General features: G+C 34.5%; 16 protein-coding genes and 2 long non-coding RNA genes across 27 annotated transcripts; 11 read left to right on the top strand and 7 right to left on the bottom strand.

Annotated features, from left to right (window-relative positions):
- Window positions 1-3,196: 3,196 nt before the first annotated feature.
- LOC108217560 (uncharacterized) lies at window positions 3,197-6,991 on the bottom strand. The gene is made up of 4 exons (XM_017390391.2): window positions 6,710-6,991; window positions 4,761-6,218; window positions 3,913-3,993; window positions 3,197-3,803 (listed from the first exon to the last, which is right to left on the bottom strand). Exons 1-4 carry the CDS (start codon window positions 6,860-6,862, stop codon window positions 3,444-3,446), a joined length of 2,052 nt encoding a protein of 683 aa, XP_017245880.1. The 5' UTR covers window positions 6,863-6,991; the 3' UTR covers window positions 3,197-3,443.
- Window positions 6,992-14,689: 7,698 nt separating this feature from the next.
- On the bottom strand, window positions 14,690-18,164 carry LOC108217589 (uncharacterized). The gene is made up of 2 exons (XM_064091019.1): window positions 16,135-18,164; window positions 14,690-15,212 (listed from the first exon to the last, which is right to left on the bottom strand). The coding sequence occupies exon 2, from the start codon at window positions 15,141-15,143 to the stop codon at window positions 14,934-14,936; it is 210 nt and encodes a 69-aa protein (XP_063947089.1). The 5' UTR covers window positions 15,144-15,212; window positions 16,135-18,164; the 3' UTR covers window positions 14,690-14,933.
- Window positions 18,165-18,919: 755 nt separating this feature from the next.
- On the bottom strand, window positions 18,920-19,328 carry LOC108217587 (uncharacterized). The gene has a single exon (XM_017390423.2). The coding sequence runs from the start codon at window positions 19,222-19,224 to the stop codon at window positions 19,012-19,014; it is 213 nt and encodes a 70-aa protein (XP_017245912.1). The 5' UTR covers window positions 19,225-19,328; the 3' UTR covers window positions 18,920-19,011.
- Window positions 19,329-20,723: 1,395 nt separating this feature from the next.
- Window positions 20,724-24,751, top strand: LOC108217577 (uncharacterized). Its single transcript, XM_017390411.2, has 4 exons — window positions 20,724-21,035; window positions 23,321-23,385; window positions 23,680-23,878; window positions 24,101-24,751. The coding sequence occupies exons 1-4, from the start codon at window positions 20,910-20,912 to the stop codon at window positions 24,467-24,469; spliced, it is 759 nt and encodes a 252-aa protein (XP_017245900.1). The 5' UTR covers window positions 20,724-20,909; the 3' UTR covers window positions 24,470-24,751.
- A 2,062-nt stretch (window positions 24,752-26,813) lies between these two features.
- On the top strand, window positions 26,814-28,647 carry LOC108217581 (uncharacterized). The gene is made up of 3 exons (XM_017390415.2): window positions 26,814-27,202; window positions 28,061-28,189; window positions 28,304-28,647. Exons 1-3 carry the CDS (start codon window positions 26,891-26,893, stop codon window positions 28,481-28,483), a joined length of 621 nt encoding a protein of 206 aa, XP_017245904.1. The 5' UTR covers window positions 26,814-26,890; the 3' UTR covers window positions 28,484-28,647.
- A 689-nt stretch (window positions 28,648-29,336) lies between these two features.
- Window positions 29,337-30,392, top strand: LOC135146738 (uncharacterized). Its single transcript, XM_064092612.1, has 2 exons — window positions 29,337-29,469; window positions 29,571-30,392. Exons 1-2 carry the CDS (start codon window positions 29,423-29,425, stop codon window positions 30,124-30,126), a joined length of 603 nt encoding a protein of 200 aa, XP_063948682.1. The 5' UTR covers window positions 29,337-29,422; the 3' UTR covers window positions 30,127-30,392.
- A 2,865-nt stretch (window positions 30,393-33,257) lies between these two features.
- Window positions 33,258-34,319, top strand: LOC108217588 (protein transport protein Sec61 subunit gamma-1). Its single transcript, XM_017390425.2, has 3 exons — window positions 33,258-33,419; window positions 33,530-33,650; window positions 34,171-34,319. Exons 1-2 carry the CDS (start codon window positions 33,326-33,328, stop codon window positions 33,643-33,645), a joined length of 210 nt encoding a protein of 69 aa, XP_017245914.1. The 5' UTR covers window positions 33,258-33,325; the 3' UTR covers window positions 33,646-33,650; window positions 34,171-34,319.
- Window positions 34,320-35,194: 875 nt separating this feature from the next.
- On the bottom strand, window positions 35,195-38,337 carry LOC108217584 (large ribosomal subunit protein bL27c). The gene is made up of 4 exons (XM_017390420.2): window positions 38,198-38,337; window positions 37,819-38,107; window positions 35,690-35,791; window positions 35,195-35,571 (listed from the first exon to the last, which is right to left on the bottom strand). Exons 2-4 carry the CDS (start codon window positions 38,101-38,103, stop codon window positions 35,392-35,394), a joined length of 567 nt encoding a protein of 188 aa, XP_017245909.1. The 5' UTR covers window positions 38,104-38,107; window positions 38,198-38,337; the 3' UTR covers window positions 35,195-35,391.
- A 2,007-nt stretch (window positions 38,338-40,344) lies between these two features.
- On the top strand, window positions 40,345-41,330 carry LOC108217220 (arabinogalactan O-methyltransferase 1). Its single transcript, XM_017390062.2, has one exon. The coding sequence runs from the start codon at window positions 40,455-40,457 to the stop codon at window positions 41,328-41,330; it is 876 nt and encodes a 291-aa protein (XP_017245551.1). The 5' UTR covers window positions 40,345-40,454.
- A 2,288-nt stretch (window positions 41,331-43,618) lies between these two features.
- On the bottom strand, window positions 43,619-47,590 carry LOC108217583 (mitochondrial import receptor subunit TOM20). The gene is made up of 6 exons (XM_017390419.2): window positions 47,363-47,590; window positions 47,143-47,221; window positions 46,883-47,052; window positions 46,695-46,742; window positions 44,950-45,042; window positions 43,619-43,922 (listed from the first exon to the last, which is right to left on the bottom strand). Exons 1-6 carry the CDS (start codon window positions 47,456-47,458, stop codon window positions 43,797-43,799), a joined length of 612 nt encoding a protein of 203 aa, XP_017245908.1. The 5' UTR covers window positions 47,459-47,590; the 3' UTR covers window positions 43,619-43,796.
- Window positions 47,591-49,836: 2,246 nt separating this feature from the next.
- On the bottom strand, window positions 49,837-51,743 carry LOC108217574 (peroxidase 72). Its single transcript, XM_017390407.2, has 4 exons — window positions 51,387-51,743; window positions 51,122-51,313; window positions 50,614-50,779; window positions 49,837-50,526 (listed from the first exon to the last, which is right to left on the bottom strand). Exons 1-4 carry the CDS (start codon window positions 51,609-51,611, stop codon window positions 50,114-50,116), a joined length of 996 nt encoding a protein of 331 aa, XP_017245896.1. The 5' UTR covers window positions 51,612-51,743; the 3' UTR covers window positions 49,837-50,113.
- Window positions 51,744-68,788: 17,045 nt separating this feature from the next.
- LOC108217221 (uncharacterized) lies at window positions 68,789-70,166 on the top strand. Its single transcript, XM_017390063.2, has one exon. The coding sequence runs from the start codon at window positions 68,789-68,791 to the stop codon at window positions 70,034-70,036; it is 1,248 nt and encodes a 415-aa protein (XP_017245552.2). The 3' UTR covers window positions 70,037-70,166.
- A 2,318-nt stretch (window positions 70,167-72,484) lies between these two features.
- LOC108217575 (uncharacterized) lies at window positions 72,485-76,098 on the top strand. Its single transcript, XM_064092512.1, has 3 exons — window positions 72,485-72,526; window positions 74,952-75,802; window positions 75,896-76,098. The coding sequence occupies exons 2-3, from the start codon at window positions 74,966-74,968 to the stop codon at window positions 75,926-75,928; spliced, it is 870 nt and encodes a 289-aa protein (XP_063948582.1). The 5' UTR covers window positions 72,485-72,526; window positions 74,952-74,965; the 3' UTR covers window positions 75,929-76,098.
- Window positions 76,099-82,359: 6,261 nt separating this feature from the next.
- Window positions 82,360-83,448, top strand: LOC108217582 (uncharacterized). Its single transcript, XR_010291368.1, has 2 exons — window positions 82,360-82,467; window positions 82,631-83,448. It is a non-coding gene; the product is annotated as an uncharacterized LOC108217582 (long non-coding RNA).
- Window positions 83,449-92,615: 9,167 nt separating this feature from the next.
- Window positions 92,616-94,915, top strand: LOC108217576 (uncharacterized). 2 transcript variants are annotated; one of them, XM_017390410.2, is made up of 3 exons: window positions 92,616-92,751; window positions 93,793-94,637; window positions 94,736-94,915. In XM_017390410.2, exons 2-3 carry the CDS (start codon window positions 93,807-93,809, stop codon window positions 94,769-94,771), a joined length of 867 nt encoding a protein of 288 aa, XP_017245899.1. In that variant the 5' UTR covers window positions 92,616-92,751; window positions 93,793-93,806; the 3' UTR covers window positions 94,772-94,915. The 2 variants fall into 2 exon arrangements, with proteins under 2 accessions (XP_017245899.1, XP_017245898.1); XM_017390409.2 differs by having other exon boundaries at window positions 92,683-92,841.
- A 5,294-nt stretch (window positions 94,916-100,209) lies between these two features.
- Window positions 100,210-100,860, top strand: LOC135152291 (protein VACUOLELESS GAMETOPHYTES-like). The gene has a single exon (XM_064092166.1). The coding sequence runs from the start codon at window positions 100,210-100,212 to the stop codon at window positions 100,858-100,860; it is 651 nt and encodes a 216-aa protein (XP_063948236.1).
- A 597-nt stretch (window positions 100,861-101,457) lies between these two features.
- LOC108217590 (uncharacterized) lies at window positions 101,458-103,989 on the top strand. Of its 9 annotated transcripts, none has more exons than XR_001806177.2 (6): window positions 101,458-101,525; window positions 101,927-102,002; window positions 102,112-102,740; window positions 102,874-102,955; window positions 103,458-103,516; window positions 103,712-103,989. It is a non-coding gene; the product is annotated as an uncharacterized LOC108217590 (long non-coding RNA). The 9 variants fall into 9 exon arrangements; XR_010291019.1 differs by having other exon boundaries at window positions 101,476-101,525; window positions 101,924-102,002; XR_010291020.1 differs by having other exon boundaries at window positions 101,500-101,521.
- A 661-nt stretch (window positions 103,990-104,650) lies between these two features.
- Window positions 104,651-118,863, bottom strand: LOC108217565 (uridine/cytidine kinase UKL1, chloroplastic). The gene is made up of 14 exons (XM_017390397.2): window positions 118,592-118,863; window positions 118,411-118,502; window positions 117,104-117,173; window positions 113,413-113,531; window positions 112,061-112,157; window positions 110,780-110,859; window positions 108,158-108,352; window positions 107,251-107,334; window positions 107,089-107,149; window positions 106,127-106,187; window positions 105,589-105,682; window positions 105,411-105,483; window positions 105,216-105,298; window positions 104,651-105,133 (listed from the first exon to the last, which is right to left on the bottom strand). The coding sequence occupies exons 1-14, from the start codon at window positions 118,740-118,742 to the stop codon at window positions 104,987-104,989; spliced, it is 1,407 nt and encodes a 468-aa protein (XP_017245886.1). The 5' UTR covers window positions 118,743-118,863; the 3' UTR covers window positions 104,651-104,986.
- Between the last annotated feature and the right edge of the window lie 1,901 nt (window positions 118,864-120,764).

Raw genomic sequence — 120,764 nt, forward strand, 5'->3', positions numbered from 1 at the left:
AGGAGAGGCCAGATCAAGAAAAAGATATATAAGATGATCTTAAAACACACTCTTACTGTCGTGCTTCGCGATATCGGTTTTGTCTTGAAGAAAAAGAAGGGTAGCTTGAAAGGCTATTAGCTTGAATTGTTAAACACCAGATGAGAATCCAGTTTTGTGATTTGTTTCATCAACTTGTTGTATGTTGTGTACTTGTGCTGTGGCGTCTCTCTAATGTTGTATGTAGGTTTCTCTCTGACTCAGAGTCTCAGAGTGATAGAAGTGAGTTACGTGTCTTTTTCCACAGCAACATCTTATTTCATTGTCAATATTGTGTTCAAATTTTGAGTTGGTCGATTGGAATTTCAAATTATCTTTAAAATATTGGAGGTTATTTTATTACTAGGATTTAGTTAAAGTGATTTTCTATATAGTGTGCCCAAGGGCACACAATAGTCCCTAACGCCAACAAAAATAGCTCTTTTTGATTGGTGGATAAATAATAAATGATAATGACCCCCTGCATTCACATCAATTCACCCATCAGAATAGATATTTTTATAAAATTTAGTGATTATCGTGTGCTCTTGGGCACACATTAAAAAGACCGTTAATTAAAATACTTTGGACTTGTGATGCTCCAATATGGTTCTTTTTGTATTTTATAAAATTGAGGCCAATTGGAGTATGATCAGCAGCATCAACATCCGCCATCTTTTGTTTCTCTCCCGTCCATTGTCTTGACAGTTGAAACCCAGAAAACATAGCCAACAACTTGAGGAGGTTGATGACTAAAAGTGTCCACCAACTTGTTCCAGATTCTCTTTTACTTCCATTGGGGTTATAAGCATAAAGCATATATGGTCAACCCTGTTTTTCCGGTGTGCACTCATGACCGAAATGTACGGGAAACACGCGTTGAGCCAGTCGGATTAGATGTGATGAAACAAGTAACAACCCAATTCAATGAGTTGGGTTTATAAGAATTTACTCATTAACTAAAGATGGGGCTGTTTGGTTGACTCTAAAATAAGTGCTTCTTATTTAGGGACCGTTTGACTGAGTTTAAAAGAAATGACTTATTACTTAAATTAAAGAAATGGATTAAAAGTGAGAAGTTAATTTGAACTTATAAGCTATCAGAAGTGTTTGGATGCCGTGACTTTAAGTTTTTTAAATGTTTGGATAACTTAACTTATAAGTTGGTACTAGTTTGGCAATTTTGAAGTCATTTTCTGTTAGAAATAGAAAAAAGCATAAGTTAGAGTCTAAAAAAACATTAGGAAACCTAACTTTTTTTTCTGGGCTTCTTTTCGTTCAATTAAGCACTTCCTCGTGTTTGCCAAACGGACAAGTAATAAGCAGAAGTGGACTTTCGGACTTTTAAGTCCATAAGCGATGCTCCCAAACGCCCACTTAAAGTAAAGAACTTAAGTAGAGGTTTTTTTTTTTTTTTTTGACAAAATGCAAATTCATTCCATTAAATTAAAACAAGTCTAGTCGGGACAAATCCCCAACTGACAATGCAATCAGGTTGATAAACAATAAAACGAGCTAACCAAATAGCCGCATTGTTTCCAGACTGCTTAACACATTGAATCCAAGGATTCTTGAAACTGAAAATGAATATAAAGGCTTCTCGAGTAATCCAGGCTACATCAATCCCGAAAATGTTACCTTCACAATTGACCTTCACAATAGTTCCATGGCTGTTGCGGTGTTCAAGTGACTCAGTTGTAAAAACTAAGCAATGGGGAACAAGATTCCTCGAATAATGAACAACTATAATTTGTGAAAGGTGAGCACATGCGATCGCCACCGTTCCAAGCATACCCCAGATATCTACATGCCGGGAGCCAGCTATAGACATGCCGAAAGTATTAATGATGCGATAAGCCAGATCTCCCAAAACTCCATCCCAATCATTCTCATTGATAACACAAAAAGACATAACAACCACAAATATAACAACGCAGAATCACCCAAAAAATTGGGTACTGAATCAACACACGCCAAAAGGCGAGACGGAAAAACACAATCGGACCTTTGATTTAAAAAGATCTGATTTATTCAGAAAACAATCAAGCCCAAGCTCAAATCCGAAACAGATCCGAGAATAAAACTCGATTGGAATCTTCGAGGTTTAAGCAACACTCGATTTTATTGAAAAGCAAAAAACTGGTAAATAATAGAGAAGATGGGAGAGCGAAAAGGATTTGGTGGATGAAGAGGAAGAATGGAAAAGTGACGGTTAGTTTTGAGAGTCGACTCTCAAAACCCTAATTTGAGAGAGAAGAGCATGATTAAAATGAAAAAAACATGATAGTTGTATAACTTAAGTAGAGTTAAAAGTAAGGTAAGACGTATAAATGATTAAAGTATCTAGGAAAGAAGTAGAAACCATGAAACAAAAGATAGTATTCTCAACTTCTTATAAGTATTTCTTTACTTTTTACACAACGAATAAGTGTTTCTTCTTGACTTTTTACACAACGAATAAATGCTTTTAACTTATAAACCCGAAGCCCAAGCCAAACACCCCTGTGTAATCCAATTTTGTTCACTAAAATATGGATTGGATTGGGTTGACTTGAGTTGGATTAATTTCAACCACAACTAGGATGTGATAATAAATAACAACTGTTTAATAATCATCAAAACAGACTTTTAGTGCAGCTACCCAAATCAATAAAGAATCGATTTTAAAGCTTGCATTACAGAGAGCCGAGCAACTTTTACGTGCAGTCAAAAGAAAATCCTATTTAACTCCGCTCAGGTTGGGAGTATTGAAACAACTCAATCTAATTAGTCCAGTTTATAGAAATCAAATTACTACTGAAAATGATACATATTATCCAATTTAATGTGTGATAACTGAAGGTCTGGGAATAGGAATCTATAACTGAACATCTTGAAACCTCAGACTGACACTGGTAATCGATGTTTCCACGGTGATAGGATTTACAGATGAAGTAGATAATTCTCTGGAAGATAAGTGCAAAGAGAACTAACATAGTACATAACAGAGACCAAAGACATGCATGCACATTTTGTTTGACCAACTTACAAGCTGGTACATTGAACTGGAGCACACTTGCCACAGTTTCAGACTAATTAGTAGTTGCATTCTCAATATTTATAACCGAACAAATAATCTCTAGAAAATAATTGCAACAACAAACAAAGCAAAGAGAGGAGGGATAAACAGGAACATTCGTTAAAGGTAACAAAAGATTTATACTAAACAAGTAACAATTCAGGCAATGACAAATTTGCAGATACAGATACTATACTCGGTTCAGATTTGGAAGCTGCATACTCTAATTTTGCCAAACATCTACAGTTTTCCTTGCCTAATCAGAACTTACACTTCTCAAAAAACTCCTCCCAACCTCTCATTGATCTAATGTTATAATTTAATATGTTAGGATGATAATTGGATGCTGAGATCCTACCAGAAATCCTTAGCTTTGTAGAGGATGAGGTTCCTGCTGCTGCCCCTGAACAGGTTCTGCCGCGCTTTGAAAAGTGACTTGGGCAGTTTCAGCATCTGTTTGTCTGCCTTGGAAAGTTAACTGAGCGTCTTCACCAGTTAATGGCAGGCTCTGAATGTTTTCAGTAGCAACATCTTTGACATTTACAGGTGTGTTCAAATCATCACCTGGTGCACCTTGAACATTTACGGCAGTTTGACTATTAATGGGTACACTTAATAGTTCCATGTTGGCGAGATCTTCAAGATCTTGCAATGCCCCTAGTGCAGTGACTGCTGATTCATGCAGATATGGCTGGATAACACTTACTGCTGACTTGATTCTGGTTCTCTGGAGAAAAAAAGGGTTAACAAATTATCAAACAGCCATTTTACTGTTGCATTATGTTAGTATAGTAGAATAGCCAAGGCAGTAATTAACGATTTCTGATTAAGCTTACATAATGTTCAATTCTCGCCTTGAGACCATGGTACGCCATCAAATATATTTCTGATGTTAAACTCCCAGCATCTTGGACATCCTATTATCACAAAGCCCAAAAAATCAATACCTATAAGTCATATATGGCACTCCAGTCTTTTTATACAGAGTGAGAAAGCACAAAGTCCAAAAAATCAATACCTATAAGCCATTTATGTCACGCAGTTGCAAATTACCAAGTAATCTATAGGTTGTCATTATATGGTGACCAATAATCTTGTAATGTAGTTTTTCATGATTCTAAAAGACTAGCATTTGCTTCTCTATTAACAAGCACCAGATGACATACTATCAGAACATTATATAACTACAATAATGATTATGATTGAGGTCACCATATTGAATAAAATGTGCTACACTGCATTATAATTATGCCAATTTCTAAAGTTCTACAGATTTTTGAATTGCTCTTCAATTGCAGTCAAACCAATACTAACTAACATTAAATAGTAGCCAAATACTCAAATACTAGCACCTTATCGGGGAGTTGCCAACTCGTTTAGCTGGGTAGAGTTTATTTCTCCCGTTTTAACATAATTAAGATCAGTAACAATTCTTGTAAAAAGACAAAAAGAAAAATTCACAATATGACTATCACATTATTAACTAGTAATGTTCTGAGTACCAAATATCATGTACACTGAAAAAAAACCCAGAGGTCCCCAATATCATAGGATTCAAAAATGTAACAAGGTTTTTTACTTGCAAAAAAACAGCAGTAGCAAGACATATCTGTGCATTATAGCACACATTAACTAATGCCAATATATATTGCAACATTGCATTTAACTTTTAAAATTCATGTACCTTGGTTGGGCGGCCCAAAGAATTGCCATGAGGCTCCCAATGAATCTTTGCTGCAGGCATAACTCCACCACTAACATTACCACCTGCATGAGCCTGATCAACAGTAACTATTGCACCAACTGGATCCTTTCTAGGCCTTCCCCTGGGCCGTAGGCTCATAGTATAAGTAGGAACCGGCTTGGGCCGACCTCTTGGACGACCTCTTGGACCCTTCTTATTAGCATACATGGCTGGCCTTCCCCATACTTTCTTCGGGACTCCATTTAGCTTTGGTGGCCTTCCCCGGCCTCTTTTGCCCAACACAGTTGATGGTCCGATATTGTTATGCGGTACTGAGTCTGGGACCGATGAAACAACCAGAAGAGGCCCATCATTGATCTGAGCAACTGCAGGGTCTTCAGCAGCCGAAGCAACAATAGGCCCAGCTGTTGATTCAGGTCCATTCCCAACCATCACAGAATCCACTTCAACTCCAGCTGATTCATCAATCTGTTCACTAGTCCCCAGCTTAACCAAGGCATCTGGGTCAGAAACAGGCCCTAAATTACTCACATGCCCACTTAGAGGGCTTATGGAGGAAACATTAGACTCACTAACAAGGCCTGTTGCAGGAACATGATTCATAGGTCCACTAACAGAGTTTGTTAAGAGAGCATTACTCAGAAGTCCACTAGTTGCAGGAACATTATTAGGTCCACTAACCAGGCTAGTTGAAGGGACATTAGTCACAGGCCCACTAACAGGGCTAGTTGAAGGGGCATTAGCCACAGGCTCACTAACAGGCACATTAGTTACAGGCCCACTAGGGAGAGTGATTGTTGGAACACCATTCAGTGGCCCATTTACAGGAGGCAATGTTGCAGCATTATTCACAGGCCCAGTAACAAGAGCCGTAGTTGAAACATTAGGCCCAGCACCAAACTGATAGGTAGAAGCAGCAGAAGTGAATCCACCAAACAGATTAGTAGTAGGCACGCCCAATTGCTTGGGACTAAAAGCAGCAAAGCCCACAGGAGGTGAAGCTGATTGTGTTAGAGTTGTTGGAGTTACAACAGAAGAGCCAAAAACAGGCTGAAGCTTGGGAGGCCGACCAGGCCTTCTTTTAAGCCCATCAGGAGCAGAAGCAGGAGCAAGAGAAGATTGCACATAGGCACCAGCAGCAGGGGAATGCACAGGAGTCCCAGCAAACGGTTGCACAGAAGGCCCAGCAAATGGTTGGACAGAAGGCCCAGTAGATGGTAGAGATGGGGGCTGAGGAGGCCCTGAGTTTGGGAGCATGTAAGAGTGTCTGACTAAAACCACTTGACCATAAGTCTTCATTTTCCTCAGCTCTTGAGTCAACTCAGATGTGTGACTTGAAGACTGTGGGACCTGGAACTCACTTTCAATGTACTTAGCAATTTTTTGCCTGCTGGAACCCTCTCTCTCGTTCAGAGAGATAATTGCCCTCCTTATCATCTACACAAAAGAACAAAGCAAAAACTCATGTTTTTTCACACCAACAGAAAAAGACATAACCACCTCTCTCTCTCTCTCTCTCTCTCTCTCTCCCCCCCCCCCTCTCTCTCTCTCTCTCCCCCCCCCCTCTCTCTCTCTCTCTCTCTCTCTCTCTCTCTCTCTCTCTCTCCCCCCCTCCCTCTCCCTCTCCCCCCCTCTCCCTCTCTCCCTCTCTCTCTCTCTCTCACTCTATCCATCTCCCCCTCCCCTCTCCCTCTCCCACCCGATCTCTCTCTCTCACCCCCTCTAAAAAAAGATAACCATTAACCCCCCCCCCCCCCCCTCCACCCATTCACTCTCACACATGTTTCAACAAAAAAAGACATAAACATTAGACACAAACATGTGAAGCTATGTTCTGCATATTCAGTCACAGACATATAAACTTCAAAAAGACATGAACAACTTAAACACAAGCACACAAGAAAAAATGGTAACAGTGAAAGACGCACCTCTTCATAAGGAGGATGACCGAGAGGTCTAGGCTGATGAGTGTTAGCAGGCAAGTTCACACCAGGCTGCGGTGAGAAACCAAACGGAAAACCACCCATATTTGTTGGCGGTGAAAAACTAATCGGTGGCGGATCTGATGCTGAATGCTCCATCAACTTTACAATTCACTAGATTTTTTCTTTACTCTTGTTTATGAGAGAGAGAGAGAGGGGGAGAGTGAAAGAGCGAGAGAGAGTGAAAAACAACAAAAGCGGTAGGGATAATGATCGACCTCGGACTGTATTCTTATAATGATAGACATCTGTTTGTCATATAAATCTATTTGTTTATTAAAACCCCGAAATGAAAGTTTTAGAAATTGAATCGAATGGGAATAAAAGGAGTGTTACTTTTACATAACGTACGTGTGTATCTATCACCTAGATTTTTTGATAACGATTGATTTTCCCCCTTATGGCATGCACCTTTTCCCTTGGTATCTGTGTACACAAATTTATGACTATATTTATGTTTACATTCTATTCGGTACATTTTCTTTTCTAGAAGTAAAATATATATATTTGTTTTTCTTTTATAAGTTGGAAAGTGTGCAATTTATTATTATAAATATTTTAATTTTGTGCAGATTTTATATGAAATTTTTTAAAATTTGTGATTATTGCTTAACAGGAGAAATTGCTACTGTCAAAATGATCTATCAAAAATCGGAATAACAACTTAACATGGAGAAGCTTATTGCGGTAGACTTATTCGGTTACACCACCTTGACCTCTAGCAGTTTATGTTAATTGTTTGTTGATATTTTCTTAACAATTTTTATAGATTGAAATATTAACAATTTTTTCTAAATGACCTTTTTATTTACTTCTCGGTTAAAAGAACGTATTTATCTTAAGAAAAATCTTTTCATATTATAAAAAATTAATTTTTGATAAAAAATTTCATATACAGTCATATTTATTATGTCGACCAAATATAATATGTAGAACATAATTGAACATGAAAATATAAATTGAAAATATTTATTATAAAATTGATTCGAAAACATGAATACTTACATTATAGTGAAAATTGAAGCGAACAACTATTTTATAGGTTTTTCCTTTTAAGAAATGGATATCTAAATTCAAGTAGAGCGAATATAAGTGGGGAAAATATAAAAGATGAGGGTTCTCATTGCATTTTCTCTAATCTAATGTTATTAGTTTTATTGTTTTGATGTATTACAATTTCTTATACTCACATAAAAATTATGAATCATATATAATATTAATAAAGTATTAAAACTAAATATTTATTAAAAGAATAGAAGAATATTGCATACAAAAATTAAAAGGACTTTTTGAAAGAAAAATATATAATGTAATTTCGTTTTGAAAAATACAGTTACGAAATCTCAATCATAATTATTATAAAGTATAAAGTAAGAATTAACTTATAATCTTTGTTACAGTTTCACGTATAAGTTAGACTATTTATTTAAATTTTTTCTTGAAATTGATATATTTAAAAAAATTTCAAATTATTATAAGTCTTACTTTTAAAATATATTAGTTTATCAAAACTATAAATTTGGTAAGATAGTATATTATTATAATTGTATAATAGAAATATTTAACTAATTTTCTATTAAGATTATATGAAATTATATACAAATTATAACTTAAATCATAAAGTATTATTATACTAAAAATTCATCAAAATTATATCTAATTAATAAAATATAAATCAAAGATTCAATACAATTTATACCTGATTAAATATAAACTTAGCCAATTCATACATTTAAATTTGATATAAACGGGTTCTAGTTTATATTTTGTTTATTTATTTTAGTCTGGGTGTTTCAATTTAATAATATTAACATAGATAGTTAATAACTTACACACTATAAAATTGAAAAATGTCAATTTATACATAATTACCGTATATGTGTATCATTATAAAATTTCATTCAATGTTCAAATTATATAAATATATAGCAGTTGATAATTGTTTAAAAAAAAACAGTTGATACTTAAATTGAATATTGAATCAGACAATTCAGTATCAGACAGTTGAGTATAACGACCATAACAAAATCTAACGACCTTGACGCCACGGAAGAAACAAAATTAAAGGACAACTGACAACTGCAGTATCTTTTCTCCGCGATTGTTGGATGACTTTATAAGTACTACTGTTGGATGACTTTATACTAATAAGTCACATAAAAACAATTAAATATCTCCAAATTTAATTTATCAGGCGACTTTTATATTTAACCTAATATAACAAACTTATCGATACATATGAATAATAAGCATGTTTGGCAACTTCTTTTTTAAACCTAAGTTTTTATTGTTTTTTAAAAAATATTTTCTTAAAAATGTTTTGGATATAAATATTAAATAATGTGTCTTGTTATTTGATTATTTAAAAATAAAGTGAGCACAGTCACATTAATTGAATTTTCACCCCAACACTATGTTATCACTACTATTTTATCCGAGATCATGAATATGATGATTTGTATGAAAAATATTATATAATTATTATTTTATACACTGTTAAAAACACCACTATTTATGATTATAGATATCAGTAATTGCTAAGTTGAATTAAATTGTGTGTGTGTGTGTGTGTATATATATATATTATTTATAATTATATAATGTATTTGTTGAAACTCTTTAAATAGTATTTAATTATTATTCTAAATTTAGAATTACTATTTTATCAATTTTTGTAAAATGATTATATTATTATAATACGTCTTTTACTACTCATTATAATTTTACCTACACTTATGTTTATATTTTTTAATAGTTGTTGTAATTCTGAAATGATAATATCATATAAATTTATTATAATTTTATAAATTATCATATGTTTAAATTTTTTTCATAATTTAAAATAAGATATTTTTTCTTGAATTTAAAAATTGCACCGCACTGCATTTTTGTGGTGTGGTACGCGATATTTATGCTAACGCGGTGCAGTTGCGATTTGAATATTCCAAAAAACCTACGGTTGGTTTATGGTTTTAGAGAAAAACTGCACGGCCTGCGATCACCCTACTTCTTCTTTTTATTGCAAAAGTACTGCAACCACTATCAACCATATTTGCAACCACAAATACAACTTTACGAAAAACTACTTAAAACATTTTAAAATCCTAATAAGATGAGTGGCTTTGTAGGAACGAGTATCACAAACAAGAAACAATCAAAAGCTCCTCCTTGACACGGTTGCAATTAAACTGAGATATGTTTGATATTGTGCTACTTTGTAGTGGAGGAAAAAATTATTATGCCCTCCAAAATATGTTTTTGGAAGCTACAGATCCGAAATACCGCCTCCATAAGCCAACTAATCTTTCTGTTGTTGTTGGAGAAAACCAACAAAGAATGATCCCCAAGAAGAAAAAAAAATACACTTCAGAAGACATCTCATCTATAAGCAAAGATGCAAAGATATGACATTTACTGCTTAGTGTTCTTGATAATGTTATGCTAACAGAGTGATAGGTTGTGAAACTGCCAAAGAAATATGAGTCAAGGCACAAAGACAATCAATAAGAACATGAACACAATACTCCACAAGAGTATGATCACTTTGACTTAAGGTCAGATGAGTCATTGATAGATTTTTATGACAAATTATTGATTTTTATGTTCTATTCACACAGTATCCACTAGACATTCCATTTAATATTGTCCACCACTCACAAGAAATTGTCTTGCATTTGATTAAACAATTACCTACTACAAATCACCCATCAAACAATAAACTACAATATTAATTCAGAAAATTGAAACATGCCACCAATAAAAATTAGAAAAAAATATTAAAAATGTTGTTCAATCCCCCACTATTCACTCAAGAATGCCACTTAGTTACCTTCTCGAGCTAAGGTACTAAAATATTAAAAATATGCTAAAATGATACAGTAATTAACCAACGTCAGAAGGGTTGGAGACCAAATTTAAAGCCAATTACATTAAAAATAAGGAAGACATTGTATCTTTACACCAATTAAAAGCGGTAGACATCTAGTATTAGAAATCCAGGTAACTCCGCTCTTATCTTGTCGTAAACCTTGCACAAAATCGTCAAGGATCTAATAGAAAGGAGAGAACTCTTAAAAAGATGAGTTATTTTTCAAAACTGTAACTGACGCAAAGATGAGCGTGACTCTCATACATGATAGATATGGGTGCCTTACGCTTTTGTTTTTTTAAAAATATAAATATTTAATCTTGACCGCTTGATTGATTTTTATCCAACTGTAGGAACTTAAGTCTTTAATGCTCCACATAAAGTTGGTCTCCAATGAGCCCAAGTCTATGTATATAATAAAAGTAATTATATGTTTAAGTGGATCTGACATGGTTGATGACATGGAATAAAATGACTCATCAAATATATTGTTACAATATTATATGAATAATAGATTTTTGAAGATTTTTTCTGCATAATTGAGTTATATATGTTGTCGGAAGTGAAGAATCGCTTCAGATGGTCCGACAATATATTTATACTACCCATTCCCCAGTATTTGCATTAGTGTTTGAACATAAATACTCCATGTTCATCTTGTTCAAGATTAATATCATATTTAATTTAAAAATTGCGTAAGATTTATATATTAATTTGCAGAACTATTGAAACTACCATTACCGCTAGACATACAACAATTCTAACAACATAACAGTTACATGTTATGTTTAAAACAATTACAAATTAAAAAAAATTAATGTTATTGAAGATTCAACACCGTACAAGTTAAATTATATTTGTTAGTGCTCAATATTTTTTTTCCTATCACTTTAGAAATCATAAAACAACATAATGATTCTACTAAAATAAAGCACATCATTTGGAAATAAATTCATATCATGACATGTATTTGAAAATAAAATTTTAAGTAAAAATCGAATTTTCGAATTGGATCAACGGTTATTATATCCAAAATTTTATATCTAAAGAATAATAATTTAAATAAATATATTAAAAAAAAAATATAATCAAATAAAAATACTTTATACTTCTAATAAATAATAAATTTAATGATTTATCTAAATTTTGCGAGTATTATAATAAAAGTATTGAGATAAAACATCCTTAAAATTGTGTTCTTCATAAGCATTCAAAAAATATTGATTGCGCGACCTCTTACGGGTGTTTTCTTATCGAACATTAAAGCTTTATTGTCTAAGTGTCCCCGGTCATTTCTGCATGTCTGAGGGTTACATGGTAAACTTTCTTGAACGAAAGGAACTCCTTCCAACTGCTATTGTATTCGGATACAATTCATTATACGAGAAAGTATCTTATGACAAGAAAAAAAAATGTTAATCTCCTTGGGACTTGGGAGTGGGAGTGCTCTTTCTAGAAAAATAATACTCTCGTCCATTATACAGAGAGTTTGACTTTTTACACCTAACTTTATGTGCTTTGACCATACAACAAATATTAATATTTTTATAATTTTCTTTTTTTTGAATAAAAATATAACAGAAATGTTTTTATTCAGAATTTTTTTTTAAAAAAAATACTTATTTTAAACCTGTGGTCAAACATCCTAAAAATCTATACTATACTATAATAAGTCAACATGGGTATAATTTGTAGTCCTAAGTTTTAGTTATATTTTTTGGTTTGGTACTCTTCTTTTGGTACTACAAGTCTACAAATGTGGAGTCTATTAATCTTACATTATTAAACAGTTTCAAATACTAAAAACATACTAAAAACACTCCTAACAATACCTTATCATATAATATTTCATTAAAAAATTATAATGATGTTATAAATAAAATTATAAATAATAATTTTGAATATCTTCTTTTAACAAGAAGCTTTATATATTCGATTTTTTCAAAGGTATTACACGATCAACTATGTTTAGAAAAGATTTGAATTTTCTGATTTTTTTATTTTTAAATTTACATGTACTAAATTCGGATTAAATGTACTAAAATCCTGATATATATACACACACACATTAGGGTTTGTCCATTTTCAAGTAATTGGGAGAAAATATAGTCAGTCGAATAATATAATTTAATTAAAATTCAATCCACTAATACTAAAATACTAATAAAATGATGTTAAAATTTAAATTATAATAATAAATTACGAACTATATATCCGCCCGTGCTTCGCACGGGTTAAAGGCTAGTATGTGTAAAATGTCAAACACCTTATATGATAACTAGTTAAAAAAGCCGCGCTTCGCGGCGGCGTGATAAATTTTGATATGAATTAGAATTATAATAGGATAAAAATTATTTGGAGTCATCTTCCCATTAAACATATCACAAATAAAAAATATTATAATTGATATAAAAATTTGTTTAAGTGATCATCCTGTCAAACACAAAACTAATAATAAAATTAGTTCGAACCCCCCTCCCGTCAAAGACAATATTAATCCATAATTATTATTTTTATGATAAATTAAATATTATAATTTAGATCAAAATTAGTTTGAGCCACTCTCTTGTCAAACACAATACTTATAACAAAACATTACTCCCTCCATCCCATTTTAAGCGTCCTGTTATGACTTATAACGGTCAAATTGACCAAATTTTGACCAAGCATAAAAATAAATTCATTATTATTTTGAAAAACTAAAAATTACATTTTATAGTATATTGTATGTATTTTATAATAACATAATTTTTTTTACTTTTAAAAATTATATTATATGTGTAAATCTCAGTCAAAATTTGGTCAATTTGACCATTCAAAAGTTAAACAGGACACTTAAAATGGGATGGAGGAAGTATAATTTAGATATTAGTTTGAGTCGTTTTAGTGTCAAACACAATACTAATAAAAATTATTCTAATTATGACAAAATTAGAGATTATTTTGAATTGTGTAACAAAAAAATATATTATAACATAGATAAAAAATTATTTTAGCGACTTTACCATCAAACATAATACTAATAGAAAATTTATTATTATTTGGATAAAAATTAGTTTGGGCCGCCTCCCGTGCCCGTCAAACGATATACTAATCAAGAACCATTTACATTATCATAAAATCAATATATGATATCTATTTTTTATATATTATTTTATTTGTTAATTATTTTTATTTTTTGATTCCAATTTATTAGTTAAAAATTATTATTCTTTTATAAAAATTATTTTAGCGACTTTCCCATCAAACATAATACTAATAAAAAAATTATTATTATTTAGATAAAAATTAGTTTGGACCGCCTCCCGTACCCGTCAAACACAATACTAATCAAGACCCATTTACATTATCATAAAATTAATATATGATTCCTATTTTTTATATATTATTTTATTTGTTAATTTTTTTTTATTTTTTGATGCCTATTTATTAGTTAAAAGTTATTATTCTTTTATGGTTCTAATTTTTGTTGCTATCAGTTTTTTTAATGATTATTATCTTTACAATCCTTTATTTTCTATTCGAAATTTAAGAAAATTATAAGAGTAAATCGATAATATAAATTGTACGTATTACCTTACAAATCTTAAATATAAATTGTATTTTATCTATGATTTTGTTAGTTTGAATAAATATAATCCTATTTCTATTAGGATTACTAAATAAGAAAAGAATTGTCTCATCTTTAGAATTCAATAAGAAATACTAAATAAGAAAAGAATTATATAATCTTTAGAATTTGATAAGAAAAGAGTTGTATTACTTTTAGAATTTTTAAACCTGATTTTTTGAATTATAACTATACTTTCTATCCGAATTTAAGAAAAATCAGAAAACTGAATCGAACAATTCTAGAGACGCCCACATCCTACTATGTCCGCCGTTGGTGGCTTCAAGCCAGGAAATATCTAATATGTTGAGATGTTAATCTACTCACCTTTTTAACGGGTCGGAAGGAGGAACTTGTGTTGAGGATATTTTAACGAAAAAAAGGGCACTTGTAATATATGAAATCCTGCTTCTGCATATACAACTCAAAAATCGGATGCGCAAGGAGCTGGTAGACTAGCTAAAAGCCTACAAATTGCTGCATTGCATTAAAGAAAACTCAAATAACATCAGATTCGGTTATCACAAATGACAAGATGCATCATAAACAGAATTATCACAATCAATGAATCCAAAAGGTTGAAAATAAGCAAGACAACATAAATTATAATGCAAAGCTACATATATCAGTACTCGTTGCTAGCAAGTTGCAGCTAAGTGAAAGAAATGGGAGGGGTGTCATAAATTTGGGGGTTATCCAGTAGTGATATGGACACCAATTGCAATAAGGAAGATGGTAATCAAGCCAAAGAAAATGATTGTGTGAACAAATATGGACACGCCGCTGGTCTGAAAGTTTGCAAACTCTATGGCTCTACTTTTACCCGGAAGCTGGAACAGCAGCCCTGGTGTCAACAGCACGAAGAGCACCACTGCGATCACCACGGGTCCCCAATCAGCCATTTCTGTGTGATCTCACCTCAAAAACCAGTTTGTGTGTTTATTGAGTCGACAGACTCAGAGCAGATATGCCTAGCAAAATGGTAGATGAGAAGATTAATTGTTAAAAAGAGGCAAGTGAAGACAAGAGAAAGGTCACAGAACCGGCGATTCAAAATATTGTTGCCTGCAACGTGGCTTATCTAGCTATCTTGATTGTTGACATGACATGCAGGACGGCAATTGTATTTTTGCTGAGAGATGAGAATCTAGACCTTAGAAAACAGTTAAGCAAACTGCAAACAAAACCTATGAGTCACTACTCATGTATTTTGCCCCACTGACATGTTTTCTTATGTTCCGTAGATGATCATTTTTGGGCTTGTCTAGAACTGTTTGAATTCTAAAATCCGGGCTCTTAAAATTGAGCCGAACCAAATTGATAAGAACGAGGAAGAGGGGAATGCTATCAAAACGAGCAGGGATCCCAAGTTTTGAAGGAAACGGCCAGAAAATGTGTGATTTTAATACCACATTCACGTTTGTTTGGACAAATGGGAAGGGATAGCACGGCGATTCCATAGCCATTGCTCTGTGTCAAAATAACAATTGCTTTGAAAAATATATTTCTACACATTATTTTTCAAATTTTTTTTTCTGAATATTTAACAACTATGTTTTCATTCAGAAAAAAAAAATTGAAAAATTAGAGGAAGTATATCGGATGAGTCCGTGCTTCCTGTTCCACCTCCAAGCAATGATTTTAAATAAAATTTATACTGTGATTTCCAATAAATATTTATACACATAAATTAAAATTTTACAAAAAATGATTCTGTACAGGTAAAGAATATCTTTGTGGTGCTCCATATACAAACACCTCTAATTTAATCTTCATTTCGCTACACAAGATATTCAGCATTTATTCATTTACCGATAAGCAGGAGGAACAATGAACACAAGGAAAGACAGAGAATGCCAAGATGAAAATGTGATGGAAAGATTGAAACCATACCTAATCTGAAAGAGTTAACTATTGAAGACTTTAAGGGAAAGAAGCTTGCATCATGGATTATAGTGGTGACTGGTGACTAACATGGTGAAAATCACCTTGAGTTGCAAAAGATTTGATGTACTTCCACACCACTAAGCCACCTTCCTAAATCGAAGGTGATAGACATAACGAGGAGTTAAAACGTCTGACCCTTGACGTCTCTGTTGACAGCGTATATGTACATGATTGCCGGCTTGCCGCATTGGTCTAAAACATCTTTCAGTTGCAGGACTTATGCTCTCTGTTAAACCAGATATTTTCCCCAGTACAGAGTTCCACACTATAATATTTAAGATTAGGCCGCTTCTTGGAGGAATCAGATGAGTTTTGCTATTTTAGCAACTTCTGTTATCTACCACCTTGCCTCGACTATCAAGTTGTCCGAAATTCAATAGCAAAAACCTCCTTTAAAGATGTTAAGAATTGGATTTTGTCCTAATATGAGGAGATTCAATAGCAAAAACCTCCTTTCAAGAGGTTAAGAATCGGATTTTGTCCTAATATGAGGAGTTTGTCTCCGAAGAATCAAAGAGCCTTTGACACTGTATATATGGGCATCCTGTCGGAAGATTCAGTAAGGGGCGAGGTCAGAATGGTTCAAGGTTCAACATATGACACGTAAACCTGTTTAATGTATGAAACTGTTCTATATTGGACCAACTGTTGGGATCAAATAACAGATCCGCAAGCAGTTGCACTGTGTTGCTTTGAGTTTCAAATATCAAGATTGTTTCAGAGATACTAAGGAAATGACATGATGAACATATCATGAATAACATTGTTCATTGCAGTAACTTGCTTGTTGTTGTAAGAGTAACTGAAATCTTGATTATGGTGCATTTCTTTTCTGGGCAAAGCTCTGGTTGGTGCTTAACAAGTTATTAGTAACCGAATTTCTTCATTCTACTTTTCTAAGTTTTGTATATACTTTCTCATCATTCATCAACATTTCTATGTTATTTGGGTTCGGTGGCCTGATAATTGTACGGCACAACTGTTCAAATGTTATGGGACTTTGTAGGATAACTGATGCCGAAAACCAAGCTTATGTGATTGTTAGGGATTCAGTTTTAGGTTTTAAGATTGTTTCAAGAATCTAAGGAAAATGACAGAATATCAGAAAGACAGAAAAGCTAAACCGTTAGAATATGGTATATACCTTTGAGGCACTACTGAGCTTACTGATTTTTTTTTTTTAGTATGCTATTTTTCTAAATTCTAGGTATAGAAATTTTGGCATGAACTAATCCTCATCAACACATAACAGCGAAGTTGCAGATATCTGTTCCTAATTCTATGATATGGTACACCTGACATTCTACGTCAAATATAGTGTGTAAATGTGTGTAGAGTGTGTGAAACAGACCTGTCCTGTAAGTTTTATCATGACATTGGAGAACTAGTAAATATATTCTAATCAGTTTGCTGAAAAAGGAAATATCCAGACGCTTTTAACAGAACAATTCATTACAACAAACAGTTTTCAGGCTAGACTCTAGAGTGTGTAAGTGGCAAAGATCAATACAGCATGTAGAGCAGGAAAATCAAAGTGTGGAAATCCATGAACATGCTTAGTGTTCATGCTCCCTCTCAATCCGTGGGAACAAATCACGCTTTTACCACTAAACTATACCTGCTACAATGTGACTAATATATGCAAATGGCTTCTTTATTTTCTGGTAACTAAATTAGCCACCCAGGTGGCAACAGACTAGCCCTAAATCATTCTAATCAACACTAGCCCCAAATCTATATTAGCCATTTCAATCTCTAGTCTTGCTTTTTTCTCATTCTTTTCCAGTGTATTAAACATCTATAGTTTCCTATATGTTGTTGGGACTTTAAAAATGATGAGATCTTTGCCTTGAAGAAGGCGAGATTTATTCTGAGCCTGAGAGGACAAAACATTTTGGGAGCACAAGAAAACACGAAATGCTCAGACTTTAGAGACTATAACTTATCCAAAGGTACACTCAACAATTGCACATTATCAAATTAATAATGCCAGAACATCTCAGTTAGAGGTGGCAAAATGTGGTTTTGGTTTGGTTTTGGTTCTTATAAAATAGATTTGGTTCGGATAGATGAACCAAAACCATTTTCAAACCATATATTAATAAATTTGGTTATGGTTTTAGTTTGAATTATGGGTAACTAGTTTAGTAAGTAAAAATAAGTTTTATATAATGAACAAAAGTTAATACACTCAAATCACAATATAATGAATACTAAATATAACAAAAGTATGTGTAAGTGTGTGAGTTGATGGAGTGGTTTAAGCTCTTGGCTTCTCCAAGTAAGGTCATGAGTTCGAACCATGGCATGTGCATGTGATAATTAGCAAAAAGAAAGAAAGAAAAGAAAAGAAACATAATAGTGTGTGTGGAGAGTTATAAGAAATCTTAAAAGTGAGACCAAATGTGGTTAGAACCATATTTTGTGAGAAATGTGAGACTAAAAACCAAACCAAATCCATTTTTCTAAATGTGATTTCAGATGGATCCAAATTCACAATTTTGGTTTGGTTTGGATTGGTTTAATGGTTTTGCATCCATATTGCCACCTCTAATCTCAGTCGTCGGTGGGATCTGGAAGGGTAGAATCACCCAAAAACTAGTCCCACACTTTCCATTGCCAGTTACTTAATACCATCTCAATACTATTTCTCTATCGCCCCGCCACGCCACGCCACTTAAGATCAGATCATAACACTCAGATCAATCAAAGTAAGAAACGAACATTAAGATTTAGCAAAAGAAAACGTAATCACATTCCCATTAATATACACACACAACACATATATGAGTAATACAGAGTAATTATAAGGGGATGCAAGAATCAAGAATCAACATACAAGTGAACACCAATGGCTAACAAAAAGAGAGAAATGAGAAGAAAATAAAGAAGGGAATGAACCAAAATGGAAGCAGCACTGGTCCTGAAGCTACCAAACTCAACCAGCTTGTTATGGCCAGGAATCTGCAGTAGCAGACCTGGTGTTAACAGTATGAACAACACCACTGCCACAAACACTGGCCCCCAATCTGACATTTTTCTTCCCTAAGATCTCCCCCACCGCCACCACTCACTTCAAGATTTGTTTTTGCTGGCAAGTATCAAGTGTTTAGTAGTATAGTAGGAGTTAATAATTGAGTACAGCTATGGCACAGATTAGTTTTATTTAGCTTTTACACAAATTTTATATCTAATTTATACTATAAACAATAAGGTACTGTTCGGGGTTGCTGTTGCAGACAGCAACAGCAGCTTTTTGCTGAAAAATCGGTAAAAAACTGTTTGGTAAATCTAAAAGTAGCTTTCCCGAACAGCAGCTTTTAGCTGAAAAGCTGCTGTTAGAAAAAGCAGGTCCTCCCATGCTTTTAGAAAAAGCTGCTTTTCAGTTTTTGCAGAATGCTGTTATAGATTTCATTATAAAACCTCACCAAAATCATTATTATTTTTTATATTATAACTCAAAATAAGTAAATTTCAAAAAATTACCAAACAGTTATCTGATTTCTACAACAGCACTTATTTTACCAGCACTTTTTCTGACAGCACAGCAATTTTTAACAGCACTCCCAAACAGACCCTAAGTTTCACTATTAGATGAAAGTACATATAAATATACTCGTAGCAATGTGAAACGATTTATGAAATAAAAAGGACAATAGTTCATATTTACTTGTATTAATATTTTTTTAATCAATCTAGAAAAATTATTTGGAAATTTGGTATATAATTACTATAATTTTTAAAATAATTCTCAACAATTTTTCGTAGGACAAAATTGTCAAATCAACAAATTGATAATCTAAGTATATTAAATATGGGAAAAATTAAATTATAGGTTCTTGAACTATTGATGTTTTATTGTCTAGGTCCTTGAACTAAAGATTCGGTATTTTAGGTCACTGAATTTTTTCGTTTTCTGATCTAAGTCCTTCTGTTAAAAAATTCTAAAAGTGTTAATTAGGATTCTTGAGTTTCATACTAATCAAAACAATTTTGAAGGTGTTAGTGATATCCAAATTCAAAATTCAAGTATTCGAATTGAAACTTGAATCACTAGCGACATTCATATGACAACAATTTTTACAAATTAGATTTAATTTTTTAAAAACCCTAAATTAGACTATAAATTTAGGTTTCTTCATCGAATTTAGGGATCTAAATTTATAAACTTTTGAATTTGATCTAGTTTGTGAAAATTGGTGTCATATGAGTGTCGCTAGCGACTCATATTTCAATTTGACTACTTAGAACTTTGAGTTTGGATATCACTAACATCTTCAAAATTATTTTGATCTGTATGAAACTAAAGAACCGTAGTTAACACAGTTCAGAATGATTTAGATCAGAACATAAAGATGTTAAATGACCTAAAATACGGAATCTTTAATTCAGGGATCCAGACGATAAAAACTTCAATAATTCAGGGACCTATAATTTAATTTTTCGTAAAAAATATTTAACTTATCACCGAATTATAGTAAATTATGTGTAGAAGTAATATTTAAGTGAAAATAAATTTGAATCCAATGATATTCACGTATCAACGTTTAGCTGCACACACAAGTGGTGGTATGAATTGAACCCAAAGTACATACGGGGAGCTGAATGAAAAAGGTGAGAAGGGGATCCAATTGAAAACAGTCAGTTTTATCATTTAAAATTTAGTCAGTTTGAAATCTTTTGAATCAAACAAGACAACTTGTGTTTGGGGAGCTGTGGAGATGGAGATGGAGGTGGAGAAGAAAGAAATAGGGTTCAAATACTGGTTTCCATCTCGTCGGCGCTTCTTTCCCGACTCTCCTTTCTTCGCTTCTGGTAACGTCGAAAGAGAGCTTCTTGCCAAACAGGTGCCTCAATCTTCACATTTACTTGTGTTTATTATTTTTTTTTTTTATTCACTTATTTCTGAGCTTGTGTTGAAGACTTGAAGTGATTAGCTTGAATTCAAATTCACAAAACTCGAAAAAATCAAGAGGACTTTTTATTTTCGTCTTTGGTAAGCTAATGCTTATGCATTTGGCCTGTTCACATCAATATGTTTACTTCGATAATGAAACACTGGATTATTGGCATAAACTTGTCGCTACACTCACTTCTTTCATCTAATTTGGCCAGAGGCACATATGCTTACCTAAGAGGCTAAGACTCTCAATTGCTTGTTTGAACATAGTCGTGTCTTACCTTTTGATATTGTCAATGTAACTATAGGTTATTTCACCGGATCATTGCTTTCTGTACCAAACTATGCTACAACTTTTTGAGCATTTCTCCTTTGGTAGATAAGTATCTGGCTGTACTTTGTATAACTTCTACCCCGAGAAAATGTCTCATTCTTCCCAAATAGACACGTAATTTTTGGTATCGTTAAATTCTTAAACTCATCGCACATGCTTCTGTTAGTTCGATTAAAAATTAAGTTATGAACATAAGGTCTAGCAATCAAATACGGGTGCCTCCCTCTGACATAATGAATAAATTATGCTAAATTGAACATATTTCAAGTGAATGTTGAGTTTTGTAACAAAGTAGACGTCTGTGCAAAACATAACAACATATAAGGGCGGCAATGCTGCATTATAAAAGCGATAGGATGCGAGGAAGTAACTTGCAATATGAGATTATTATGTTCAGTTTGGTTGGGATGAATGAAATGACATGGAATGGAATGCAATGAAAACTGAACTATAAAATGGATGAAAATTTAAACTTTGTATTCCTTCCTCCATTTTTATCTTCCTATGCTAGAACTCAATCCCGCCATATTGACAAGAAATGCCGCATTATACCTGTTTTGTTCCCAAATTCTATCATAAAAGTTTGCACTCACTCAAAAATTTCCCAAAATATTCCCTCCCACCTCCATTGTTTCCTTTTAGTAATATTCATTTCATTTCATTCTGTTCCATTCTCCTCAACCAAACATAACAATACTATTAACAATGACCATTTTGAAGTTGTAGTTCTAAGGCTTATTAGCTTTGTTTCTGATGATTTATTCTTACTGTAAGCAATAAAATAAATGAGCATGTCAATTCAATTATTTATGTATTTTTTCTTGGTTAAGTTTCTTTCTTCTTCTTGTTTTTATTCTCTCCCCCTTTTTTTATGATATATGTTTATAGACTGTTGTCTCATTGTTTTGCATTTTTTTTACTTCATTTAAAATGCTGGTTTATTTCGATTAGCCCAAGAGTGTTCCCAAACTTCATTAGGTAACTGTTGGGGATTGTTTCCTAAATGAATCTGTGGTTGTAAGTATATGTTACACTCCTAATTGATTATTAAATCGATCTTCTGAGAAGCTCTGTTTATGGGTTTAGCTTCCCACAGGTGTGGTCTTAATCTCACACAGGTAATTGTTTGTGTAGCAGTGAGGGAGAGAGGCTTTTGTGTACAATATTAACAACTTCATCGCAATTGGACAATAGAAATATAGAACTTTTTTTTTTTCGGTTGTTGATAATGGAAAGACATTAACACACCTATCTTGTATTTGAGTAGATTTTAACCCTCAACCTCCCAAATAAAATTTTCTTTTTCAGACCTATGCCTTAGAACAGCCCTTGCAAGAGTGGCCCGAGCATTAAGAATATTGCAACATTGGACTGGCAGAACTGTTTTTGGCTGAAATGCAGTAATCAGTTTTTCTACTTCACATAAATTTCGTTATGTTACATTATTGGAGCTACATGTAGCATTTTAAGTTTTAATGCATGAGTATCGTAATCACCATTAAAGTTAAAGACTTAAAGTACATAGCAAGCTGCTTAGTTTCATCTAATAAAAAGAACCAGGCACACCTGGTGTAAGGCTATACATGTCACACTGGTCACTGCTATTGGGTCCTTTATGACCTTCTCGGTATATGACGGATGGTATAATTAGCGTACTTGCAATATAGTTGTTGTATTGGATTGAATTTTCATTTATGTCTATATGGTTTGTTAAATATAAGAAAATTCTCATCGTCTATAAATATCTCTGCCAAAACTTTTCATTTCTTAAAAAACTTGATCATGTATTTATCTACCTGTTACATTTTTAGAAATTTACTGATGATGACAAATCTCATGTGCTTGGTTTCATGTGGTCCCAGGAATTTGATTCTTAATCATTTATCTTTCAATTTCAGCTCGCTTTAGATATAACTGAAGATGAAAAGCAAGAACTTGCATACATAGAAGATCGAGAGAAAAGGTAGATAGATTAGTTACTTGCATTCTTCCATTTTTGCAGTGTGCAAGACTGCCTATACCGGGTCATTCATCAATCTTTCACTGTTGGCAAAAGTTTTTATCGTTCTTTTGAAGTTTGCTGGTATAAGAAGTTATCAGTTATGACTATATATATTAAATTCTCTGTTTAAACTAATAATGCAAAGTGGAAACTGATACCTTGAAGAACTTGTTCGAGTTCTACTATATATGGATTTGAATTCTAATACTATCAAATGCTTATTATATGGCCTATACATATTTGTTGTCTTACTAGGGGAGTGTCTTGCCCTATTGTTGGTTGTCGCGTGCACATGAATTCGTTGGAGGATTTCGAGGATCACTACAAAGCACGACACACTGCATCTTGTTCAGTGTGTTCCAGAGTATACCCAACATCACGATTACTCAGCATACACGTTTCTGAAGCCCATGATTCATTTTTTCAAGCAAAAGTTGCTCGTGGTCATGCTATGGTATACAATTTCTTCTTTCATCTCATTTTGTATGTTGTAGGACTAAAACTAGTTTATTGAAAATTCACGTGGATTCTGTGCTATATACATATTGATTCCGTTTTGCAGATTGATGATTATTCTTGACTTGTCAAAACATGAGATATTTTCTGTTTTGGACTTTTCCAATATTAAAGTTTTCCTTTAAGCATGTCTAGTATTGATTTAAATATTGTTCAACAGTATGAGTGCCTTGTTGAGGGTTGTGATGCAAAGCTGAAAAGCTACAAAAGCCGACAACAACATCTGGTCGACAAGCACAAATTTCCCACTTCTTTTGAATTCTTCAAAAAATCCCTTCCATCAAAGAAACAAAGGCAGAAGAGCCATCGTAAACAAGCACCCAAGGTGGAGGCGGCTTCGAGTGCAATGCAAGTTGATGAAGAAACCATGAGTGGACTAGTTTCAGCAGTCTCTAAATTGAGCACTTCAGATAGCTCGCCTTCATCCATAAGCTTTGGCCGCCGTCACACCCGTGGTCTCACGTTTGTCCCTAGATCAGTTCAACGGGATAAGAAATTGGACTCAGCACCTAAAGAAACACCGCGATAAATATGTTCCCACCAGAAGCATAGATCCTCAAAGTTAAGGACGGCCTTGAGGTTTTCAGTATTGTTAGCTGAAGGTTGGGAGTTGACAGTCAGAGTATGCGGTCGAGGAACCTCAAATTAGGTCAGTAAATTGACGCCATTTGGTTTTAATGGCTGGGGCACAATATGAGATGCCAATTTTGGTTGCAAACAACCTGTATATCCTATATCGTACCTGGGTGCAGTGATGAATTTAGTTTTTACAATTTATTATCTATTTAAAAATATATTTTTTTGTTATTAATATAGGATAATTTATTATTCAATTAATTTTAAATCATATATTTCATATTTCGTATATCTTCATATGCATGAAAAAAAGAAATTTGTCGTATAACGGATTAGAGTTAGAAAAAATTATGTAATTATTCGTGTTTGTATTGAAACATAACATGTTAGAATTCAAAAGAGTTATATGAAGGTTCTTATTAAAAAAAATATTTAAAATTATATATTTGTAACTTTATTTTAACGTCATTTTAATTTTTTTAAGATCTGAAAGGGGGAGAAATGACGATAGGAATGGAGAAATGACGACAGGATTCCTAGATACAAAAGTCCATTCTCAAAACAATTTTTATATTCTCTTCTTAATCATAAGGCATTCTGTTTAAAAGAATATATATGAATACGTCTCTACTGTATTCTACTTCAATACAAAACACTTAACAACATATTAATTTTTTAAATCTAGTGTTACTAATTACCAGGGATAAATAATATTTTTTTTCTCTCGAACATGAAACATAAAAAATGATGACTCAAATTAATTGAAAAACACATCATTATATATTTATACACGAGTATATATTCATGTATTAAGTTATGAATCCCAAATCCGTTTAGGATTCATGTACCTAATTTAAAACCCATATTTATTTCGAAACATATTGTGTACATTTAATATTAATATAATAATAATATTTAATTAAAACATTATATATATATATATATCTGTGTGTGTGTATATATGTGTGTGGGTTACTTTAAGAAATTTAAGTTAAAACTTTATATTTACATACAATTATATAAAAATTTGTTCATATATATATATTATATAGGTATATATATATTACAAAAAAATATAATTATTTATTAAAAAAACTTATAACGAGTATATACATATATATAAAATAAAAATCCATATCCAACACTAAATTTATCATATACTTGCGTATATATATTCATGCATCGAAATTCTAAACTCGTAGAAACTGTGTCGTTTAGTTATAGTGTACCAAATTGTACTCACAGATTATATTATATACCTATATATAATAAGCCTAATTTGGCCGCATGGTCCAAAAGTTTATCATCTGTTGGATCATATATTGAACAAATAAGCACCGTTAAATTAAAACAAAATTAATTTCTGTTTAATAAGGCAACCGATATCTACTTGCATGTTTATAATTTCCTTTCTGAATCCAAAACAAACCCTGTCTTTCATGTGTTTATGATTTTTTTAATCCAAAATAATTATTTCCTACCAGTTTTATTTGCAGAATCATATAAATCGCACCATCACAAAATTATTTTAATCTAATATATTTTAAAATTAATAAGCCGGATTCATGTGAGAAACGAATACAAGAGCTTTTTTCTTAATCCAAAACAAATTTTATCTTCTTATTGCATGTTTATGAATCCTTTTTTTAATTCAAAACAAATTATGTTTATCAATTTTATTATAAAATCATATAAATTTTTAGAAAAATATTTAAATCACATTGTAACAATTCTAAGATAAAATACATTTATAAAACATAATCTAATAGAAGTTGGCGTCGCATGTTCAATTCAAAATATATTAAAATTTGATAGAAAGAATTTAATACGTTGGCATGATACATACGAGAAAAGGAATGACTTGATTACAATAGTTTATTTGAAGTCGTTAATAACTATGATGGTGTATTTCATACTGCATCGCCACTATCGAATGATCTAACATGTGTGATAAGTCTTTTTTTATTTTTTTGAACAAAAATAAGTGTGAAAAGTAGAATTCATAAATAACACCTTTTCCTAATTCAAGACAAATTATACCTTGTACTTGCATGCATGTTATTCAAATTATTAACGAATATATTTTATATAAAAATTAATAATTTAACATTAAAATATATGTAAAATAAATATTTATATTCAAATATGTATATTAAAAAAGAAAGACGAAAAATTATATACAAATAGATGTTACATTATACTATTAAATATTTTTATTATTAAAGACAGATATACTCGGATTAAGTTACTCAAAGGCCAAAGCTACTTTGCCATGCGCGGACTATAAAGCTAGCAAAAGTAACATCTGTGTTAGTTAATCGTGTGTACAAGGAAGGTGTAACTAACTGGCAACAGCAAAGGAGCATACCAAGCAATGAACTACATATCCAGCTCCACCCTCTTCCTCCTCCTCCTAATCTCCCAAAATATATTATTTTATCAGATTGCAGATGCGGGAAAGCGGCGTGTTCACATCACAAACGATCTAGATGACGTCGTTGACAATGAAGAAGATGAAGCCTGGAAAGAATGGGGCAAAAAGAAATCGTCGCCCGACGCCGATTTGCCAGACATTGATTTCTCTCAACAAACTGATTTTACAAAGATGCAAACGGAAATGATGAAGTACCAAACCGGCCCGGCTTTTGGCTTTGTTAAGCTCCGGCTAGGTCAGCGGAGAAAACCGGTATGTATGTGGCCCCCCCTCCCTCTTGTGTGATTGTTTCCATATTTATGTCGTGTACAATTACTGATAGTTGTTTAGGAATGTTGATGCGTTTTTAGAAGTTTGTTGGGGAAAAGGGTGTTTACTCTGAGTTTCGAGTTCGTATTCATAAACTTGTCAATTCCGTATGATCATTAAAATTTAATAGTAGTGAATATAAGTATAAAACTTAATTATCATATTAATCTACTCTTGTCAAATTAAACTGTTCAATTGGGGTCCGATAAATAGTAGGCATTGCAACCCCAGGTAAACCTGTGACCGTGTTTCATCAACGAGAGATCCTTGTGGCAATGCAAGTATTGATTATGCTAAACTGCAAAAAAGTGTAAAATTTATAGCGCCGTGTGAGTAGTTATGCCTACCTCGTCTGATGATAAGTTTATCGCTTTTTTAATTTTTATTTTTTTTTGAACCCAAATTTCTACATATTTAATGGTAAATTGGTAATCATATTTTTTGACAATAACAGAATTTGTACAGACTTCACAGGGGTTTCTAAATGTATGAGATCTGGATAATATAGGATCAAAGTATTTTACAATAATTGCGTTCAACATTTTTACAATTACAAGTGGAAACCTGATTTATTGTATCTCTATTGCGACTTTTCTTTTTGGGGAACCGTTATAAGTTAAAGATGTAAATAATTTGTTGCAGACCGTACTTGACACACATATAGTAGATGAATTGATGCTTGCACACTAGTAGTAGTAGGTGCACGTAAATTGTTTTTGTCGTTACTGATTGTGGTTGTGTATCCGGCTTTCAAAAGTAAAGGAATGTTGTAGTTGATCTAACCTTGTACTATGTCTGAAGGATATGGTATCTGAGATTGCATTGAAGTGGACCAAACTTTCAAAAACTGGGACTCTTGATGTAAAGTTTATGGGAGTTGATTTGAGCACAATTATGTTCACATTGGAGAAAGGTCAAGACTCTTTTGAGGTAAGGTTTACTTATTTGAGTACACATTTTTGCATGAAGCTAGTGCCCTCATGCATAACTGGTACAACTGAACAAGTGCTGTAGTGACACAATTTTTTTATTTTACTTACCCAGTTGAAAGATTTCATATTGAACCAACCGGATGCATATGAGGTTAAGATAGGAGACCAGATTTTTCGAAGACCTGGTGATGCTCCGTTTGATGTTGAATTTCAAAAACATCATGGGGACGAAGACAAGGTAGACTATACCAGATCGGCCAAGAATGACGAACAGCAGACAGATGAGTTATAGTTGCCTAATAATAGTTATACCCCTAAGCAGACCATCTTATATCAGGAAAAGCAAGGGATGTTGATTTGGCAATGTGCAGACTAGTTTAGTGGTTTACTCAGCCGCAGCACCGTCTTTGCTGTCTAATTGATAGTACTTTCCGTTATCTTCAAATAATGACTAACGAGCACCTATTTATATTAATAGATGATTTTCTATCTCACATAAATGCATCTGAGGTAACTATTTGAGTACCGTGGAAATTGTTGGATTACTCCATATATGCACTTAGCATGTCTATATACACCAACATACTCTTTTTAGTTATATATTGGAAATGTCATAGTGAGAAGCTGCTTACTTTAACTTCTCTCTTAAGCTGGGTTGTCCGTCACAAGAATTTACATTTTAGTACTATTAAAATCTATAAGTGGGCTAATAGATAGTATTGTGTAGTCATTGAAGCAAAAGGTGTTTGGTAAATCTCAAGGTGAAATTTGTTTGTCAAAAGTATCTTTACAGAATAAACTCTTTTTAAACTGTGCAGTAATTTCTTGATGTAGTTCGGTTTGTGTTGTGCTGCAATTAAGCTTCTAATGGGCAGCATCAAAGAAGCTCTTTATTAGCATTTTGGTGATAATAAATATGATGAAAATAAGTTAATCTGATTTTGATGTCTGTGTTGGTTATATCATAGTCTGCTGAACTATGATTTGCTCGGACTTTTTGATTATTTTTGTTCTATTATAACTATGCTTCATCAGGCCTCAACTAAACCCCCTTTAGTAGCATTGCGTCATTACTGTTTCATTCTTGCAGACAGGATTGCTCAGGTTATTCTCATTGATGGTCTAGGATTTTTTTGCTTTAGAAAGTATGAAGGGTTGCTAATAACTTTGTTAGATAAGTACTGATATGAAAACGAAGATATGTTGCAGAAGAGGTTAAACATTTTATTTAATGGTCATGAGGTGCCTCCAGTTCCCCGAGCCGCCAGATCACCCAGGGTAAGTGTCTCTAGCTTTTCGGGATGGCTCATCTTATTTAACTTTTCCTTTCAAATCTTAAAATTTTTCATTTTTTATACTTGTCCCTTGTTTTCGAGGAGGTTACCTTGTAGAAAGAAAATTGGTGACTATCAAATGTGTGCGTTCGACTTGTTGGCAACAGTTGCTGGCAAATTGCTAGAGGGAGAAAGTACTCCTAGCGCGACTGAGTTATTAACTGGAGAAGATGAAAGTGCGCTTGTAAAATTTTTTCTCAAGACGGAAAAAGTGGCTGAAGAGAACCCTGAGCAAGTAAACCTGTCTCATAAAGAAGGCCGTGGCAGAATATTGTTTGTTTCTGATACTAATCCACAAGCACCTGAGGAAACGCATGATATTAAGGAAGTGTCAAATGTGCAGAATGATGCTTCTTCAGCATTTGCATCTGCCGTAACTACTTGTGATGGCCCAGAGATGCTTGGCTCTGCTTCAAAGTTGGTCAATGATGAAGGCAGGATTGAATATGGGAACCTTTCTAAAGTAAAGGTTGGTCAATATCATAGTGCAACCTCTCTTTATAGTTTAGATGTTGAAAGTAAGAACTGTATGAAAATAGAACCACAAATGATTGGGAAAGATCCCAGTAGTGCTGGGGATGTTACATGTTATAAGATTTGATTGTCCAGAATTTGAAACCTCCTGTACAAGATAAATCTGACAATATTGACAAGCCGGCAGTCAAGCCTTCTGTTCTGCATAGAAGTTCACAGAAAGCTCTGTTCAAGGATCAAACTTCATGTGGTTTCTTCCCTGGGTGTAGAAATAATGTAAATTTAGTAGTTAGAGAACTCTTCTTGGTGCACTCCACCTAGAAAACTAAACAAGTCTTCTGGCCTCCAGCTCGAAATGGTGACAGAAGAATAAAAAGGTTACTAGCTTCCAGATATTGGAAAGCAACTCCAATTCTAAAAATGCTATACGATAGCGTTTATCTCTTATTTTGGCGGAAAGCTTTTTTTTTTTTTTTTTTGAACTCAAGAACTTTCATTAAAACGAGCGAGAATCATACAAAATCGTCTCCAACACAATATGCAGAGGGGACTCATAAACATTGTAGCTATTGAGCGAACAAGGTAATCTAGCCATTAAATGAGCTGCCTTGTTTGCTGGCTTTCGAACATGAGCTATTCTAATATCCCTGCCAAACCAAACTAATCTGCATGCCTCCAGAATATTACCTACCTCCAGTTGATATGTTTTGTGTCGCTGCAGAGCATTTACCACCATCAGAGAGTCTGTTTCTATCGTGACTGGTTGATTTGGGAGCTCAGACACCCATGATAATGCCTCCAACATTCCTATTGCTTCAGCCTCGAAAACTGTCACTGTACCACTCCTCCGGATTGTTTTTCCTTTCAGGAACAATCCATTATGATCTCGCACCACTATGCCAATGGTGTAAAAGTTTTTCCCTGGAAATACCGATGCGTTGACATTTATTTTTAGTGCTCCCTCCTCTGGGTGTTGCCACTTCTCGTTCCTTTCTGTGTTGCTGCTACTAGTAAGCCTCTGCGCCGATCCTTTACATTTTTTCACAGCTTCTTTCCACTCGCTTATGTGCTTCAGGCTCCATTCAACAGCTAGCATCGGAGTCACCATTTTGCCTTCCCACACCTTCTTGTTCCTAACAAACCAGATTCCCCATAGAATAGCTGCGATCTTGGTGATGTTTTCACGCGTCTCTACTTCAAGCTTGTGGATTAACCAATCTGATGCAGACTCTACTTCCATTCTATCAAAGTGCACCCCTGCTTCATGCCAGCAGTTAGTCGCAAAAATGCAGCCAAAAAACATGTGCCACATGTGTTCCACATCCCTGTCGCATAAAGAGCATGTAATAGGGACTAGGACCCTTCTGTTTCTAAGGAGGTACCTAACCGGAATGGTATTTTTACAAAACCGCCATAAGAAAACCTTAATTTTATGCGGTAAGCTCAGCCTCCATAAACGTTTCCATCCATTCTTCTGAGCCACTGGAGTAGGTTGTGTACGCGAAGCTTGCCAGAAATGATAGCCACTTTTTACTGAGTACATGCCATCCTTCGAAATAGTCCAAGCCATTCTATCAGAGTGTTGATTTTGTGGAATTCTAGTATTCAGAATAGCAGTAGTATCAGCACTAGTGAAAGCTAGTTGAACCCGTTCCTCGTCCCACTCTTTAGTATTAGGACGGAAGTAGTAACTAACTTTTTCAGTTCTGGTACTGTTCTGATCTCGGTTATCAACACAAAAATCATGCTTTTCTCGTAGCCAAGGGTCTGTATGCGCATAAATAGTTTCCCCATCGCCAAGTATCCACCTGAAACCTTTTTGCAGCATCTCTTTAGCCTCCCAAATACCCGACCAAATGTAGCTCGATCCCCCCCTATCTGGCCTTGAAAACTCTGGCTACTAATGACTGAGGGTTCTTAATAAAGTTCCAAACATGTTTTCCAAGTAATGCTAGATTAAAACCATACAGGTTCCTAAAGCCAAGCCCACCTTCGCTTTTAGCAACACTCATCTTATCCCAGGCCATCCATCTAATTCCCTTAGTATGATCCCCTTTCGAGCTCCACCAATACCCATTCATTAGCCTCTCGATTTCCTGGCACAGAGTCGTAGGAATTTTAAAGCAGGACATACAATACGAGGGAATTGTCTGCGCAACATTCCTAATAAGCACAACCTTCCCTGCTCTTGATATAGTTTTATTACTCCACCCCTGAAGTTTCTTTGCCACTCTGTCTTTGAGAAAGTTAAAGACTGCTTTTTTTGATCTCCCTATCAGAGAGGGGAGTCCTAAATATCTTCCGTCACCCAAGTCATTGTAAACTCCAAGTATCTCCTCTAGCTCCTCTTGTTTATCTCGACGAACATTAGAACTGAAGAAGACCCCTGATTTCTGAAAATTCACCGCTTGCCCACTTAGCATCTCATACTCATTTAACAGAAATTTCACCTTCATTGCTTCCTCTCTCGTGGTTTGGAAGAACAAAAAATCTGTCGTCCGCGAACAATAAATGAGTAATTGCCGGAGCATTGGGACTGATTTTGCTTCCATGAATTATATTCTCATTCGCAGCCTCTGTAAGAGTATTTGATAGGCCTTCAACACAGATTAATAATACTTCAAGCTCATGTGATATTATTCTAAAAAATCTAAAAAATCCTTCAAAATTCTAAAAAATCCAACATTAGATCATTAACATTACTTTATATAATTTTTAAGTTCAAGCTCATGTGAATAACCTGGTACTACATGATTTAGCGTTTTAGAATTGGTGAAAATCATTTTTTTCAAAATATGATATTCATCATAAGGCCTTTTTTTTATATAATTTGAGGTTAGAGTAAAGGTTTTGAAGGCACATTTAAAGCAGATATATTAAATTATATATTCTTTTGTCAGAAAAAAATACATATTCTTCAAAATTGAAATATATATTATGATAATCTCAATTTTAATTTTTTATGTGCTGCAATATTTTCAACATTTAACAATATGGATATTTTATTCTACAATTTAATCAACACGTATAAAAATTATTTTCATAAATCAAAATATACTATATTCTATATCTATAATATAGTTAATAAGCAAACAATAATTCTAATAATTATTAAATCTGAAGTATATTAATAATAATTGATAATAAATTATAATTACTTATAAATGATTATATATATACACACATATTAATAATCGAAAATATTATTTAAACAAATTACAAAATTACTACCTAACTCTACTATAAATATATGCGAAACAGTCAGTCAAGGCGTCGTCTCCTTGCCATCATAAATCCAGATCTGAAGTCTCTGTATTCTGAAGAAAATGGACGCAATTGATTCAGTTTTTGATCCATTGAGAGAATTCTCCAAGGATAGCTATCGTCTTGTCAAGCGTTGCCACAAGCCTGATCGCAAAGGTCTCCTCTCTCTCTCCCCCCCCCCCCCCCCCCCCTACATACATATCCTATCTATCTATATATGTTGAATTGAATTTGCTGGGGTTTCCGATCTGTGTTATTTTTCACAGAATTCACAAAGGTCGCGTTCCGTACGGCCATCGGATTTGTAGTGATGGGATTCGTTGGATTCTTCGTCAAGCTTATCTTCATCCCTATTAACAACATCATCGTCGGCGCCACTTGATTCAGGTCTTTCTTTACCCTTTAATTGATTGTCTTAATTTCGATGCAAGTTTTTTAATTCCATTTATTATTTTATTTTAGATTGATTTATGGATTGATGTGTTCACTTTTCAGTTGATTTAGTGAATTGTGTGTTAAAATCTTGTGTTTGTGTGTAATTACAGAGGCTCAATCTAGTGAGTTGTGAATCTTGGTCATGACTTGAGAGTTTGAATGTTTCCGAGTCTTTCGTAATTTGACAATTTGTTGTATAAATGTAATGCTAGGTAGTTGTGGTTTGGGAGAAATCTTTCTCCAGACTAATTGAATTGATCATGGTTATATATATATATCTGGTTGAAGTGGTTATAGTTAAATTGTGAACAAAAGGACTCTAAAAATTTAATTTATATCGCTTCAATAATACTGATGGAAAAATACTATAAAGAATCCTGATTTGTTATGTTACCAAGGTAATTGAGGGATTGTAGTGTTTTGCTTTGTGGTTATTTGCTTTGAGGTAACTGACTTGGTTCGCTGTTTGCAGTGGATGCAACATCGTTGAAGACGGACAGCAGGGAAGACTGGACTACATGGTTTTTATTTTAGAAAAAGCAAGATACTATGTTACTGGCTAGGTTGAACTCTTTGTAGAACATTGTTCTTTTAGTCATGTAATGTTGAATTTGTTGAACACATCGGATCTCCCTTTTTTGGTGTTACTTGTGCTACAATCTGACGACCTCTTGAACTATTTAAATTATGTTGAGAAACTTGGTTGAGTGGTTGCCACAAATTATAAGACCTTGTCAAAGTTGAGTATGTGGCTTTCTTTTAAATATTTAAAAACATAATTTGGTCTTAGTTAATGTCGAATTGCTAAAAGCATGTTGCAATGGCAACCTTAAAAGCTGGCATAGTTATATGTCTGATGAAAGAAGACCATCCTAGTGCCACTATATGTTTGCAGAGAGTAATCTGTGAAGTGAACCTTTTGTTGCTATTCTCTATGGATGAACAATTTTATTGTGGCACTGCTTGTTTACCGGTGAATTGAATTGTTCCATTAAAACTCAATTCTTTTCGGAAACCATCTGCTGGCTCTGAGATACTCTGGACTACTGATACACATAAATTATTTGGGTTTGCGATGGAGCTCAAGAGTGCCATGTGTTCAGTAATCCAATATGAAGTTGTTACAACTTCTACAGAGTCGGATCTAGTTTGCATCATTATCGTAGCTAAGAAGGGATTCCTTTGTTCAAAGGGGAAGTCACTCTATCAGTAGTAATATATTTCTGTATACAGGGATTACACCATATAAGCTCTTCTAATACATCTTATAAAACACAAGTGATCCTACTCAATATCAAAGTATCATAGTTGATATAGAATTGATGATGTACAAGGATGTCTCCGCAGTGATTTACCAGAAATCCTAGCAATCTCATTTCATCATTTGTGCTATATTCATATAGAGATGTCAAACAGCCTTAAAGCGGGATAGAGGAACATCAGTAAAAAAGAGGCTACTTTCCTTTATGTACTTGAAACAGAGCAAGGACACTTGATTATCAAATCATTTGTATTTGGAATGATGGAACAGGAGAATACATATCAAATTATCAACAATGGGATTAGCATTAGCCTATCAGGTTCACAGCTTCAGTACTTCATAGAAGACAACTTTTACGAAACACAGCAAAATCGATTAAAAGCACGCTACAACCATTTTACGGATATGGTTTGCTTAGATTTGCATTATATATCAGCAATTTGGTTCATCGATTGTAGTATCAGCTGCAGAAGCCAAAATTAACTGAGGTTCAGCAAGCCTGGCCTCCTTTCTAGCTTTTCGGCGCTCGCGCTGCACTCTGAAGGATTCTCTCTTCCTTGCTCTGTAGCTATTGGGGTTTTCTGGTACCACAACACGGGGATAAACGCTAATCTGGACAATAAGGAACAAAATCATTATTAGGGAACTGGCTAAATTGATACAAATAGAACTTAGGTTTCTACAGGGGACCTGGTTGGTTGATCAATAACATAATTTTCCAAAAATCTACCTGTTTCCTGTCGGGCCCAAACTTTTCAAATTTCACCAATCCGTCTATTAGAGAGAAGATTGTGTGATCTTTGCCAAGCCCAACATTTTTCCCTGGATGAAACTGGTGGTACAACAGGAGAAGAAAAGCATGTTAGAAGGCTGTAATAAATTGCATCTTGTGAAGTGTGTAGAAGCATTTCTGGCAAAAGAGTTTACATGATGCCAACAAGTGAGGTGCATAATATTTCAATCAAATTGCAGATGGAACATCAGAGATACTCCCTCCGTCCCTTTTTAGTTGTCACATTTCTATTTTTGTTGGTCAAAGTGACTAATTTTGACTAAAGATTATAAGTCACTCTTTCATTATTTTAAAAAACTGAAAATTACCCTGACAAAAAAAAAACTGAAAATTACATCTTAAAGTAGATTAAAAGTTATTTCCGATGACATATTTTTTCTATTTTATCAATTGATAAAATATTTATAAATGTCAGCCAAACTTTGATCAATTTGACCGGCACAAAACCAAATGTGACAACTAAAAACGGACGGAGGGAGTAGATAAAGTCTCGATGACAAAAATTTGCATAAAAGCTTCATTGTAGCTAAATCCCTACTATATTCACGAGGAGAGTTAAAATTTGCTGAATCATTCATGCAGGACAAGTACCGTTATATATATGTATATAGCGAATACACGCTTCGGAAATCTATCAAAGACTAATTTTACATGGAAAAAACCAGTGACAATAACTTTTGATATATAGGGGTTTAAAAGATTAGCCAAGTGAGTAAGAATTGTAGACATGCAACGCAAACTAGACCTGACAGTGTAGCAAGTTTAATGTTGTTTCAACACATAATGATTGATTCTCAAGTCGGAAGAGATCATTAGGTTTTCAAATGGCATCATGAAAAAACATTACTTCATTATAGCCATAATGTTTCCTTTCTTTCTTGTTGCTAAACATTTTCAATGCTACTGTCCCTTGATGAGGGGTTAACTTGTTATAACAGAGTCCATACATCTAGATGAATTCAGAGAGGAACAAAACACATGAATATGCATCATGCACTTAGTATTCACAAATGATTAGCTTTAAGGAAGAGAAAAAATTCATATAGCTATAGGTTAAAATTCCGTGGTACTTGTTTACTCTTTCAGCATCTTAATAGCAACCGATGACTTTGAGTCTAGACATGCAAACAGAGTGCAACCAAAACATCTAAAATTAATTATCTAGGATAATGCACCAAATGATACCCCATCTGTATGCATGAATACCTATATTTTGGCTTCCTAGAGTACAGAGGAAAACCATATATAACCAGAAGCAGGAAATTAGTTTTGTAAGAGGAGTTCTGTGAACAATAAAGACAATGTTTGTGGCCAAGCCAAATGTACTAAAAGGAAATATATTTTTCAGTGGCTAATCAGCTATCATGTACATTTTTAGGACATCTTTTAAAATTTGTTTCATGAAATGCCTAGTAGGTTAGCATGTTTTTAACTAGTCTCCCATTTTCCCACTCATAAGTCTGAGCTCAATCCTTGTTTTTAATACTATCCTACAATTTAATGCTTATGAGCAACATAAAATGAGAATGTCTTTTATGTTGCCTAAACTTACAATTGTGATTTCCTAACTTTAGCTAAATAACTCCACGCCAACTGGTGATTTACAAAAATACCATAAACATGATTAACTTACAAACAATAATATATATTTAAGGCTTCTCTGCACATGGAATAAACAATCTGCATCTAAATTCCCTAACCAAAATCACTTTTAAAACCATGAACACTTGTACAAAACTAGTACAACACATCCCAAAAAGCCCAAAAATACTACTACCCCATCGTACGATAGTCTAGTAAAGAGCAAGAAAAAAAGGGTTCTTTGCACTTGCTGCACAAGCTCAGCTTAACCACTTAAAGAAACACAACCAACTACAGTCTTTTCCGCCATCACAATTATCCATCATCAATATCCCAATTAGCTACAATACCATCTTATTTCACAATTCAAGTCACGAAATCCTCAAATATCAACACAAACAACCAACATTCTCATTTCACACCTCTAAATAACTAATTCCACAAACAATCAGAAAATACAACAATTATGAAAAGATTGACGGTACCTTAGTTCCGCGCTGACGAACAATAATAGCACCGGGCTTGGCAACCTGATCGCCATAAATCTTAACCCCGAGCCTTCGGCCAGCGGAATCACGGCCATTTTTAGTACTTCCAGCTCCTTTCTTATGCGCAGACTCGATAACCAACGGAGGATTCATAGGAAACGAAATGGCAAGCTTTTGGCCCACATTAATTGATCCAAAATCGCCTTTGAAACAAACAGAAGAAGAGCTTGAAGACAATGATAAGCCTTTGAAAGCTCCGATGAGGCTTAAGCTCACGGCCATTACTCTGCAAATCAAACAGATATATACAATTAGTATGAAGTATATATGTAAGTATTGTATGTATGTATAGTTTTGGTGGAGCTATCTTGCTTACACTGTGGAGAGATACAGGGAGGAGCAGGGGAGATGAAATGGATGCTCCAACCTTATCTTGGTTTCATGTATTTATATGGATCGGACCGACCGCTGTTTTGGGCCGTTCAGCTTTATTGTTTAGGCCTGGTCAATTTTTTTTTTGTTAGATTTCTCGTTTCAAAGTGGTGTGGGCGTTTGACTAGACATATTTCTTAGAATAAAGATTTATTTTTGAAAAAAAATATATTGAATTTTACTTTTTATAAAATAAATTAGTTTTATACAAATTTGTGAAATTGGTTTAGATAAATTTTTATAAACACAAGTTCAGATAAATTGGTTTGAGAGTGCTGTTAAAAATTGTTATACTGTTAGAAAAAATACTATTGCAGAAATCAGATAACTTTTTAATAATTTTTTTGCTATTTGCTTATTTTGAATTATAATATAAAAAAATAATATTTTGGTGAGATTTAATTGTGAAATTTGTAACGCAAAAGTTGAAAAGCTAACTTTTTCCAAAAGCATGAGAGAACCTGATTTTTCTAAGAGCGGCTTTTCAACTAAAAATTATTGTTCGGAAAAACTGATTTTAAATTTACCAAACAATTTTTCACATGCTTTTCAGAAAAAAATGTTGCTATCTGCAAAATCAATACGAATCACTACCTTTGAAAGGTCTAACCGTGATCATAATAATCAATATACTTATATAAAGGAGAAGCGAGGGGCGTGTAGGTGGCGGCTCTCAAATCACTTCGTTCTATTTTTCCAATTTTTCGGAATTTTTGGATGAAAAATATCAAAAATTAGAAATACCTTTTTTAGTTTCGGGTATATTAGAAGCAAGTTTCAGAATATGATTTTGTTTCGGATTATTTATGGAATATAGTAGTTTGAAAGTTTTAATCTGATTTTGTTTCAAATTATTTAATTATGGGAAAGACTAGCACACAAGTCTCTCTGCAGCTATAAATACCCCTATGGATTGTAGAATTTTGGATCATCTAAACACAACCTCCTCTGTCTCAATACCACAACTCTAGCTCTCTCTGGTGATAATTCTCTTGCTTGATTTCTAACTCGATGGTGCCGTTCTTCTGCAACGATAAGTGAAGGCTGTTTATATATTATTAAAAATAATAAAGGTTGTTGCAAGCAAATGTAGTTATAGATCGCTATGTGGGAGTCGACAAATTGAAATAGGGGAAAAAATATAGTCTTGACATGATATTGATGGATGATATCAATAAATTAACTATTAGTGATGTATGTTTGTTGGTTATTCTTTTATAATATTTGTTTTGTTCATCGGACATGTTTGTTGTTGTTAGTTTTTATATGATTATTTTGTATATAGGACAATATGGTGGAGAAGCGAGGGCGTGTAGGTGGCGCCTCTCACGTCGCTCCGTTTTATTTTTCTAATTTTCTGAAATTTTTGGATGAAAACTATCAAAAATTAAAATTACCTTTTTTAGTTTCGGGTACATTAGAAGCAAGTTTCAGAATCTGATTTTGTTTCAGATTATTTACGGAATATAGTAGCTTGAAAGTTTTAATCTGATTTTTTTTCATATTATTTGATTATGGGAAAGAGTAGCACACAAGTTTCTCTACACCTGTAAATAGATCATAAGGTTTTGAATCATCTAAACACAACCTCCTCTCTCTTAATACTACAACCTCACGGATTTAAGTTAGATGTTTTTGTGCACAATCAATCCAAAAAAATTGACGGAAGGTGACAATGTAAGAACGTGATTACTTTAAAAAAAACACAAATAAAATAAAGATTCGTCGTACTTTAAATTGTTAATTACCTGTATAAATTTATTTTTATATTTTCACCATGAATTATAATCCAATTTTGCAAATTTATATATTAGTATTGGTATTACATCAAGATTTTTATAAAATAAAATTTATTTTATCCTACAAATATTAATTTTGAAACGTTAATATAATTTTTATAGATAGCCACAAAATTATTTTATTCTACAAATATTAATATTGAATCATTAATATAATTTTTATAGGCCGCCGCAACGCGCGGCTTCTCAACTAGTTAGGAATAATCAAAAATCAAAAGTAATTCGTGATCAGATACGGCTTGACACAACGGAAGCAAAAGTAAAATATAAAAAAACAGAATATATTGGTAATTTATGAAATCAAACATTCAAGAGCAGTCCTAAAGATTAGCATCTCCACATCTGAGAAACAAATGAAGAAACTCTACATCATAACCAACTTCCCAAACACACAACACTAAGATGATGAAAGGGTTGCCTCGTAAGATCCAGAGCATCAGTGGCAACATCACCAATGTGGTACTAAAAAAGTGCTTATTTCTCACCATCTTCATTGCTGTCATAATCACCGGCTCCCTCACCATCACCACCTTAATCAGTTCAAGCGCCACCTCCGCCCTCTGCACCTACGTTACACGAAGCAACACAGATTCCCATTCTGCCCCCCAGGTGGACGCCCTCCTCCACTACGCCACCTCCCGCGATATCGCCCAGCAGACCTTCAACGAGATCACTCTGTCTCTCAATGTGCTTCGTTCAATCTCCCCATGCAACTTTCTTGTTTTTGGCTTAGGCCATGATTCCCTCATGTGGGCCGCCTTCAATCCACGTGGAGTCACTCTGTTTCTCGAGGAAGATATTAAGGCGGTGCACACGGTGCTCAGCAGGGCTCCGCTCCTCCGTGTGCATGCAGTGAGGTATGACACTAGGCTTTCGGATGCTGATGATCTTTTAGCGTCGTATAAGTCAGTGAAGGAGTGCTTGCCACCGCGGCTGAGCCTGCAGGGGAATGTGCAGTGCAGGCTGGCTCTGAGTGAGCTTCCGCATGAGGTTTATAGGAGGGAGTGGGATGTGATCATGATTGATGCGCCAAAAGGGTATTTTGCGGCTGCGCCTGGGAGAATGGCGGTGATATTTTCAGCGGCTGTGATGGCGAGGGGGAGGAAGAAGCCGGGATTGACGCATGTGTTCTTGCATGATGTGAATAGGAGGGTGGAGAGGATGTTTGCCGAGGAGTTTTTGTGTAAGAAGTATTTGGTGAAGGCGGTAGATAGGTTGTGGCATTTTGCAATTCCACCTGCAAGAGATGATGGTAGTAAAAAAATTTCATTCTGTTGAACTATAAGCTTTTGGTTTTGAGTTTTCATATATATTTTGCTAGTTTAGGGTTAGGACTACTACAACACACTGTGCTTCATTCATCATTACTTATATACATGTATAACCCGAGTCAGAAATTAAGAAGAATTTATACCTACAATATCATCTTAGAAACGCAAAAAGAAATAGACAACAGAAAGATTGAAAATGAGAGAGTTTGTGCAATGCATTTATGTATTCCCCATATACATGTCATGCATGTAAGAAGAAAAATGCTAAAGCCAAAGACTGGAGATACCCTTGAGTTTTAAGCTGCAATAGCATAAGCTGAATGTTGCATCAAAGATGGAGAGGACCATAGAGTTCATTAGTGTTGGCTATAAACAATACCATAAGCTCCAAACCCAACCTTTATCTTTAATATTCTCCAGACTATCTGCAAAATTTCATGCATTTCCCACTTTTTTTGCTTCTACAAGAATAGATGTTTTCTACGCCATCCCTCTGCCAGTTGGCCAACGCCAAGTTGCTAACATCCATTAGTGGGAAAAGGCAAGGTTCTGTCATTTGTGACATGAAGTGATGAAAGAGTATTAGTAATTTAGTATAGAGTTTGGATGGTACAAATATCTCTCTCCTGCTCCTTAATTAGCCTAAAGAAAAACTCTTCCCTGCACCTTAATTAGCTAAACAAAAAGCTATCTCCTGCTGCTTTATGTTTTAGGCAGAAAGATGAAGCTCAATCAGTCCATATTCAGTTCATGCTAAAAGTATATCCACATTATTTGTTTTTACATTCATTCAGTCTCTTGATCAACAACCTATTTCACACTAAATCTAGTCAGTATCAGAGTATCTTATCTCTTTTTCCTGGTCCGAGTTTGTTACCAAGGAATGTATATTTGGATTTCTCTGATAGACCCTGCTGGCAGATGACTGAAAATTAGAACAGTCTGTTGAACTGGAAGCTGATAAATACAGATATGGCAGTTGCTTAGTCTTCATTGTTAATGATTGCATTTAGATCCTAATAGGGCAAATTTTGCGACTTGCTTGGGTTTCAAGTGGTGGTCTGCAAGGCATCAAAGCCCTTGTTTGGTATTATCAGATTTGCTCAAGACTGTACCTCACTAGCCTCTTCATAAGATTCCAGTATTTGTTAAGATTTTACTTAGTCTCGGAGTCATGGTGCAAGGATTCTAAGAGTTCAAACACTAGGGTTGCGTTCACTTGGATGGAATGGAATGAGCGGGAATGGAATGAAAATATATAGAGAAGTTTTATGGAGAAAGAAGAAAGTATGAGACAATAATGATTAAATATGAGTGAGTTAAAACTTTTCATGAAGAAGATTATAGGAAAACATGATGAACAAATGGAATGAACATTCCTTCCATAACATGTGGGTTAGATTTGTAGTTCAAATACTTGGAATGGAATGATTCAATGAATGAAAATTAGAGATAATTTCTCTAATCACCCCCAATTTATAGTACAAATTCCATTCTATTCTCCCCTCATTCCATTTCATACAAGTGAACACAGCCTAGGATTTGTGCAAGGATTATAATTTTTGTTAAGATTTTGCCTTATATTCTATTAACAATATCCACTGTCGAGACATCCAATACTACAAAAACTCAATATCTATGGATGCTCTACTTATCAATATAGCATGTGATTTTTACAAACTGACATACACTTACCTTCTCAAGGAATGCAGACCAGTCATCCATACATGAATGTGCCTGGGTATCTGCATTTGTTCCAGGGGCAAAGGGTAAGATGTATGCATATATCACCCTACTCCAAATTCGAGTTGATGGGCTATATGTAGTAGCTCTAAAATTGTCTGAACAAAATCTCTTCAAATTATTGTGACAAATAGATGATTTACCTCCACGGGCAAATTTTGTTGCAGTCTTTCAGCAAGCAATATTTGCATGGGCGAAATTCAGCTTTTGCTCACATAGTCACATGCAGTCCCTTCCCTAACAAGGTTATTGTTTTGAAAACACCATTAGTTATGGAAAGCAATCATGTACTTGTGAAATATGGAAGTCTCTGTCATACAAGTTGTACTGGATGCACAAATACTCCATGACCAAAAGGCCACACTTGAATTCATAGCACAACAATTCATGTCACTAGCACTTGACTAACTAAAGATCCCTCATACTAAACTGGCACCAACAAATACAGTCACGTAAAAAATCACCATATAAGTTATAACCAATGAAAAAGGACTAGGAGAAATTACAATTTAAAAGAAAAGTCATACACAAGGCATAACAAATCACACACACTGAAGTTTAATAACAAAAATTAGATTTGCATTAGAAGAATATTTTTATTGATCAGTTTACAATTACATTGGTCAAAACATTAGAACTAACAAATGAAAAGTATCGATCAAGCTCTGGTGAAGCAGAAGAATATATGAAGCTATCTCCGTTTACTATGAAGGTGGTGCACCATATAATCTTATCTTGGAGGAGGCGAAGGCATATTAGATTTTGCAAACCCTGTCCATGCTACAATGGCAACAACGAGGATTACCCATCCAAATATGTCATACTTAAGATCACTGCTCTTCTTTGCATTACCAACCTGGAGGTAGGAAATCACAAAACATTTTTAATTAACAGTCATGTATAGCTTCCATCACAATTCACAACACTCATTCAAGACGATACTGCCAAATCATTAGACAGGATACTCTTACTTTCCATCGGTACTAGGTTGGAAGAATGGACCCTGTATAAACCAACACAGATTTGCAATGACAACATGCCTCTGTATTTGAAAAGAGACGACGATAAATTTTTTAAAATTTAATTCTTAAGAAAAAGTTCCCTGGCATCAAACTGACCAGCTCATCCAAGTTCTCTAGGCATCAAATCATCCAAACTGAAATTTAGGCAATTCCTCTCTTCTTTTAAAAAAGTTCAAGTAAGGTTACGAGATATATACCCATATCAAGCTCCACGGGTTAGTTCGGTTGGTAAGAGCAAGTGGCAGCAATCTTGCAGACCAGGGTTAGACTCCCTCAGGAGATGCTTGGCACACTTTGGCACACTTGCCCTTAGTAATTAAGTCCGGATTTACCCAGTTACGGGTGGGGGCAGTCCATAACCCAAGTAGTTCCAATATCATCCTTGCTTTTCTTTACTATGACAAATTGCTATCCATGTAAAGTCTCCCTCCCACCCTCTCGTTTGTTTTTGGTAATTACAGACATGTGTCCGTCTGTTGTGTATATATACATAAAAGAAACCTGTGTGTATTATTTTAGAACTGCAGTAACATCAGAACATATTAGATTATGTCTACAGCTGGCCCGAAACAATCTTTTTCTGTGGTTTCCCTGATCAAACTAGTGACAAAATGATAAACTTAGGCACATAATTTTACTCTAAAAAGTTCTATTCTATGGATGCACAAACATATCAGCAGTCATTTAGCACCACAACTGCTAACGAGAGACTATGTCACCCTGGCTTTTTATTGCCTCAAGTACCTGTGTCGGGCAATTGACACTCGGACATGGGTATAGACATATGCTACCTATGATAGGCTGAAAGCATTGAACTTTTTCAAAATATTGTCAAGTCCAACCGGAAAAATGGTAGATCACCTTAGCACTTGTAGAGGTTGAAGGGCCTGTCCCCAAGGCTGCTTGCTGAGCAAAACCACCCTGCTTATGGACTTCTGAGTGCAGTTCAGGAGCCTATAAATAGAAATTGTTTTGCAAGTCAACCAATCCACATCATAAGAAGTTTAAAAAATTATATAGTTAGCTGAAGCACACATTCTACAACATTAACCAGATTTAAACAATAAACTTACTATAACTAGCAACTACATATATTGCAAAATCATATACAGTTGAATTTAAAGGGTGAATCAGTACATCTGCAAGACTGCAACCTTATCATTCTAAGGAATAAATGAATGAAAATCACTAATGATTAACATATAATTTTTATTACAGCCGAGCAGTATCACAGCGCCCAATGAAAATCATGCAAATGAAATTAAGTTTCAAACTTATGACCTATGTAACCCAGACCCGGGTATGAGTGTCGGACACGGATGCGAGGACTCGGCACATAAGCTTAATGCAAGTAAAACTTTACATAGACGGATTTATGTGCATTCATAAAAATAATGTCTATTACACATAAATCACATACACTTAATTATAAATGTAATATAATAATATAGAAACAATTCATTTATGGACCTTGCTCTATGTATAAAAGTCGTAACAAGACCACAACTCGCATTTTGGAGGAATATCTAAAAGGGGGAGGCCACTGCTTGCTTCATCACCATAATACTATCAACACCAGTTAGCTGCCTCATCCAAATATCAATAAATCCCATTAGCCTTGTTTCCCTTTCATGAGAGAAATGCAAGATAACCTGGGACAATATCACATCACCCTTAAATACCCAGGTGTGTTACAATCTTAAAGTTCCCATTTTTACACCATACTTAAATAGGACAGGTGAGAATATTTCGGATTTAACCATGGATCACCATATTCCATTTAGAGTCTACCTTTCATCAATTCTGGACTTCCACATTTCCACTTTCTAACCCAGGTTTCCCCCTTTGATTGATGTACTATTTAAAGGTTTTTAAAGGTCATATACATCAAGGTCGTCAGGCCATCGAGGTAAAATTTAAGAAATAATGCCTTTAATACATAACAGCAAGACTTAAAAAGAATGGTTTACCCTTTCTATTAGTGTTTTGATGGCCTGATATAAAAATAGTATGCTAATAAAATAACAAAATTATATGAAAAGAAGTTAAGATCAAACCTTAGCGTGCTTAGATCATATCCACATGTTTAAATACTAGATTCTTCAATCGTCTAGGAACACTAATATCACCGATTGAAAACTTTAACTAATCCACCCTCAACATATCATGATTTTGTGCACAGTGCACAAGCTAAGAATATGATTAATTTTTCATAATTAATGCAAGAAACCGAGATATCTAAATCTCCCATAAAACATCTACTTGCTAGAATGCTACACTCCAACTCCAAAACAGAAGTGCACCATGAAGCCATCAATACATAACACAAACTAATATTGTACGCAAATTATAATAGACATAGAGTAACATATAGGCGAAGAGATGCACATTCCTATAAATCCTCTGTTTAAAAATATACAAACGAAGAGATATATGCGATCAAATGAAAATGTATTGAACCCAACACGGAGCAAATCAAATATTACTACTTTTGGATAAATGACCTCCAGTGCCTTCATTTCATTTTATTATCATCATACTGGTATATAGTATAATTATTTATAATAATACATTTAGCAAAAAAACCAAAAATAAGATCACTGCACCTTAGCTGCTACTTCCAGAGATTTGAGATAAAGTTCATTCCCTCCATCCTACAAACGCATCAAACTACGTCACATCTATACAACCACAAAGTATAATAAATGCGATAAAACACATTGAATAACAAACAATAACACAATAAAGAACAAATGGTTACAAATAAGTAAATAACGCATCTAAGTAGATCCACCTGATCAACTGCTTGCTGAAAGTAATCAGCCGCCTTATCGAAATAAACCTTGGCCTCCTCCGTGTCAGGAGTCAAAAAGGCATAAGAAGTATTCGCATTGCCCATGCACCAAAGAGCATCATGCTTCTTCGGATCAACCATTAGCGCCTCGTCAAATTTGGACATTGCATCTACGAAATCATCAAACACAAAACCATATCAAACAACATAATTTGAAAATCCTCACTAAGTACAAAGAAAAGGGTAAACTAAGCAAGTACCATCAAGCATTTTCTTGGCCTCCACAACATTTTGGTATTGTGATAACTCCAACAGCGCCCCACCCCACCTTGTCAGATTCTATACATTAACAATACATTAAAATCAAAACGGCCTAGAAAAAAGAACAGATTTTTATTGCGAGAAATCAATAATCTTGAATTAACACACATAAATACAGAAAATATAGAATCATAAAGAGAAGATAATTAAAAAAGGAACCTCGGAATCAAGGGGATCTTTGGAATAGGAGGCTTCAGCAGCTTTGCGAGCGTGTTCAAAGAATAAGATACGGTCGAAATCTGTTTGCATATCCATCCTTCTAATTTCACGACAACAACCCCAACAAAAATCTCAATTCACAGTTTCTGTGTGTGTTTTTTAGGGCTTTCTGAGTTCCAGTTTCAAGATAGAAACTGAAATGTGTCCGAGGATATCTTGTCTTCTCTTTTTTTATTTTTCTTTAAAATTCACCTCAAAAATTAAAATACGTGTTTTTTTTATAAGAATTTTAAGATAAAATAAAATTTGATAAGGTAGTCCGGAGCAGGCGCTCTCTAGTATTTTTCTTTACTAAGTATCCACGGTGTGGCAATATTGGATCCGACCCAATAATCCGACACGAATTCGACCCGTAAAATATGAATTCGGGTTGGAGTTTTTCGGTTTTGGGTCGAATTCGGGTTGACCCAAAATCAACCCAGAAAAAGGGCCATTTTCAGGTTATCCGAAGTTGTCCCGAAATTACCCGAACATTAATATATAATATAAATATTATATATTTATATTATTTATATAATATTATTAGTTAAATTTAATAAAAATTTATTTAATTTAATAAAAAATAATTTTTTTGGATTAAAATAATATTTTATTTATTATTTAAAAAAATATTTATTAATAAATATTAATTTCCGGGTCGGGTTCGGGTTACCCGCGGGTTCGGGTTGGGTATATTGACCCATTAAAATTTCGGGTCGGGTTAGGGTTAGGTAAAATTTTTGACCCGCAACTGTCAATCTGACCCGAAACCCGAAATTGCCAGCCCTAATCCACACTGCTGGGTGAAAATCGGTACTCGGCGCCGTATTAAATATTTTCAAACAGAAATATAAATAATTTTGATTTTCTCAAACAAGATTCTTTTCGTTTTATGAGATAATATCAATACAACAAATTTTAAAAAAATAAAAATATTATAAAATAAATTTATTTAATAGGAAGCATTTTAATGTAAATTCTAATTTGTTTTCCCAAAGTATATTTTGCAAAACACTTTTCGACAGTTTAACTACAACTATAGAGGAATGTGCAATTAAGTAATAGTAATAGTAACAGTGGTGGAGTGTAGAAATATGTTGCTTCATCTTAACATGTTTCTTTGTTCTTTGTGAGACGATATGCTAATATGGCAGCTCATTATAAGCCAGATATCATATTCTTTTCCGGATCGAGTTTTTGATAGGCGCATGTCCATATTGATTTTAAGAATGTTTTGTTGGCTAATCTTGTAACTAGCATTATAACCCGTGCAAGGCACGAGTTTTTCGGAAAAATCGCTTAATATCGCGTACACCCTTCGTCCAGGTTCTTTACATTGGGCATCATAATGAAAATTTTCAAAAATAAATTATAAAATTATACTTAGCTAAAGTCTTAAAATACTTGTAAAGTAGTGAAAAAACATGTAAAGAAATGAGCGGGAGACGTGAAGTATATTTTTGTACTAGAATATATATATTTTAAGAAATAATATTAGGGAAATTATGTATGGTGCTATTGTGTAATTGACTTATCTAAATGGTACCATTTCGTATTTTTGAGGTGGTACCACTCAGTTTATAATTCGTTAAATATACTACCACTCTCTATCAAAACGTTAAAAACGTTAGTTCACCGTATTTATTTCATATTCTTCCTTTAAAAAACACATAAAACACAACTGATATCTGTATTTTTTCTTTGTCTTTTTGAGTTCTTAAAGATTAAACAACTTTTTTTACAAAAAAAAAAAAAGATTAAACAACTTTTTGATCATGTTGCCAAGAGTACGAGTAATCAAATCAAAACTTGAGACGAGCTCTATCTATTTTGATCATCAATTTCACGATATCTGAAAACCAAAATGGACGACTTGAATAAGCCATACAAGAGCACTTATTCAAGCACACTATTCGACGTACCTGAAGACTCAAGCTGTCATTAAACAAAGGACGAATCTGTGTCTGGTACTTTAACGCGAGAATGCTTTTTAAATCCATCACCCTTTTTGCAATTCAATAGTTTCTCCCTAGCACATCCCAGGGGCCTGTCTATACTATACGTCTCAGCCTCACTATTCCTCAAAACTCTAGCGGGATCCAAGTGATAATTAAAAACTCCAGGAGCTGGATCATCATTACTCAAAACAAGATGCGGATATCTGGCAGGTTTCAAAGGATGTTGTATCCTGAAACTGATTATCAATATATACAGAGCTCGTCTCAAGTTTCGATCTAGTTACTCATACTCTTAAAAGTTAAAACGGACACATGCAACATGATCAAAAAGTTGTTTAATCTTCAAGAACTCAAAAACACATAGAAAAATACGATATCAGTTATATTTTATGTATTTTTTAACGGAAAAATACGAAATAAATACGATCAACTAAGGTTTTAACGGTTTGATGGACGGAGTTGGTAGGATATTGAACGGATCATAAACTGAGTGGTACCACTTGAAAGTCAAAAACACGAAATGATACAATTTAGAGAGCCAATTACACAATGATACCATTCATAATTTCCCATAATATTATAACATGATCCTAATCTACAATAAATATGTACGTAATTAATAAGCTTCCTGCCTTGTCAAATCAATTTTCAATATTAGGCTCGAGTAATCTGTTGTCCAGGGAATACTTTATGTAAATTCGTAGTTTAAGTGCGACAGCAACTATGTAGATCACTGATACAAAAGCCGAACATCTCAAGCATTGATGTTCCTGCAACTCTTTCTGATCTCTCCCGCCAAACCAGTCAATGGAAAAATGTTTCCCATCTTGACCATGGACTTGGCAAATTGTTCAAAGAACTCCTCTGTATCCTCTGCGTATCTTCGCACTAGTTCCAGAGATGCCTCATTCTTTGTCACAAGAACTTGGTCAGAGTTCAACAGACCCTCTGAAGCCAGCAAGTTCTTGAAGTAGCTGTTGTCAAACTTTGTCGGAGAAACAAAGTCCAAATTAAAGAGGTTTTGGTCGCCTCCTGATCTCGGGCACTGGTTCTTCAGCTTCTCCATGTAATATTGATCCAATGCGTAGTCTGGTTGTCCATCGCCTGACTGATTGTAAAGGCGTTGCCTGAAACTGACACATCTTGATTTCCCAATTGTGTGACTTCCTGCATGCATGACTATTATTAAGTAAAGGCAAAAATTGAATAAATTCAAATAGTTGCAAACACTTAAGAAGCTATAGCAGTTTTTACCAGATAGTGCCACAAGATCAACTATGTCAAGTCCTTGTAGCTTAAATTTTATTAGTATTGTCTGGAAAGTGTTGTTTGGAGCAGGAATGTTGTTGTTGGAACCACTCAAACTCGCACCTCGTGAGTCCCTTCTTCCTAAAGGAACGTCCCAGCTGGGTCCTCCGGTCTACATTCAAAACTAAAATGTTCAGCTTATGTTTTTGGATAAGTTTGAATTACTAGTCATACTTCAGAGACAAAAGTTACAATTATAATTAAATAGGAAAATGCTTGATGCACATAATTTTGTACAAAATTTTGTACATAATGATATGTGGTGGGTTTTAATTGGAATGACTCCCTATATTTATATTAACAACCCCAATTAAAACCCACCACATCAATTGCCATGTCATTATGTACAAATTTTATGTACACAATTTTGTGCACCTAGCACTACCGAAATTAAATAACACAAGTTGCATGCCGTTAAAATATGGAAACGGTTATGGTTACTGGTTACATATACCAGAACAGTAGAGTCCCTGGCAGCCAGAGCCATGATATCAGCACAAGAGACTGTCTGAGGGCACTCAAGCTCTAGTGCAGATTTTATTTGGTCGATAACACCATAGCCACGGACAGATTTTCGGTTAGGGTTGGAACTCTTTTCACTGATTACACTACCACTGCTGTCTAATAGTATTGATGCATCACATCCCTGCATGACGAAAAATATGCACTCAGAAACTAGATTAAGTAACTGAAAAAGTTATTTAAATTGGCTGCCAAACCTTGACAAAACAGTCATGGAAATGGAGGCGGAGCAATGAAGCAGCCATCCGAGTGTCTCTTGCAACAGCACTAGAAACTATTGATTTAACTATCTGGATCGCATTTGGGCAAGAATGATCATAGAACTGAGGGTATAAACAATCTGTACTGGTTTTGCGAGAGAAGCAAAGTGGTGCAGAAGCAAGGAGAATTACAAGCATGATAATGCTAATAAAATTAGCCATTTTTTGTCTACTTTTTGGAAGGTATTCTGTATGCAGGCTTGTTATGATATATATGTTGCGAGGAAGGAGTCAGGATAATGGAACTGTTGACAGTTCAGTCGGCACTTGGTAGTAGTATTATGCAGATCTTTATATCACATTTCCCTGATTTTAGATCAGGACATTTTATTGACTTGATATAGTCAAATGATAAACTTTTTAATTTATTTGGTTAAGTGGCCAGGAAATGCAGGGACTGGGACAAAGAGTGTAGAGCGAAACCACCTGCCCCTTTGACAAAACTGGATAATCCCAAAATTATGAGTTCTCCTACTATTCAGGGATTATTAACTTTGAAATTTTATATGGCAGAAAGAGTCACCCTTTACCAAAGCAAACTTCAGAGACAAGATGCAGCTCACAACAATTAATTAAATGCCTTTGGTAAGAATTAAGTTGCCAATGTACAAGTGACATGGGAACAATTGACTAAGCAAATAGTAACATACTATAATATTGTTTCAGAAGAATTTGACAGTTGGGCCTTGGGTAAAAGAAAGATTCTGAAACAAATATTAAACAGAGTGTGATGATCTGGGCGTACACCTGATCTGATATTTATCAGTTGCATGCACTGTGTTCTGCTTAACAGTTTCAAGAATATGATTGCAGAAAAGGCCAACAAAAGAAGAAGGAGAACTTGAAAATTAGGTAAATGCTGTGAACTACTATGTTGTGAATGGGGCAGGGTTGGAGAACTGCTCTTGAAGGCGGTAGGAAAATTTTTCACCACATACTCTTGTTTCATCAAGTTCAATTAATCGACATCATTTCTGCAGGATTGATATCAAACAAGCAATAGCACTTCAACATGATCTATATAGATTTTAGTTTCCTCTGCTGAACCATCATAGCTAGGACTTATAGCCTGTACCAGTACAACACTGACTATATGCTTAACCTTTGTGATTTGGTTGTTAATTAGTGAGAGTTGCAGCAGCATTATAGTAATAGGCCGACTGTATTCACTCAATATTTACAAGTAATTAAAGAACTATTGGTCTGTGAATTTTAAGAAGAATTTTTATAAGCTACATTGATTCATTCTTCAAGCAATGCAGAATCTGACCCAAATGTTGGAAAAGTTTGAATTAAATCGATATTGTAGAATTAGCATTTTTGGTTTCGTACTCCAATATTAAAGACACAAAATCTGACTTGTTCATACTTAAATAGGTGACAGAACAGATTGTTGTGTATGTTACAACTGAGTTTTATGACAAGTACTCTAATTCGTTTTGTTTTATTTAAGTTCAAGAAGATTCACATAACAAGGTCTTCAGCAACACAGGAGGAGACAGAGAGAAAATATGAAGGAACAGTTACCATGAAACGGGCAACGTTGTTAGCTTGCTTTTCGACACATAATAAACTGAGAGATCTCCTGCAAAGTTGACTATTTCACCAACTTCATGTAGGTTCATAGAGCATTTGTTGATTGTTGTAACAGCCATGAGAGAATCACTATCGACAACTACATTATGGAGCTGCTTGTCAATGATTTAGAAGAGGCTTCTTCAATTCCAGTTATCTCAGCTCTAAAACTGAAACTAATCTGTGGAAAGCCAACACCTTGCCTACTTTAACGTACCTCAGTGATCATGCAGGACCGTACCAGCAGAGAAACTGTAGTCATTTAAAAAAACTGTTGCATCCAGATTTATCATAAACTGGTCGGGCTGTGGAGTTCTCCATTCAACAGGATTAACAACTGTTGGATTCCACTGTAATATTATAGTACAAAAGTGTATGAAGTTGCAATTTGCAGTGATAAGAAATGTATATGCAACGTTAACTCTCATTTGCTATGCTGATGTTGGTAGATAACTCTAGTGTGGGTTATAGATATCTCTTTTCATCCTTTTGCGTTACACCCTCCGTCCTGGTAGATTGTGTTATACAATCTGCGCAAAAAACCAACAATACAATACGTGCGTGCGTTTGTGTGTGTGTGACAAAACAGTAGGCGTAAGGAGACAAAACAGAACGAAGGATATATGAATGGAAATCCGAGTCCAGTGCGTAACTGTCTCCTTAAAGCGTATTTCGCCCTCACCGTATGTGATGAACGATCGCCTCCCAGGATAAAACGGATTGAACGATGCAGTAAGCACCTTCGACGAACAAGAACAAGACTGAGAACTATCACCGACGCGGCTAGGGTTTTTGGACGTGAGAGGCTGTGTATATTTCGTGAATCCAAACCCTAAACTATAATGAATATATATAGGCAGTGCAAGACTTGTGCGCTACGCTTTGTAATTAATTAAAACGCGTTAATTAATTCACACGGTTATAAATTAAATCCGAAATCAAATCGAATTAATTTAAAACCAAACAATTAATCCGAAATCAAATCGGAATTAATTTCTGTCAATTTAATTGAGCCCAAGCCCAGTGGAAAATTAAATTCAGCAAAACTAGTCCGTAATTCTTCGGGCCCAGATTTTGCTGCATTCGTGTCCGCAGGTCGCACACGCGGAAAAGCCCGAGGCTTGCGAAGCCACGAAACTCCCCTCGAAATCCCACAATTTGCACCCCCCCCTGCGCGCACGTAGGTGGTGGAGCATAACATACTAACACAAGTTAAACACTACAAAAGTGTTCTACTATATAAACCCATTAAAGGCCTATATTCTTTTCTATGTGGGATACTAGTTCTCTTTTCCATTTTTCCACTACCAAGGAAGCAACTTTGGATCATCACAACTCATCCATTCCTTAGTCGTTTTGAGTGAATAAACATGCGTTGGAAAGCTCTCTCGGAGGAGAACATAATCCAAGCATAACCCGCCACGAGCACGTAGCCGAGCCTCACTCAAATTGGTGCTCAAAATGACAAATTTCCAACAATCCCCCACATGGGTGAGATTGATGATTTTTCAGTAGCACACACCAGACAGACAGACACGGGGTTTGACTTTTGGTGATAGTTTCTGCGATCAGATATAGCATACGATAGGTAGAGAATGCTCCTTGAACCTTCGCTCGATTAAGCACATCGACTTTACTGGTAGACAGTGGACGTGCTTGTCCTTGAACTGTTCGACCGTTTGTGTAAACGATGATATACTTATCACTATATCCTTTCTGACTTGTTCAGTTCTCATGAGTATGTCCATTTTGGCCATGGAACATCGTCCTGGTTCTGCGGGAGTTTCTAAAGAATTGTGCCTTGCAATTCTCCTTTGAAGCGGCCCCACTTCTCTCCTACATAGGTGATCTTTATCTTATAGAGTAACCCGCGTTTACCTAACTGAATTCCATGCGTGTACCACTCCATGTATTCACCAAAGATCATTAAAAGCTCAAGGCTTAACCTCGTACCTTACGGGTCTCACTGTTTCTTCATCATAGGAACAGGCCAGGGGTTACCCCCACAGTGATTAGGTCATCATGATTTAGTTGTCCCATTGAACCAAGTTCTTGGGATCTCCAGTCAGCAATGGTTGGGTGTCCACCATGATGCCGTTAAGCTATAGGCTTAAGACCCATTCCTCTCGATGATTTCTCAACCACTTCTCTTGGTAACCCTTTGGTTAGCGGATCCGCAATATTATCCTTTGACGGTATATAGTCAATAGTGATAATTCCGGTTGAGATTAATTGTCTAATGGAACTATGTCGTCGTTGTGACAGTCCAGGAATCCGGGGGTCTGGATTCTGACGTCACCACATAAAACCCATTTTTAAACACTTTCGAAAACCTGTAAATTTTTTTTTTTTTTTTTTTTGAAATGATAGTCAAAGTCAAAGGATTTAAAACTTGAAATTCAAACTTGAAAGCCATAATAAAAGATCTGAAAGACGTTAAATGAATGATTCGAAAGAGAACATCTTCACCCCCAAAACAACAGGATCGCATCCAGGCTATAGTATTGAAATTAGAATCAACCACTATTATTACCCAACATCTCTTACCAAATCAGATCATCTTCGATAAGAAGAATCACTGTCAACTATTCCAGCTATGACTTACATCTGAATCTCAATAGCACAACTTGAGCTAGCATCAACCTTATCAATCTTCCTGGACACTTCCTGACCACTGAATCCTCAACTCTGTCTCCTCGCCTAGCATTAGCCTTATTCACCATCACAGTCTAGCCACTCATCTTTAAGCCTTTCTGAAATGGTTAAAAGAGAATAGCAAGAGTGAGCAACAATGCTCAGCAAGTAATAATAAACAATGAAAGTTCTGAAGTGATATACCAGAAATTCTCGAGTTCAAGATATAAAAAGATTCAACCTGAGTTCACAAATTCAGGTATTGTATAAAAGAATCACAAGACCTTGCAGCAATAGAAACCTGAGGAATTCAATCCTTCACAAGAGAATTATTGAATTGGACTATCACATTTTAATTAAAAACCAAGGTTAGGATGCTGATCAGTCATACCTAACCCCGAGCAGGCCCCGCCATGCTCTATCACTGGATCCAAGGCACTCATTGGCCTTACATGACCACGAATCTGGTCCACAGGTTTATATAAAAACAATAATCCAATTCTCTAATTCAATTCAAGAAGCCAATGTAAATTAACAGAACATCATCATAAATATCATCAACAACAGAATAATTTCAATTCAAACTTTGATAATAATCTATTCATAAATCATGATCCATCATTTCATAAATCACAGTTCAGGAAATCCTCAACTATTCAGTATCCTCCATTATCGGCTAAGCAACTGAATTTAGCCTGCTAAACCAGCATGACCATGGCGGGTTGAATAATCAAGAAGATCCCAATTCATTCAAAGCTCTAACTATCACTGAGCAACACATGCTTCAATGACAATCTGAACTTCGAATTAATTTGTAAAACGGAAATTCTTTAGAAACTTGAAGATTAGAAAGAATGGTTCAGAATACTCGCACTTTCGAACATTGAAAAGAAAGGTATGAATACTTGAAACATATACCAAAGGAATGGATCAGAATATTTGCAATATATCCAAGAGAAAGGTTTAGGATACTTGCAACACATATAGAAAAGAATGGATCAGAATATGCAATATATCCAAAAGCAGGGTGTAGGATACTTGCCTTAAATCTGACTCCAATCTCACATCTCTATCTCATCTTTCAACTTTCACAATCTATGCATCTCGTAATCTCTAGACCATCTCTAGTTATACTTTATTCGCCACATCGCTTCGCTTACTCGATTCATCCCTTATTCGCTTTGCAATACCCTTCCGACTTTCTGACGTCTTCAAGCGTACACGTCTCGTCCAAATCCTTTACGAGAATAAAATAATACTATAATCACTAATCAATTTATCGCATATGCATATCACGTATATCGATACCCACTTATATATCCCTTTACCTATCAAGTATCACTTAACACATAATCATGCTTTGACTCTATCATATAGTCAAGTCATATATCACAAATCAATCATATAATTCCTGTCGAAATCCGACATCGTCTCGTCTAGTTGTAGGACTATCCATATGTTATCCTATTCTGTCCAACAACCAATCAACCAATTCCAACTCCTATAATCCATACGTTCTTATCCCATATTAATCAAATCATGACACTATGTCATATAAGTCATTTATCACATATGTACCATATTAGGAATAACCACATATATCACGTAATCATCAATTCATAACAACCAAGTCACGTATAGTCACATATTGCATATTACATAGCATATAATCACATTCTAGATTCAATCATATTATCTCGTCATATTAGAATAGACTTCATGAGCTTTCATCTCTCTTTCGTTTCACTCGATTCCGACTTACGGATCAAAAGATATGTTCAAAACAGTTTTCTCACTCTCCTATCGGCACATAACACATCCAACCAATAGCAGACAACACACAACACATAAGGTTTCCCATCCCAATTGATGTCAAATCAACTCTTGGGTTAAAAATGATTTTTCGGGAATTTTCTGGAAATTTTTAAACATTTTTCGGAATTAAAATCGATAAAAGAATCACTTTTCAAATAAATAATCAAGTCCCAAATACTTGAAATTGGACTTGAAATCATTCCTAAACAATTATCGAGCCTTGAAAATAATTTGGAAAAATATTTTAAAGCTCGAAACTATTTTTCGGAATTTTTAAATCAAAAAGGATAATTAAATCCAAATAATTAATCAATTAAAATCAATTAATAATTAATTAAAATAATTAATCAATTAATATTTAAATTAATTGACCAATTAAAATAATTAATTACTAATTAAAATTAATTAATAAACTAATTTAGATTTATTTTTGAATAAAGAATCAATTAAAAACTATTTTTAAAATTAAAATACATAAATAAAAACATTTTTGAAAATCAAAAGGTTTAAAGTGTAAACTTTAAAACGTTTGAGGTCTGGATTGGTAAAACAGAAACTAGGGTGCTACAACTTCACCACTTTCAAAAGTTTGGGGGCTAAACGGCACTTTCGCCGTCGCCGCCCCCAGACTCGCCGCCGGCGAGTCGCCGGTGTTGCCACCACGCCCAGAACTCAGCGAAACACTCCAGATTCATCAACTAGTATCCCAGGAACTCGTTTCTGAAATCAAAACATCCAATAGATCAATATATAAGCCGGAAAAACTCCACGAAACTCGCCGTCGCCGGCGAGTTCGTTTTGCCCCGGCAAGTCGATTCCAGGCTCCCACGTCCGATTTAAAAACTGAAATCGATTCTTCTCAACTCAACAAACAGGCTGATACCCTCCAATTTTACCCAGATCTCCCCGATTACAAAGCCCCAAATATCAATTTAGAACATTCATACACCTTCAAGAACATTCAAAAACATAACTTAATAATCAAACCCCTTTTTCTAGGTGTTATGGAACTCAAAAATCAACATATAATATACCAAAACGACGAGAAAAACACGTTCTACAACATGGAATCATCAAAACAATCAAACAACCACGTTTGCAAAAATTCACTATTTAAATCATAGTAATTCGAATTTTAAAACTTCGATTACTCCCTACCTGTGAATCTCATGTTGTTTTTGATGATTGATTTGGGTTCTACTCTTCGATATCTTCAATTTGACTATTTGCACGCTTGATTCTGACTCCAATAACACCTTCAAATCCTCGTTTGATTATGAAGAACACGAAGAACGCAGCTCGGTTTCTCTCGGTATTCGTGAAAAGAAACTGGTGAAATGATTTTACGGGTGAAAATCAGCTCTAGAAAGGTCTATTTATATTTACAAATAATTGGTACCCCTTTGGATCGTATATGACATGAAAATACGTATTTAGTAGCTTTATATTAATAAAACGGGGTCCAATCGGTACCGGTTTTCGAGATAATCATCAAAACGGGACTTTTTAATCAGTCATTAGTATGCGGGTCCCATTTGTAATTATTACAAGATAAGAATTAATATAATAATCAAAATATCTAGTTTCACGCTTATCGAGACAAACTGGATAATTATCAACAATTAAAATACCCGAAACTCCGCCGGACCGACTCCGGGAAAAACCGTACTCCGGATCGAAAAAGTCAAAACACGAAAAATGTCCGGAATATTGAAATTAGGCTAAAGGTAAGTTTTCTCGAAACTTCCGGGAAGAAAAATCGCTACACCGTTACGAGTGGACGGTTTTACGGAAGTCACATAATTAATAAATAAATATAAATATACACAATTAAATCCGTAAATCGATTATAAAATCATCCAACATTCCATAAATCCATATGAAAATATCCAAATAAACTATATTTTCTCCTGAGCATATAGACATTGGAATCTCTCAAATACGAGCACATATGAGCGGTTAACGCAATAAACCAGATAATATAAAATTCACAAAAATTCATATATTAATCATATAATACTCATAATTAACCATAATTAATTAACCAACAAATCCACCAATACCACTTACTCACATCACACATATATTCACATAATAATCATCTAAAATTTTCAAAACAATATATGAAAATCAGTTTTAAAAATACAATTATTTATCAATAACACAATAACCCGGGGTTTAAATATAAAACCTTGAAAACTCATTAAACTGGAATAAAATATTAAATCTTATTCCCTTCTTTTTAAGAAAAATCACTTTTAATACTAATAAAAATATTTTTAAAAATCCTGGTCATTACAGTCGTCGTATATGACGGGACTTTCCATTATACATTGTGCTCTGTGCTCTGCCAATAGCGGATTGACTATCACAGTGTATCCCTATTGCAGTCACAGGCCTCGGCCATCTTGGAATATCCTCCAGAAATTGGCGTAGATATTCAGCCTCTTCAGCACATTTATCTAAAGCCACAAACTCAGCTTCCATTGTGGAGTGAGTTATAACCGTTTGCTTGGAGGATTTCCATGATACTGCTGCTCCAGCTAGTGTAAACACGTAGCCACTCGTAGACTTTAGTGCCTTCTTGCTAGATATCCAGTTTGCGTCAGTATATCCTTCTAATACTGCTGGGTATCTGCCATAATGCAATCCATAGTCTCGAGTTCCCCTTAGGTACCTTAGTACCCTTATGATCGCTTTCCAGTGATCATCTCCAGGATTACTCGTGAACCTACTCAACTTGCTAATTGAGTACGCAATGTCTGGTCTTGTACAACTCATTAAGTACATCAGACTTCCAATTATCCTAGAGTACTCCAACTGAGAGACTCCCTCACCTTTATTCTTGGATAGATGTAAAGTCATATCCACAGGTGTCCTAGCTTTCTCAGTATCATCCTTAAGAAACCTCTCAAGGATCTTGTCAACGTAATGAGGTTGAATTAGTGCGAGACCCTCTGATGTTCTAGAAATTTGGATTCCTAGAATTACATTTGCTAGTCCCATGTCTTTCATGTCAAATCTTGATTTTAACATGTCTTTTGTGGATTTGATCACTTTATCATTGCTTCCGGCAATAAGTAGATCATCCACATACAATGTCATCATGACATAACCGCTCTCGTCATCCTTGTAATAGGCACAGCTATCACATTCGTTGATCTTGAAGTTGTGTGCTAACACGACTTCATCAAATTTCTCATGCCATTTCATAGGCGCTTGCTTCAAGCCATATAGTGATTTCACTAATTTACAGACTTTCCTTTCTTGCCCAGGGACAGCAAACCCTTCAGGTTGTTCCATATAGATTTCCTCATCTATATCCCCATTTAGAAAAGCTGTTTTCACATCCATCTGAAGCACTGTTAAGTTTCGCATCGCAGCGATTGCAAACATCATCCTTATAGACGTGATTCTCGTCACAGGAGAATATGTATCAAAATAATCAAGGCCTTTCTGTTGCTTGTATCCTTTGATTACAAGTCTGGCCTTATACTTATCAATGGTTCCGTCAGGTTTCAATTTCTTTTTGAAAACCCATTTGCTGCCTAGTGCTTTACAACCAGGTGGCAGGTCCACTAATTCCCAAGTGTGATTCTGTAATATAGAATCAATTTCGCTTTTGATGGCCTCTTTCCACATAGGTCCATCAAGTGAGGTGACCGCTTCCTTATAGGTTTTCGGATCACCTTCTTCGAGCAAATAGGTCATGAAGTCTGACCCAAAAGATTTCTCCGTTCGTTGTCTTTTGCTTCTCCTCACAACCCCCACATTTTCATCTTCACTTTCATCATTCTCATTTTCATCATCTACAGATTCATGAGTTCGTTTAGATGTCGTAGGGTGCTCGTTTCTTGGATTACAAGGAAACGTAGTCTCAAAGAATGAGGCATTTCTTGATTCCATGATCGTATTCTTTTGAATCTCAGGAATCTTAGAATCATACACAAGAAACCGATATGCTGTACTACGTGGAGGATATCCGATGAAGATACAATCCACGGTTTTTGGACCAATCTTCACCTTCTTAGGTGTAGGGATCAGTACCTTAGCAAGGCACCCCCACACTTTCAGGTGTTTGTAGCTCGGTTTCTTTTTCTCCCACATTTCATAAGGACTCACATCCTTATTCTTGCGCATAGTAATATTTAAAATATTATTTGCGCTTAAGATGGCTTCCCCCCACATAGATTGCGGAAGTCCAGAGCTTAGCAACATCGCATTCATCATCTCTTTGAGAGTGCGATTCTTCCTCTCAGCCACTCCATTTGACTGAGGGGAGTATGGTGCAGTGACCTCATGGATTATACCATGTTGTGAACAGAATTCCCCAAACGGTTCAACATATTCACCTCCACGATCGCTACGAATCCTTTTGATTTTCTCAGTTTGTTGTCTCTCGACTTCTTCCTTATAGATTTTAAATTTATCTATAGCTTCATCTTTGCTTTTCAGCAAATATACATAGCAGTATTTTGTACAATCATCTATGAATGTAATAAAATACTTATTTCCTCCTCTTGTTGGAGCGAATTTTAAATCACATATATCGCTATGTATTAGGTCCAGCACCTTGGTGTTTCTTTCCACACGTTTAAAAGATGATCTCGTTAATTTTGCCTCAACACAAGTTTCACACTTATGTTTTGAATCGATAGTTAATTTTGGTATGTATTCTTTTGCACTTAATCTTCGTAAAGTGTCATAATTCACATGTCCTAATCTAGCATGCCATAAATTAGGAGACTCAAGCAAGTAAGCAGAAGAATTCTTCATTTCATTATTTTCCTTAATGGACATTACATTGAGCTTAAACAGCCCATCACTAGCATAGCCCTTGCCTACAAACATACCACTCTTAGACAAAACAACTTTATCTGACTCTATTACAATGCGAAAGCCATGTTTACTCAACAAAGAACCGGACACAAGGTTCTTGCGAATATCAGGCACATAAAGTACATTCTTCAAAGTCAGATTCTTCCCAGAGGTCATCTTCAGAATCACCGTGCCTTCCCCTTCAATGGTAGAAGTCGCAGAGTTTCCCATGTAGAGCTTCTCACCAGCATCAGAAGCTACAAGGCTAGAGAAAGTCGCCTTGTCGGAGCAAATATGCCTAGATGCTCCTGTATCAATCCACCATTCTCTCGGATTAGATCCAACCAGGTTCACCTCAGAGACCGTAGCACAGAGGTCTATATCACCTATCTCCTTGGAGATATCATCAACCATGTTTGCTTCTTTCTTCTTGGTCTTCTTAGGCTTCCTACAGTCAGCAGACCTATGACCAACTTTGTCACAGTTGAAGCACTTTCCTTGGAACTTCGAAGGCTTCGAAACTCCTCCTTTGGGTGCCAGTTTAGCCCCTTTCCCGGAACTGGTCTTCTTGGACTTGGAGCTTTGAGCATGCTCCACCATATTTGCCTTTTCACCGGCAATATGCTTCTTTCCAGATCCCCTGTTATTTTCTTCAATGCGAAGTCTAACAATCAGATCCTCCATAGTCATCTCCTTTCGCTTATGCTTAAGGTAGTTCTGGAAATCTTTCCATCCAGGAGGCAGCTTTTCTATTACAGCAGCAACTTGGAAAGATTCTGTGAGACCCATCCGCTCGGCATGCATCTCATGAATAATCAGCTGCAACTCTTGCACCTGACTGTCAACAGTCTTGGAATCCACCATCTTGTAGTCAAGAAAGCGTCCAACAATCCACTTCTTGGCACCGGCATCTTCGGTTTTATACTTACGATCAAGAGATTCCCATAAGTCCTTAGATGTTACCTTCGAACTGTACACGTCATACAGCGGGCCAGTCAGACCATTAAGCACATAGTTCCGACAGATATAGTCGGTGTGCTTCCATGCATCAACGGCAAACACCGCCTGCGCATCGCTCTCAGCAGTGAGCATTGGTGTCTCTTCTCTCAGATAGCGAGACAAATTCAGTGTGGTCAGGTAGAACAACATCTTCTGCTGCCACTGTTTGAAGTTCGTTCCGTTGAACTTTTCCGGCCTTTCAGCGTGAGCAGTAGGCACATGAGGCATAGGTGGCACAAAGGGCGCAACAGGCGCTGTATGCACAGCAGTCCCAACCGGCTGTGAAACATGTCCTGCCGGACAGTGTGTAAGTGGAACACTAAACTGACCAAAAGTCATGTGTCCCGCAGAACCATAGCCCGGAGGCGTAGTCCCAGAACTGTAGCCCGGAGGCGTAGTCCCGAAGCCGAAACCCGCAGGCGTAGGTCCAGAACCAGAGCCCGCAGGCGTAGGTCCAGAACCAGATGGCACACCCCCATCTGGATTAACCAGTGCGTTGGGGTTAGCCGACGCGGCTAGGGTTTTTGGACGTGAGAGGCTGTGTATATTTCGTGAATCCAAACCCTAAACTATAATGAATATATATAGGCAGTGCAAGACTTGTGCGCTACGCTTTGTAATTAATTAAAACGCGTTAATTAATTCACACGGTTATAAATTAAATCCGAAATCAAATCGAATTAATTTAAAACCAAACAATTAATCCGAAATCAAATCGGAATTAATTTCTGTCAATTTAATTGAGCCCAAGCCCAGTGGAAAATTAAATTCAGCAAAACTAGTCCGTAATTCTTCGGGCCCAGATTTTGCTGCATTCGTGTCCGCAGGTCGCACACGCGGAAAAGCCCGAGGCTTGCGAAGCCACGAAACTCCCCTCGAAATCCCACAATTTGCACCCCCCCTGCGCGCACGTAGGTGGTGGAGCATAACATACTAACACAAGTTAAACACTACAAAAGTGTTCTACTATATAAACCCATTAAAGGCCTATATTCTTTTCTATGTGGGATACTAGTTCTCTTTTCCATTTTTCCACTACCAAGGAAGCAACTTTGGATCATCACAACTCATCCATTCCTTAGTCGTTTTGAGTGAATAAACATGCGTTGGAAAGCTCTCTCGGAGGAGAACATAATCCAAGCATAACCCGCCACGAGCACGTAGCCGAGCCTCACTCAAATTGGTGCTCAAAATGACAAATTTCCAACAGATTGTATACATTTGGTTTGGACACGGAGACCAAGAAAAAGTGTAAAAAGTGAGTAAAGTGAGATGAAAAGTGAGTAAAGTGATGGGACCCATTTATATTTAATGATAGATTTGAGATAGTGGAGGAAAATAGTGGGTGTAATAGTGTTTATATTATTATAGAATGGAGATAGTGGAAGAAAGAAGTGGGTGTAATAGTGTTTTATATTATTAAAAGTTACTATATTTGAAATGTATAGAAATGATGGGACGTCCCAAAAAGGAAACTGTATAGAATTGATTGGGACGGAGGGAGTACTTTCTGTATCACGCATGTAAGTATAAATTTTATGTAATATATTACACAAAAGTACATAATCCATCCTAAAAAAATATATTGATACATATAATATTAATAATAATTAATTAAATTTAAAAATCATTATTATTATTATTGTCATTATTATTTATTATTATGTGCAACTCAAAATATTATTGTTGAACACACATAGATTTAATTTTTTGTAATATACCGGGGAAAATACATAAGCTATTCTAAAATAATATAATGATGCATATAATAGTAATAATAATTAGTAAAATTTCAAAAATTTATAAAATTGTTAATATAATTGTCTTTTTTTAATGAAATTTTAAACATCAAAATTTTATTCAGCAAAAGAATTCTTAAAAGAATATTATAAAAATATATTTTATAGAAGTCACAAAATACTTGTTATATTTTGTTAAAAGGTAACGAAAATAATCTACCGGACCAGAGAGGGTGTAATATTTAAAATCAGTAAATTTGTGATTCAAAATCCGTCAATTAGAAATTTAAATTTGTTAGTAATTCTTAAACCGGCCAAACTTGAGATCTAACCTTCAAGCAAGTTGTTGGAAGCTGTTCCGCATACTACCTTGATATCTCTCTGACTCTCTCTGCATGCAGTTTAAACCGTGGCTCAAGACTTGCGTGTATAAATTCCATTCCTTCTTAACGAAGATTTCATTATCATGTCTCACCTAACGTAATCTACTGATCATAAATGTAACTGTCTTCTTCTGGGCTCGCCAAGTGTATTGATATGAGGCGGTGGAGACATGAGAAATTTGATGTCGAGTGCTGTAAATGTGCTTATCTTCCGATAATTTTCCAGATAAAAAATAACAAAGCAATCTAATTTGTAAATAACAAAGTGTGATATTATTCTTTCGGAAAATGTATTTAATTTCTTCGGAATTCAGAAAAATAGATTCTGACGCATGCAATGGCAATTGTATCTTATTTCACATTAAGAAATTTTAGTAATATCATAGAATAAGATTAATTTCAAGGACCTCCAGCACACGTACATAGCATACAGTCCAGGTCTAGATACTTTGTATTTATCCGAACATTTCTTGTAATTCACTGGTTAGGTTAAGTTTTGTGGTTTCAATAATAACCACATGATACTACAAGTCACAATAAGTCTTTGATTTTTGTTAGGAGAGAAGATAGAGGAAGTTACCTGCATGTGCAATTTGCAAACTGCGAAGTCTTTAATTTGCAACTCTGTTATTCTGCGTTTTATTTATGAGACTTGAGGCAACTTTTCGCAAAAAGATTGTCTGCAAAGTTAAAATTTTTAGTTCAAATATCTGTGTAAAAAATAAATTTAAAAATAAGATAAAATTTATAAATAATATAAGCAAACAGTTAGCAAGAGACTTTTAAATTATTTACCTTTTATAATTTTACTTGATAAAAAATCAATTCGTCATTAATATCATAATAAGTGCACTAATTGAAGTATTCAAACAAAAAACAATTTAAAAATTAAATTTTTAGTTTAACCAACTTCAGGACATTTACTTTTTAGAGTTTATTGTTAGAAAACTTTATTTAAATTCCGTGACCGTTTGTACATAGATAATAACATTTTTTTTCATAGAAAGACGATTTATCAAAAATAAAATCTCATCCATAATTCTCAATTTCAAATGATACATTGGAGTATAATTCATCCTCGTTCACGGATTAGTTGGCAATTTTCACAAATTTTATCAATAGAAATTCTTATTTTCGTATTTGGCATTTCTCATTTGAATTCTGTAAAGAAAATAGATTTCTTGGAATTTTTTTATCTCAGAATCTTCTCATAAAAGCAATGTTGGAGTTCCAAATATCTGATCTTTCAAAAACCAGCAGAGATATGCACTAACAAATTATTTTTATCTGAAATATTTCTCTCATAAATCTCTGAATTCTGGAATCTGAATTTTATTTGAAATTCTGAATTTGATCAAATAACTTATTTGAAATTCTGGATTTGGATTTCAAATCCACCCATTAAAATATTGATACAAATAAGGAAATTTGAAATGACAACTCAAATTCTGCCATTTGAAATGAAATGCATATTTACAAACGGTCTCCTATAATAAATGGAATATCTAAAAAGAAATATATATATTTATACAGGGACCGTATGGTTTACCTTAGAAGAAGTTATTTCTTACATAGCGCAAAGAAATAGAATTGAAATATGAAATAAGTTAAAATTTTAGATTATAAACATGTTTGGGAAAAAAAGTAAAACTCTAACAAAAAAGTCAACATTCGAATTTTTTAATAATATTTTTAGTTATTTATACAAACATGTCAAGAATAGGAGAAGTCAACTTCTTCTGTTTCGAGTTTTTGTTAATATTTGGTGAAATTATTCGAGATTTTGAGCCGAACTCGAGCCTATTGAACTTTCATGAGCCGAGTTTCGAGCTTAAAATTTAAGGTTCGATCGAACTCGAGCTCGAGCTCGAGTTTAAATCCCAAACTTTTCAATCGAGCTGGAGCCTGACAAGTGACAATGTTCGACTCGGCTCGGTTACCCGGCTATTTACTGGTATTGAATTTTTTGTAAATCATAAGTTGTGTGATTTACTACGCACATGTACGCAAAGACGGAACCATAAATTTGGACTGGGGTGGGCTTGACAAGTCACTAGCGAATTTTAACGTGCCGATCACCCGTATCATCAAATTCATAAATTATTGATTATATATCAGGAAAGTAGCTAATCACCTACTTCTGTATTACTCTACATTTTATTTTGTGTTTAATCTATTTTGTTTTGATTATATTAATGAGTTGGACTTAAATGACTTTGTGCTTGAGCTATACTTACATAATACATACAGTAATATATATAAGTATTAATATATTTTTTTGAAAATGACCCTGGGCCCAGGTAGGCTCTGTAATAGCTCCGTCTCTACATGTACGGTATTTTCAGAACACCGACTCTGAACTTCTGACGGAAAACGATTTGAAGATAAGGAGGAGCTAAGAGCAGCTGCAGTGGTGGCCATTTAGTGTCTTGGGACACTCAAAATGGTCCCGGGCTCCAAGTATTCATCTGACACATCATTGGACCAAAAGAAATAAAACAGGGCGTGACCTCTGTACTGGCCACGGCCATTTGCACGCTTTTTAATATTTTATTAATATATTTTTGTCAAAACTGAACAAAGTTCATATGTACATGACAGGACTATAAACGTTTATAAAAGCAGCCTAACGTTAATATTTTGTAACGTTAATATTTTGTAACGTTAATATTAGTAACGGTAATATTTGTACCCCCTATAAATATAAATTCACACTCTTATGATTCATACTCTCTATTTCTCCAAAAAATTAGATCAAAAGATGAATCCAAACAACACTCCTCCTACAAATTCTCAAAATTCAAACCCTCAATTTCCATATCCATATCCAAATCCTTTTTTCCCAAACACACAAAATTTTAATTTCAATTCTCAAACCCCGAATTCTCAATATCAATTTCCACAATCCATAAATTCTCAATTTCCTTTCCCGTATCCTCAAAATTCTCCATATCAATTTCCATTTCCTCCATTTTCAAACCCACAATTTGAAACCCAACAATCACCTACTCAAAATTCCCCACATTCACAAGTGCCTGCATTTAATAATGCAAAATTTATTGATCTTAATGATGATTACGAGGAAATCGAAGATATTCGAGAAAGTACCGGACAGTGGAAATGGGTTGAAGATAAACTCTTAATAAGTGCATGTTTGTAATCTAGTTGTTGGAATCTAGTATGTGTTTTTATTTGTTTGTAATCTAGCCGTTGGAAGCTAGTGTTTGTTTTTATTTGTTTGTAATCTAGCCGTTGTAATCTAGTGTTTGTTTTTATTTGTTTGTAATCCAGCCGTTGTAATATAGCCGTTAGAATAAATTCTCTTTTTTCCCTTCTATATAAACTACCTTTCTCAGATCTTTGAAATCACTTTCATATGGATCAAACACTAGAAAATTTAACTGAAGACTTTATTGATGAGTTTTGCTTCGACGATACTGAAGATAATCGTCGTCTCGAACTCTATCATGAAATTTATGGTCAAAGCTCAAGATCCGTGCCTCGAAAAAGTATATTCAGAAACCGTGAAGCAGGGCATCAACGTCTGGAGAATGATTACTTTTCAGCAAATCCGGTATATCCTGAAGAAACATTCCGACGAAGATTTCGTATGGGAAGGCATGTTTTTCTACGTATTGTGAATGCAATGTCAAATTTCGATCCATACTTTCAACAAAGGGTCGATGCTGTGGGAAGAAAAGGTTTATCACCCTTACAGAAATGTACTGCCGCAATGCGTATGTTAGCATATGGAATATCCGCTGACGCTGTTGATGACTACGTTCGTATTGGAGAGAGTACTGCAGTTGAGTGCTTAAAAAAATTTGTCTCAAATATCATCATGATATTTGAAAGTGAATACTTGCGAAAGCCAAACTCCAGTGATGTTCAACGGCTATTACAGATGGGTGAGGCTCGCGGCTTTCCTGGTATGATGGGCAGTATAGATTGCATGCACTGGCAATGGAAAAATTGTCCTAAAGCCTGGAAGGGAATGTTTATGAGTGGTCACAAAGGAGTTGCAACAATTATACTGGAAGCGGTTGCTTCATCTGATCTGTGGATATGGCATGCATTTTTTGGAGTTGCTGGATCAAATAATGACATAAATGTCTTAGAACGGTCGCCAGTATTTGATGATGTGCTAGAAGGTCGTGCTCCAGAGGTAAATTATTTCATCAACGGAAACACTTATAACATGGGATACTACTTAACAGATGGAATATATCCTGAATGGGCAACATTCGTTAAAACGATACCACGTCCTCAAAGTGAGAAAAGAAAATTATTTTCAAAATATCAAGAAAGCCAGCGAAAAGACGTCGAACGAGCTTTTGGTGTGTTACAGTCTCGTTTCGCAATTGTGAGTGGTCCTGCACGTTTTTGGGACAAAGCAGATCTTGGAAAAATTATGAGAGCATGCATTATAATGCATAATATGATTGTTGAAGACGAGAGAGACACTTATGCCACGCAATTTGGTCCTTTACCAATTTATGATGATGCAACAAATGGTTTATCTCAACCAAATTTAGGTGAAGAACCCTTTATCCCGTATGAAAGGTATATCCAAAATACGTTACAAATGCGTGATAAAACGGACACATCGTCAGCTACAAAATGACTTGGTTGAGCACATCTCGCAGTTCCATAATAGTCGTTAGTTTCTTATTGTACTATTTTTAATTGTTTGTTTCCTTGTGTAATGTTTTTAATTTATTGTTTTTAATTCAGTTGAATGTATTTTATTTTAATATTAATTTTCTTAAGAATTAATCATTTTAATTTAAGTAATTACAATTTAAATATTATTTTATAAATTAAAATTATAATACGTTAACTTAAACAATAATATAATATGGCAAAGAAAGGCCCACAAAATGTGGCAAGCGGGCACATGCATTGGACGAGTTTGGCCAAATAATTCAGCTTGCCCTGTTTCTACACTTGGACAGACTGATTTGACGTAAAAGGAGGAAATGGCCATGCATCACATCAGTCGTTGCCCGAGTTATAGCCAAATAATTGGTCCGTTGTAATATAGCCATGCTTCCATTAATATCCATGTATCTGTATCTCTCTACTAGAGTAGCCAGCTAAACACGCCATGATACATCACATCAGTCGTTGCCCGAGTTATTGACTTGTTCTTCATGAATTAACCACCGTGGATTTGATACCATGGATCAAATTTGGTTGAAATCTGTGAAAAATGTTTTATATGTTACTCCCTCCGTCTCCATTGAGTAATATACGTACGGGGAGTGGCACGAAAGTTAAGAAAAAAAATAAGAAAATAGTGGGTGTAGTTGAATTTTTATATTATAAATTTTTACTATTTTGATATGTATATAATTGATGGAACGTCCAAAAAAAGAAACTGTATACAATCCAATGGACGGAGGGAGTATACAATCCAATGGGACGGAGTAGGGGTGAGCATTCGGTCGGTCCGGTCCAAAACCGGACCGAACCGAATAGACCGAGGACCGAAGTTTTAATTTTTTTCGGACCGAACCGGACCGAAGTTTTATAATGGACCGGACCGGACCGAACCAAAATAATTCGGTTCGGTCCGGTCCGGACCGAAAGAACCGAAATTATTTTTAAAATAAAAAATTATATTATAAATAAAACTAAAATTCATCTTTTATTTTAAAATTTTCATATTAATTAATCACCCCCAATTCATTAAACATAGATATAATTAAATTTACAAATTAGATATTATAATTATAACATATAAGATATATAATATAAATATTAATTAAAATCATATATATTTCGGTCTATTCGGTCCGGACCGAAATATTTTTTACGGACCGGACCGGACCGAACTTTATTTCGGTCTATTCGGTCCGGACCGAATGGACCGAATTTTCAAAAAATTAGGACCGAACCGAACCGAATTTACACGGTTCGGTTCGGTTTTTCGGTTCCGGTTCGGTTTTGCTCACCCCTAGGACGGAATTTACTTGCATGTATATATAAGCGGGAGCTTCCAAAAATCTAATTCTTGTCGATAAATATAAAAATGAAATATGTAAAGAAGAATCACGTTTTTCTTCAATAACTAAACTTAAAAACTATAATATTTTAATAAGCGAAAATCAAACCAACGGGCGACACCATATAAACAGATTACATAATAAGAATCAATTTGAGATTCTTTCAAAAAAAAAAAAAAAGAATCAATTTGAGATCGCCTGATGAAGCAAAATTTATGTCTTATTTTAGAAAATTATATTTTAACTCACTAGTTCCATAAACACTCTCCGAACAATATAAATTAGAACGCCATTTCATTATTTCTGAAAAGAATGTTTAAAGGCTTCATTTCCTTCCTGCTCATATTTCCCATAACCGGTAGTGTATTTTCGTCCAAAATGTTTACCTTATGGAAAAAAATTAATTGATAAAAGAATATCTGATTTATATAATATCAACAATATTATTTAAATTCATAATATAAAAATTGAAACTGATGAATCTTTTCGCAAAATTTTAATAACAGCCCAATAATATTTCACATTTATAATTGGTACGGACAAGAATTTTCTTCAATTCTTTAGGGGATTCTTGACCATCACCATTAATATTCACTATTTTTTTTCTTTATATTATATTTCCCCCCATAAATTTTGTCTTAATTTTGTTTCATTCTTACTTTCGCTTCAGAGACACAATTTTAATGAGATGACAAATGCGAGTGGACATGCATAGAAGATGGTGTATGTTTATTATTAATACTAGCTCCTCCCTTTTTTCTAAATTAAAATTTATACATTACAATCTAAAATTTATTAACAGTCTAGAGGTAAACTTTTTCTATGTTAAAATTTATATTTAACTGTTTATTTATATTAAAAATTAAATTATATAATGATGCGGTCCATAATATTAAACTTTGGGGTCAAAATTAACTAAATTCTGCTAACAACAATTAAGAGTGGTTGGTGACGGAAAACATTAAGCATTTTAATATTCACAAGGGTCGGTACGTGTATGCCATGTGCAGTGTGTATATATACTGTCATATACATGACCAACAACTCAACAAGGAGGACAGATAGAACTAAAACAATTGAGATTTGGAGAGTTTCCTTAAAAATCTGTAAGAACTTTACCAGTTCTTTGTTTCTTCCTCCCTTGTGTTTCTATCATTTTCTTCATCTGTCTGCCTTTCTGTTGTCTTGTTTTCACTTAGTAATCTCTAGCTAGATATCAGTACTTGAACTGATTAGTGGTATATTATTAATATATTTTTTTACATGCATGTAAACCTTGTGAGTTGATCTCTAGTTAGAAATCAGTGGTTATAATTTCATGTACATACGTGATGGGTTAAGTAGTGCATCTGCGTGCAGATATGAATTATGAGAACTACCAGAAAAATTGTCTTAATTCTGCAGTTATGGGTAGTTTTGAAGGTGATTAAGCGTATATATATGTGATCGGTTACTCTACAATTTAGAAACATCCAGTGTGTATTTCTTAATTGTGTGCATCCGAATCTGCATCATATAATTGTCTTTCATGTATAATTCGCTGTTTGATGTGATTTGGTGCTAGTTCATACGCCCGGGTTAGTAACACCCGAAAGGAAGAGCTCTCCCTCTCGGTCAATGGAACAACAAGGGCTCTTCCCAGTGGCGGAACCAGAGGGGGGCTAGGGGATGCTAGAGCCCCCCCTAACGTCAAAAAAACAGTGTATATTTTTTTTCCAGCCCCCGCTGGATTTGTGATATCAATATAATTTTATTAGTCCCGTTGAATTATAAATGTCATTGAGAGGGACACTCAGAGCAACTAGATCATGCAAAATATTGTATGATGTATGTTGAGTACTTTGTACATTAGAAAAATAATATAAAATATAGTTAAGAGGGAAAGTGTGCTCCTCATTGTTGAGGAAGCAAATAGAGCACCTAAGTTTTTGAAGAGGTGCTGGGAGCTTGTTGGAGTTCATTTCATCTCCATATTCTTCAAATTTTGGCTAAAGAGCCCATACGAAAAAACTTTTGGACATGATCTCATAAGTCATACGCACACATTGGCACTACCCTAATTCGGTGGAAATCTTTTGATGAAAGTTATCTTGGCAATTACTAATGATTTGTCATAATCTTTACAACAAAGCACCCAGAATATTATAAATACTATGACAATGGTTCGAAGTATGAAAATTAAATTGCAGCTATTAAGAGAGGAAGAGTGAAAGACATTTTTAGAAGATGTTCACTGCTATAGAACTTGTTTACTAACCTTTTTATTTAAAAGGTTATTGATCTTATTTTCCAAAAGATGGATAACCATTTTACAGAGGGAAACATAGAGCTACTACTTTGTATTGGCTCTTTGAATCCTAGAAATTAATTTTCAAGTTTCAATAACTTAAATCTGGTATGCCTTGCACAATTTTATCCAAAGGATTTCTCTTTACTAGACCTGGAGTTGTTGTCAAATCAGTTACACAATTTTATCTATGATGTGAGAGCGGAGATTAATCTGGACTTCAAAATATAGGAAATCTTTCTGTCATGATGGTTAAAACACACAGACACACTGCTTATCCCTTAGTTTATCTTCTGGTTCAGTTAGTTTTGGTTTTACTCGTTGTCATTGCTACTGTTGAGAGAATTTTTTTGCTATGAAAGCAATCAAGACTTATCAGCGTGATAGGATGGAAGATGCATGAATGAATGATAGTATGATGATATATATTGAGAAAGTTATTTATGCAAGTATGGATGACGAAATATTTTTCAGCCCCCCCTGATTTTTAATCCTGGTTCCGCCACCGGCTCTTCCTCCCTATCAATTGATCTTGAAAAAGGCTCTCTCTGACTCTCTCTCTCCCTCCCTCCCCCTTCTCTCTCTCTCTCTCTCTCGCTCTCTCTCTCGCGCGCTCTCGCTCTCTCTCTCTCTCTCCCCCTCCCGCCCTCCCCCGCCCCCCCCTCTCTCTCTCGCGCTCTCGCTCTCCCTCCCTCCCCCTTTTCTCTCTCTCTCTCTCTCTCCCCCTCCCTCCCTTCTCTCTCTCTCCCTCCCTCCCTCCCCCCCTCTCTCTCCGGCTCTCCGGCGCTCCCCCCTCACAATAACTCAATCTGTTGTTCCCTTCATCTTTTACATGTTTCGGCCTTTTGACATGAATTAGTAATGTTTTTTTTTGCCATTTATATGATCTTTGGGGGACCTAAAAGAAAAAGTTCTAAAAAGAATATATCCCAGATTCTTTGACTAGTAAGTAGTTGAATTAATTTTATATATATAAGGAAGTGATTTGAACAGAACACTAGACAGACACATGCGTACGTGCACTTGGATTATCACATTATATTAATACATCAACATTATAATACATCAACTATAGGCCAGACATTGGAAAATCCCTTGTGTTTTGGTTGGAGGAGTGGGATACTACTGGCTTTTATGGGTAGAGTTGCTTTCTTGTGGGGCTGTGTAAAGTGATGTTCATGACCATTGTATTTCCCTGCACAGTGATTAAATAATTAATTGGTTTCTCCATCATTTACATGCAGGGGAATTTGTTAATATGTCAAGGCAAACTGGTAATTGCGCTCATTCCATTCAGGATCTGGTGCAATCCGGAGATATCTTGCTGCGCAAATGTAACATATGCCTGGATTCAATTTTCGGAGCAGGAACGCGTTTCCAGTGCAATGGCTGCAGTGACTGTTTTCACGAGATCTGTATTCGACCTCAGGCAACTCTACAACACTCATTTTACCCTGATGTTATTTTCAGTTTCTCTCAAGGGCAGGGGACAGCAGGACAGAACTCACAGAAGTGTGTGGCCTGTTACAAAAGTATACAGGGGGCTGTATATGTTAGCACTAATGATATACACATCCATCCATTTTGTCTTGTTAACTTGACAAAATCTGTATCAGATGATACTATTAACTTTCACAAGAAACAAATGGTCCATCTTCTGAAGACTTCTGGTGATCGTCGAGTTGCTATAAGTCTAGATCTTGAGTGTCAAATGTCCTTGTCAGTTGGGGGTGGGCGGTGCTTTATCTGCAGGCAAAAAGACACAATAATTCGTAATTTTGGCTGGGCTTACAAGTACACTTATACAGCCCAGGGAAGATCAACAAAATTCGAATGCCATGTTGCATGCCTCAGAGCAAAGCTCAATAATAATTTCTTGAACCAAATTGTTAATCACCATCCAGGTAGTACTTACGACCAGAATACTTATTTCTTAGATCTCAACAGATCGAAACTGGAAAAATCTGCTAGAGATGTAGCTGGTTTGGCCTTGCCTGTTGCAGTTGCGGGATTGGATCTCATGATTTCAGCCTTTGTGGGATCTCCTTTATTGAGCTGCTTACTTTCTTGTCTCCTTGAAGCTGGAGCTGATAAGGTAATAACCATTTATCCCATAATTGTTTCTTTAGAAATCAGGTAATTCTGTCCTTTTTGTCGAAAACATATCTGACTCGATCAATATAATCAGGTGGAGAAGAAGCTTCGTGGTTCCCGGAGGTAATTGAAGATGATCAAGTGAAAAGTTGCTGGGGGTGCTAGTGTTTTCTGTTTCTCAATTTACTTTCTAAATTCAGTTGTTTTTTTTTTTGGGACGAAAAATTCAGTGTTGTTTAAACTCAGCTTCTACGTTGTAATATTTGCTATTGACACTATGGAGTGTGCTTTTTAATACGTCACCGAATGCTGTGGGAAAGTTGTATGCAAATTTCTCTCTTAACTAATCCAAATTTTTGTTTGGGAACATAATAAAAGCTTCATTGAATTTTAACTGACCAGAAAGCAGTTCGTATCGGTACGTAATTCCAACTATTGTTATGAGTTGGGTACAGTATAGTAGGGCCGAGCAAAAAATCGAAAAAAAACCTGAAAAAGCCCAAAAAAACAGATCTGAAACCGAAATTGAAAAATAAAAAACTGAACTGATGTTATTAGTTCAGTTCCGGGTTAAAACCGAACCGAGAAAAACCGAATCTATTATTTAAATAAATAAATATAATATATATAATATACAGTATTTGAATTTAAAAATAATATATATAATACATATTATAAGTTTATTTTTCATGTGTTGGAATAAAGTAGGTGATATTTCCTAGTGAAAGGCCGAAAAGAGTAGCCCTGGTATTTATGAAGAGTTGCCTCCGAGTTGGCATTGCACCTTCCCAGAATGGCAGGAATGTAGCCTGTGCCTTCTCTATGTTTTACTTCCATCTTAATAAGTGTAGTTCTATAGCCGCACTAATGTGGGTCAATTGAAAACTATTTTTACAATAAGTTAAGTTCATGTCGATGAAAAATGGTGCAAAAAATTTATCAAAAAAAAAAAATGGTGCAAAAAATCTATTCTATTGAATGAGTCTTGATGTGTCCACTTTGTTTAATTTGGTTGGCTGGTTCCCATCAAGCAGCAAAGCATCATCATGTTTTAATTATGCTCTGAATATCATACAAAACTTGTTTAGACTTGTTGCTTGAGCCCCTGACAGATCTATTATGTTCATACTTGAATAATGTATAGAAGTATGTTTTATTTGCACATCAAATTACGTGCAAAAAGTCAAAGGGACATGTATTGTGGGACGGAGGGAGTATTTATTATTGTGTCTAGATTATGCACACCAATTTGTCTCGTTTGTATATTATTTTTCATTCTTATATTTATCGATTTTGTAACCGAAACTGAGCCGATTACAACTGAACCGAGGTACAGTATAGTAGGGCTGAGAAAAAACTTAAATAAACCACTTGACTGCCATCTTCGACCTCAATTATATTTAGAGGTTAGTTGCAGAAACATCCCACTCAAAATTTTTACCGGCGTCTTCTATTTTCATTTTATGCATTCACGAGTCTATTATTGTGATGAAATTTTAATATTTAATATTAATATAAAATTAAAGATATAACGATGAAAAATGTGTGTTAATGACAAACGTAATAAAAACAAACATGAAAATTATCAAGAGACAGAATGAGTATAAAATTATAAGATGTATACTCCCTCTCTCGCGGTAGGCAGTACGTTCTTTATGTTATTCTAAATCAATTAGAGGTAGATTTTGTAATTAAAAATAATATACTTAGTAATTTTTTATATTTGAAACAAAATATAAGGAGGTTTTGTAAAATTCAAAAGTAGGTTTTGTCATTGTACCGCACTTGTTATCAATCCATAACTACTTTATATTTTCTGCTATATAATTATTAAATCATCTCTAAATCTTTCTATTTTTGGCAAAATAAAAATCTTAACTTTAATCATATATAAATCAACATTTAAAGTACTAAAAAGATAATTAATGAAATAATCATTATTGTAATTTAATATATTATATATTAATATAAATATATTTTAAAAAGTATAAATATATCATATAAATTATTAAAACAAATTTATATATTCGAAAACATCCGTACATATGTTATAAACTATTGGAATTTGGAACCCGCTTCTACAAAAGGTGAAGTCCAGATTAAAAATGGGACCCTGCTGATATCTCAACTGCAGGCAGATTAGTTCTGTTAAAATCAGTGATAGATTCAATGCCGGTATATTAATTTAGTTTGTTTCTTATCCTGGCTTCAGTTCTCATGCAATTGGAGCAAATGAGGAGAGCTTTTTTCTGGAAATATTCACAAGGTCAGGCTAAGAAAATGCATTTGTTGAAGTGGAACTTGGTATGCAAACCTTATAAAGAGGAGGGTGGCTTTGGTCTAGTGCCGTTTAAAATCAGAAATTTATCTTTACTGGCAAAATGGTTATGGCGCTGCTACTCTCAACGGAAATCTAACTGGAACTAGTTACTATCCCAGAGATATGGCATGCAATTTAATTACAATGGAAAGTCTTTCTGGTCTTAATACTTTGTCTCCGATGGTGTCTGAGTTTGTCAATCTATCTTCAAATGTCAGTACTAATAACCTTTTGCAGAGTAGTAGCTTTAAATGGAGGGTGAGAAACGGTAATATAGTGTTTTTTGGGAAGATTATTGGATTAGAGACGAGCCACTGTCAAAGTCTTTTTCAAGTTTATATATTTTATCTTTGTGTAAGCACGAAACTATAGCTGAAGTGCGGAATAAATGGCTAGACATAAAGTATTCAGATCAGTTATGGAGTCGTAGGTTGCTGGACAGAGAGCAGGAATAGGCTGATAGCCTAAAAAAGTTAATCCGATCATTTTCTTTCACTCAAGGTTTATATAGCTTAGAATGCTTACCCTGCAGGTCCGTCTTCTCTACTAAGGCCTGCTGGAAGTTGCTTATTTCTGAGCCAGAAGGGCCTCATTCATCAATTTTTTGGTCCAAGCTTTGGAAAATTAAAGTTCCGCCTAAAGTTAATGTTTTTCTGTGGAAGTTACAAAGAGGCATTTTACCAACTAAAAAATTCCTGAGTATCCGAATTTCCAGTATATCGCCTCAGTGCACCCAGGGGTGGCAATATCACACACGACCCGAACCCGACCCAACCCGCAACCCGATTTATTGATACAATACCCGAAAATCACCCGATGAACCCGAAATGACCTGAAATTAGAATTTCATTTGTATCAACTTCAATTTTAAGTTTATTTTAATTTTGAGTGGATTTAGCTTGACCCGAAATCGACCCGATTGCTGACACGAACACGACCGTTACCCGAGCCACCCCTAAGTGTACTTGGTGCTGTAAGGATGAAGAAACAATAGTCCATCTGTTCTGAAATTGCTCTCCGGCAGCTTTCCTGTGGAATCATATTGCTCAATGGTGGGGGATTACTAATAAGATGCATAGGCTGATAAACTTCTCATTTGAAAGGTTGTTATCTCTATTTAATCAAGGTGCCATCTCAAAAATATGGGAGTTGATTATAGCTGCTGCCATCTGGACTATTTGGCTGTCCAGGAATGAATTTGTTTTCAGAATTCTAGAATTTCCAATGAAATTATTTGCTTCCTGTTTCACAACGAGTGGAAGAGTGGGGGAAGGTCTCTAACTTAATTTCATTTGCTAATAACTCTCTGTGAAAGTAAACCCTGTAGGCATTATTGCTCAATACGCCCATAAGAATTTCAAGGACTTTTGGAATCGGCGAATGCAAACTTTTAATATAGTTTGTGCAGTAGATGGCGCTTGGAGTAGGAGTTCAGTAGGCTACAAAGGACCGTTGGCAGGTAAAGGAGGGAGTATTAAATCAAACTCGGGCTTAAGGTGTGTATTTTCAGGCCAATAAAGGTTGCTTCATCTCTTGAGGCTGAAATTGAAGCGATTTTATTTGCTATACGTCTGCTTCAGGGCAGATTTTTATTAAATGCGCGAGTAGTTGTATGCTCTGACTCTAAAGAGGCAATTGAACAAGTTTACGCGGGTTTACCTCATCATCCTTCTATTAGTAGTACTTTTAAGGGAGTATTTAATCTGCCCTTCCATTCTTTTGCACTTCATTTTGTCCCGAGGGAACTCAATACTGATAACTGACTTGCTAGCGAAGAGAGGCCTGAGCTATAAGAGATTTGTAAGTATCTGTAATTAGTTACAATCTCTAATCTTCCGACCCCTTTGTTGGGATACATGTTCTCTATTTATACTCCCTCCGTCCCAGCAGGATGTTTACGTTCACTGTTTGTACGCATTTTGAGGTTCTTATAAAGTAAAGTTCAATAATGTTTTTTTTAATTTTTCCTTTTTTTAATAAAAGTTTAAACGTCAAACTTTTTTTCAGGATTTTTTTTAAAAATAAATATATAATGTAAATATACTTTATAGGAGTCTTAAAATGCGTGCCAAAAAATAACGTAAAGAACCTGGTGGGACGGGTGGAGTACTACTTATCTAATACTCGTGTGTCATTTGGACTACATGTCCTTAGGCCCATAAATGGGTTCCAGTCCAGTGGGCTGAGGCCAACAAGATTGCCATCACTTGGATGGTTGGATGACTGGAGGTTTGGAGTCAATGGCGGCAGCTAGCAATTAATAAAGGTAGGGATAATTAATTCAAACGTCTTTGAACTATAGACTGTTTATTGTCTAGGTCCTTATCCTATTTTTCTCAATATTACGATCCTTAAACTTTCAAACTTTTCTGATTCGCATCCTTCCGTTAAAAATCAACTAACAGACGTTAGTCAATGCTTACGTGGCAGATAAAAAAAAAATAAAATTAAAAAATTAAAATCTGAGCTGTAATCTTCTAAAACCAATTTCAATTTAAGTTAAAAATAAAACATTCACACTTTACAATCGCTAAGTTAGGGTTTTGATAGGGGTAGCTGCGTTGAGATCCCAAAAGCAGATGGTCTTGTCGTTGGAGCAGGTGGGAGGAAGCGATTGTCGGGGGAGTAGGCGAGATCGGAGATGCTGAGGTCATGGCCGGAGAAGTCTTGGATTATGGCTCTGGTGTGTGGGGACCACGGTTTTGTCGGCGGACGAGGTGTCGAGAAGGGCGCCGTCGTTGGAGAATTTGACGGCGGAGATGGCGCGCTTGTGAGCGGTGAGAGTGTGTGGGAGAGTGTAGGGCTTTATTGTGGGTTCCTCTGGTATTGCCATGTTTTCGTGATGTGGAGGTGGAAATCTCAGCTTAGCGATCCAGGGAGCAATACGGGAGCTTAGCGATTGTAAAGTGTAGATTACAGCTCAGAATTTATTTATTTTTTTAATTTTAGTTTTTTTATCTGCCACGTAAGCATATTGAGAAAAATATGATAGGGATCTAGACAATAAACAGCCTATAGTTCAAGGACGTTTGAATTAATTATCCCATAAAAGTATGGCTGGTTTGTAGCCATAGAGTCGGAGGACTTTCTGTATTATCGATTGAACAGCATTCTGGAAAAGGGCTCGCTCATCATGTCCAGTAATGCTTTTGGCAAAATGCATACCAATTTAGAGGAAGAAATCTCTCCGGGAGTGTTAATAAAAAATGTTCTCTCTCAGGAAGTTCTTGGTTCGATTTAGCTCGGAACTACAGGCCTTCCTAGTACGTCGACTTCTCAGGATGATTTAGGAAGGGGCACGGGGAACACGTGTCCCCCCTAAATATTTTTTTTTATATTTTTTCATAATTTGAAATTTTGTGAAATTATAAAAGTGATCCCACAAAACTTTAAAATATATAGGTATTTTCTGAAAATGTGCTTAATGCCTGCATGCCTAAAGTTCGGATCTATAAAGTTCGAATCCTAGATCCGCCTATGTCAGGATGTACAACTCAAACTCTCAGACTCTGGAGTAACTGTTCAGTATTCGTTTATCAGTTTTAATGGGGTAGGTTTTGTTTTGTTTTAGTATATGTAAGCTTGCAGTGGCTTCAAGGCAGTGGTTATAGTATGCTAGTGCTCTGCACTTTTGTACTACATCGTGGTTAGCCATGAAATTCAATTAATATATATCGGCTTATCAAAATAAAAATGTCATTAATATTATTACGATCTCGCGAGAACTCGAGAGGGGCATTTTCGTCGTCAGCTTATATTTAGAGAAATTTATTGGGACACCACTTAATAACAGGGCATGTGCGCCCCAGTCCACCAGCATATATTCCCACGTGTAGATGTAGCCATGTAAGTTATGAGACCGTTTGGCCAAACTTAAAAAAAATGACTTTTGCTTAATGTAAAGAAGTCGAGTAGAAGTGAGAAGTAAATAAGTTAATAAAATGTTTGTAAAAGAAACAGATGCTGTGAGAGAGAAGCCGTCATTCTCAGCTTCTTAAAAGTGCTACTTCTTTACACAAACGGGTCAAAAGAAGCAGAAGCCCGAAGCATAGCAGACTTCTGATTGCCAAACAGGTCCATAGTCTGATTCTCTCTCGCCCTTCAATAGCCAATACTGTCAGTTTCTACTTTGAATATAATGTCTTTCAGGCTGCAATGGAATATATAACCATTGGTAGTTGATAAAGCTGTGGAAGTGATTGCTTTTAAACATATTAATTATTAAAAAAAATACAGAAGCTGTATTATATAAACCCATGGAGCGAGAGCTAGGCTTCATATGAGTCGGTTATAGGCCAGCAGCTTACAGTGCAAAAAGAGGCAACTTACATAATTCTTCCGCTACTGTCAGTTTTTTCTATCTTCGAACTTTCATTAATCTTGAAGTTTTATTATTCAATTTATATTTTAAATTGCGAACATGACTCAGATTTTATTGATACTTATGCAAATTAATCATAGGCATTTGTTTTTCTGGATTATAACGAAGTCTGCAATTTCTTGCTCTAGGGAAGATGGCGAAATCTTATGTCGTAGAGCGTGATTTTGTACACGGAAGCCACAAACACACACTACGTGATCATGTTGCTCCAGAGCCTTACAGATGTAACGGTTGTAAGATGCCGGGGTCCAAAATATGTTTCAAGTGTGTTGATGGACTTTGCAATTTTTATCTTCACCCAGAATGCTTTGCAGCAGAGCAAATGAACACTCTCCGACACCCTCTCTTAGAAGATTGTGATTTCGAGTATCACGAAAGCCCACCTAAGGTTGCTGCTGGCGGACATGTTCCTTACTGCGATGCATGTGGATTAGACATATTAGGGTTCAGGTACCGGTGCTTCACCAAGTCTCATCTCGGCAACCCTCATGACCTGCATCCTACTTGTGCGAATCTCAGGGAAGAAATGACCTGGGATAGTCTAAAGTTGGAACTCCTGAATAATGTGGAAACCAGGTGCTTGCATTGTGAAAACAAGTATTCTACGGACAGATACATACCTTTCAATGGTTGGAAATGGGTCGCAAAAGATCAAAAATACTGGGGTTATCCTTCCTGCCTTTGGGGCAGGAAAGTTTGTTTTCATGTTAAATGCATGTATGAAATACAGTCTCCTGGCTACAAAAGAAAATAAAATATACTAAGCCTTTGTGCCGGTTTGGCAACCGCTTATAAATAATCTCGACATGTATATTTCGATTCATAAGGTGCTTACATACTAAGATACACAGGCACTTTGTATGTTAAATTCTTGTCCTTGATTTTGTACTGGCAGGGGTTGTGGCACGGTTATTCCATATTAGTGAACTTAATTAATTACTCCCTCCGTTCTTAAATATTTGTTTAATTTCGCTAAGCTGATGTGTAACTGGGTTTGTACCAATATCTGGCTCAAAAATAAATGTCAATTACAATGATTGCAAGCCCAGTTGCATACTAGTACATGTTAGCTCGGAAGCGATGGTGATGGGCTGATAGGAGCTTATATAAGTGGGCCGGAATAATTTGTTATTCCGATTATTTCGGGAGATAAGAGAGAATATATACCTAACATGTCATTTTGAGCGCGATTTTTTTTATATAGAAATAGTATAAACATTCCATATTTAATTTTATGTAGAATGTAATCTAGATTCAAACTTTTACAATGATTCGGTTCTTAAAGCATCTCCAGCAGTATCTTTGCAAGATTCCTTAAATATATAATAAACAATTCAAATTTTAAAAAATAGAGATCCTTTATTGATTGACAACTCCAACAATAATTTCTATATGTGTTATCTATTATTATTATAGTATTAAATTCAAATTCTTTCACAAAAAAGATAATAAAAAAAATATGGGAAAAAGTGTCTAAAAAGTGAAAGTTGAATATTTAATCATTAAAAAATAAATGAGGAATGAGTTAGGGATTACCTATTTATGAGGAATGAAAAGTGGATCCTAAAGTTTAAGGAATGAGTAAGGACTTGCTGGAGTGAATTTTTGTCCATATTTCTCAAAATTTTAGCTTAGGACATCAAATAGCTAATCTGTTGGAGATGCTTTTATATGCATGAAATTAAACATATACCAATATAAAATTAACAAATTGTCATTATTAAACATTTATAAATAGTTGAAGATACGTGTGTCGGATCTAAATGTTTATAACCGGGGAGCATCTTGCATCTTATTGGATATTATCAAGGTTATGGTGAAGCTATCTAATGAAAGTATATCTGATTTCATAGCTGTATATACTAACCCAAATAGTGAAACATAATCTTTCTCATATATGATTTATATCTATCCGTATCTCGCTCGAATGACGAGAATAAAGGAGTAGAGATTATAGTCTTGAGACCATAACCATATATTGTATTATATGTATAATAGTGATATCAGACTTCATAATCCTAATAAGAATTACTATTAAGTATTACACATTACATTACAAAACTCATATCAGATAAGACGCTTTCTAGTATCTTTATTTTAGACCACTTAATTAGTCCAATATATAATTATATATATCTTTAAATTGTATGTCACATCATTATTAGATTATTAAACATAATCTGAAAATCTCTCACTTGACTACAAATTATTTCAAAAAACAGTTACAGTTTATAACCAACAGTACACATAAAAGTGTTCATTTTCAACAAACACATTCCTTAATCAATCCGGTCCATCTCATATAAAAATATTAATTCAAAATGATTTTTGTCACATTGTTATAACTCAGTATATCCTCAATAATCACAACATTAATATATCCAATCAAATATGGATATGTACTAGAATTTACATACAATGCGATCTCAATCATCGCTACTTCTAGTTGATCCTAAATCATAATTAAAGGATAGTAACTTATAGCAAACATAATAATGTTCTACAAACCCTCTTTTATAAATTTAACAATTATCATGTTTATCTCCAGAGATTTTTGTTTTGATTTAGGGGAGAAATATTAGAAAAATCTTTGACATGTAACGGTCAAATTAATGAAGTATAGGGATTATGCTTTTTTATGCATACAATATATGTTTAAAATAAAATTTTTATTCATATTTCCTTCGTATCTACGGTTCATTATTATTTTGATCTAAGAGTGTCGTGTTGGACAGGAGCTCCATATACTACATAATTATTAGTTTTCAAAGAACCCAACTCAATATAATGATTATTATAATTTTATGACAGCAAAAAGAAGTCTTCGCAGACGAGTCACAATCTCTCTACACTGCCATGTTCCTGGAAATTTGGCTACCGGGAGGTTTCCTGACAAGAAATCTCACTGCAAACATCAATAACTATAACGAGTATACGACAATTAAAGAATTTTCATAAATTCAACTCCTGTAAAGACAACACAAATCACTAAGTTGATTAATATTATATGAACATGTGTTGACTTGAAATTAGCGACGGTCCGGTTAATTTTGCAAAACTTGTTTTTTTTTTTTTGCTAAAAAATCATTTGTAATATGAGAAATTTGTAAAAATATTTATAATATAAAAAAATTTAAAAATATCATTTAAGTTGCATATAAAATTACAAGAATAGTTAAAACCGGTTCCTTTTAAAATTGTAAGAGCATCTCCAACCATGAAGACCCCTTGGCTAAAAGATGAATTGTCATGCCAAAAATAAAAAATTTTAGCCAACCACTTCAAAAGTTCACACTCCAACCATAGTGACCTGTTGTCTATAAATTTAGCAAACCTCCTATGGATGGCCAAATTTGTCGAACCTCTACAGACCTGTAAGAAATCTGTAGGGTGATTACACATCATTTATTACCATATTAAACTGATATATTCTATTTATAACAATCTAAACATTAATAACATACTATTTTCAAATTATAGCCATCCAATATAGCCAATACCATTGAAGCACAATGTCTTACAGGTTCAACAAATTTTACATAATGCGCTACAGATTCAATTTAGCCAACGATTATAGCCAACACCATTGGAGATGCTCTAAATGCAACAATTGAGATTGTATATGTAATTATCTCCGCTGTTTAAATATTCTTTATTTATAATAAAAAAAGATAACTAACTCATAGTATTATAAATTAGCGAAGTCCACACAATAGACCCAAATATCCATCTCTCCAAATTTATAATTATCCAAAAATCAACCAAAACTTTTAATATTCCGATAATAATAATTAATGTTAGCAGATACTTATCCGAATTCTAAATAAGATCTTCTGTAGTAAATTTATTTAAGTCCAATATAGTTTTCCAGCATTATCGCACCTTAGCTCAAAATAGAAGAAGTCCATGATGAAGTTGAACAAATAATTTATATCAGAATCCAAACGGCATATTAATGTTGATTTCGACAGTATATATAAATACGAAAGTTTCTGCAATCTACCTGCTTCTTAGCCCCAAGAATTGGGTGTTTCACCTAACGTGCATTCGTTATGTGACGACTTTGCTCAAGTCTCTCCGCGTTTATTTATGTAACATGTAAGTTTACTCATAAATTGAATTGACGCCCCTGTAATTTACCAAGAAATTAGCCAACCACTCTACGAGGCTTTCAAGATACAGGGCCGTTCCGTGGTGTATACGGGCCCTGGGCGAAATGAAAAAAATGGCCCTCAATTTTTTCTTCTTAATCCTATACGAAAACGTGAATTTAAATTACAGAAAATATGATATTTTATTAATGATAACGTAACTAATATTTAACAAAATAAGTGAAAAACAGGCCCTTGCTTATATTAGGATCCTATTAGAAATTGATAATTGCACAAATAACACATACTAAAATTCACGACGAGACAAGTAAAAGGACACATTTATCACAATTTTGATTTTTATATAAAATACATGAACATAAATTATTAAGATATCTGAATTTTGGGCTCCTTTGAAGGTATGAGCCCTGGGCGGTCGCCCTCTTTGCCCTCCCTCTGGACCGGGCCTGTCAAGATATTAAGTGCTGTAAATGCAGGTCGTACTATTCCCTATGTCCCATTAATTTGTATAATATGTATTTTTTAGGATGGCTTATCAATGGTATACATTTCAAAAATAGTAAACTTTTATAATATAAAATAGAGTAAATGGTGGTCGAAGTTTGCCAAATTTTACAAAATGGTGTCTAGATTTTGAAAACTACAGAATGGTGGTTGGAGTTCACTTCCGGTTTTTAAAAAAGTGACGGCCATGAAGCTCCGTTAATTTCCTCCATTAACTTTCAAACAAAAATTAAAAAAAGGAAGGGTAAATGCGGGTTTTCGTTAAAAACTCTCAACTAATCATCTCCAAATCAATTGATTATCCCCGAAATCCAAAACTCTCACCTTTCTCTTGTTTCGTCTTGGAAACTCTCATGTGCTTACATACATACCGTGCATCTATATTTGTATCTTGGTGAAGTTGATTGTGGAGTGTTGATTGGGTTGTGATGGCGAGTTAGTTTCGCCGGAGTAGTTGGAGTGGTGCGTGGCGACGGTCGGACTTCGAAAGCGAGATTGAGAAGGATTACAGGCTGGTGGAGGTTGGAGTTTGCATCGGAGGATTGGGGAGAATATGTTGAATAAGTCGGATGTTAGTTTCGTACCGTTCGAGTCGGTTGGGAGGTTGTGTCACATCACTATACCCATTTTTCATATAACTTTACTCATTTTTTTACATTTTTTCTCGGTTTCCGTGTCCCAACCAAATGTATATGAATGGTTGGGACGGAGGGAGTATAAGTTATACCCCACAATTACTTTTTGGATATTTTTCGTGCACAACAGTATCTTCTTTAATTTTGTTAAATTTATTGTAATTTTTCTGTGGCAAGATTTTGAAAAGAATAATATTTGAATATTTCTTGGAAATTCGCATTTGTTTTCTAAATTTGGATAAATTTGGTCATGCAATAAAATTTTGAGCTCAGAAATAATAATATATTAACATATAAATTTGTGTTTTTAAATTATAAAGCAATATAAAATTTCAAGGAAACCCACTTGAAATCTCTGTCATGATGACTTGTTTATACAGCTTCAGTATATTCGTCGGTCCAAGACTCCAAGTCTTAGGGGCCGTTTGGCTGGACTTAAAAGAAGTGGCTTATTGCTTAAAGTAAAGAAGTAGATTAGAAGTGATAAGTTGGTCTAGACTTATAAGTTACTCTAAGTGTTTGGATACCGTTACTTAAAGTTTTTTAAGTGTTTGGATAACTATACTTATAAGTCGGTATAGTTTAGTAATTTTGTAATACAATAATTTGTTTCTTTTAAAAAATAAATTATAATAATATAAGGCCTTTTATTATTAATATATGAAATACTTTACAAATACAAAATTTTAAACTCTACATCAAAATGAAAAAAAAATTAATAACTACAGATAATACAAGAAAAAAAGTACATTTATTTAATACTTATATTTATTTAATATAAGTAAAAATGTATCTTTTATTATTAATATATGAAATAGTTTAGCAAGAATAAAAAAATAAGAAAATTACTGTATAGCAACAATCTAACATGAAGAAAATGCAATACAGCCAATTACCAGCTTTTTCTTTGCGTCGATTACTTTTAGACTAACACCCCTGAACTGAGTTTGTTTAAAAAGAAGCCGAAGTTGAGCATCTAAAAAAGCTACACTTTCAAGCTTTTTTTTCTGAACTTCTTTTGATTGTTTAAGTGCTTCTCTATGTTTGCCAAACACACCACAAAAAAGAGGAAGTTGGCTTCTGAGCTTTTAAGCTCAGAAGCTCGCTTCCCAAACACCCACTTAATAAATTGTTTTTATCTGAACTTTTAACATTTGTTTTGGGGTTTGGTTGGTAAGGATGGGCAGCTGCGTAGTAATCAGTCGGTAACTTTGCTCTATCAGTCAAGCTTCGTGGTTTCATACTATGAAATTTGAAAATTTTAAGATTTCCGATTTTCGTTAGAAAGAGAAAAGATAGAGGAAATTGCAACATGCAATTTGCAATTTACAATTTACAAGAATATCAGGTACCAATTGCCTCAATTTTCTTTGTTGTTGAGACTTCTTAAGATTTATGCAATGACTGCATTGCAAAATACGTGCTCCTTCCGTCCCACTCAATTTTATACGGTTTTCTTTTCAGTATGTCTCATCATTTCTATACATTTACAAAATAACAACTTTTTATAATATAAAACACTACTACACACTACTTTCTCTCATTATCTCCATTCTATAGTAATAAAAACACTATGACACCCATTACTTTTCTCCTCTATCTCAAATCTATTATTAAAAGATATATAGATCTCATCACTTACCCACTTTTCATCTAACTTTACTCATTTCTTACATTTTGTGTTGATCTCCGTGTCCAATCCCAAGGTATATAATTCATTGAGACGGAAAGAGTAAATAATTTTGTATATAAGCTGTTTAATTTGATTCCTGATTAGGAATATTTAATTTTGACTCATTTGGAATTAAGTAGTACTCCCTCCGTTTCTATTTACTTTTTTCATTTGAAATGTCGGGACTGTTCATAACATCAACTTACATCTAATCTATAAGACTAAATATAGTTATGAGTGATCTAATACAAAAATAAAGATATTAACGATAAAAAATGTGTGTTCGCAAACGTAATAAAGACAAACAAAAAAAGTATTAAGAGACGAGGGGAGTATATATATTTAATACTAATACAAAAATAAAGATATTATCGATCAAAAGTGGGTGTTCGCAAACGTGATAAAGACACACAAGAAAAGTATTAAAAGACGAGAGGAGTATATGGCAAATTACTTTTGTCTTGCTGTATTTGCTTGCATTTGTATTCACTGCAGTGCTATCAGTCTAAGAATTAAGGTAGTTATTACTACTGTTTGGCTTGTTTTAAAAAAAGTTGCTTATTACTTAAAATGAAGAAGCAGATTATAAGTGATAAGTGAGCCACGACTTATAAATGATTAAAGTGTTTGGATGCTCTGACTTATAAATTTTTTGTGTCCGAATAACTTTACTTATAATTTATTATTTATTTGATTGTTAATTTGAATTTATAAATTAATACTTTTCAAAATAAAAATCAACTTAGGGGTCATTTGATAAATCTGAACAATTAATATATGACTGAATAATATATCTGACTGACATGAATGAATAAAAAATCTGAATTCTGAATGAATAATTTTATTTGATAATTTTTTCAATATATCTGAATGATAAATTGTTTAATAAAAATACAAATAAGTTACAAAATCTTTTGATCAAATTTATATCTAATAATTATACAAATCTTATAAGTGTTTAGTATAATATATATTTAATATTCTTAAATATGATGTAACGGTTGATTTCAAGGTAGTAATGCATGGATGACTCGCTCAGACAGAGTTTTTGAAATGAAGGGTTCAGCAAAATTTAAGATTCAATCAGCTTGAATAACTGCATCCAAACGAGTTGAACGAGAAGTTTCGGTCAGCTGCATCTTATTCACCTCGATTCAGAAGAAAACAAATGGGCTCTTAGAGCACGTCCAACAGTGCCCTGTAATGGTGTCCTAAGTTAAAATTTAAAGCATTTGAGATAAATATGTATTCCAACAGTGTCCTAGTGGTGTCTTAAAACAGTAGGACACACTACATGTGCCTTATTTATAAGGCACTACCACACTTGTCCTAAACCATTTTAATCCATAAAATATTTATTTTCTCTCTCTTTTCACACATTTTCATACTTGGCTTATATATAGTTGTATTCAAATATATTAATATTTTAATATTAAGACATGAAGATAAGGCATATTGTTGGAATGGATGTATGTGTATAGTGTCCTAAATCACTAGGACATTATATTTTATTATATATATAGGGCTTCTACTAAGACACTGTTGGACTTGCTCTTAGTCTAGAGCAAAAATTTACTATTTATAAAATTTTAATTTCAAATATATAATTTTAAAAGATGATATTGTAATACATATATATTATTATAAACTTTGAGTTTGCATGTAAGCATGAAGTCCTATTCAGTAAATGAATTAGTAGTTCCAAGAAGTTCCAGAAGAAAAGAAAAAGAGCTTATTGCACTTTGTAACCCCACACTTTGGCTGATTAGCAAATCAGACCCCACACTTTGAAACGTGACAGTTTGTAACCCTACATTTCATTTTTCTTTCGGTTTGTAACCCTCCGTTAAAAACAGCCGTTAACTTTAACTGTTTGAGAGGTAACAGTGTGTATATTAGTTCCTAACAGCTACTTTACCCCATGCGACCCCTCAAAATTTATGTATTATATTTTAAAATTATTTCTGAACACACATAACAATATATATTAAATTACAAATAATTTTTAAAATATGTATTCATTTTAAAATTTTAAAATAAGTTACATCATTTATGTAAAAATAAATAAATTTTCAGATTCTAATTCTAAATACTTATTTTAAAAATTATTTTAAATTGTAATACATATATATTATTTTAAACTTTGAGTTTGCATGTAAGCATGAAGTCCTATTCAGTAAATGAATTAGTAGTTCCAAGAAGTTCCAGAAGAAAAGAAAAATTAGGAAATCCAGCTTCTCAACTTCTACTTATAAACGCCAAAAAAAACGTCGCTGCTTATTTGTCCAAACACACAGCAAGAATATGGAATTAACTTCTGAGACAAAAAAGCATTTCTTTTAGATAGCCAAACACCCACTATATATATTGTGTCCACTGGAAGACATTTTGCTAATTAACTGTAATTTCTATATTCACGTTTGTTTTCTAGATTTGGATAAATATATCCGGTCATGCGATTACAAAAATTTCAAGCTCAAAATAACTATTAACGCACATTTGAGTTATTAAAATTATGAACAAGACCGGATTTGAAGGATAATCCGCGTGAATATCATTCTCTGGCATCGCTTGTTCACAGCACGTATATAACAAGCCAGCTTCTCTATGCATTCTTCGGTCCAAGTCTTCTTACTTTGTATTTATCCGGACTTCCATTGTTTTGGTCCAAGAGTTTGACTTAAACCAATAAATATTTGGATTGTAAAGGTATGAACGTGAAAATATTTGATGTTAACTCGTACAAGAGCAGATACATACAAACTCCCCGTTTCATCAGTATCACTGATGCACTAAATGTTTTCTATTTACTTAACTTGCGTTTAGTTTAAAACTTTAAAAAAATTGGTCCTCCGAGGTCACTGATGAAGTCATGAAGTGATGTCATGACATTGCTATATACCGATAGATAATTACCGTCATTTACAGATAATTAATAACAAGATATTGCTAGGGAAGTTTCTACTGGCAATAAATTAATAAATAATCCATCTACGTGTTGAACTAAGACCTGGCCTGTACTTGACATAATTTGTAATATAATGTAATCTCGTATATTAACCCGATGATTATTTGTTACAGAACCAATATTCTATATTATTATGACCCGGCCCGGCCGCTAGCTGATAAAAAATTTCTTGAACCCCAAGTAACCAGATTAAGTTGATTTCATTGGGTAAAAACATAGGTACTTTGTTACACTGACCTTGCAACCGTGTTTCATACGCGTATACATATATCATATGGTGCTTCTCTATATATACGTTGCGTGAGCAGATGAAAAATACAAGTAAACACACTGCCGAATTGGAGTGCCCTCGAAAACTGTAAGAAACTTCACCATCACCACCACCACCGCCGCCGCTAGTCTCATACTGCTACTTCTATATCTTCGTTCTCCCTTGTTTTATATATCAGTTAAAATCTTGATCTCTCTAGCTTTCTGTAGCCTTGTTTTCAATTGCTCAAATCTGTTGAAGTGGTTTTTTTTTTTTTTTTACATATTCATCTTTCTATAGGCATGCAGTTTGATACGAATATGATTTTTCCATGCGTAGATGCAGATCTAATGAGTACTGTGTGTATGTGTTTGTGCTTATGATCATGTATATATAGATCGACAAAGTTCATGAGTTTGCATTGTCACATATATCATGTGATATCATCAGCTAGCTCTGGTAATTAATTAATTAGGATTAAATATAGATGCATATGGTTCCTTGGGGCTTTGTGGCTTGCTAGCTACTTATGAGTTCTTAAATTCGTAATTAAACGTGCCTCCTGGATACCATAGCAGATCTATGATCTTCAATAGCTCATATATTTTGTTCTATTTGTTCATCAAGTATTACATATAATATATAATCACGTCCTCTGAGATTTTATTTAAAGATATCATCACTCAAATACACATGTTGATATTTTTCTCAGAAAGATATAGTTAATGGAATTATGGAAGTATATGTATAAGCGCGTGTGTTATCTACAATTTTCTCGATGAATATAATGTTTTTCTCTGGGTTGACCATATAATTGTATATTTTGTCTGGGTTGATCAACAATCATATGTTCATGGCCAATATATGTTTTGAATGTGATGGTTTAAGAGAATCTTCTGTTTTACCTGAATAGATTTCCATGTATGTTTAATTGTTTGTCTTGCTTTGTCCTGTAAGTAAAATAAGAATGTTTATGAACTTTATGTTTGATGGTCTTCAAGATTAATTAATTAATATCATATGATGTGATTTGAACTGATGTTTTGATTGGACGTAATTAATTACTTTTGTCTTACTGTATCTGCATGCACTTGTATTCGCTGCAGTACTATCAGTCTAATAATTGGTTTGGCTCTATTCAACATGCAGAAAAACTTGACACTATGTCTCTGCGAAGAGATTGCCCTCATTCCACACAGAATCTGGTGCCAACCGGAGATATTTTGTGGCGGAAATGTGATATTTGCAAAGATGCCATATTCGGAGTCGGTACATGTTTCAAGTGCAATGGCTGCTCTCACTATTTTCACCAGATCTGCATTCGACCTCAACCAACTTTACAACACTCATTTTACCCTCGTGTTAACTTCAATTTCTCTGCAGCGCTGGGGAAAGCAAGACAGAGATGTGTCGCGTGTTACCAAGATATAAAGGGGTGTCTCTACGTTGGCGATAATGCTATATACATCCATCCCTTTTGTCTTGTGAATTTGACAAAATCGGTATCAGAGGCTAGTATTGAATATCATAAGCAACAAATGGGCCGGCTTCTGGAAACTTACGATTCAGATGGAGGCCGGGTTGGTAAAATGCTCAGACTTGAGTGCCAAAAGTCATTGTCGGACGATGTGAAATGTATCTTCTGCGAACGAGAAGATACAAGAAACCGTGGATTTGGATGGGTTTACAAGTATACTTATACAGTTGGGAGAAACTCGACAGAATTGGAATGCCATGTTGCATGCCTCAGAGGACAAATCAATAAATATTGCCTGAACCAAATTGTTAAGAAACATCCGGGGAGTACTTACGATGATGGAACTTATTTCTTGGAACTCAAACGTAAATCGGGACTGGAAGATAGAGCAAAAGGGATAGCTGGTTTGGCTTTGCCGATTGCAATCGCGGGGTTGGACCTCATGATTTCAGCCTTCGTGGGAGCTCCTTTAGTAAGCCTTTCACTTTCTTTTTTGCTTGGCATTGCAGGTGATCAGGTAATTACCACATTCCTTTTCCCGTGAAATTTCCTTGAAAATTCAGGTTAGACTTTTCTTTTTCTCAGAAAGATATTTGACTCGATCATAATAATCAGGCGGAAAGGATGCTTCGTCGTCCACGGGGTAAGTGAACATGCTTGTTCGAGTGAAGTTTCAGCTGTTGGTGCTTTTTTAATTTGTTTTTTGATTTTTTATTCCTTAATTTTGGTATATTGTGTAAACATCATGTAATGTTTGTAAGAACTTGTATGCAAGTTTTATTGCTTTAGTTTTAATTGAATAATGATGATGAAATGTAAAAGATATTTAAATTCTTCACGAAGTCGGTTAAAATTGGGGCACTTTTGCTCAGCTTAAACGTAATATTTATAAGTTACTTATATCAATAATGTCATTCCTAATATAATAGTGGACTTCTTCTATTCGCCAAACTGGTGATTTAACTCATGCGACATATAAAACACCGAGAGATGGAGAGAAGAGTTTAGGACAATGAGCAGTAATGGAGCCATGGAGGTCGTGTGTATCACGGACACTTAGTTGAATTTACAACGAGAACTCTTGTTCTTATTCATTTTTTACAGACGAAAGCCAGCACAGTTAACTTAAGTACACACATTGCAAATCTTAAGTATATAGTATGTAGGTAGTGTCTCACCATGAGTTAAAGTCTATGTTCTAAAAATTAATGATTAATTGTGATTTATTATTGATTAGTTCTTTCTGTGCAAAAAATAAAATAATTATAAATAATTAGTACTTTTTCTTGAAATAATTATCAATAATTAGTACTTATTCTGTAACTCATGCGTACTGATTAAATTTCTGATTATTTAATTAATAATATTTGATCAATTTTATTAATTCTTGATTAGTTTTATTTTATAATTTTATAGATTAAATCTGATTCTAAGTTTTCTGAAATACATAAAATGCATGCAATGCGTAGTTTGTATATACAATATGCATTATTTCCTGCTTTCAACACACTATAATGTAGACGACATTTGGCCAGCATTCAAAAATCTCTCTAAAAAACCATAACTTTAAAAAGCATACAACAATTACAGAATTCTATAGAATCAATCTATCCTCGCTCGTAAACTCAACATAAATCACCAAATTGATTATTATATGTATATATTGATATTTCAACACGGCCTATTAATTTTGGAAAACTAATTTTATTTATTCTGGAAAATGACTTATGTTATGAGAAATTTATAAAAATACTTATATTTGAAAGAATTCAAAAACGTGGTTAAACTTGAAAGGTTCAACCCAAGTTAAATATACCAAGAATCTTTAAATATATATATTTTTATAATGAAAAGATAATTAACATATTACTATAAACCAGAGAGGCCCACGAATAAGCTCAAATATCTATGGACCAAAAGTATTAATTGTCCAAGTATCGATTAATTTTCTTTAATATTTCCACCGTAATTGTGTTGCAGATACGTACTTAACCGAATTCTAAATGTCATCTTCTTTGATGAATTTATGTAAGTTCAATAATAATTTTTAGCATTATTTCAGCTTAACAAAAAATTGAATAAGTCTATGAAGTCGAGCAAATCATTTTTATCACAATCCAAATGTCATATATATGAATGTTGATTTCGACTCTCTATATAAATTTCGAAAGTTTTTCCAGTCTACACACGTCTTAACCCAAGAAGTGGATGTTTCACCTAACATGACATGCATTCGTTATGTGACGACTTTGCTCAAGGCTATCCGTGTTTATTTTTCATATAAAACATGTAATTTCACTCATAAATTGAATTGACGCTCTTGTAATTTACCAAGAAATTAGCACCGGCGATGATAAACTTTGTTTCTTGGAACTCAGACGTAGATCGAGACTGGAAGATACAGCAAAAGATAGGGCCGTTCGGGTTAGCTTAAAAGAAATGAATCCTTGCTTATAGTAAAGAAGTAGAGTAGAAGTGAAAATAAATAAGTTAATAAAGTGTTTGGAAAAGAAGCAGAAGCTGTGAAAGAGAAGCTAGCATTCTCAGCTTCTTAAAAATGCTTCTACTTCTTTACATAAACGGGTCAAGAGAAGCAGAAGTCAAAAGTAGCTTCTGCTTCTCTCAACCAAACAGACCCATAATTCCTCAGTCACAATGAATTCCTTACATTGAGATTGGGCACGGACACTAGAAAATGTATAAAGTAGTATAAAGTAGATTTGAATCTAGCCAAGTGTGGCGAGGATCTTTAAATATTTGAATTCAAGTCTTTTTTTTTGAAAGGCAACTTGCATAGATATAAGAAAACCACCCTTGGCAGGGGAGTACAAAAGAAACAGTGGCAGCCTACAAGAGATGCCTATAATATCTCCAGCTTATATCTAGGGAAACATCAGAAAAAGCCTATACTAAGAGGCATAATCTACCAACCATACATCTACCAAAAGCCAACCTACATGTATGGATCGAGTAGAAGACAAACCCTAGGATTTTGACCTACATCACCACCCCTTCTTCCTCCACCTCCACATCATCTTCAAAGATAAAGTCCTGAATCTCAGCCTCTTGGTGATCCGGAGCGTTAGGGGCCATCTGAAAAGCTGCACCAGCCAGAAAATCTGCAGCTAACCCCACCTCCATCGGACCCTGAGGTGCTGCCAAAGCCACTTCGAGCAGTTCCAACTCTTCTTCAACCATTTCAGCTTCGATAAGGTCCGGGTCATGAGGACCCAAGCCGATATCTAGGTCCATTAGCTCCGCAGCACGACCTAGAGGCTCCATGAAGAAGAACAGACGAGTGAAGAGCTCAGCGCCCAGAAGGGCGAGATACGTTGCCACCCCGTTCCTACGAGGGTAGACGTAACGGATGGAGCAGTTCCAGGAGGCATTGTTTTTCAGCAACAAGATTTGTTGAACAATGCTCGAAACTTGAGGAGAAGTTGCTGCATTAGGAAACTTGATGGCTCCAAACGCCTCCAAGTTATCAGTTTCCACGATAACATGGCGAGAGGTGCCCAGGAAGGCCCGGCGCATGCCACAGAAAACCGCCCACAACTGGTTTCCCAACGGAGTCAGCCTACGAACCGAACCCACAATGCTGCTTATCATGTTACCATTGGATCTTCGCAAAATTACTCCCAAACCAGTGGTGTTACCGTTCATGACCGCAGCTTTCAGGGTTCGTCAAATCTTTGCATGTACTCCGCTGCTTGCTTGAGATTGAAAAATTGTTATAATAACTTGTCTTCGTAATTAGGTGACATGTATTTTTCCTCAAGTTTTGCCTATTCTTTACATTAGCATTGGGCATGGAGACTAAGTTGAATGTATAAAGTAGTAATATAAATTAATAATAAAGAATAAGAAAAATGGAGAAAATGACGGGACCTATTCATATTTAATGAATAAATTTGAAAAAGTAGGTGAAAATTGTGGGTGTGATTGAGTTTTATATTGTAAAAGCTTACTAGTTTGGAAAGGTTTTTAATGTAAAAAAATAAGTGAAACGTTCAAAACGGAAAATCATAAAGAATACGGTGGGACGGATGGTTTCACTTTTGCTTGTCGCAATTGCGGGGTTGGGTCTCATGGTTTCAGCCTTCGTGGAAGCTCCTTTAGAGCATCTCCAATGGTGCTCTTAAATCACTCTTTAAAATATAATATAATATAGGACTCCTAGTGAGTTAAGACATTGAAAAAGATTTCAACTCCAATGCTTCCCTTTATACTTGCTCCTTATTCATATTTTATTCATATAAATGAGAGAAAAAAGTAAAAAGAGAGGATTGTTGGAGATAAAGTTGGAGGGAAATCAATATTATATTCATGAAAAAGAAGTTAAGAGCTCTTACATGCTCTTTAAAAGAGAGGAGAGATGATGAACTCCTAAATTTTTAAAGAGCATCTAGGAGCCCATTGGAGCACTAAATTTTGATTTGCTCTTTAAATTTTCATTTAAGAGTTTGTTTAGAGAGCTCATTGGAAATGCTCTTAGTAAGCCTTTCACTTTCTTTTTTCCTTGGCATAGTAGGTGAACATGTTCGAGTGAAGTTTCAGCTGGTGGTGCTTTTAATCAGCTGAAGATGGATATGTGAAGTTGCTTCCGTGGATAATTTTTGACTGGTGGTACTGTACTTGTCTTCCTGTTTTTGTTTTTATTGCTTAATTTTGGTATCGAGTAAAAGTTTCTCGCTTGGTCCTAGTCTCCTAGTTAGCATGTTCCTTTGGCTGTATTATGGCACGTATTTTAAGATTTTTATAAAGTATAGTTCATAATAATTTTTAAGTAAGGTGTCTAAACAAGTTTTTTGATAATTATAATATTATTAATATAAAAATTATTAAAGTAATAATAAAATATTAAAAATTATTTTCATAATGAATATCAATATTTTTGTAAAATAAAGTTTCAAAAAAATTTCTGAAAAGATTAAAATTTCAATTCGTCAAATTCTACTTATAATAATATATATCTATAGAACATAAAGGTTTTGGATATTGACCTTTTCTACCCTTCAACAAAACAACCCGCCTTATAAATTTAAGGATGTTTTTGTCTTTCTCTCAATTGTTAGAGTATCCACGTATAAATGGGTATGACTTGAGAGTCTAGAGACAAAACAACAGTGTCCCAGATTACTACTTTAGCAAATGGATCGCCCCTTTGTTGTTAAAACACAAAAAACAGTTTTAGGACTCCACTTTGTTGTTAAAGCATGTTTTGAATGACAAGCTCTTTCTCATCTCCCACTTTTACTTTCCATAGAAGGGAGGAAGCATTTCCATAGAAGCATAGTCAAGTTTTTAATAATAATAATAATAAAAATAATAATAATAATAATAATAATAATAATATATGATGACCGAATTTTGGTACTTTGATATCTATGATGTTCCACTAAAATGTGATTTCGTTTATTAATAAAGGGATTGATTTTCCTAAGCAGTGAACAAAGGATTGATGGAAGACACATGCAACCTTACTTTGGTGTTTTAGAAACTAATAGATTAACATGATACATAAAAACGAAGTATTAATTTTCTTATTTTAGTCCAAAACATGAGTGCATTGTCCCCCCTAAACTTATTTGTGTACGTAAATAACTCCGTACCGGAGAAAAGCTATAACAATAATTGACTGGCCGATTTGATTTAATCGCTTAAATAGTTCATGACAGAATATGGGCATGTGCCCACTAGTCCTCCACCTTATATATATACTGTCGTTTTCTACTTTAAATATAATGCATTGTGGCTGGAATGGAATTTTTCATATAACAAACATATAATGCTTCGGTGTGGTTCATAAAGTTTAAGACACAATTAATTTTAATACATATCAATCATTGAAAGAATATTCGACAAGTTGCATAATACTCGAAAACGTACACAACCCTTTGGAAGTCTAGTGAAATGGCTATATGAATTATAGCCACAATTAATACTCTCCTCCAGTCCCAGCATCTGATCCTCCTAGCAGCTCATAAAGAGGCAACAGCTTATATGGTTCCTCCTTGAGGGTCACTTTTTCTCATCTTCGAAAAAGAAAATTACCTCATTTTTTACTTAAATTATTTTCTAGTCCTTGGATGGAAAATTCAGATGATGAAATCAACGATGATGACATAGAGCGGGAATTTGAGCATGGAAGCCACAAGCACACGCTACGTGTGCATCATGCTCGAGAGCCTTACAAGTGTAACGGTTGCAAGATGCCGGGGTCTAGAATATGCTTCAAGTGTGTCGATGAACTTTGCCATTTTCATCTTCACCCAGCTTGCTTTGCAGCAGAAACCGTTCCCACTCTCCGCCACACTCTCCTCGACGATTGTGATTTCGAGTACCACGAAAGCCCCCCTCAAGTCGCTCACCACGGTGGAGATTTTCCTTACTGTGATGCATGTGGATTAGACATCTTAGGGTTCAGATATCGGTGTTTCACCAAGTCTCATGGCCTCAACCCTCATGACCTCCATCCGACTTGTATGAATCTCGAAAAAGATATGGAATACAGAGGTATAAAGCTGAAACTCAAGAATAATGAGGAATCCAGATGCTTGCATTGTGGCGAGAAGTATCCTACTGAGGGATGCATACGTTTTACTGGATGGAAGTGGGTGGCCAAAGATGAGAAGCACTGGGACTGGGGTTTTCCTTTCTGCCTTTGGGGTAGGAAAATTTGTTATCATGTCAAATGCATGAACGAGATGCAGGCTCCTGGCTACTCCAGAAAAAAATAATAGTACTTAGCGCCTGTTTGTTTTTAAAAAACAGAAGCTACTTCTGGCTTCTGCTTTTTTTGACCCGCTTGTGTAAATAAGTAAAAGCACTTTTAAAAAGTTGAGAATGCTAACTTCTTTTCTAGATCTTCTAGTTCTTTTCCAAATATTTTATTAACTTATTTACTTCTTACTTCTAATCCACTTCTTTATTTTAAACAAGAAGTTATTTTTTTAAGTTTGCCTAAATGTCCCCCAGTGTAAGGCTGTAAATCAATACGGATTATCCGGTGACTCGGGTTATATCCGACTTGAAGATATGATACATGTCTCATATCCGTTTTGAAAACGATTTAAATTTGGCGGAAAAATTAAACCCGTATAATATATGATGCCGGATATGAGCACACCTATAACTGCTCAGATTCGGTCTCATATAATTTTTCATAATATGATCCTACCCGAATATGATCCACTCTTCATACTTCGAACTATACATATTATATTTTAAATCCATCACATTTGTAATTAAATAATCATCATTTTATAAAATTTTAATATCCTATTTAAGTTTATATCTTCATAAAATATGATTTATTTAATGTGATAATGCTTATTACACTACACCATAGATGGCTTTTCTCAACGTTTTAGCCTGCTGTTGCCGTTGCTAATTGTTGCAGTAGGTATATTTGTTCTTCTCTATCACAACAATATTCTAAAATGTTGCCATAGATATTAAGAAATGTTGCCAAAAAATAATATTTATTATTTTATTTATGAGGTGTCACTTTGAGGCCACTCTAATGACATTTTATCTAGTGTCAATTCCGTGATCAAATCTTTGCCTACTTATCCCCCGTTAATTGAATAGTAGCCCGAAAAGTGAAATAATTTTAAAAAATTGTTTTAAGCTTTATTTGTGAAAATAAAAGAATGATTTAAAAATATTATTTTTACAAACATAATATATTCGGGATTTTTAGAATTTTTCTAAATTTGAAAAATATTTATGGACTCCTAAATTCATTTATTTGTTATATATAGCTTTTATATTTGTTAAAACCAGTTTACACTTTACAAGCAGAGTAGTCGGTTCAATTTGGGGATAAAAACAGAGGTTAGGGTTCTCAAACCCATTTGGCCGATCGATTCAATCAGAGGTGAGATTAATTGTGTGCGTGTGTTTATCTCTATATGTATAGTTTGTATGTATAATTGGGGATAATGATTACTGGTATTCTTTGGCGGCGGTGATGTTTTTGTTTCTAGCGGCGGAGGACGGCTTTAGAGGCGACGCCGTCAGTAATCGGAGGGATTATAGCTGATAGGAGGATCTGGACACGAGAGGCGTCCAGATTTGTTTGATTTCTGGGGTAAATGGTAGTGTGTGGCTGGGGAATTGACATGCGGTCTCGGCTTTACTCTGGCCGGAAGTGTTGCGGCGTGGGGATGAGCAGCGACGGCGTCTACTCGATGACGGGTGGTATACGAAGATGTGGTAAAAGGTGGATTGGATCCCAAGAAGGAACCAAGAATTTCAGGCCAAAGTGTTTATGAGTGGTAAATGATTTCTTAATTTTTGTTCATAGCTTTTGGCATATGGGAGAAGTATGTAAGAAAGACTGTGAATCATTAGTTATTGATTATAAATTTTTTTGAAGAAATAGTTATCACTTGTTTTCTTTTTGATGGTTTTAACTTTTAATTTTTATCTGTTAGACTATATATAATGACTACTTTAATATTACAGATCTCTGAGGAAAATTGCAGTGCTTGTCCTTGATGTTTTGTTACCAGAATGATGGTGTTTTGAGGATATGTAGCTTAATATTTCTTGAGCAATATCCTCTAGTTGAAATAGGCAGGAATAGTAATTTGTATATGATGCTGTGAAGTCGGTATGTATCTTTGTGCTTCACTTATTCATGTAGCTTAGTTAGGCACAAGCTTTGTAGTCATTTTTATACAGATTTCTTAATGGGTAGTAAATTGATAGCATTATTATTTGTCAATGTATAATGTCATTTGCAGATGACTTAGCACAATGTTGGAGCCTTGGTAGTGCTAAGACCTGGGGAGCAAAATGCAGTTGCTGGAATCGTCACATAAAGAGGTACACGAATTCACAAGCTTATCTTTAAACAATATACTAAAGTTAGTTCCAGAGATGCTAATTTTCTAGGTTTCACTTGATCTTTTCCCATTTACCAACACTTGTAATGCTAATTTCCTTTGGTTATGATCTTGTTTGGACTAAGCACTTTCCTTTATATAGGAAGCCTTGAAGAGTTCTTTGTTCTTTTAGACGGATTAGATTCTCAACTTGAAAGCGAAAGAACAGAGTTATAGGAACCATATCTGTTTTTCGATGAATCAGTTGTTCTATTCTAAACTTCTTCAGATATAAAGTATACTCAGAATAGCTTTCTACGTGTCTGTGTTATATGAATTCTCTAGTGCTTTTAAAAATATCATCAGCAATGTAATATAAATGTAATATAAATGCAAAAAAAGATATGCGTTCCACTGATGAGAATATAAATGTAATATGATAGACCTGAGCTTAGTTAGCTCTAAAAATTGCCTGGCTAAGAACTGTTTCATGGCAATGACAGCTATCTTGGATGATAAACTTATTAAGATGAGAGAACAGTTTGTAGCTGGTGTTGACGAGGTACTTGCTGATTCTCAATGCTCATGACAATAGTTGACCAATGTGTCCTGTAAAATGTGATTTCCGCAGTTTCTTTCTTAAATCTATATGTAAAATTATGCAATTTCTTTCATAAATCTATATGTACAATCATGTTGGAGCCTTGGTAGTGGTAAGATCTGGGGAGCAAAAACTTTAAAATCTCTTTATTTATAGGATTTGGAGGACAAACTTCACCCGGGAGGTCCATCTGATCCATTGGGACTAGCAGATGACCTTGATCAGGCTGCACTTCTCGAGGTAAAGGAGGTCAAGAAGACTTGCAATGTTTGCGATGCTCGGATTCTTGTTGCTTGGTTAAGTGTTGGCATCAAGTAGTAGTAGGGACTAGGGATGTATATTGTGGATGTTGATTTTGGAATGGAAGGAAATTTATGTATTCAAACTGTACCTTTTAATTTGATAATTTAAAAACTATTGCAGTTAGTATAAAATGTCTTGTAGTTGCTTTATATTTACAGTTGTTATATGTTAGAAACTGTTGCAATTGTGCCGGACCCCGCAGTATAGTAGTGGGACCCACCAAACAGTGGACCTAATATATGGACCCACTGCTTGGTGGGTCCCACATTTTTTTTCAAAATTATGCCTTTTTGGCAACGAAATTTTAGATGTTGCCTTTGGATATAAACTGTTGGCTTTGCAAGCTACGGCAACGCCGAAAATACTAACAGCCAGAAACTGTTGCCATTGAAAATTTTCGGTCTGCTGCAACAGTTTATGGGCTTCTGGCAACGTATTTGTAATGTTGCTGAAAGCCATTTATGGCATAGTGTTATTTTCATATATATTTCATAAATGATATATACCAACATATAATTATAAATTTTAATTTAAAATTATTATATTTTATAATAGTATGTTTACTTAGACTAAATGATAATTATTTGAATAGTTGGAACAATAATGATATTTAATGTTAGTGGATCATATCCAGCTCATATTCGATGGATCATAAACTACTCGGAAAATATGATACTAGATCATATTCGGTTCGGATCCGGATCTCAAATACCCAGAATCGGTTTATATTCGAACAAAATGATCCTGGACCCAAATGGACAAACTAAAAATACTAGATTGGCTTGCGACAAATACAACGATAATGCAAATATTTGATTATGCAAACATCAATCATCCTTGTTAAAAGCAACTTATCTAAGCATGAGAATCAAACTAAAACTGTCTAGATTTTGGTAGATGGTAATATTAATACCATCAAGAATTACTTATACAGCCAAAGAGTATATGATATGCAAACTCAAAGCTTATTCCTCTGCCATCAATGCTAAATAAGACATAATAAAGCCCCACTTATGTGCGCAGGTTGATCTACATTTTACACTTTTTTAACTTATGGCATATGGGCTAATGTGATACTTGCTTAATGAGTAAACACTGACAATAGCTGATATTCATTCCTCAGATTGATCAATCATCGGTACCAAAGTAACGATCTCCAAACTCCCCCATACCTGGTATCACACGGAACTCTTCATTTAATGCAACATCAATCTCTGAAGTAACTATTTTAAGCGTTGGGAACCTCTTGCTGACACAATGTATTCCTTCTGGAGCCTATTGAATTCAATGACAGAGGAATCAGTGCCAAAGGAATTCTAAAGCTAAACTGCACATGTAAACAATTTATAATACTTACAGATATGAGGTTAAGGAATATGATATGGGATTCCGGTACTCCTTTTTGTATGAGTAGTTCAATTGCCTGATTAGCCGAGTTGCCTTCAAGAAAAAAATTTAATTTTTTTATACTAGTAGACATGTAAAAGCAAAAAAATTGCTCCCTGCTCTCACACTCTCAATTGACGGGTAGGATGAATGCAAAGAATATTACCAGTAGCAAGAACTGGGTCCAAGAGCAAGACATGTCGCTCTGAAATATCTTTTGGAAGTTTCTCATATATAAGCTGTTAAAATACAGAAGAATGTCATTCAGACACCATGAAGCAAACAAATACATAGTAAAAACTAAAAAGTGTTACACACTTAGAAATAAATCTATATTACTGTACCTGTTTACCATTATCACCATCACGATGGATTAAAATTTTCCCAATCTTTATTCCTTTGCAACAAGCACGCATAGCATTCTCCATGCTTTCACCACTGCATAGATAAGCAATTAAAGCATCTACTTGAAGTAATCAATATCGTAATACCTGATCTCTGGAATTGCAAATCCTAGTAAAGAATATTTTCATTTCTGTCAGATATAAACCACTGCTTAGAGTAGATAACAAAGATATGTTTTCAATTATGAGCAACATGTCAATGATGATGTGAGAGCAGCATCAGTTGGTTAGTACACACATTCTATTTGTAATCGCAGAAAGAATTGCAGAAAACAGTTGGACACTAGATGTCATACTAATACATGCAGAAAGAGTGAAGTAGTGAACCCCTGATGGATAGGCATAATATGAGAATTTTATATAGGTATAAAAATAAAGAGAGACTAATATTCAAAAATGTAATCAAATCTTTCATATGAATACTTATTAAGGACTTTCTAAAAGAAGAGTATTCGTTTAGAGATCCCTCAGCACTCACCTTCGAACAATCGAGACTCCGCATAATTTCTTGCAGAAATCAACCCCAGTATATACCGATCCTGCAATCAAATAACAGAAAACTGAAACATAAACAAAGTAAACAACTTACGAATACAACAGAAGAGTTATATCAATGTAAGATCCCCAAAACTTTAGATAAATACCTTTCAAAATGATGTAAGAAATGTATGCAAGCCAATACTGGAAATATCTATCCTATATTGCATAGATGTTTAGATAAATACCAACTGTAAGATGAGATAACAGGTAGCACTTGTATCACATAAGTAAAACCAGACTGGACAGATGTTTAGAAAGCTCTTGACAAAAAAACAAACATTTTAGCAGCCCAAAGGAGTGTGTAACATATATTTCAAGCCAACATTATCTCAGGTGAAACTCTCTGATATCTATAAAAAGCTGATGTCACAGAAGTACAAAATTAAACTGATTCCAGATTAGCCTTTAAAATAAAATGACCTTGCGACAAGTGATTTCTGAATTGAGAACATGTCAGTATAATATAAAATAGCTGAAAGTTAGATAGTAAATTCATGATGTGCAATTTTCTCAACATGCACTCACCCACCCACATGCAAATAACGATAAGTAAATAAAAGCATGCCCTCGCATAGATGAGCATGTCATGCTTCATATATGATTCTTAATTTTATTGCACTATGCTGATTTTCTACAGAAACATGACAAGACACAAAAACAACTAATTTGAACTTATAGATACAAACTTAATGCATACAGATGGTTATAGACAGTTGTATTAGAATTTTGCAGCTCCAATTCAATCATCAATCAACAGAACATACATTAATTGCCTTTAAACAACTAATGCTTTAGTTAAAGACCCCAAGACTAGCATTAATGTTTAACAGAATACAGACAAACCAAGCAGTACTGAGGGAGAAGCTAGATGTGAAATTGTTGATCTTCTTATAGACATACCCGTTGGAGTGACCACCTGTTTCTCCGTGAAGGGTAAGTGGCCAAGCCCATGCTCCACAACCTGATGATTGAGGTTAAATAAGGATGGCATTGATACTTCTATAGTTTGAAAGCAAAAAGGTCCAAATGTAGAATAAAATGAAAAACAAATAGTGAAGGTACCAGTCGGATAAGCCGGTCTGAATAGAATACAAAATCATTTGTCGATATCTCTTGATCTCGAATTAGTGTATGCATACCTCTAATCTGTAGCAAAAATCCAACAGTAACATGTTGAAAAGCTCTAAATGCATATATCTTTACAGCAGAATTACATAGCCACCTTGATATCTAATTTGGTTGGTTCCTTATCTGTTGCTTATAAACAATTAACCTACAGAGGCTTATTTTTTGTGTAGCATGAGCATCTCCTTTATGTTCTTTTGCAACTTGGGCAGCTGCTATTGTAAACACTTTTCTTTTTCTTCCTCTCTGATTTTCTCCTGGCGCAAGTATTCTGTATATATATATATATAATTAGTATCAATTTAGTCCTTTTGGTTCTTTCTACAATAGTAAGTAGTTCTGAAGTACAAGGGCCTAACTTTTCTAAGTCGAAACTCTTTCAATGCATATATTTAAACTAAAGAATTACATAGACACCTTGTTATTTATTTTGGTTGGTTTTATATAACTTTCTGTTGCTTACTTTATAATTAACCTAGTAAGACTTGTTTTACATATTATAAGCATTTCCTTTATGCTCAATTGTATCTTGGGCGGCTTCTATTGTGAACACTTTTCTTTTATACCTCTCTTGTTTTCTCATGGTGCAATTATTGTGTAAATATATTAATAATATCAATCTACTCCTTTTTGGTACTTTCTATCTTTCGCCGAATGTAAAAGTTGTTCTCACTGATGATCACTAATGCACGCACACAATGGATAAGAAGTTGGTAGCAAAAATAGATTTGAGAGATTGAAAATATGATCCAGATATAAGGGCATCACTATTTTTAAGAAGAGGCAAAACCAATATCGACCAAAAAGCCAACTGATTGATAAAATAGATTGCAAATGAGCATACCTGGAAAGTTGACTGAATTACATATACATTGGGATAAATTTTGCAAAGTTCATGTTGGCCAAGCTTGGTACGGATATGTTGTACGATCAAATCAATGGCAACATGATTATCACCACCACGGGGTATAATAACATCAGCATACTTCTTTGATGGCAGAATAAAATCGTCAAAAGCAGGCTTCACAAATTTTGCATACTGCACAATCAATAACATAGATACAATTTGAAAGTTCACAAACTAGATATGATAACAAGTAATCCTAGCACTAGCATATTAGATAATGATGGAATACAAGACACATCAAATGATTCAACTTTAAGTACATAACCGCAATGGGAGTACTATCACTAGATAGAGATGAACAAAATATAGAATTTGCCAGGGTGGTTGGCTACATAAGCAATTTTAAGCTTCCTAACTCATGCTGGTTAATCATTTATTCCATATAGATTATTGTGTCAGTTTTCAGCTTGGGAAATCTTTTGCTCTTCTTACTACCTTCATTGGGCTACTGCTAAACTTCAACAAAATAAGCATCGAATTTTGCATTAATATATATAATCAAAGGCCAACTGATTATAACCGAAACTGCCCATCCGTAATCTTTCCTATTTAACAGATGGAAGCTTGTGGGATTTGAACCCTAACAAATATCCATGCTGAATGCTTATGCATAACATGACAGACCTTCTACACTTCCCCATGACTGCCAGTGCAAATGCATTAGACATAAATTTAATCACATCAGAAAAATAACGCAATCAGAGCATACGGGCTGATAGATATACCACTTACAGAAGTAGGTCTTCTTAAGATTGTTTGGGAAGTTGTTTTATAGTAATACATCACAGCAGCAGAATAGGTCAGCCATAGTTATTAGTTTTATTCAATACTCCAAATTGAGATCTAAGACAACATTTCAAACATTGAACTATTTAATCCAAATCGGAACAGTAATTCGAGTTTCGAAGTAACCAATGTAAAAATAATCTAAGTTCAAGAATTACAAATAACCCTGAAGTTTTCGGACGAAAATGTATATTGTTTACCACATCACTTTTTACTTTTACTATGAAATATATTTTAAGCTTATAAGCTACTCTTAGCTTATTTACGAAGCCTAAACACTGATATCACAAAACCTACTAAGAGCAAGTCCCATGGTGATGCTAAAATATATGTATATACCTATTGCTATATTATGAAATCAAAAAGTGTTTTTTAATGTTAAAATAGAACTTATACTCCGATGATAGTTTTAAAATAGCACCAAATTATCCAAATATATATTTCACTCACCCAATCTATAAATGCACTGTTTTATTTGTCAACATTACTTTGAGTGTTGATTTTCCCACTTGCATGCTTATGTGGCAAGTATAGCAACATTTATACTTGGTTCTATATTAAGCACCAAGTATAGCATTTTGCTATTTTGCATCCCTGTTTAGCACCCCATTGGAGTGCGGTTTTTGCTTGGGTGCTACATTATAGATATAGCACCACTTTTAGCACCTCCATCGGACTTGCTCTAAAAGACAAACATATGCATTTTGAATAGAGATGATGATTGATGACTGAAGTTGATAATCTAAGTGAATTTAGAGTGAACAGACAAGGAAAAGAATAGCATGCACACATTCATATAGATTTTTTGGTGAAGAGCAGAACTGGTGGATATATTAATGGGGAGGCACAGTTCTTGCAGGCGCAAACACACTTTTATGCACACACCTGTCTATTTCCCTACTTCTCTTACCATTTTATAGCCATCCCCTACACTTACATTCGTGCAATTAAAAATACTCACGGTAATTAAAATTAAAATGAGATTGGTAACTCTACAGATAGTACAAATGACCATTTACCATCTTATCCTTAAGTACATAATCATAATAATAATAAACATAATAAATTAATAGTCCATAAACAAAGGACAGGACAAAAGTATATATGTACATATGCTAAACTTCATTTTCCTCCTTCTGTGTTGTCATATACTCACTGCCTAACAAAAATTAACATAAGAAGCTCATCCTGATATCAAACAACGCTAATTTGTTTTCTCGACAAAAGAGGATTATAAGATAGTCTTAATTTTATACGTAGTGCACGCATTTGGAAATATTGATATGATATTACCTACAGGATATGCAAGTTCGCATTATCATTAAAACTCTCTTTCTTTTATGTACCTTATATGTTGGCCTTTTAGTTTTGTATAAAGTTACACTTACACTGCAGTGTCCTAAAGGCAGGAAGTAATGGCCTAGAAAGAGGGTAACTAACATTTACCTTGTCCAGTGGCATTCAACAAGAAATAATAATTGAACTTTATGGTTTTGAGTTAGTGCAGTCGAGGTGGACCTGTTGACCACAAGGTCAGCTGGAACAAATTTTGTTTTTCTAAATCAGAAAGCTCGTTTAAATAAATCTTACAACAGATGGAGCAGAGAGGAATTAATTAAATATAACAGCTTTGAAAAAAAACTTGACAGCACTCAAACTTCGTAAAAAAACTACCAGAAGAAAATGATATTTAGATTAATAGGCTAAAATTAACATCTCAAAGGTACTTCAGAACATTACCTAATTAGCTAAAATTAGGGGATATGTGCTTGCCTGTTCAAGAACAGAGTTTACATCCCTACCCCTCTCAACAGTGTCACGTCTTATTCTACGAGCAAGCCTCACATCAGCATCTGGATATCAGCACAATGCAGACGAATGATATAAATATGAAGGTGGGAAGGTTACTACTGGTATACATGTTAACAGTTGCTATAGTGTCATTTATGTACAAAACATCATATTAAAGATAAATAAACAATATCACAACAGAACAAAGATGCAAAGACAAAATCATTCAAAATGATAATTAAATTGCAGGCATGATAAATGCTACAAAGATTTAATCATTCAAATTGATAGATAAGTTGCAGGCATGATAAATGCTTCATAAGTTTAGGGTTATTGCTGTGCGATGATTTTGGGGGGGGGGGGGGGGGGGGGGGGGGGAGAAGATGGGTTCATGTTAGAGATGCATGCATAGAATCTAGAGCTGTTAATGCTTCACTTCTGCATGGATATGCATGGACATGCACAAAGCAAGTAGACAGGCTGAACTTATAGTGACGCCCATCACATCATTAGCTATGCATCCTAGGATGTTTGTTTGCAGCTGATGTGGGAATGTGGGAATACAAGATCACATGAATAGATATTCAGAAAGAGAAGTTGAGACAGAAAAAAAATCCAGAAAACTGCACCTTTATATTTTGCCTTACCCCCTGAGTTTGCTTCTACAACTTAAGCGAACCTCGTCAATATAATGCCTCACTCTATTCCATCCCATCACATAATAAAGGATCACACTCTAATCCATTTAATGTGGTAACTTAAAGCATTTATACAGAATATGAAAAGGTCAAAAATCTTAAATTGAAAAATAAACTGAAGACATAAGAATATAATAGCAAAATAGCCCATACTGACATATTCTCAGAAAAAGGATTAACATTATTGCTATAACAAGGATTTGGAAAGATAACAACTTCAACATTATAGATTTCTTTTAAACTCTTGAAAAATTTAAATGTCAAATCACAGTAATGTTTGTAATTATCAAGATGCAATAACAGTAATTTGAACGAAAACATTTTAAGTTCGACTATCATCTTTCTTCATTATTAATTTCGAAGAAAGTTATAATATACTTATGCACAAAGAAAAGAAAGTTAAAAACTTTACAAAGATCTCTTGTACATAGCACCTAACTTCAAAAGGTAACTCACTTTCTCCATATGCTATCAACAAAACAAAGCATGCAACTCCGCATAATAGTTGATGAGCCAAGAGTTTAAAAAACCACACCCAAAAAAAAAAAAATGGCAAAATGCTAACCTGTGTCAACAAAAATCTTCATATTCATCAAGTTACGGACACGTTGGTCATGGAATACCAGTATTCCTTCCAATATAATTACATCTGATACATTAACCTAAACAATTATAAAAAGGAGTTAAAGAACAATATTTAGCAAGAGAGAATCTAAAAGCCTTACTTCTATACAAAAAGATATCAGAATGATTCTTGTCCGTGACTTGGATAATGTACTTGGTTCTAGACATTGTTGTCTACTTTGCAATTATATCCTTATATATATACAAGCTTAATGAGGATAATTTGGTTGTTTTGTATAGTACTGCAGAATTTATACGAACCATTGATTTTATTATTTAGTATACGGTTAAGATTACATAATAAAAGATAACTATATATAACATTTAAATATAAAACATATTTTCTATTTTCTAAATCAAATAGAAGTAGATTTTGTAAACCAAATATGACTTCTTTTTTTATGTTCTTTACCCAATTGAAGTAGGTTTTGTAAACAGAATCTGATTTTTATTATAAAATTCATTACTATTTTTTCTATGTTTTTCAATTCTAATTGATATATAATTTTTAGATCATCACGAAATCTTTTAATTTTCATTGAAACGATTATCTTGACTTTAACCATTTATAAACAACGTATAAAATATTAGTAAGATAATTCATAGATAAAATTAAAATAATATATTTTATTACATATAAATAAAAATATGATTTAAAAATATCCGTACAACATATGAATTATTAAAATAAACATATATTTATAAGAAATATCCATGCATGACAGGGGTTATAAGCTAATATATAAGAGATTATGGTAAATGCTCTAGGTTGCATACAAATGTGATTTGTTTACAATATTCATAACACGGAAATAAAAGTATATATACACTAGCATACGCGGGGGGGGGGGGGGGGGGGGGGGGGGGGGGGGGGGGGGGGGGGGGCGGTTGGACACATACATACATACATATATGTGTGTGTGTGTGTGTGTGTGTGTAAATGCATATGAGTTTCCAGGCCAATGAGCAACTAAAGCTGCGGCTTCACTTGTTTGCTGGAAATTAATTTAGTTTTAAAAAAGATATTCTCATTGAGGAATGAAGTCTTTGAGAAATACATATATGTTTTTTATTTTTTCTTTGTTTGAATATCAGTAAAAATATTGTAAGTGATGGCGAAAAATGTTTTCCTTTAGGAGATGTATTATTCACACCAAACTAAACAGACACGGGACAATCTGGAAAACATTGTCCTCAAATCAAACAAACACCGAAAAATCAGATAACTGGTCAAGCATTTTGCATGAAACAAATAGAGCCTATGTTTAAATAAGCATAACATTTAGCATAAACCTGGCGGAAAGAGTCTGCAGACTTGCGATGTATCTTAAAGTCATATATGGGTACGTGTACAGACTGCCCAAGTTTGAGCTTCTCAACACACTCTAAAAGCTCCTCTGTGTCAAAAGCATCTGAATCAATATAAAACTTTATTAGTTAGTGCACAAATTTTCCATGTCAAGGCGCAACTTTAATGTATTTAGCCTAGCAGTGTACGCTAATGCACGCCATTATCTTGTTTTCTCTTGTTAAGAAGAGGTTGGATGTTCGAATTTTAATAAAGGCATGCATGCGAGTAGTTAAATCGCTTCAATTGACAACTACGATAATACACATTTGTCAGGAACATCTACATAAGTAGTAATAATAGAGGTGCAATTAGTCAGAAGGGTTAAGAGGTCATTTACTAAAGAATGTAGTGACTATAAATAGATGTAAGATGTCATATTGCGGGGGATATTATGCATTTAAAGAACATGGAATTACATTCCACCACTCTCTCTCTCTCTCTCATCTATCTGCTCTCTCTCTCTCTCTCAACCTTAATTTACTCTGAATTCACACCTTATTCGTATGTTTCTCATTTCATTTCTGTTATTCTCTCTTGTTATCGTACTTTACTGCAATTATAAATCATAAAAAAGACCAAAAATAGTATCAAAACAGCGCTGAGGAACCTTTCAATCCTTACAAAGTGGTATCAGAGTGCTTGTTTTCGATTTACTGAAGCTTTCGTTGCATTCAATACTCGATTCTGAATCGAACAAGTGTAAGGATTGAGTAATTGAAGCTGTGGATCAAAAGCTAGGGTTTCACAGATAAGGTGATTGATACTTGTTCACACTCAACTTGTTTTTCAATTTAGTTGTTGTTTGGAGTTGTATTGTTGTTGTTGATATCCTTAATAGTATATGGATTATTGAGAGTTATAGATCTGTGATTATATAGTTGTACTTAGGGGTGTAATCGAGCCGAGCCGAGTCGAACACTAGCAGGCTCGGCTCGAGTTCGATTGAAAAGTTCGGGGCTCAAGCTCGAGTTCGAGTTCGATCGAGCCTTAAATTTCAAGTTCGAAGCTCAGTTCGTAAACAGTTCAATAGGCTCGAGTTCGGCTCGAAAGCTCGAATCGATTCACCAAAAGCTACAGAAAATACTTATAATAAGCCTAGACCTCTGACTTTCAGTCAAAGATAGGAAACAAGATAGAAGGGGTTGTGTTTTTAGTGTGATGAAAAGATGACGAAGGGGCATGAATGTAAGAAGCCGCAAAATTTCTTAATGACTGCATTTATTAATGACTGTAGAAGAAAATAATTCTAATTATACTGAGTTGCCCAAGTATGATGAAGCTCCAGGTGAGGAGCTAGAGGATTGGCAAGGGGAGGAATTGATTTTGGCTGCACTAGGACTCAAGAGCTCTACTTCTAGTGTACCAATGCAATTTGAAGGAATAATGAATGATCAAAAGTTCAAGATTTTGAGGCAGTCCTCTAAATTTGATCAATGAAGAAATGGGAGAAAAATTGGGATCATCCAACATGAAAACAGCTCTCATAGTGCTGAATTTAACTAATAGGACACAATTAACTAATCACAAGAGTTGTATTGATCTAAAGTTGAGATGGCTAGCAGTGGAGTTTAGTGTTTCTATGTCTGTGGTGGAAGGATTGGAGTGGAATCTCATCTTGAAGGTGAACTGGTTAACTCAACTAGATGACATCAGGTGCAACAATAGGAATCATACTATCCAATTCAGTTGGCGAGGTCACAAAGTGACCCTCAAGCGAAAATCTATTGCTAAAATATTTAGCCTCCATAACAGCTTATCTTCGATACTAACCTGTGGATGGACCAACTGTTAAGTAGCTATGTAGATGATGGGGAAGTGAATCACCTGATTAAGGAGGCTGTGAAGGTCACAGGACCGCAAATGTTCATTTACAACAACGATTATTGCAATATAAAGGAAAGTGGGTTGTTGGTAGCAACGGTGATTAAGGGGTTAAATCTTTGAGGAATAGCTTTGTAAAGGAATAGGGGACATTCAGGGAATAGGCCTACTTTTAAAAGGATAAATGAGTATTTTTTTGGCCCACTACGTGTAAAAAAATAGGGAGGGAAGTAAGGGAGTGTGTGGTCTGCTAGCAAGTCAATGAAGAGCATGTGAAGAGCGCAGGACTTTTAAACCCTCTACTAATTCCACATGAACCCTGGAGAGACATTGCTATGGACTTCATTATTGGGGTTCCTAAATCTAGAGGATGTGAGGTAATATGGGTGATTATTGATAGATTCAGTGAACACATTTCCTAGCTCTATCACATCCCATCACTATTAAAGGGTTGGCTTAGAGTTCTTTGAGCAATTTACAAGTTGCAAGGCCTCTCAAATTCAATCGTTAGTGATAGGAAGAGTTTCCTCTTAACAGGATTCTTGCAGATATGTTCAAAATTTTTGGTACTAGGCTGAATATAAGCATAGCTTATCATCCCCAATCTGATTGAGAAAAGAAAGAGTTAATCAATGTCTTACGCAATACCTTAGGAGCATGACCTGTCAGAACCTTAAAAAACTGGGCTGGTTAAATTCCATCTACTGAATGATGGTATAACACTACCCACCATGCCACCTTTGATGCCACTCTATATCAAATTTTATATGGTATTAGGTACATAATTGTGGGAGATAAAGTTCATACCGAGAACATGCTGAAAGAGAAGCACCAACAATGGGGGGTACAAAGGGAATTATTGGAGGTGGCACACACTAAAACGAATAGCTATGTTGATGCTAAGAGGAAGGAAAGGGAATTTAAAGTTGGTGACTGGGTGTATCTGAGGTTGCAACCCTACAAGCAGGAAACTGTAGCTTTAAGGAAGAATTTGAAGGTTGCTACTAAATTATTTGGTCGATATGAAAAACTGGAGAGAATTGGCTTTGTTGCCTACGAATTAGCAATGTCATACAATTCTAGTGTCCATACTGTGTTCCATGTTTCTCAGTTAAAAAGGTTTGTGGCACAAGCTAAATTACAGAGTCAGCTACCCCAGGTGAATGCTACAGGTGATTTTGACTTGAGACCTCTCAAAAAACTAGAGCAAAGTAATCTTATCGGTAATCACAAAGTGGTGTATCAAATTATGGTTCAACAGAGAGGCTGTAGTGTGGATGAAGCCATATGGGAAGATGATGATTTGGTGGAATGTAGTTTTCAAGAATTTTTCTCCCAACCATGAGGACATGGTTGGATCAGAAGGCCGGACATATATCAAGAACAGCTACATTAGTGGTCATAAACATTAGTGCTATTGGTAAGAAGGGTAACAAGGTCATTTACTAAAGACAATGTACTGCCTGTAAATAGATGTAAGATTTCAGTTTGTTGGTATGGGATATCATGCATTTACAGAAATGGACTTACATTCCACCATTCTCTCTCTTTAATCTGTTTGTCTTTGTCTCATCTATCTGATCTCTCTCTCAACCCTAATACTCTCTGAATACTCACCTTATTCTTCTGTTTCTCATCTCATTTCTGCTACTCTTTTGTTATCTTACTTTACAGCAATTATAAATCACAGAAAACACCAAAAATAATATTAAAACGGCTCAGGAAGGTTCCAGACACATTCCAACATATCTCATGTTACAAGTGACACCATATCAAAAATAATTTACAAGAAAAATATAGTACTGTGATTACCTGGGTGATCAAAGTTATATTCGCTCACATGTTTGGATTCCTCTTGCGTCAAGCCACGATAAAAGGAATCCTATGGCAAAACAAATTGTATCAGCTTAAGGAAATGTCCAAATATCAAGACTAAATTAGAAAAAAGACTCGCGACCTTCAGAAAAGATCAAAATTAAAAGATATTACAATACAGTTCAGTGGCGGAACCAGAGGGGGGCTAGGGGATGCTAGAGCCCCCCCTAACCTCAAAAATACAGTGTATATTTTTTTTTCAGCCCCCGCAGAATTTGTGATGTCAATATAATTTTATTAGCTCTGTTGAATTATAAATGTCATAGAGAGGGACTTATTATAAAAGAAGAAAAGAGAAGACACTTAGTCTAAAGAGAGTCTAATTAACAAATACATTCAAACAGATACACTGAGAGCAACTAGATCATGCAAACTGTATGATGCATGCCGAGTACTTTGTACATTAGAAAAATAATATAAATTATAGTTCCTAAGTTCTTGAAGAGGTGTTAGGAGCTCCTAAACTCCCGATGCTTCAAAATATACCTTGTTCATTAGCAAATAGAGCTCCTAAGTTCTTGAAGAGCTGTTACGAGCTTGTTGGAATTCATTTCATCTCCATATTTTTCAAATTTTGGCTAAAGAGCCCATACGAATAAGCTTTTGGACATGCTCTCATAAGTCATACACACACATTGACTTTATATTGGCTCTTTGGATTCTAGAAATTAATTTTCGAATTTCAATAACTCAAAAATGGTGTTCCTTGCACAATTTTATCCAAAGGATTTCTCTTTACTAGACTTGGAGTTGTTGCCAAATCAGCTGCACAATTTTATCTATGATATGAGAGCGGAGATTAATATGGACTTCAAAATATAGGAAATCTTTCTGTCATGATGGTTAAAACACATAGACACACTCTTATCCCTTAGTTTATCTTCCGGTTGAGTTAGCTCTGGTTTTACCGGTTGTCATTACTACTGTTGAGAGAGTTTTTTTTGCTATGAAGTATGAAAGCAATCAATACTTATCAGCGTAATAGGATGAAAGATGCATGAATGAATGATAGTATGATGATATATATTGAGAAAGCTATTTATGCAAGTATGGATGACGAAATATTTTTCAGCCCCCCTAATTTTTAGTCCTGGTTCCGCCACTGATACAGTTATGAGGCTAATTAAATCATAAAACATCAACAGAATAAATATATTTAGTTAAGTTCATACTTGCTAAAGCTAAATAATCATAGCAAGTGACATTAGGGCGAAGCAAAGAGAGAAAGAGGCGGAGAGAGAGACCTGATTAACAAGCACAACACGATGATCATGAAGCTGTTGAATAATCATATCACAAACAGTCGTTTTACCCGAAGCCGTACCTCCACAGACTCCTATTCAATCAACACGCAGCATATACACATATTATATATCATACTAGGCAATTATACAAGAGAATAAAATATATGTGTAAGAATTGTACCGATTATGAAGGGCTGTTTGGAAGCATGAGAAAGAGGGATGGATGAAGAAGAAGAAGATGATCGGAGATGGTCTAGACGGAGGCCGGAAAAGTGAGGTCCGGAGGCCGCCTCCATTGCATAATCAATTCCGATCTTCGTTTCCTCTGCCATATATACAGCCTACACTAACACCTCTCTTCTCTCTATACACTGCTGTAGTGCGCGTTTATGAATTGAGAATCCTCACTGTAGACGTAGACGATGTTGACGCCTTTTAAAACTCTTTCAAACTGGTCTAAATAAACACGGATTTTGAGCTACATTTATTATACTTTCAATTTTGTCACAAATTTTGCATTCTAATTTTTATGTAAAAATTGAAAACTATTTATAAATCAAAAAGAAAATTACTACATTAGGATGTTTGGGTACTTAATTATAATTCTAAGTAATATGTGTAAAAAAAAATTTAAGTTAATACCCATTTATACTTTTCAAAATATGAAAAAAAGTTAATTATCAGTTAGGCTCTTTTTTTAATATATTAAGTGGATCACTGATAAATTTTTGGTTTCATTTGCACAAAAAATTGGAAATTAAATTATATCTTGATAATTTTTTTGCAAAGTTAGGTCAAAATAAACATTTTTCGTTAAATTATATGACGTGATGTGATAATAAATAATCAAAAAATAGATCAAGAAAATTTACACAAATAGAAGTAAATTCAATTGAAAAAGAAACAATGTGATAATAAATAATAAAAAAATCAAAAATTAGATCAGGAAAATTTACACAAATAGAAGTAAATCAATATCAATATACTTATATAAAGGAGAAGCGAGGGGCGTATAGGTGGCGCTTCTCACATCGCTCCGTTCTATTTTTCTAATTTTCTGGAATTTTTGGATGGAAAATATTAAAAATTAGAATTACCTTTTTTAGTTTCGGTTTCAGAATCTGATTTTATTTCAGATTATTTATGAAATATAGTAGCTTGAAAATTTTAATCTGATTTTGTTTCTATATAAAGGAGAAGCGATATAACTACCTTTTTAAATTTCGGATATATTAGAAGCAAGTTTCGGATATATTGGAAGATTTTCTGGAATTTTTGGATGAAAAATATCAAAAATTAGAATTACCTTTTTTCGTTTCGATTTCAGAATCTGATTTTATTTCAGATTATTTATGAAATATAGTAGCTTGAAAATTTTAATCTGATTTTGTTTCTATATAAAGGGGAAGCGATATAACTACCTTTTTTAATTTCGGATATATTAGAAGCAAGTTTTGGATATATTGGAAGCAAGTTTCAAAATCTGATTTTGTTTCAAATTATTTATGGAATATAACAGTTTGAAAGTTTTAATCTGATTTTGTTTCTGATTATTTAATTATGGGAAAGAGTAGCACACAAGTCACTCCGCACCTATAAATACCCCTATAGGTTGTAGAGCTTTGGATCATCTAAACACCATCTACTCTCTCTCTCAATACCACAACCCTACATCTCTCTGGTGATAGTTCTCTTGCTCGATTTCTAGCTCGGTGATGTTGTTCTTCTGCAACGATAAGTGAAGGTTGTTTATACGGTATTAAAAAATAAAGGTTGTTGCAAGCAAAGGTATAGACCGCTATGTGAGAGTCGACAAATCTAAACACGGGAGAAGAATATAGCCTTGACTTGATATTGATGGATGATATCAATAAATTAACTATTAGTAATGTATGTTTGTTGGTTATTCTTTTATAATATTTGTTTTGTTAATCGGACATGTTTGTTGTTAATTTTCATATGATTTACTTTGTATACAAGAAAATATTATTCATGCATTATCTGTTTACTCCGTTCAAACAACTTTTAAGTCAAAGTTGTTTATACAATATTAAAAAATAAAGGTTGTTACACGCAAGAGTAGTTATAGACCGCTATTTCATGGATTTAAGTTAGATGTTTTTGTGCACAATCAATCCAAAAACTTGGAGGAAGGTGACAATGTAAGAACATGATTACTTTTCAAAAAAAAAAAAATAGCACAAATAAAATTAAGATTCGTCATGTTTTAAATTGTTAATTACGTGTAGAAATTTATTTTCATTTTTTCACCATGAATTATAATCCAATTTCGCAATTTTATATATTAGTATTGGTATTACATCAAGATTTTTATAATATAAAATTTATTTTAT

Source organism: Daucus carota, chromosome 4, assembly GCF_001625215.2.
Source record: "Daucus carota subsp. sativus chromosome 4, DH1 v3.0, whole genome shotgun sequence".
NCBI lineage: Eukaryota > Viridiplantae > Streptophyta > Magnoliopsida > Apiales > Apiaceae > Daucus > Daucus carota.

Coding starts and splice junctions, on each gene's coding strand:
- LOC108217560 (XM_017390391.2), bottom strand. CDS start 6,862: ATGGAGCATTCAGCATCAGATCCGCCACCGATTAGTTTTTCACCGCCA. Junction 6,219..6,709: donor GTCATCCTCCTTATGAAGAG/GTGCGTCTTTCA, acceptor TCTTTTGTGTAG/ATGATAAGGAGGGCAATTAT. Junction 3,804..3,912: donor AGGCGAGAATTGAACATTAT/GTAAGCTTAATC, acceptor TTTTTTCTCCAG/AGAACCAGAATCAAGTCAGC.
- LOC108217589 (XM_064091019.1), bottom strand. CDS start 15,143: ATGGCTGATTGGGGACCCGTGGTGATCGCAGTGGTGCTCTTCGTGCTG.
- LOC108217587 (XM_017390423.2), bottom strand. CDS start 19,224: ATGTCAGATTGGGGGCCAGTGTTTGTGGCAGTGGTGTTGTTCATACTG.
- LOC108217577 (XM_017390411.2), top strand. CDS start 20,910: ATGGAGATGGAGGTGGAGAAGAAAGAAATAGGGTTCAAATACTGGTTT. Junction 21,036..23,320: donor GAGAGCTTCTTGCCAAACAG/GTGCCTCAATCT, acceptor TTTCAATTTCAG/CTCGCTTTAGATATAACTGA. Junction 23,386..23,679: donor ATAGAAGATCGAGAGAAAAG/GTAGATAGATTA, acceptor TTGTCTTACTAG/GGGAGTGTCTTGCCCTATTG.
- LOC108217581 (XM_017390415.2), top strand. CDS start 26,891: ATGAACTACATATCCAGCTCCACCCTCTTCCTCCTCCTCCTAATCTCC. Junction 27,203..28,060: donor TAGGTCAGCGGAGAAAACCG/GTATGTATGTGG, acceptor CTATGTCTGAAG/GATATGGTATCTGAGATTGC. Junction 28,190..28,303: donor AAGGTCAAGACTCTTTTGAG/GTAAGGTTTACT, acceptor TTACTTACCCAG/TTGAAAGATTTCATATTGAA.
- LOC135146738 (XM_064092612.1), top strand. CDS start 29,423: ATGGTCATGAGGTGCCTCCAGTTCCCCGAGCCGCCAGATCACCCAGG. Junction 29,470..29,570: donor GAGCCGCCAGATCACCCAGG/GTAAGTGTCTCT, acceptor GTTTTCGAGGAG/GTTACCTTGTAGAAAGAAAA.
- LOC108217588 (XM_017390425.2), top strand. CDS start 33,326: ATGGACGCAATTGATTCAGTTTTTGATCCATTGAGAGAATTCTCCAAG. Junction 33,420..33,529: donor CCACAAGCCTGATCGCAAAG/GTCTCCTCTCTC, acceptor TATTTTTCACAG/AATTCACAAAGGTCGCGTTC.
- LOC108217584 (XM_017390420.2), bottom strand. CDS start 38,103: ATGGCCGTGAGCTTAAGCCTCATCGGAGCTTTCAAAGGCTTATCATTG. Junction 35,792..37,818: donor TTCGTCAGCGCGGAACTAAG/GTACCGTCAATC, acceptor TTGTACCACCAG/TTTCATCCAGGGAAAAATGT. Junction 35,572..35,689: donor TTGGGCCCGACAGGAAACAG/GTAGATTTTTGG, acceptor CTTATTGTCCAG/ATTAGCGTTTATCCCCGTGT.
- LOC108217220 (XM_017390062.2), top strand. CDS start 40,455: ATGATGAAAGGGTTGCCTCGTAAGATCCAGAGCATCAGTGGCAACATC.
- LOC108217583 (XM_017390419.2), bottom strand. CDS start 47,458: ATGGATATGCAAACAGATTTCGACCGTATCTTATTCTTTGAACACGCT. Junction 47,222..47,362: donor AAGATCCCCTTGATTCCGAG/GTTCCTTTTTTA, acceptor GTTAATGTATAG/AATCTGACAAGGTGGGGTGG. Junction 46,743..46,882: donor TTCAGCAAGCAGTTGATCAG/GTGGATCTACTT, acceptor ATGCGTTTGTAG/GATGGAGGGAATGAACTTTA.
- LOC108217574 (XM_017390407.2), bottom strand. CDS start 51,611: ATGGCTAATTTTATTAGCATTATCATGCTTGTAATTCTCCTTGCTTCT. Junction 51,314..51,386: donor TCCATGACTGTTTTGTCAAG/GTTTGGCAGCCA, acceptor TTCGTCATGCAG/GGATGTGATGCATCAATACT. Junction 50,527..50,613: donor TGATCTTGTGGCACTATCTG/GTAAAAACTGCT, acceptor TCATGCATGCAG/GAAGTCACACAATTGGGAAA.
- LOC108217221 (XM_017390063.2), top strand. CDS start 68,789: ATGGATCAAACACTAGAAAATTTAACTGAAGACTTTATTGATGAGTTT.
- LOC108217575 (XM_064092512.1), top strand. CDS start 74,966: ATGTCAAGGCAAACTGGTAATTGCGCTCATTCCATTCAGGATCTGGTG. Junction 75,803..75,895: donor TTGAAGCTGGAGCTGATAAG/GTAATAACCATT, acceptor CAATATAATCAG/GTGGAGAAGAAGCTTCGTGG.
- LOC108217576 (XM_017390410.2), top strand. CDS start 93,807: ATGTCTCTGCGAAGAGATTGCCCTCATTCCACACAGAATCTGGTGCCA. Junction 94,638..94,735: donor TTGGCATTGCAGGTGATCAG/GTAATTACCACA, acceptor CATAATAATCAG/GCGGAAAGGATGCTTCGTCG.
- LOC135152291 (XM_064092166.1), top strand. CDS start 100,210: ATGGAAAATTCAGATGATGAAATCAACGATGATGACATAGAGCGGGAA.
- LOC108217565 (XM_017390397.2), bottom strand. CDS start 118,742: ATGGCAGAGGAAACGAAGATCGGAATTGATTATGCAATGGAGGCGGCC. Junction 113,532..117,103: donor ATATAACTTTGATCACCCAG/GTAATCACAGTA, acceptor ATATTGATTCAG/ATGCTTTTGACACAGAGGAG. Junction 110,860..112,060: donor GAAGATTTTTGTTGACACAG/GTTAGCATTTTG, acceptor GCTGATATCCAG/ATGCTGATGTGAGGCTTGCT.